This window comes from Hermetia illucens, chromosome 4, assembly GCF_905115235.1.
Source record: "Hermetia illucens chromosome 4, iHerIll2.2.curated.20191125, whole genome shotgun sequence".
Classification (NCBI taxonomy): Eukaryota; Metazoa; Arthropoda; class Insecta; order Diptera; family Stratiomyidae; genus Hermetia; species Hermetia illucens.
In genome coordinates this window covers 17,050,311-17,172,989 of record NC_051852.1, presented here as the reverse complement: position 1 = coordinate 17,172,989, position 122,679 = coordinate 17,050,311, and the positions used below count along the sequence as shown (strand labels likewise).

General features: G+C 44.0%; 8 protein-coding genes across 8 annotated transcripts; 2 read left to right on the top strand and 6 right to left on the bottom strand.

The window, feature by feature from the left end:
- Positions 1 to 9,810: 9,810 nt before the first annotated feature.
- On the bottom strand, positions 9,811 to 18,787 carry LOC119655550 (tRNA (cytosine(34)-C(5))-methyltransferase). The gene is made up of 9 exons (XM_038061469.1): positions 18,605 to 18,787; positions 18,466 to 18,546; positions 18,017 to 18,409; positions 11,537 to 11,749; positions 11,342 to 11,484; positions 10,953 to 11,285; positions 10,247 to 10,881; positions 10,034 to 10,183; positions 9,811 to 9,957 (listed from the first exon to the last, which is right to left on the bottom strand). The coding sequence occupies exons 1-9, from the start codon at positions 18,668 to 18,670 to the stop codon at positions 9,857 to 9,859; spliced, it is 2,115 nt and encodes a 704-aa protein (XP_037917397.1). The 5' UTR covers positions 18,671 to 18,787; the 3' UTR covers positions 9,811 to 9,856.
- Positions 18,788 to 22,906: 4,119 nt separating this feature from the next.
- Positions 22,907 to 31,580, bottom strand: LOC119653397 (probable methylmalonate-semialdehyde dehydrogenase [acylating], mitochondrial). The gene is made up of 3 exons (XM_038057961.1): positions 31,443 to 31,580; positions 24,622 to 24,976; positions 22,907 to 24,247 (listed from the first exon to the last, which is right to left on the bottom strand). The coding sequence occupies exons 1-3, from the start codon at positions 31,470 to 31,472 to the stop codon at positions 23,070 to 23,072; spliced, it is 1,563 nt and encodes a 520-aa protein (XP_037913889.1). The 5' UTR covers positions 31,473 to 31,580; the 3' UTR covers positions 22,907 to 23,069.
- Positions 31,581 to 32,278: 698 nt separating this feature from the next.
- Positions 32,279 to 43,668, bottom strand: LOC119653395 (probable methylmalonate-semialdehyde dehydrogenase [acylating], mitochondrial). Its single transcript, XM_038057959.1, has 3 exons — positions 43,518 to 43,668; positions 35,159 to 35,513; positions 32,279 to 33,628 (listed from the first exon to the last, which is right to left on the bottom strand). Exons 1-3 carry the CDS (start codon positions 43,545 to 43,547, stop codon positions 32,451 to 32,453), a joined length of 1,563 nt encoding a protein of 520 aa, XP_037913887.1. The 5' UTR covers positions 43,548 to 43,668; the 3' UTR covers positions 32,279 to 32,450.
- Positions 43,669 to 50,343: 6,675 nt separating this feature from the next.
- LOC119653398 (glutaredoxin-related protein 5, mitochondrial) lies at positions 50,344 to 51,213 on the bottom strand. Its single transcript, XM_038057962.1, has 2 exons — positions 50,725 to 51,213; positions 50,344 to 50,659 (listed from the first exon to the last, which is right to left on the bottom strand). Exons 1-2 carry the CDS (start codon positions 50,993 to 50,995, stop codon positions 50,472 to 50,474), a joined length of 459 nt encoding a protein of 152 aa, XP_037913890.1. The 5' UTR covers positions 50,996 to 51,213; the 3' UTR covers positions 50,344 to 50,471.
- A 276-nt stretch (positions 51,214 to 51,489) lies between these two features.
- On the top strand, positions 51,490 to 61,528 carry LOC119654407 (GPN-loop GTPase 1). The gene is made up of 5 exons (XM_038059791.1): positions 51,490 to 51,751; positions 51,820 to 52,187; positions 52,249 to 52,478; positions 61,126 to 61,258; positions 61,325 to 61,528. Exons 1-5 carry the CDS (start codon positions 51,556 to 51,558, stop codon positions 61,514 to 61,516), a joined length of 1,119 nt encoding a protein of 372 aa, XP_037915719.1. The 5' UTR covers positions 51,490 to 51,555; the 3' UTR covers positions 61,517 to 61,528.
- LOC119654406 (nardilysin) lies at positions 61,514 to 70,494 on the bottom strand. The gene is made up of 11 exons (XM_038059790.1): positions 70,222 to 70,494; positions 69,411 to 70,158; positions 69,176 to 69,355; positions 63,944 to 64,029; positions 63,764 to 63,884; positions 63,099 to 63,709; positions 62,920 to 63,043; positions 62,707 to 62,867; positions 62,422 to 62,641; positions 61,763 to 62,356; positions 61,514 to 61,708 (listed from the first exon to the last, which is right to left on the bottom strand). The coding sequence occupies exons 1-11, from the start codon at positions 70,431 to 70,433 to the stop codon at positions 61,535 to 61,537; spliced, it is 3,231 nt and encodes a 1,076-aa protein (XP_037915718.1). The 5' UTR covers positions 70,434 to 70,494; the 3' UTR covers positions 61,514 to 61,534.
- An 8,384-nt stretch (positions 70,495 to 78,878) lies between these two features.
- Positions 78,879 to 101,868, top strand: LOC119653727 (protein pecanex). The gene is made up of 9 exons (XM_038058635.1): positions 78,879 to 79,268; positions 79,334 to 79,482; positions 79,548 to 79,693; positions 87,140 to 90,604; positions 90,669 to 90,829; positions 90,890 to 91,289; positions 98,785 to 99,131; positions 99,198 to 100,907; positions 100,969 to 101,868. Exons 1-9 carry the CDS (start codon positions 79,116 to 79,118, stop codon positions 101,389 to 101,391), a joined length of 6,954 nt encoding a protein of 2,317 aa, XP_037914563.1. The 5' UTR covers positions 78,879 to 79,115; the 3' UTR covers positions 101,392 to 101,868.
- Positions 101,869 to 108,930: 7,062 nt separating this feature from the next.
- Positions 108,931 to 109,793, bottom strand: LOC119654340 (thioredoxin, mitochondrial). Its single transcript, XM_038059680.1, has 2 exons — positions 109,565 to 109,793; positions 108,931 to 109,503 (listed from the first exon to the last, which is right to left on the bottom strand). The coding sequence occupies exons 1-2, from the start codon at positions 109,679 to 109,681 to the stop codon at positions 109,216 to 109,218; spliced, it is 405 nt and encodes a 134-aa protein (XP_037915608.1). The 5' UTR covers positions 109,682 to 109,793; the 3' UTR covers positions 108,931 to 109,215.
- Positions 109,794 to 122,679: the final 12,886 nt, after the last annotated feature.

The window sequence follows — 122,679 nt, the reverse complement described above, 5'->3', positions numbered from 1 at the left end:
TGTGACGCTCAACTAGTCTCTCCAGACATTTCAACGAAAACGATGTTAGGCTTATTTGCCTGAAGTTCTTTGAATTAAAATAGTTATCTTTCCCAGACTTTGGTATGAAGGCTACCTTCACCTTCTGCCAAGAGGAAGGCACGCAGCCCAGAACAAGACATCTTCGAAAAATATTTCTTAGAAGTTCCTCTAAGTTGTCTATACCCTCCATTAGCATCGCTGGGTAGATGCAATCCATACCAGGTGCTTTGAAGTGTTCAAATGATAGTATAACAGCTCTCGCTTTTTCATTGGTAACAACCGCTCTCGCAGTGTCCCAATTCTCCTTGCAACACCTTCGTGTTGAAGGGTTTGCAGAAACCGCCGATTCTCTTCTTCCCACTTCTGAGACCTGTTCTCTCGGGCGGTGTACTTCCAAAAGAGTCTGTATGGACTCAACCCTGGAGTTCGTGAAAGTATCATCCGGTTTTCTAAGGGAGTCCAACTAGGCGGGCTCATCCCTATTAAGGGTTCTGCACAACCTGAAAGTCTTTCCCTTCCAGTTCCTCACAGTACGCTCTAAAAGAGTCTCGTTTCGAACGTTTTACGAGCATCTTATATTCACGCTGTGAGTTCCGGAAGTTTAGCCAGTCTTCATCTTTATTGCTTTTGCAAGCACGATTTAGAAGTCGTCTGGTTGATTTTCTGAGTCTCTACAGTTCTCGGTTCCACCATAGGACCATTTTACCACGTTAGCCTCGAGAAATAGGACGAGCCTCTTCAAATCACTCTAAAAGTGTGCGATTCAGAGTTTTCAATTGATCTTCAATCGCCAAAGGAGTCTTTAGTCGCCTAGAGAGCTCAACTTTGGCGCCAAGAAGTTCATCGAACTTCGCCCAATCCGTTTTCCTAGGATTCCGTCTTTGTATTACAGGCTGTTCACCTGTAATAGTTAGACTAAATTCTAAGTAACGTTGATCTGAAAGTAAGACTTCATCTAGTACTCGCCAGTTTCTAATCAACTCTAACAACTTTGAAATGCAGATTGTTAGGGCAATTACTTCACTTCTTCTTGGCCCCATGGCGGACCCTACGTTCGCGGTCATCAGATCAGCTGAAGTAATAAAATCAAAGAGCTTTTCTCCTCTAGGATTGCATTTGCTACTCCCCCAACAAATATGCTCAGCATTCGCATCACAACCTATTAAAAGTTCATGGCCACTTGATTCTGCATACACTACCAGATCCCTTGGTTCTTGCGGCTGCGGAAGGCACAAAGAATCATAGGGTAAGTAGACAGAGGCAACTATAACGTTTTTTCTCTTACCATTAACCTGGTATTGTAAGTTGACCGCAACAAGGTCCTGGGAACAGAATTATCTCAGGGTGGTTGCCTCTAACAATTTTGACATCAGAACGCAGGCCCTCGATCTCGAGGATCTTTCATCGAAAAAGATCCTAGTCCCCTTGACTGCGGTTGAAGTTTCCTTCTGCCGAGCCTTCCTCTCCCGTATTTTAGAAAAGTTAGGTAACAGTGTCACCGACCGACCGGCCGTAGTCAGATTTCCAGTTCCTCCCATTAAGGGAGTTGGTGTACTGTCCTTTTTGGCTGGCCGCACCATAGACGCCGGGTGTAGGTTTTCCACTGAAGTGGAGAGCCTGTCTTCCACAGATTTCTCCGTGGCGGAACATGAATTGGTTCATACAGCTTCCAAAATCCCCGCCTCGGCCACGACCTGATTTCTCAGAGTCGCGGGTGGATTCGAAGTCTGTGACTTCTTACCACTTGGAGAGTTACAATCCTTTGTGTCCATTCTCATGTGTTTTTGGACACTCTTATTGTAGTAGCAAACTACCACAAGCTCCCCCACCACGGCAAGGTGGTGTCCGAGGAGGAGACCCAGGGTTATTCTACACCCTCCTATTTTCAAGAAGAACTGTCAATGCTATGTCTGAAGACAATAAGGTAGACTCTCAGATCTCAGGAGTGAATAAGCACAAGATTTCTAATTCTAGCGATGTCTTCGGATAAAGGATCCAAAGGAGACCCTTCTTCCATTCGACTTTGAAAAAGTGGCTTTTATCGATTATCACTTATTTTTTAATGTAATTTTTTGTGCCGGAAGTTCCACGGGACCTCAATAGCTACCCCTTTTCGCCACCATGGAAATAATTGGAATATGTTGCCTCTCGCAGGGATTACTAGATTATCTAGATTCGGTGTCAAAGTTATAATATTAAAAAAATTATTTAATTTTCTATTACTTTCGAGGAAATATTGCACAAAATTTTATTTAAAAATATTATTCTACATTTAATGTTCCTAGCGTTTAAAATTTTCCAATTCGTTCACAAAAATATAATAAAAAAAAAAACCGACGGCTTGTTTCAAACTATCCACAGCTAATTTTAAAAACAAATAAAAATTATTTTAATTTTCACAATCTCTCAAAAACTCATTCCCAAGAACGAAGTTATTAAAAAAAAAGTGGCACAGATATTCGCACAACTCGACAAATTTTTTATGATGTATTTTAAACATTTAGTAGTTCATTCTCTTAGGTTAAATATATTATATACTTTGAGAAAGAAATGTGTGTGTTGATTTCGTTCATCAAGGCATTTAAGCTTGGAAACTTTGTACCATAATTAAACAAAAAAAAAACAAACATATTATCGACATTCTCTCTTATATAGCTAAGTATAATCATCGTGTAATTACTAATACTACTACTACTGTTTCATATCTCTGAACGTTACTCCGTTGATGTTTAAACAAGATACAAAAAAAACGTGAATTAATAAAAACAAAGGAAAATGGCAAGTAGTATTCAGATTTAATAAATATAAAGTAAAAAATACCAAAGAGGAGAAAAGGATAGTTACGTCTTACTAGTCATTTTAAATTCTCTAGTCCAATTATACATATTGCATGATATTTCATGGTAAGCACTTGCTAAAGTATTTATAATATATTTATGTAGATTTATTATATTATCTATTTATTCCTAGAAGTTCAAATTGGTTTTCAGCTTCTGTTGTGTGATGATTTTTGAATATTTAAACTTTTTAGTCGTGTCCTATACTTTATTTAACTCTAATTTATTTAATTTATTTATTTAATCTTTAAATCTAATAAAACCCTATCAGTGGAGTATTCAGTGTTTTAAGTCACGAGTAGATTCTTTGATCATTTCAAACAAACCAAAAAAAAAAATCTAGAATTAATTGAAAATTTGTGTTATTTAAAACAAGAAAAAATTAAAGAAAAAACATTGATATGAATGATATTAGTATTTAATGAAACTTTTGCTAATAGAGTACTTTAAATGTGTTATTTTTAATAAAAATTAAATTATTTGGAATCTAGCTTGATTTAATTCATCCTATTCGTTGTAATTGTGTGTAATATTTGAATGGTCGCTCATTTCAACTTAATCGTGAGATAATCTTAAATCAATCTTTTGTTCACATAATTTGGCAAATTCATATTTATATTCGTAATCTAATAGTGAAATGCAAACACTTTACGTGCAATACTTTTAAATTTTATTAAAACTTTGCTTAAATACTCAGAAAAATAACAATATATTATATATTTCATGTAAATTTACCTACACCAAAGGAAAATTATATATAAAACTATAATTTAGTGAGTTAATATTACAAATCTATGTTCTTTTGAATGTTATTTTAAATAAAATATTTGCCTAAGCCACTTGTGAATCACCTAACTAGCTGTGTAAAAAGAATATCCCGACAGAACGAAGGAATACAAGGCAAATTAACGAAAAAACTATCACTTTTAACGCAAATCACATATAATTTTCATCTACAACGAGTATATATAATTAGACAGAACCATAGTGTTAATTTTCGTTGCTACATACACACTCATACAAGAAGTTCTAATTTATTACCATTGCCGTCAGACTGTCAGACAAATTATAAACCATTTCGATAATTGAAGATAAATACAACATCTTATGGGTTATCCAGTCAAGAAAAAAAAGATACCTTCACCATTTATTAAAAACTAAAAACTTTAAATACAATTTTAGTGATGTTTATTACCAAAAAATGAATGATAAAAAAAAAGAAAACCATTAAAATAATGGATTTTATATGATAGACGGGAAACTGTGAAAGATAATTTTAAAAAAGACATAGCAGGAAGCAATGAAGGATGTGAGAAAGAATCTGAAAATAACCATGAAAGACCCAGTTTACATATTAACAAACAAGAAAATCTTATTTAGCATATTTACAAAACAAAAGTTATTACTAATTATATATTGTATGTTCATTATTTCTTTACTACAAAATAAGAAAGATACGAATAAAACTTTAAATTCCATCATAACCCATAACACAACTGTTTCCATTACTCATCCAGTCACCACAAGATTTCTCTAAATATTCGGGGTGAATAGCTTCACAAAATAGGCACCACTATTCATAAACCATCGGAAACCAAAGGAGAACCTGGCGAAAAACGAAACAAATGGAAAATTTCCATGACCCCGTCGTAAAAATAACGAAAAATGCAAAATCGTTGGCTTCACGTGAACGATATCTCGTTGGAAAGAGGAGGCGGTCCAGATTCAAGAAATGCAAGAATTTCGGTGGTACGACGTCGGGAAGGCGAGATATGGGGAAAAATCGGGATGTGGCGCGGCAGGATTCGCAGCATGCGAAATTTATTTCGAATGTTGCGAATGCGAACAAATAGATGGCGCGGAACTCTCCACTTTTTAGAGCTCGCCACGGGAATGGAGGACTAGTGGTGAAAAGTGTGCCATGAGTTAGGAGCAGAAGTGTGTCCACCGATCTCAAGTTGCAAGAAATGTTCTCCCCGCTCGAGAACGCGGTACGGGCCCTCATATGGAGGCTGCAGCGGTTTCCGGACGGCATCCGTCCTGACCAAAACGTGCGTACACGTGTCCAGCTCCTTGGGCGAACAGGCAGGTGTGGACGAGTGTCGAGTGGGTGGTGTGGCTTTTGTGCATCGAAGATTGTCCCTCAGCAGACGCACCAACCCCGACTCTGTGAGACCCGATCTCTTGTCGAAGACCGGATCGCTTGGGAGTCTTGGGTTCTCCCCGTATACCAGCTCCGCGGGGCTGGCAGCAAATTCCTCTCGGCGGGTTGTACGTAGGCCGAGTAGGACGAGAGGCAAGACTTGAGTCCAGGACGGATGGTCGCGTGCCATAGTGGCGGCTTTCAGCGTCCGGTGCCAACGTTCTAGCATCCCATTGGATTGCGGGTGGTATCCAGTAGTCCGCTGGCGTTTAAACCCTAGGAGTTTGCCTAACTCCGACAAAAGGGTGGATTCAAATTGCATTCCCTGGTTAGTGATGAACACTGCAGGGACGCCAAAGCGAGGTATCCACTGTCGGCAGAGGGTTTCGGCACAAGATTGCGCCGTAATGTCTTTCAGAGTTATTGCCTCAGGCCACCGCGTGAAACTGTGAATGATTGTGAGACAATACTTGTAACCGTGCGAGTCTCGCAAAGGCCCTACTATGTCGAGGTGTATCGTGTGGAAACACTTGGTAGTGCGGGGGAATGAGTCCACTTCTTTCCTTACATGCGTGGAGACTTTACACTTCTGGCATGCGATGCACTCTCTGGCCCAGGAATTGACATCCTTATTCATAGAGGGCCAGAAGTATTTCTCAGTGACTAGCCGATTTGTTGACCTGATGCCTGGATGCGCTAAGTCGTGAACTGCGTGGAACACTTCCTTACGAAAGGTGGCCGGAATGTATAGCCGAGGTCCCTTTTCCGAGTCTTCGCAGCAGAGAGAGAGGTTTGAGCCGAAGATGGGCAACTCCCGAAATTGGTATTTGGGGTTGGATTTGAGGCTCTGAAATGCTGCGTCATCCTCCTGCGCCTTGGCAATAGCCGAGAAATTGAATGAGGCGGGGATGTTAACCTCGGAGACAGGAGACAAAGCGTCAGCAACTATGTTGTCCTTGCCGGACACGTGCTGGATGTCTGACGTAAACTGGCTTATAAAGCTCAGGTGGCGAAGCTGACGAGGGGACGCTTTGTCGGGCTTCTGTTTCAAAGCTTATGGCCCGTGAACACTGTGAACGGCCTACCTTCTAGGGAGAAACGGAAGTATTTGATGCTCAAGTACGCGGCGAGCAGTTCGCGATCGTAGGTACTGTAGTTCCGTTGAGCGGGATACAACTGCTTCGAGAAGAAGCTCAACTGCTGCCAAACTTGATCCACCTTTTGGTGAAGGGCAGCACCTACTGCGATGTCAGAGACATCAACAAAAACGGCTAGGGGTGCATCTTGCAGAGGAAATGTGAAAAGTGTAGCGTTGGCCAGTTGTTGACGGGATTTGTCAAACGCGCGGATAGCCTCTTCAGACCACACGATCTCTCGTGTGTCCTTAGTTTTGGGGCCAGACAAGTACACGTTCAAAACGGACTGGTGATGGGCGGCTTTGGGCAGGAAACGATGGTAGAAGTTTAGCATGCCCAAGAACCTCCTCAACTCCTTCACTGTCTTTGGACGCGGGAAGCTTGTTATCGCTTGTACCTTGTCTGGGTCGGGCTGTATTCTTCAGGGGAAATGAAATGGCCGAGGAATCTCACCTGTTTTTGAAGAAATTTGTATTTCTCAACGTTTAGAACTAAACCGGTCTCAAGGAGACGTTGAAAAATGCACTCGAGATGGGCTAAGTGCTGAGACTCAGTGGAAGAAGCGACCAAAACATCATCCAAATATACGAAACAGAAGTCGAGGTTTCGCAGGACCGAGTGGATGAACCTTTGAAAGGTTTGCGCCGCACTGCACAATCCGAAACTCATCCGGGTGAACTCGAAGAGACCAAAGGGTGTACATATTGCCGTCTTTGGAATGTCTTCTGGACCTACAGGGATTTGATGATAGACCTTGGTTAAGTCCAAGGTCGAAAAGATGCGGCAATTCGCGAGGTGATGCGCAAAGTCGTGGATGAGTGGAATTGGATATCGGTCAGGAACAGTCTGTGCATTTAGCCTTCTGTAATCCCCACATGGGCGCCATTCGCCGTTTGGCTTAGGGACCATATGCAGTGGGGAAGACCAACAGCTGTTTGAGGGCCTGCAGATACCCTGTTGAATGAGTTGTTCAACCTCTTTCCGTGCAATAGCCAGTTTCTGGGATGGTAGAGGATGCACCTTCGAGAAGATCGGGGAACCAGTAGTGTTAATATGGTGCTGCACATTGTGCTTCACTGGTTTTGAGAGACTACACTCGGTAGTAATCTGGCTGAACTTTTGGAGGAGTGTCCGAACACAAAGAGTCGGTGATGTCTTCCAAAAGAACGGAAAGGTTATTATCAGTGTGAGATACCATTTGGCCCGACGAATTAAGGTTGGTCGTGGGGTCTATAAGGGACTTATTTTGCAAGTCCACCATAGTGACACAAGAAGTCTGTGCCTAATATGGGGAAGCTGACATCCGCCAGGATGAAACGCCACGAAAACGTCCTACGCAAGCCAGGACTCACGTCCACTTGCCTATACCCGTATGTGTTTATGCGGGAGGAATTTGCTGCCGCCAGTTTGAGCGGTTGTGGAAAAAGTTGATGTTGCCGAGGTACGGGAAGAACCGAAACCTCCGCACCAGTATCGATGAGGTAGTTGCGCCTGCTGAGGGGGTCGAAAATAGTTAGGCGACGTGGCGCTGCGTTCTGGGTGGCCGTCGCCAAGACCCCCCGCGGACCTAGTTTTTTGCGGTAGGCGCGAATTTACACGGTAGCGTACATCTTGTCGCTTTATCTCCGAATCTAAGATGGTACCAGCAAATACCTTTGTCCGCAGGCTGTCTTGACGACCTGCTACCCGAACGCCCTTTTCAAGTGGCAGACCGTGAACGAGCTCGCGATCTGTCGCCCGAACGCTGAGCATCCAACGTCGCCCGCATCTCGGCCACACTGGCTGTTAAAGCGGCTATCTCGCGCCTCAAGTCGTTCACCTCATCCGACGGTGGTTGAACGACCGCCAGGGTTGGGCGTACGTACACCTCCTGCACCTGGTCGGCCGTCGCTGCCAGTTCCTCCAAGGAACCGGAGACGCAAGCAAGGATCGCATGAGTGCCCTCCGGGAGCCGTCGCAGCCAGAGCGATTTGATCAGATCATCGCCGATCTTGCTCCCACCCAATTGCCTCATTTCGCGAAACAATTGGCTGGGAGTTCGATCACCCAACGTTAAACCCGCCAGCAAGTGGTCTAATTTTGCCGACTCGCTTGCCGACAGGCGCCTGATCAATTCGCTCTTGAGCTGTGTGTATGATGTCGACTTCACTACGTCGGACACCAGAAGAATCGACTCTTCATCCAGGCCGACCACCGCATAGTTGAAGCGGGTGATTCCGGACATTTGGAACTGCGCTTCCAAATGTATAAACCACAGCTCCGGGTTCCGCCGCCAAAATGGAGGAACACGCACGGCGAGGGCGGTCACTTGCGGGTCCGATGGACCTGCCGCGTCTTTGTTGTCGATCGATATCTTAACTAACAAAAAGAAAACTTCTTTTCGACGCACAAATGCACGCACGCACGAAGAAATCACCTCCCAGAACTTCGCCCAGAGAGCGGACAACCAACGATGACGAGCACTTTAAAGACCTCCGCGCTGTCTCCTGCAGCGGGTATAATATTTATTGATTTTTCAATAAATAAATTCAACTAAAATCAATTAAAACTCAATTAAAATAAATTAAAATAATGATTCGCTGTTGCGGCGGCGATGGTAACGACGGCGGCGTCTGCTGCAGCGATGGTGGCGAAGTCTTCGGCTTCTGCCTGATAGCGGTGGTTGCGGCAGTGATGCTGGTGTCGGCTACGACGGTATCGGCTACGGCGGTGATGTTGACGGCGGCTACAGCGTTTGAGATGGTGATGGTGGCGATGGCTGCGGCTGCGGCGGCAGCGATAGTGGCTGCGGCAGCGATGGCAGCGGCTACGACGTCGGCGATGGTGGCGACGGTTGCGGTTGCTTTCTCGCCTTGTTGGTGCGTGTTCCGGAGTCACCAAATGTGGGATTGCACTAGTATGCTCCCTATCACGACTACGTCCAAGTCCAAGCTTCTCTGCGCAACAGATATCAGGGCTGCAGAGATTTCTGTTGCGCAGAGAAGCTTGAACTTGGACGTAGTCGTGATAGGGAGCAGACTAGTGCAATTGCACAGCCCCATGAAAATTGAAGAAAATTGAAAATTTCCACCACCGCCGGGTCATAAAAATGACGAAAAATGCAAAATCGTCGGATTCACGTGAACGATATTTTGTTGGGAAGGGGAGGCGGCCCAGATTCAGGAAATGCAAGAATTTCGGTGGTATCACGTCGGGAAGGCGAGATATGGCGGAAAATCGGGCAGCGGAGGGCCCCATCAAAATTGAAGAAAATTGAAAGTTTCCACGACCCCCGGGTCGTAAAAATGACGAAAAATGCAAAATCGTCGGATTCACGTTAACGATGTCTCTTTGGAAAGAGGAGGCGGCCCAGATTCAGGAAATGCAAGCATTTCCCCGCTACGATGTCGAGGTATTGCAGAAAATCGTTATTGCGGCCTAAAGTCTTAGCAAACTCCGAACTGCTCTTTGAAGTTGGGTTTGTTCGTGTAATTCCGGTTGCCTTGATCACACTATTTTGCGTTCCGGAAAGATGTTACTACTGAGTCGCTTCTCTAATAGTCCCTTGTACCATCATATCTCCGCTTTAGGGCACAGTATATTATGATCATCATATGCGTTTTGCGGAGGGTCAACCTAACTCCGAATGGGTTTAACGATAAATTCAATCTCTCAAAATAAAACGAACAAGAAATTTCCTCCGAATAGGATAATATATTATAAAACATCATATTCTATTGCTATCTATCCTCACTTTCTACTGCTTCAACTACTACTTCATCCGTAGCATTTTCCGTTTCTTCAGGAGTCGCCACTTCATCTTTCTTAAACTTGTTTTTCTCTGGAAAAATATGAAAAGGAAATATACATTATTGCAGTGAACTAGGAATTAATTAAATTACATTGAAGGTACTTACCAAACATCGATGTATCTGCATCCAGCAGCCGAAGCATGTGAATTGTATCATTCACATCTGTATAAGCCCGCAAGCTCGATGTGCCACGCCAGCCAACTAATGAGAGCGTTAGCTTCTCATCTGCATATCGAAGTACACAACTTCCAGGATCTGTGGAGAATGTCGTGACAAATTTAGTTTCATTGCGATATTTACTTTCCAAACAGTCCTTACCTAAATTGACTACTCGAGCCTGCGTCTTCTCGTCTAATTCCGTGATGGCGGGCGGCTTAGTAGGATCCGTGCACTGCAACAATTTAACTAAATCCTCTTTCTGCAGATTCACACGTCGAACGTCACCAATGAAAGGATTCACGGTTAAAAGTCCTTCTTGAGCCAAACGGAATGGACATTTCATGTGTTTGTTATCGCAACGGACAAAAGTTTTCACCCCCGTGTTGATGATCTTCACAGCATTCTCGTTGTTCTGAACAAGATCACGAATAGCGTCCGAGCAGAAATAAATGTTTTTCTTTTTTCCCACAAGACAACGTGTTAGCAGACATTTGACGTTGAAGGAATCATTCAGTTCGTAGAAGGTTTTTATTGAGTCCCAAACATCTTCGTTGTCTTTGAAGAAAACATAGGGATCCTCTTTGTAGCCTTGAATGCGGCGTTTCTTTCTTTGTGGTCCCCATGGGACTGACTTCTCATCTGTCGAAGGAGTGTCATCTTTTTTCTCCTCGCCATCGGCTACGGTCTCTGGTTCAGGTTCAACTTCTTCCTTTTCCCATGGTAAAAGTTTGTTCTTTTTCAAAACCGCGACAAAGAATGCACCGGTATTTTGTAGGTGCGGCAAAACCCGAATGCTATGGAATTCAACGGAATCCAAAATTAATCCATATTTTTTGACGAATTATAGGAAAAAATATTCACTCACCATTTTTCCAACCCAATGGTAGCAATCTCCTCTTTCGGCAACGGAAACATATTCGGTCGGATAACTGTATGGAATTTTTCAGGAACTTCCTCAAATTTAGAGAAAATATCAACTTCTTTCGAAGCCAACTTCCAATCAGTCAATCCGGGGATATATTTCAAGCCAGGCACAAGCTCTGATGCATCCACAATCTCCAATGCACCTTCTGCGTCTTTTATGATTCGTTGTAGGACAGCTTCGTTTTCAATGGGGTTCAGAGAACATGTTGAATATACAACTCGTCCGCCGACAGCAAGTAATTCAGCACCTCGACGGAGAATTCGATATTGCACACTAGAAAAAAGTCCTTTTAATTGAATATTCATATTCCCAAAATCTTTGTGTATTACCCATGAAGATTGTTACCCTGAGCGGTATTCCACTTCATCCAGATGTCTGGATTTTTACGCAACGTTCCATCTCCGGAGCAAGGCACGTCACAAAGGATCTTATCGAATTTCAAGTTCTTCCGTTTACCATCTGCGGTCGTTTCCTAATAGATACGAATTAGAGCCGAAATTCTGACTATTCAACAAGGAAATTACCACTAAATTGGGGAAGAATGCACTGTCATGATTGGTCACCACGAAGCAAGGTGAATTTAAACGTTTGGCTTGGTGAACTAACATGTAACATCGATTGTTATCTAAATCATTAGCAACGACGAAACCTGTGGGAGTTTCATTCTCCTTTCCTGAATGTAGCGCTTCTATCAGTTGGGCTGTCTTGGATCCGGGAGCGGCGCACATGTCTAGTACCTAGGGTAGCAAAAAGAAAAGAAAAATACATCCAGTCATACATCCATGGACAGTCAAATTAATTTTAAAAAAACATCTTCAGTGAACAGAAGGTAGAAGAGTGTCGTTTTGGGATTAAAACGGAAAACATCAGGCAAGTAAGTCCTGTCCCTGATTTAACAGTCTTGAAATACAAATACCACGCATCAGCGACAATTCCTTAATTCAGTAGACTCCCATTATTATTGTGTTAAGGGAAAGTCGCACCGCGTCCCTAAAGAACTATTGGGCCCCACTAGACTCCTTAAATATCTTTTAAATTTCCAAGGCAATCCTGATACCTGACTGATCGTGATCGGTGCGCAACTATTCGGTCTATAACTTAATTCGTGCCGTTTGCTAAGAGATGGCATAACTTGATTATTATTCCATCGCTCCAATATTCCGAACATACGTTTGGAAGCTACTGTCATTGTGCGTCTTTTTCAATATGTCATTTATTTGAAGTGTAAACAACAATTATTTTTTTTCACTCAAATATGTCGAACTTTGCGCCTGGAAAATTGTTTTTGCGAGGAGTTCTTCTTCATTACTTTAATATGAAGAAAACTCTTGCCGAAAGTCATCGTATTTGTTTGGAAGTTTATGGTAAACATGCTCTAGTTGCCGAAAATGGTTTGCAGGGTTTAAAAGTGATGATTTTGACTTGGAAGACGAAGAAGGTCCTGCGCAACCAAAAAAGCTTGAAGATGAAGAATTGGAAGCATTACTCGATGAAGATTGTTGCCAAACACAAAAAGTGGTCGCAGGAACTTTCGAAGTCACTCAAGCCGCCATTTCAAAACGTTTAAAAGCAGCCGGATACATTCAAAAGCAAGAATTTTGGGTGTCACATGAACTGAAGCCAAGAGACGTTGAAAGGCGGTTTTGCATGCCCGAAATGCTACTGGAACGCCACAAAACGAAGTCATTTTTGCATCGTATTGTTACTGGTGATGAAAAATGGATTCATTATGACAGCCCTAAGCGCAAAAAATCATATGTGAAACGCGACTAAGCAGCCAAATCAACGGCAAAGCCGAATATCCATGGCGCGAAGGTAATGTTCTGTATTTGGTGGGATCTGAAGGATGTGCTGTATTATGAGCTACTAAAGCCGGGTAAAACCATCTATGGAAAACGCTACCGAATGGGTTTCACACATAAATGGCACTAGCACCACATTTAGTTTACTTTAAATATCTAAAGTTGTCGTTTTTCACTGCTTGGACATCTGTGAACCATAACTTATCATGTCGCGACCCAAACATTTTTTTTAACATTGAAAGATATTGAGTTTTGTGGACAATAAACGACATTCGTGTTACTGCTAGTATTGTGACTCTATTTATCAGTGAATAATTACCGCGTCGTTGGTAAAACTAAAAATGGATGGTGATAAGCGTGATAGGGATGTAGATGACTCTTTTGGCTCTCGATTCGTACTTTTTGTCACTGTTTTTACTGCTCTCTCACAAGTTGTTATATGTAAAACGTGCAAAGATGAGGTATCATTTTCAGAGGGGAGTAGGCCTGGACTCGGTTCGAAAATCATTGTAACCTGCAAAAATTGTGGCGACCAACAATAAACGGAGAGTGTCTGACCAGAGATCCTTCTCAGATCACAGTTTGATATTTTTCAGTCTAGATCTCGCCGCAGAGGTCTCTAAACCCTTTAGAAAACCCAGGAGGATCGACTGGCAAAAATTTGGTCAAGTAATTAAGAAACAACTCTCCGGTGCGCAAATTGGTAAGATTGGCACGACAGACGAACTGGACTCAAAGATCGGGGTTCTGGAAAAGGCATTCGACACCGCCTTTAAAGTCTCGTTCCCTACTAAGTACAACAGTAAGACACTGCCATCGTGGTGGAATGAAGATCTCTCCAGCCTCAGGAAGCTGACCAGAGAAATCTTCAACATCTGCTACAGGCGTAAATATTGGCAGCCTTACAAGGACTGCCTGAAGAAATACAAGTTGGCCATCAAGACCGCAACAAAATTCTGTCCAAGGAATATAAGAGTCCATTCTTTCTTAAAAAGTCGGAAGGCTCCTGGACAGAATCTTCTGGTGAAACCTTGGAGCTGGTTCAAATGCACTTTCCCGCCAGCGAGGAGGACTGTGAGTCAGAGCCTTGTTTGGAGGTTTGCGGCCACCCCAACTGGCGAGACTATCAAATCGGTCATTATAGAGGATAAGATCGGCTGGGCTATAAAGGACTAAGGGCCCAGATGACATAATGCCAGTCATATTGCAGAAGCAGCAGGAAAGGGTTGTGCCATGGCTTGTTGAGATATACCGGAGCTGCATCTCTTTAGGATACGTACCACAGTCCTGGAGACGTGCACCAGTGGTTTTCATACCGAAAGCGGGCAGGCGCGGTCATAAGTCCGCGAAGAACATTCGACCAATCAGCTTCCCCTCTTTCGTGCTAAAGACCCTAAAGCGCTTCCTGGATATCCACTTAAGGGCGATTATGGAGAGAACGCCTTTCTCTAAGTCGCAACATGCCTACCTCAGAGGAAAATCCACAGAAACTGCTCTCCACGAGGTAATTGGCACGGTTGAGCGATCACTGCAGTACAAGCAGTATACCCTAGCTGTATTCTTGGATATAGAGAGAGCTTTCAACAACGTTAGTACCAACGCCATCAAGGAAGCCTTGACCAGTATTGGATTGGAGGAGTATCTTACGCATTGGATTATATGCGTGCTAAGTACCAGGATAATGCAGTCGGATCTGGGAGGCAACAACTTGACCAGAGCTGTGAACAGAGGCCCAGGGTGGCGCCATCCCTCCGGTGTTCTACTTAATAGTAATGGACGAAATTTTACGAATATTGGACAGCAGCGGGGTGAAGGCAGTGGCCTATGCCGACGACTTGGTGATATTAGTGTTAGGGATGTTTCCGTCCATTATGAGCATGGAAGGAGCGTTGCGAAAGGTGTGCCTGTGGGCCGCAAGATGCGAACTCGACATAAATCCAACCAAAACGGAACTGGTGCTATTCACCACCAAGACAAGGATACCTGAATTCCATCTATCACGGCTGAATGAACAGAGATTGATTCTTTCCTATAATGTAAAGTATATGGGTGTAATCCTGGATCCAAAACTAAATTGAGCACAGAGCTGAGGGTTAACAAGGCCTGTATAGCCTTCTATGTCTGTAAAGAAATGGGATCTCCGCCCGAGGATGGTTACCTGAATGTACACCACTGTAGTGCGTCCAATCCTAACGTACAGCTCTATTGTATGGTAGCAGACTTTGACCAAAAAATACAATAGGATGAAGCTTAATAGGATTCAAAAAACCGCGTCTGTAAGTGCTACTGAGGTCCTACAGTCCTGCCCGGTAGATGCTATCAATATACTCCTGCAACTCCTCCCCGTAGACCTCCACATTAAATACGTTGTAGCGTGCAGTGCCGTGAGACTACGTGAGTCCGGATGCTGGGCAGTGAAGTCCTACGGCCACAGCAACATCCTAGACGAAGTACCTCGGGAAATCTGGATATTCGCCACGCACTATGCCACACGCAAGCTTAACTTAACGAGAAACTTTGCCGTGAACTTTCCAACCAGGGCAAAGTGAAAGATCGGCGGCGTGTTGCAAGCTATTCTTTACCGATGGATCAAAGATGGTCTGTGGAGTCGGCGCGGGGGTTTTGTATTTGTCCGTCGTCTTCAGTTGGTGGGACCTCCAACTCACCAATGTTCTAGTTGTTCAGTAGTTCATCAACGTATTCATCGTTCCAAAATGCCCATTCTGTCGGAAATCAAATTTCCCTCTTTGTCTCGGCAGGATGAACATGAAAGTGAGTAAGGCTTCATCCTGCTGACTTGTTGGTAGAACTTGCGCGCCTGGTGCAGTTACTCCCTGTACTTTTCGAGTTCACAGACCTGTTAGTTCTCCCAGGCTTCCTTTTTCCATCTGTGAAGTTGCTTCTCCACTCGACGTAGTTCGGAATAAGTTCCGACTCTTTTGTCGCCTGGGTCCAGTACGCCAAGTATGTTTTTGGTCGTATTTATGATAACGTTCTTCAGGTGATTGTGAAGCTCATTTGTTGATGCTTCATCTCCAGGATCTCTGTTAACTGCGGTTATTGCGGCATCCATTTCCCTTTTATAGGTGTTGCGGAGGGCTGTGCAGTGGATGGTTTCAGTGTTATTCGAACTCCATGTCAACGAGATAGTGATCAGAGTCTATATTGCCCCCCCCCCCTAATGTTCTGACGTTCATTAGGAGAAGAGGTGGCGGCGTTCGATCAGCACGTGGTCAATTGGGTTGGAAGTGGTCCCGTCTGGAGAGGCCCACGTACTGTACGGAATGTTTTCCGCGCAAGCCAGGTACTTCCAACAACCATTTCGTGTGACACTGCTAATTGAATAATCCGCAGTCTGTTATACATACATACGTATAACATTCACTACGCTCTGAGAGCTGGGGCTTAAAATACATTCTAAAGTCGTCCTGCTTGTCGTGAAGGGCGACTAAAAGGGGTCGCGAAACGTCAGTAACGCCTCGGATACGGGTCGACCTCACGGCAACGACCTTTTCTATCGAAAACAGACTATGATTGGTTTGTAGGTACGCTCCTTAACAACAGTACCGAAAGATATCAGAATTCCCGCTTTCGCCAACTCGAGCGAGAATCCTTGCGACATAAGCTGGACATTGTGAGCCTAAGGAAAGTAAGACGGTAGGACTCTGGAGAGTACTCCTGGATGTACGTAACAATAGAGGCGCTAACATCGACTTGGAAAGGAATTACCATTTGATAGTCACTCAAGTTCGGGTGCGTGATGCGTCCACCACTTCTCGCAGGTTCGGAGAGCTACGACCCCAAAGTTCAAAACCAACCGCTTGTATGATCCAGCTGTCGCTCGACAGTGAGACAGCTATCTTGCAGATCAGTCGCAGATATACTGAATAACCCGCCTAAGAATATCTGTGAGTATTGGGCAGCCAACAAAAATGCTCTTTTCTCCAATGTTACACAGGTCGTCGACTATGTCCCGAAGGGGCTTCACAAGATCTGATTGACTATGGAATCGTGGAAGCGGATCGATAAACGGATGGGGTTGAAAGCTCTATTGACCCCTTCGAATGATGGGAAATCCCGAGGAATTCAGCGAAGGGTGCGCCGTAACAGGAGAGAATTTGCTATTGCACTGGTCAGAGAAGCGGAGCATTCCACAAAACGTAATAGTAGTATATCTGGAGGGCTCTACACAGGAGGAGCATTCCGGAGAAACTAAGCCATTATCAAAGGGTCATATGATGACGTGTTGCACTTAGGTAAAATTTTGGAGGATTTTGAGGTTCAAAGCGAAATTCGCCAGAGTTGTATCCTGTCACAGATATTATTTCTTCTTGTTATCGGTGGCGTTCTTCGTGCTGCCTTGTCCGAAGGACGTGGAGGAATTCAATGGAGTAGAACATCTTTCTTCAAATACATTGACTACGCTGATGATATCTGCTTCCTCTCTCATCGGGACATTGGCGTTGGTCAAATGGCTCTGGATTTGGAAGGAGAGGCAAGTTGAGTTGGACTGAAAATAAACACGAGTCTGACGGGTCATCGCACTCGCACTCTCACTATCTACATTAAGCAGAGCATCGAAGGCGTCGATCAATTTGTATATCTGGGAAGCGTGGTATCCGCTGAGTGACACCGAACTATATGTTACCCGACGCATTAAGAGCGCAAGATCCGAGTTCGCTACTTTGTCTAAAATCTGGAAATGCAATGCGCTGGCCTGATACCATCTGAAACGAAGAACTTGGTCGACGCACAAGTCTGGCAGCCGTACGCATTGTGGCTTTTTCCACGAAGCCTCACAGGAGGTTATCTGATGCCATGGGAATTGGGGGTGCCCTCTAAAAGCATATGTCCCAAGAGAATTTCTGGGGAATGTTTTCTCGGTCCGGTTATTTGCAGTTGACCCCCTTGTGGGAGTTTCACGGCAGTTGTGCCCACATGGCGGGCTCAAGCATAGAGTTGCGCTGTACAACTCGGGGGTCGTAGTCCTTAATTACGGCAGAGGTGTAAGATAGTCCTTGCATTCACTGGTATTAACGCTGAGGCTGCACTCAGTATAAACTAGCACCGCTGTGCCAGTCTCAGCGTGGCTCTGTGAATTATGCCTACACGGCAGATACACACGTTATAGGTTTAGCGTGTGTAAAGGTCGTAGGGTAAATGACGAATCCTCAGCTTTAAAATCAAAAATAAATTTCTTACCTTATCAGAAGGCTGCACTTGAAGTACTATCGGGGGAATCATAGACACAGCTTCCTGCCGGCTAATACTCCCAGCATTAGTTTCCGCTATAAGAAAATTGTGCAGCTTGAATAAAGGTTCAGACCGCCGAATATCCCGTCGTGTAAGCTGCAGCTGCCATGCAAACCCGTTCGGATACCAAGGCAAACATTTTGGCATTTCAACATGCCCGCCATCTATATTCCTCAACTCCGCCACTCCTTTCACATATTCCTCAAAGAATTTACTCTTGATTATGTCCAGCAAGGCTGTAGCTTCGTCTCTAGAGCCTGTAACGCGGAATGTTGTAGGCAGATCGGTCCTCAGAGTAGTCAAGAAGGATTCCCACTCGTCTGACCCGCAGATGTTTTGAGCCTGCAAGTGAATTGTCGTTTAGCCGTTTACGCTGCCACTGAGGCTATTTTACTTACTTTATAATATTTGCAGAACAACTCATTCTCCCGCACAATCTCCACGTAGGGTTCAGATCTCCTGTCTGGTCTACCAAGTCCCTAAAATTATCAGAAATGTGAACTAAAACCATTTAGTAGAATTTCATTAATGACTCACGTTTTGTTTCTTTGCGCGCTTTTTCTGGGCAAAGGGATTTGCTTTTTTGTTATTACGTCTTCCCATTATAAATGTTAAAATTCTTGGAATAAGGTCTCTAGCCACGATTTACCACTTCTACCCTGATAGCCAACAAACACGCGGAGTCAAAGCACACGTCCACTGCAGGGTTAATGTCAAATGAACATCCCAGTGACAGCTGTCATGCGGGTCAATGCCGGCTTTTGAGCAAAAGATGTCGAGATGGTCGTACTGAAAATGGCTGAGCAATTGTACCGAAAATAAGCGGGAATGAAATCAAAATGGATAATGATTAAGGGAATATATGAGCAAAGGTCCTTTTTCGTATTGTTCGACTGTGCTTCAGTTTCATTATCATCACTCTTAACGGTAAGTAATTGATTAGCCTATATTATAGGGAAATGCGAATAGAAACCACCATTGTGATTAACAACAAGAAAACCAAATATGGAGGAGTTCCTTAAAAATTCAGAAAACGAGCTATAACAAAATTACTGAAATAAAAATACCGCTGCTGACACAACAAAAAATTTGATTTGACATTCATCTCGTGTTTTCAATCTTGTGGAGTATAGATCATGACATCATTACCGCTGGGGTGCCATCTTTCCATCGTGTGTCTCTCTCTGCATCTACATTGAATTCTCCCTTCACTCCACCATCTGCATAAATGCAGATCCTTCAATCTGATAAACTGGGACGATTTCCCACACGACAAATCGCGCATTTACTCTAATGTTGTCTTGGATATAGAGGGAGCTTTTAACAACGTCAGTACCAACGCCATCAAGGAAGCCTTGACCGGTATTGGATTTTAGGGGTATCTCACGCATTGGATTATATCCATGCTGAGTACCAGGATAATCCAATCGGATCTGGGAGGCAACAACTTGACCAGAGCTGTGAACAGAAGCATCCCCTAGGGTAGCGCCATCTCACCGGTGCTCTGGTTAATAGTAATGGACAAAATTTTACGTACACTGGACAGCAGCGGGGTGAAGGTGGTGGCGTATGCCGACGACTTGGTGATATTAGTATCAAGGATGTTTCTGTTCATTATAAGCGACATCACCGAAGGAGCGTTGCGAAAGGTGTGCCTGTAGGCCACAAGATGCGAACTCAGCTTAAACCCAACCAAAACGCAACTGATGCTATTCACCACCAAAACAAGGATACCTGAACTCCATCTACCACGGCTGAATGAACAAAGATTGGCTGTTTCGTCTAATGTAAAGTATCTGGGTGTAATCTTGGATCCTAAGCTAAATTGGAGGTTGAACATAGAACTGAGGGTTAAGAAGGCCTGTATAGCCTTCTATACCTGCAAGAGAACCTTTGCAAAGAAATGGGGTTTCCGGCCGAGGTTGGTTCTCTGGATGTACACCGCTGTAGTGCGTCCGATCTTAACGTACGAACTTTGCTGTGCACCTTCCAACCAGGGCAAAGTGGAAGACCGGCGGCGTGTTGCAAGACTATGATACAGTATTCTTTACGGACGGATCAAAGATGGTCTGTGGGGACGGCGCGGGAGTTTTCTCGACTACATACAATGTATCCACGTCGTATGGCCTCCCAGGTTTTGCCAGTGTATGCCAGGCGGAAGTGCTGGCGATATTGGAAGTCTGTCGATGGCTGGAGCGTGATTCGAGCCCCAAGCGTAACATAGCCATTCTGACCGACAGCCAAGCGGCCATCAAGGCCTTGTACTCAACGACGACATCTTCCCGGTTGGTGGGGCAGTGCAGAGACACGCTCAACCATCTGGGCGGCACGCTCAAGATCACTCCTCTGGGTTCCCGGGCATAGGAACATAGAAGGGAATGAGCGGGCTGACGGATTGGCCAGGCAAGGCTCTGCTCTTGGCAGTCCCTCGGGGAACACAGTCGGTGTTCCGCTGGCGGCTGTCGGGGGCCGAGTCTACTCGCACTACCTATCAGCCGCGGGCCTGAGATGGCGAAGGCTTACAAGCTGTGCCAAGTCAAGCAGAATTTGGCCTGCTTATAACATAGCCCGATCACGAGAACTCCTGTGCCAGACGCATGCAAATGCATTCAAGATTACGGCGGGCTGCACGGGACACTGGCCCATAGGGGACCATGCTGCTAGGCTCGGCATACCCTACAACTCACATTGCCGAAGCTGCGGAGAAGGAAGGGAAACCCTCATGCACTTTCTCTGCGATTACCCAGGTGTGGCTAGAGTCAGGCTGCGGACACTGGGTAAACCATTCTTTGGGGACCTCAGAGAGATTTCCAGCTGCAGGCTAGGAGAGCTGCCTTCCTTCGTGAATGCTACGGGTTGGCTCTGAAGATCCGAGCCGGCTGGATTCTGCCTCCCTGCTCCCATAACAACAGTCACGGTCTAAGGAGTTTGTGGCATCAAAACGGCGCACCAAAGCGTTAATTGGGCTCCTCAGAGCGGCCACTGATACCTACCTACCTACCTAATGTTGAGCCAGATACATACATCTGGAATGTCAACTCTGCCTTCGAAACTACAATTGACAAACACGCTCTAGTTAAAGAACCTGGTTACTGCAAATACGGGTGCCTTTCCCGCTCAATCCTCCTCTTAGTCCGCGATAGAAACAGACTATTGCAGCGCAGGAGACTATTATTTCACGGGTTGCAGAACAAATTCAACACTGACTACCGTCTCCTCTCCAAGATCATCAAAGACCTGTCCAGCAAAATCAATGGAGCTATTCGGTCTGAACTGAATGCATCTTACAATAAACTCCTCAAATCCCTCAAACCAGGCCCATAAGTGATATAGACAGAATAAGCCACCTTCTTCACCTCCCTAGATAAAGTCGAATTGGCAATCACCCAGTCCAACAATAAAAAATCTTCGGGCCCCGACAGGATCTCTAACTTTGTCCTGCGGAAGTGTGTGCCTACCTTCAATGAACGTCTCGCCATCCTTTTCAACAACTGCTTGAAGAAGGGACACTTCCCGGGATCATGGAAATCACCCCTCCTTATACCTATCCCTAAGAAGGGGTGCTCGGGCGATCTCCAAGATATGGAGCCTATCTCTCTTCTTTCCAATATTGGAAAATTCTTTTAACGTATCCTACTAAGTCACCTCAATAGACACTACTCCTCTATCATTCCACTTAATCACTTCGGCTTCGAAAACCTCAGATCCACCGAGCAGGCAATCCTGTATCTTCAAGACCATATCCTCAATCACCTGGAAAATAGGCATTGAACCGTAGCCTGCGCTTTAGACCTCGAAAAGGCATTTGATTCAGTTTGGAAAGAGGACTACAAACTAAGTCCAATTGCCCCCTCCCATTATTCAGAATCCTCGGAGACTTCATCTCCAACAGATGTTGCCACGTACGCTTCGATGAACTTCACTTCATCGACTTCCCAACGACTTCCCTCAGAGATCTATTATAGACCTGAAACTTTTTAGCATCTTCCTCCATGATATTCCCCTTCCTGCGGTAAACTTATCCTCCAAGCCAACGGCAACTCAGGCATACCTCAACCGCTCTTTTTCCCCAGAGACAATGGTCCTCCCGCAGCAGGAGGGACTCTTTTCGCTGATGACACCATCCTATATGCGAGCGGATGCAGACCCTGTCCCTCAAACTCCTAACCAATAAAGTCATCGCGTATTTCGACCGGTGGGCCCTCACCGCTACTTCCCATAAGTCTGAAGTTATTTGCACAAACCCCAGTACGAAGTGCCACTGGGGCACAGTGCCAGGAAGTAAAAACCTCCATTTACACATTGCCAACCACACGCTCAAGCCGAAACAAAATATTAAATATTTGGAAACTTCTCTCAACAGCAAATTTAAATCCAACCCTCACGTCAGATCTGCTATTGCCAATGCTTCTAAAGCCCCAGCTACCTTACAAACTTCCTCTCATCTAGGGCCCTGTACCCTATCACCAAAACCCTTCTATATAAAACTCTTATTCGTCCAACCCTGACCTATGGTTTCCCAGCTTGAGTTACCCTGTCATCTAAAGTAGCAGAAGCACCATAATTCCGCATATGATAAAACTGTCGCGTGTGAGACTGAAGAAGTGGCTGTCCCACCCTAACCCACTGATAAAAAATCTCCCTACGCGCAATGCCTCGTTACGCTAGCAAAGGTACTACGTGTCACGGCTGGCTCTCCTTTCGGAGTATTAAACTTTAAAGAAAAAAGTATGAGATGAGTTTAGGAGTTCATAAGCACAACCTGTTGTGCGCTAACTCCATAGAAGACCTGGACCTCTTTCAAGGATGTCAACCGACTCGAGACATACCAAAAACCTATTTACTTTGTTAATTATATTTTCATTTCTTTTGAATATCAAAACGACAACGATCGTTTACAAAAATAAATGCATCAAATCCTTGGTACTGGAAGACTTAGTAAAACATGGCGTATCATACAGATTCCTTATCATTACATCTCAACTCCTTCTACACACCCCGCCTACTTCATTGTAGGCATAGCAACGGCAGCCTTCGAGTGGGTCACATCACTTTCACGCCACAATTGGGTTACAGTTTTCGTCTGGGTGTAGAACTTAAAACCTTGTTTTCCGTAGAAATGATGGTCTCCCAAGAAACTTCCACGAGTTCCGGTGAATGAGAACATTGGTAAAGGTACTGGGATAGGAACATTGACACCCACGTTTCCAACGTCAATTTCATTAACGAATTTTCGTGCTGTAGCTCCATTTGTTGTGAAGACTGCTGTGCCATTACCATAAGGGTTATTGTTAATAAGTTGGATTGCTTCATCGATGGTATCCACGGACAAGCATACCAGGACAGGGCCGAAAATGTCTTGTTTGTAGCATTCCATATCGGGTTTCACATCCGTCAAAATGGTAGGACCAACGAAGTAACCGTTTTCGTATCCTGGTACTGTGATGTTGCGACCATCTAGGACACATTTGGCACCTGCTTTAATTCCAGATTCTACCAAGTCATGAATTCGTTTCTTAGATTGTTGACTGATTACTGGACCAAGATCGGCTCCAGGAACATGACCAGCGTTCACCTTCAATTGCTTAGCTCGCTCCACTAAGTCTGGGATCCATTTGTTCGCTTCACCAACGAACACCGCTGTAGACAATGCCATACATCTTTGACCAGCAGCTCCGAAAGCCGCTCCAGCTAGTTGATTCAATGTATTTTCCTTATTAGCGTCTGCCATTACAACTCCATGATTTTTCGCACCCATGTTACATTGGACACGTTTTCCGTTTCTTCCAGCACGTTCATAAATATACTTTCCAGCTTGATCTGATCCTACGAATGATACCGCTTTGATCGTTGGGTTATCACAAATGAAATTTACTGCATCATGTGCTCCGTGAATAACGTTAACAACACCAGGTGGGCAGCCCGCTTCATTGAGCATTTCCATAAGCATCATAGTTGCACCAGGTACGCGTTCTGAAGGCTTAACGACCATTGTATTGCCGCATGTCATGGCCATCGGGAACATCCAGAGAGGAATCATAGCGGGGAAGTTGAAGGGAGCAATACCAGCAGTTACACCCAAAGGTAGGATTAGTGAATATGTATCCATATCCCTTGCTACATTTGGGACCGTTTCACCCATTTGTAATGAAGGAATACTGCAACTGTGTTCGACAACCTCTGCAATGAAAATAGAGATATTTTTAAAGCTTTTGCTAAATATGGGAAGAAAATCCGAGAAGAAAAAATTTATAAATAATGTAAGATTTCTTAGTCACAAATCAGGCCTCTTAGTGAGATCGACAACCCTAAAAACATGAAGTACTAGAACTACGAAAAGGAAACAGAAATGTTGTGTGCATTTTATGGTAACGACGTGTAAGGCTTTAGTGTGGCAAGGACTCTCGGCAACGAGATCGAAACGTTGACGCTCAACCAACTCAATTACCTTACCGTCAACATTTTAAACGGCAATGGAATGCTTGCAGCTCTAGATATAACCAAGCTCTACTAATCGGTTTCAAATTAAAAATGTCAGTTCCAAAACTACTTACGCAATCCTCTTAATACATCGCCTTCTGCATCAATTAATGTTTTTCCTTGTTCCTTAGTAATATTTTTGGCAATCTCTCCAATATTGTCCTTAATGATGGCCTGGAATTTGAACATAATTTGTTGACGGGAGAGTGGTGTTGTTTTGCCCCAAGTTTCATAAGCTCGTTTTGCTGAGTCCACAGCTTCTTGCATTTCACTTTGTGTACATTTTGGAACACGAGTAATTACTTCATTCGTGGCTGGATCATGGAGATCGATGAAATCGGATGTTTTCGATTCGACAAATTTGCCATCGATAAACATTTTTGTTGTGGGAGCTGATGATGAGTAGGCTCGTTGGAATTGGCATCGTGCCTGAAATTTTGAAATTTTTTTATTGAATAATGTTCTGGGTAAAGGTATGGAGGGAGAAAAGGGGAAGGACTCTCCTCGGCAACCTCGATGAAAACTTAAGAAACTATGATGCCTCAAAATGAGATTTTTTTTATATCGTCGTGAGGAGGAGAGTGTATATAGAGGGACGATTCCCACTTTCTATCTCCGTTAAAGAATTAAGGATATCACCAGGAAGGATAAGGGGGGAAAGGAAAGAGTTTCCGGCCCTTCGAAATTGCGGCCAATACCCACTTAGAACAATATGCCGATTCGAATAAGGGTAAACTTCGATTTTTCACCCCATGAGGCGCGGGATAAGGACGATATGTAGAAGAAAAAGGAGGATTACTCTTTTCTAGTTCACTCAGTACATGCAGCAAAACCTGCATCTACAATCGCCTGACTAGTGCTCGAAAATAAAAGTGGTCTGCAATCTGAGGAAAGGTAGGGTGCAAGGCAACTTCAATAATCTTTGGCCTGTCTCTCTTCTTAACGATCTCCAAATTGATGAAAAACAGACTCAACTTCTTCCTTGAAGATCATCCCTATGTCTCAAATAACTTTTTTGGTCTATGAAAGGAATGAGATATCACCTCATGTCTGAACCAAATTCTGCTGTGCAACTCGTTAAAAAAGAAGCCAGAAAAAGCAAGGAGGGGAAGGGAGTGGGTTCGTCCCTTCTTGAAGGTATCATGCCCGACTAGAATATACTATGTTAGTCATAATATAGATTCAGAAGAACATGGGAAATAGAAAAATTATGATTAAAGAGGAAAGGAGGAAAGGAAGCCTGGGAGAACCAACAAGTCTGTGAACTAGAAAAGTACAGGGAGCAATCGCACAAGGCGCGGAAGTTTTACCAACAAGTCAGCAGGATGAAGCCTTACACATCTCGACGTTCATCCTGCCGAGGGAAAAAGGGAAATCTGATTTCCGACAGAATGGGCATATTGGAGCGATGGGCTGAGTACTTTGATGAACTACTGAACAACCAGAACATCGGCCAATTGTAGGTCCCGCCAACTGAAGACGACGGACAAATACTACCACCACCAAGTTTAGGAGAAACAGTCCGTGCAATTCATCGGCTAAAAAACTCATAAGTCGTCAGGAGCCGATGGAATTACAACCGAATTGGTTAAATATGGAGGCGACCAGTTACACCAAGTGGTTCATCAACTTGTGCTCAAGGTATGGGACAGCGAATCAATGCCTGACGATTGGCAAAGAGGCATTATCTGTCTCATACATACAAAGGGAGATAAGACACAGTGCAGCAATTATAGAGGTATCACGTTGCTGAGTACCATCTATAAGATATTCTCCTCTATCTTGCTAGGCCGGACAGCCCCATACACCGAAAACATCATTGGCCCATACCAAAGAGGCTTCACTCCAGGCAAATCAGCAACAGATCAGATTTTTTCTTTGCAGCAAGCGATGGAAAAACTGTTGGAATATGGACAACAGTTGCACCATCTATTCATCGACTTTAAAGCCGCCTATGATAGCATAGCCAGGGTAAAACTGTACGCGGCCATGGGAGAATTCGGTATCCCGACGAAATTAATAAGACTGACTAGGCTGACCCTGACCAATGTGCGAGGCCAGATAAAAGCAGCAGGATCACTCTCAAGACCATTCGACATCAACAACGGTCTACGACAAGGGGATGCCCTATCATACGTCCTCTTTAACCTGACCCTCGAGAAAGTGATCCGTGATGCTGATGTAAATGCAAGAGGTACGATCCTGTTTAAGTCCACTCAACTACTGGCCTATGCTGGCGATTTCGACATCATGGGAAGAACCACCCGAGAGGTACAAACTGCCTTCATCCAGATTGAGCAGGCGGCGAGTGGCGCGAGATCTTGGGCTGCACATCAATGAAGGCAAGACAAAATATATGGTGGCAACGTCAGCACCGAAGACCAACCAACCAACAACATCAAACCGCACTGGTCAAACAGGAAGAATAAGGATAGGAGAATGCAACTTTGAGACCGTTCACAATTTCTCCTATCTAGTCGAAAATCACAACCGATAACAACTACGATGATGAAATCCGCGCACGGTTGTTGGCAGCCAACGGAACCTATTTCAGCTTACAAAAACTGTTCCGCTCGAAACGTCTCACCATAGGGTCAACGCTTTTACTGTAGAAGACTATGATTTTGCCAGTCCTCATGGATTCCTCGGAAACTTGGGTTCTTAGCAAGAAAAATTGGGAACTCTTGGCCGCGTCCGAGAGAAGAATCCTCCGAAGAATTTTTGGACCCCTACATGAGGATGGACAATTCCGTAGCCTACATAACGACGAAATCTATGAGCGATACCATGACCGTCCAGTTGTGGATAAAATCCGGCTCAATAGGTTACGGTGGGCGTAACCGTATGAAGGAGGATGATTCCACCCGAAAAGCCTATAAGGACAATATCTATGGTAGAAAAATAATACGAGGCAGACCCTGCCTAAGATGGAGCGATGGCGTAGGCCAGGACGCCAGACAGCTTTTAGGGATATCGAATTGGTGGACCTCGGCGCAAAACCAGAATGTCTGGAGTTCCTTATTAAGGCAGGCCTAGACCGGATACCGGTTGTTGCGTCGTTGATGATGATGATGATGTCCCTGTGGACAATGGACTACCTTAAGGATGTGTACTGAGTTCAGTATTCTTTAAGCTTCTTTATCGCACCCATACATGTCAAAATTTCAGAATTAGCAGAAATTGTTAAATAGTTAGTGACTTCCTTATAGTGGCATCAAATGAAACAAGGGAAGAGGCACAAGAATTGGTCCGTCGGCAGGAGCTTTGTTCGTACGGAAATGTGGTATGTTGAAATTGCTACTGAAAATCGAAAAGTTGAACATCATATCTTTCATAAAAAGACGTTCCGAATAAAATAAAAAATAAATATGGACAATACGGCCCTAGAGCGCAGGAAGACAATCAATCACCTTCTTGGGCAAAGAGATCACACTACTAAACCCGTCAGAGTCTTAAACTTTGCGAGGGACCTAACTGGGGCCCCTTTTGAGAAGGAGGCACAGAAGCTATTATAAAATCGGCAAGCTGCGCGTTAGTTGCGCTGTTTTCTCAAGTAAAAGAGATCTCAGTACAATATTGAAGATATCAAGCATTTCTATTCTATAGGCAGAACCCTACCCACCATCTAACAAGCCATCAAATTGATCGGTGAAAAGCATTGAAAAAATAGTGTTTAAAGCCCTTATCAGTGACGATCCTGTAATTAACTTGCCGACCATGCTCATAATGAGACCAAAAAAGCTAGCATGAAGAATGTGGTCACCCTGTGGTGCCCTGAATATAGCGGCAACTATTACAACGAGAAAGTCAATGAGGCTGCCAGATTGTCGCGGTTCAGGCAGATTCGTCTACTTCCTCCTGCGAACTCCTATACATATCCTCAGTACGCAATCAAGTTCAGGTGGAATCGAATGAAAAGTACAGACTTATCACAATAACAAAGGCAAGTATCTAAAGTACCAAGCTTCGAGTTTCCGATTTATTTCACACATATATCACTTAGAAGAAGGTTCTTCTAAAGACGAACCAAAGCACATGGAAGAAGGACACATCATCTTTTAGAACAAGCTCTAAAAATGACTTATCCTTTGCATCAGGAACCATTGTAAACCAAAAAAGATGAAAGCGACTCTTCAGCCGAGCTCCGAACTCTGAGTCAGTTGTTGGATGGAATCGGTACAAACAAACTCAGAGAGTAGCAAGAACAGTCGAAGCAGCTGGGTGACTTTTGTTTAATGAGCGGGAGGGGCATAAAACATGATGCAGAAACAGCAAACCATCTAATTGAAGTGCACTTCCGAGGTAGCATTCAAAGTCCTAGCTCTAAGCCCTTCGAACACTTCGTTCCCTCACGTGTCATTGTACAAAAATTAACGTGTACTTTCCAATGTATGGGTCCGCAGCAGATCCTGAAAAATAAACGAATCAAGAGGATTCACAGAAGCCTGCCGTATGGCCAACACGCGAGCTTAAACTGAAAAGTCAAAATAAAAAAAAAATAACCGCTCGACCGCCCGCATGGGGTCGTAAGATTTCTGACCCGAGTGCCGCGATCGAAAGGGAGGATCCATGACGGATCACACCCTCGAGTGATTTTCCTCCTGCTTCGGATGTATGATGGGGCGCGGCCTCCAAGGTTCCCACCTTGCCTTGGCATCTTCAGGCCCTTCTTTTGGAGGAGGCCCCTTTGTTGAAGAGAGTTTTGCTGACTAGAGAGGAGGAGGGAAAATGAAAATCCTCAAATCAAAGAGAGATTTAGTTAAAAATTATGGTACAGTATATTCCAAATAAAAATAAAGGGAAAAGAAATGATAAGGGATGAATGATAATTAAATCAATATCCGCCGTAGCCGGTCCCAAGCCCGGTTGTGAAAAGAGGAGGTATGGATAGCTTCAGTCTGAATGGCTGTACGCCACTACAGCGTCTCAGGGGGTAGGTGAGGAAAGTGCAGGAACTTTGCAGTCTTGCTGATTACTCACTGAGGAAGCTATCCCCACATCTGGCAGTTAGGTATAAAGTGCAAATCCATCTAATAAGAAGAAGGAAAAATTTGAGGTCCGGTACGGATAACCGGCAGGAGTCGTCTGACTTGGTGACTGGGTCGGGCTCCTGTAATGGACAGCACGGCGTTGATATCACTAGTCGTGGGGCGGTTCGACGTCTAGGCGCCACGACGACCAGGAGCATTGCTTCGCCTGCTGCAGCTGTTTCGCCACAATCGACCACTTCAGCAGGTTCACGTAGGAAGCGGATGAAGTGGACTGAAGAAATGAAACTCTTCATTATCCACTCCTACTCCGAAATAACGGCGGGGGCGGATACAACATCTTACCCCCTTGATGCCCCAGAGATTCGTGGAGCGTTTCCCGCAATTCGTGCACGTTGCACGGTCACGTGCGAGTCACAGACCAGTACCGCTTGATAACTCGCAACGACACAATCCCGGCCATCATGACGGAGCGTGTTCGACTTGAGGTAACCGCGGGGCAGTGGCGGCGGCATCAACAACACTACACCACACTGCAGGCAATAGTTTCAGTACTCGCCGAAGCATTCTTTTTCACCGTCCAGCTGAGGTTACCGATGAAGTTCGGGACGAGTTCCAAAGACCGTGTATAGAATTCTCGGAAATTAATCTTTTGCATAGAACAGGTACTCTCAGGCTCTATGCATCTCCAGCAACTCCGGGAATTCTATCTCAAATCAATGATGAGATTACATCTCGACTGTTTGCTGATATGTCGCTGCTGCAACTACAATCATTTCTGTATTGTGGTGCAGTTATGGCTGTCAAATTGCACGGTCAGAAGATTCGCTTTCGTGTTATTGGTTTAAGTGACCTAAGAGATCCACCATGGAAAATTCGTCTGGAACGTCGACGGGACCCACTAAGGCAGGACATTGCTAGACTGATTCACTTGCAATGTCAGCAGACGGGTGAGAAATAAAGTGCAGAGGGTTTACAGAAACTATGCCATCCCCAGTGAGACACCCGTCGTTTAATAAGTGGGACAAGAAAACCGTAGTTAGGCTTTTCACGGAACACTCCTCCATAAATTACCGCATTGAAATATCTGGAGTGATGATTTCAGTTATATGTAGCCAATGTGAGCGAGAGGACGAGAAGTGTGTCCCAAACCACAGTAACACAGATCAGGCATCTGATCAGATTTTTGGAGCAGACCTAAAAAATTTAACTTCATCTTATTACCAAACCTGATACTTGTAGGATTTTTTATATAAGCGATAAGGCACCTAAATTTTCTATGATGTCTTTTTAATGGTCTTATCTTTATAAACGAATTGTCCCCATATAATGATAAATTTTTTGCGAGTGTGCACTATCACACACTTTGCCAACATCATGCTTAAGAACATCTCATTGGAACTGTTTTCAAAGAAAGTACAGTGAGGCCCATATGGGCGATACAAATCAGTACTTAGTAACTATCCCTCAAGTTCTATCTCCACCAGAAGATGCTGTGTAATTTCCTTATCAATGGTAGTGATATCAACATTTACAAAAAAAATGCATGTATCACTCTCAACTTTATCATTTGATTAAGCAGATCTGATGGCGCCGGGTCTGTTTCTGCGCAGCCAAATTCTAAAATTAGATTTCATTTATCATTCATCACACCACTGGCTACTCGTATGAGAGGGCATTTGGTATCCAGCCAGACAATATCGTGTAGATGCATCTGAAAAACATATAACCACTCCAACTATAGCGATGTTTGCATGCAACTTAACTGCACAAAAGATATCACCAGGTTCATCATAGCAAGCACAACATAGAGTTTGCACTACACATACCGACCGGTTCCCTTCCCTATTTCACCAACTGAACTTGACCTTGAAACTTGAGGACTATCTAAAATCAAATGTGCTCACCCCATTTGTTATCAATCGAACTACCGACATTTTTCACTTCTATAACGTAATGATTTCCTCAACTCCTCCAGCTCACGTATGAAGTAAGACTGAACAAATCTCATGAGATTATCGGAACGTATTTCTAGAGGCATGTCGTCACCAGCCCACAAGCGGAGCAAATCGCTGCTGACATAGTATCAGCAATTCTCAACAGTCTAGCAATCTAGAGGCCATAAAAAAAATGATGGTAAATAAGTTTATCAGGAGAGTCTGATATCACATGAGGAAGTATGTAGTCATTCTACCAATGATGGGTCAAACTTGACTATTAATTCTGCCTAAGTGTCGATTACAGTAAGACAAAAGAGAATATATTCAGCATAGTGTCTGGTGATCCGGACTGATTCAAGAAGGGCATCTTCAAATTTATGAAAAAGATTGAGCGGCTTAGAAACAACAATTGTAGACCCATGAGCTATCCAGTTACAGCATCAACTTCCCGCTGTTCATTCCAAGTATCTGAGGCCAAACCACGGTTCCTCTGATAGCTCTTTAATACTTTTTAAGGTAACCCCCTAGTAAAAGCGTTTTTCTAGCAGTCCACAGCTTTATACTTCGTAAATCTAACGGTTGCGCTCCCTTTGCTTTTCCTAACGAGCTAAGATGTGAGGGAAGCTGCATGTAAACCCACAATATCAGTATGCAAGCAGAGTTTCTGTGATGAAACCAGATTTAAAATTTAAATTCCTTCCTTGTTTGTATCCACAGAAGTGCGAAAAGGATTCAACATTGTCTACGGTTGCAAAAATCCACTTTCAATATTTCCTTCAGTAACGAACATGAGAAACATTACATTATCTTATTTAATTCGTTCATTATATTTTCATTTGAATGGAAATACAAAAACGACAACGATCGTTTACAAAAATAAATGCATCAACTCCTTGGTACTGGAAGACTTAGTAAAACATGGCGTATCATACAGGTTCCTTATTATTACATCTCAACTCCTTCTACACACCCCCCTTACTTCATTGTAGGCATAGCAACGGCAGCCTTCGAGTGGGTCACATCACTTTCACGCCACAATTGGGTTACAGTTTTCGTTTGTGTGTAGAATTTAACACCTTGTTTTCCGTAGAAATGGTTGTCACCCAGGAAACTTCCTCGGGTTCCAGTGAATGAGAACATCGGCAAAGGTACTGGAATAGGAACATTAACACCGACTTGTCCAACATCAATTTCATTAACGAATTTTCGTGCTGTAGCTCCATTTGTTGTGAAGATTGCTGTGCCATTACCATAAGGGTTGTTGTTGATCAGTTGGATTGCTTCATCGATGGTATCAGCGGACAAGCATACTAAGACAGGGCCGAAAATTTCTGTTTTGTAGCACTCCATGTCGGGTTTCACGTCAGTCAAAATGGTAGGACCCACGAAGTAACCGTTTTCGTATCCTGGTACTGTGATGTTGCGACCATCTAGGACACATTTGGCACCTGCTTTAATTCCAGATTCTACCAAGTCATGAATTCGTTTCTTAGATTGTTGACTGATTACTGGACCAAGATCGGCTCCGGGAACATGACCAGCGTTCACCTTCAATTGCTTAGCACGCTCCACTAAGTCTGGGATCCATTTGTTAGCTTCACCAACGAACACCGCTGTGGACAATGCCATACATCTTTGACCAGCAGCTCCGAATGCCGCTCCAGCTAGTTGATTCAATGTATTTTCCTTATTAGCGTCTGCCATTACAACTCCATGATTTTTCGCACCCATGTTACATTGGACACGTTTTCCGTTTCTTCCAGCACGTTCATAAATATACTTTCCAGCTTGATCTGATCCTACGAATGATACCGCTTTGATCGTTGGGTTATCACAAATGAAATTTACTGCATCATGTGCTCCATGAATAACGTTAACCACGCCAGGTGGGCAGCCCGCTTCATTGAGCATCTCCATGATCATCATTGTGGCACCAGGTACACGTTCTGAAGGTTTAATGACCATTGTATTTCCGCAGCTAATCGCTACCGGGAACATCCAGAGAGGGATCATAGCGGGGAAGTTGAAGGGTGCAATGCCAGCAGTTACACCCAGAGGTAAGGTTAGTGAATATGTGTCCATGTCCCTAGCTACATTTGGGACCGTTTCACCCATTTGTAATGAAGGAATACTGCAACTGTGCTCGACAACCTCTGAAATGAAGAATGAGGAAAAGTTTACATTATATAAGTCGAAAATAAATATGTGGAAGAAAAAAATCAAAAATAATATAAGATTACTTGGTTGCAATTCAGGCTGCTTACCCCTCAAGGCTTACTGACTGCCAGTAGGATTGACATGCTTTAAAAAATGCATTACCGAAACTCCGAAGAAGGAACAGTTAAGCCCTTGGGTGTTTAACGTAAGTGCCTGTCGTGGAGACTTAATCCTACGGTCCTCTTAAGACACGGATTGATTTTGTGACCACAATCAGAGCCCCGCTGAGACAAGCAACAACGGTACCAGTCTATACCAAGTGCATGGCTTAGCATTCATATTGGCGGATGCAAGATTTACCTAAATCTCTACCGAACTAAGGAGTACGGCACCCGTGTTGAAACGCAACACCACGCCGAGGCCCGAAGGTCTCTTCTCCCTTGAGCATAACGACAACCCCCATGAAACTCCCACTAGGGGGCCTACCGCAAATAACCGAGCTGTACTCACATACAACGGGAGTTCACCCGAAGTATGAGAGTCCAGGAGCCATGATACCAGTATACCTCTGGTAAGGTTTCGTGACGAATTTGCCACTTCAGATGAGTCCCCGTGTAGACTCGGGTCTGATCGCCCTGATTAGGCCTTTGGAGCATTCGCCTACTGCATCACGGTCGGCAAGCCAAAGTGAGTACAGCTTTTCCCGGTGCCACCACTATGGAGGTCCTCCTCAGCCACTTGGTTTTGGTTTGGCCGACGGGGTTGCTGCCCCGTCTTCCTCACCGCCACCTCTGAGCGGAGAAGGGGCATTCCAAGTTCCCGGTTAGCTTATAACCTTTTTGAGTTCTGCCATTATTAAAAGTGATAAGAACCATGGCCAAGATCTTAGCCGTTTACCGACTGAATTTTTAGACATCACGTTTCAAAGAGATGTTGACCCCAAAATAGACATCAGTGAAGCTAGCAGAAACCTATTTCTCATTACAGCCACCACAATCAAACAACTAACCTGACAATCATGGTCATTTAGTGAAATATTCCAAGTTAGCACCCATTTAATGCCAGATCCCACTGAATTAATGCTGACTCTGATCACGGCTTTGTTGAAATGTCATAGCTGATGGCTTTGTGCTCATCCGGGCATTGTAGGCTTGTCACTTGCACAGCATTTAATGCGGTGATAATGATGGCGTAGCAATCCAATTTAAGCATTCAAGTAATATTACAGTACGACATTTCAGGACCGTAACGGATAGTAGGAAGCAACGTGACAAAGCATTGCGTTCGTCTGAGATTATTGCCCTTATTTGACTCAGGTATTCATTCGCAGCTAAGTCGACTGGTATCCGACATGCACTCAAGTCACATTAGAAAGCTCTTTGCCACCTGGTTAGAGAACCAACCATTAAGCCATCGGGACACTTGGACCAACAAAATAACCAGAAATGGTCAACCTGAAGCTCTGAACACAACCAAGTTCTACCAATCAGTTTTAAATTAACAATTTCAATGCCCAAACTACTTACGCAATCCTCTAAGGACATCGCCTTCAGCATCAATTAATGTTTTTCCTTGTTCCTTAGTAATATTCTTGGCAATCTCTCCCATATTCGCCTTGATGATCGCCTGAAGTTTGAACATAACTTGTTGGCGGGTGAGTGGTGTTGTCTTGCCCCAGGTTTCATAAGCCCGTTTTGCTGAGTCCACAGCTTCTTGCATTTCACTTTGTGTACATTTTGGAACACGAGTAATTACTTCATTCGTGGCTGGATCATGGAGATCGATGAAATCAGATGTTTTCGATTCGACAAATTTGCCATCGATAAACATTTTTGTTGTGGGAGCTGATGATGAGTAGGCCCTTTGGAATTGGCATCGTACCTGAAAATTGTAATTGAGATTTTTTTAGAATTCGAACAAATATTTATTATTTAATAGTTGAAAAGTCAAGTGTCAAGTTCAGCCTGAACCTCTGAATTAGATTTCTAGATGAAGGATGATCAAGACGATCATATGCAGAAAAGCCAATAATGGCAATCTATTAAACCAACAGACAAATAATAACTTTTTCCTGCAACTATCATCAGTCATGACCAGAATGTAGGTGCAAACTTCGAGTTCCACAGGGATTTGGATCACCGAATGCGTGTGACAAGATACGATGTGGCTTTAATCTTTCGTAGTAGATGCAACAATCCGTTCCCTCCAAGGCCGCCTCCCCTGTCGAACACCAGACCGCTAGGGAGTCGAAGGCTCTCCCCGTACACCAGCTCAGCATGGCTGGCAGCAAATTCTTCGCGGACGGCTGTACGGAGCCCAAGTAGAACGAAAAGCAAGACCTGCGACCAGGACAGTTTGTCGCGCGCCATAGTGGCGCGTTCAGCGTTCAGCGTCCGACACCAACGTTTGAATCCCAGGAGCTTTCCGAGAGAAGAGCAGATTCAAATTGCATTCTGTGATGATGACGGCGGGAACATCAAAGCGCGGAATTCACTCTCGACAAAGACAGAAAACATGACTGTGCTGTTATGTCCTTCAGAATTATTACCTCAGGCCACCGCGTAAACCGATCAATGACCATTAGGCAATACTTGTATCTAGCTAGAAATTCCGGATATGCTGTGTTTGGATGAGCTGATAGTTCCTTCAGATCCTTTAATGTAGCTCGCTGTGACGGCGCTTTACCATAGAACCATGGTTCCTCTTGCAGGGTCTATGTAGTGAGAGTGTAGTTTGCATCCTCCTTAGATCAGTGTTTTGGGCCTCCATGGTTCTGCCAGGAGGCCCAAACACCATAATAGAACAGCCTCGACTCACAAACTCCCACCGCAACTCTGAACCATTCTAAAATCTACTATACTCCACGGAAACACCCATCTTAATTCTCTAAACTCCTTCTCGCCTTTAATTTTCCACTATTGGTACATTCCAAAACACTGCACTTGACTCCTACATTCACAAAAAAAGGCAAAAAGTTGACTGGCGGTTTCGTCCAGGGCAGAGGCAACTCATCAGACCCTGCCTCACCTCTGCCCTGGGAGCAGCGTGACCAAAAGTGGTTCGGTCCGTCACTAAGTGGGTGCGGACTTAGGACTCCCAGCATCCTCAACAAAAAATATTATCCTAAATTCAGCTTCTGCCGTCTAAAGAGGTCCACTGACAACTGAAAGATATCCTTATTTTAAAAAGTCTTTCTAATACCTCCCAAAATCACATCTGCCGTGCAAATTAAAGGTATTTTTTTTGTGTGGGGGTGCAAATTACTTCCAAATGCTTGCCTGGAATTAAAACTTTTAATCGTCTTTCTTTTCTACCGACACTTTCACTTTGTGAACACCACAATGAGAGGCCGGATCGATATTGGATTTAAATAAACCAATCAAATATATTTTATAAACACGGCTTTCATTGAATTTCTGTTATCAACCTCACCTAGTAATTACCAAACTGGTAACCCTGAGTTCAAAAGGGAAGTTGCCGGATTGAAGGTAAGCAGTGACAACTATCACACGCCTTTGGATATATTTAAACCTGCTCAGAATGTAAATATTAAGATTCTTACAGTGGCAACTGTTTTTATGTTTTTTTTTTTGAAGATACTTCGCAAATATTATTTTGAACTAACCGAAGTGTTGTGTCATCTAACGACAACTATTTGTATTGCAGTTCCGGGGGCTATCTACTAAAAGTGGAGCGTGTTGCTTCTCAAATTAGTGACGTCAGCCATTAGTAGCTGACGGGCTCAGATCCATTAGAATACGATGAATTCACGTGAAATACAAAACTTTGGCCTTCTAGTAATAGTTGGATTGCATTTGAACTTTCCAAAATTGTGTCTTCTGTGTGTGTCCTTAATAAGGAAATCCAAACATACCGGGTTTGCCACAAGTCCACCAATTCAATTTCCCTAATATCTGACTGGGATCCTGGCCCACGCGATCGCTTCATATGAGGCAGGGTTTGTCCCATCTTATTTTTGTAGACTTCTAAACTTCTCGAACTGAACCAGATTTTAAACACAATCAAAGAGTTCTGGAATCGCTTATAAATTTCATCCTTATGCAGGAGGCCAGATATTTTCCGGAGGCCTCTTCTCCCGAACGTGGCCAAGAGTTCACAATTTTTCATGCTAAGAAGCCAGGTTTCCAAAGGGTTTTATGAGGACTGATAAGATCATTGTACTATTATAGCAGGAGCTTTCACCCTATGATGAAACGTTTCAAACGGAACACTTTTTCTAGGGCCGAGTTAGAAAGGATGCACGATAGAGCATCCCCTTATTTTAGACCCTTATCAACAATAAAAGGTCTCAAAATAAAAGGAAAATATATTGCAACTGATGGATGGATTTTCAATCAGAACACAATGAACTGGGCATAACAAGGCGATAAATAAATTACTAATCAAGGCTATTCCTGCTAGCCCCAAGTTACAAGGGTATGGACTACACCCAACCGGATTTTTCCTCAGTTATCCAATAGAGGCAACAGCTTGATAGCTTATTTCATCTCAATAGGTCAAAGATTTTTTGTAACATTGGTAGTTAGCAAAAATCGGTTTTAAAATCGCTCATATACAATCCCTTGAATTAACTTGTCCAACGTCAACCACAGGTGTAAAATACCCACGTGTATCAGAGCAAATACATTAAGCCCCAACAAACGAAGTAAAATATCCCATGATTCACTTTATAAAGGTATATAGCGGGTTGAAATTAATTTGTTTAATTTATGCAAAATAAATATTCAAAAGTTCAATGTAATGAACAAAACTGTTATGTCTGGCTTTTTTCCTTGATCGAGTAAGCATTTCACTTTCAGTGTGAGATAATATTGAACCACATGCGGAATACCGAGACATGGCTGTCCATAGTTTTTTGGGGTGTAAGTATGGCAATAGAAAGGTCATCAAAGGTTATATATTTCCGTTAAGAATAGCCAAATTATGGGAATTATAGAGGTAAGAGACTTAGAAAAAAAGGTCTGATAAGCATAATCATTTCAATTGAGATTAGAATTGACTTTTTGAAAGAAATGTTGACCTTTTTTACTCTATTACGAGCTCAGTTGAAAATGGAATACGAAGGAATTAATATACTGAATAACCCCATGTAGGGTTTTTAAGGGACACTTAGGAGTAGGGGGGCAACTGAACTGGAATCTCTACTTATATTATATGCTTTGTAAGTTTAGGCTTCAGAATAAACTCAAAGTTTTCCTTGCTTATCGTAAAAAGCCATTAAAAAGGATGGAAATTTGTAGGCTAGCAACCAGCAAATTTCGGAACTTTACTGCTACTAAAACGTCAACAATGCCCCGGATAGCAACTGACCCCACGGCCTTGACATTTGGCTATCGAAAATGAACTATGATTGGTTTCTGCAATGTGCGCCCTCTCCCGACAACAGCATCGAGGGTTTCTAGAACACTCGCTTTTCCTAACTCGAGTGAGAATTCGAAAGATATAAGTTATTTATTTTGGGCCTAAGCGAAGTGAGATGGTGAGACTCTGGATACTCCTCTTCCACTTGCTACACTAAGGGCAAAGTGTTTCCATACTGTCAGTTTGTTTCTGATGACTTCCGCAAGAAGCACTCTCTCAAGCTGGAAACCGATTTCGAACAGGTTTCTGACTGCAAAATTCCGGTCCTGAGTAAGGAGCATTACAGTTGCACAATGCTACGCGATGTGGTACAGAAAGATGCTTACTACGAGCAATTACACACAGTTCAGGAGAGCCTTTCCTAGAGTGATATTGTGATCGTGATAGCTGATCTAAATTTCAAGATGGGCTCTCACAATACCTTGCTCGGGCATGTGATGACGAAACACGATTTTGACGAATGTAATGATAATCATAGGAGGAATGTAGATTTCTGCAACTTCCATCGCCTCTTCATTGGTGGCACATTTCTCGAGAGCTTGTCACAAGGTCAGCTAGGATTCAACTCACTGAATTCATTTAGGAGTTGTCTCTTGGATGTGCGTAACAAGAGAGGTGCCGATATCGGGGTTCATAGAGATCACTACTTCACGACGGTTCTTAATCGTATCATATCGGGTAAAATTCCACCTCTTGTAGTGAGTAGTCATCGTAACATGCGGATATGGACTACTCCTCCAAGCAGATAGAAATCATCTCCACCATCACTGCGCTCAAACAAAGTAAAGCTGCTGGATTCGTTGGCTTCCACGCAGTGTTATTTACGCTCCCCTTGCAGTTACTGTAGATGTACTACGGAATCCGACTCGTTTCCGATAGAGTGGAAGAACTTACTTAGTCACTTTTTCTATTTTTTTGAATGTGTATTCTTAAAACAGGGATCCGTGGACTAAAAAACTGAGAGCAAGTTGTTCTCCACTTAGTCCGGTCCAACATCAAGTAGATGTGGACTGTGGATCCCTCATATCCCTAACAAAAAAAAATAGTTTTAGCCTGGCTTAGGTTTAAACTAATGGCGGTTTTAATTTGGTTCTAATTCTCACCCTTGTCGTGTTTGCGATTATATAAAAAGGAGCGATTTTCATCTGTTACAAGTTTCAGACATGCTAATCCCAGGGCAGAGGTAACGCATTTGAAGAACTTCTTCTCACGCTAGATCGTTGCGTTATTTGCGTTATTTAGTAGTATAAGTCCCAGAACGAAACGTAGTTTGGTACCCACGATTGAGCACAAAACCTGGAAACCGCCTGCTGAACCAACACGAACAGCTCTACTACCAAGCCCTGTCTACACCTCCGAGTAGTGACCGCCGAGACTTCCCTCTTAACGAAAAGCTGCAGACGGCGAGGGATAAAAGCTAGTCTCAGGTGCCTAAAAACCGTACAAATTGTACCAACTGGTAAAGCTGACAACCCTTCACGGAAAAGCGCACACAGCGTTAAGTATGAAGATAGTGGATCGCAAACGATAGTCATTTGGTTCAATTCTTGCAGGAGCTGTATTTTATAGGCACGTAAGCCAAGATCCTTACGTAAAATATTCCACGAAGTCGAAGGAAAAAGGCCAACAAATTGAGAACGGCGATAAATCGACACATCGGAGTCTTCTTCAACGCTTCGCGCTACGGCAGTAATATTTTGTTCGGTACGCACATTTCGAACTTTTCTTCACCATTCCGGACCAGATCCAAAGTGGCTCAGCCATCTTTTGAATCCGAAAATTGACTCTTTCACTGGCCTGTTGGGAAACGATGCCTTCATGTCGAACGATACCATCACCTCGTCCTCACTCATCATTTCAATGAGTTGCAGCTTCTGTATTAGTTCATGGGAGCTTTGCACTGATGAAGGGAGTAAGTCGCTCCCGAAGTATATATTCACGTTTAATACCAAAAATTGTAGTTTAGAGGAAGCTACCCCTCGTTTATTAATTTTAGGCTGAACTACGAGTAGCAGACGAAAATCTAATCTCTTATGAAAATCCTATTTCCGACCCTATAGGAATATTGGAGCGATGGGTTGAGTATTTTGAAGAACTGCTCAGCAACCAAAATATCGATGAGTCGGAGGTCGCACCAACTGACTGCCACTGTCAAGCATAGTAGAAACATTTCGTGCAATTCATCAGCTTAAAAATTATAAATCGCCAGAAGCTGGTGAAATTACAGCCGAATTGGTTAAATATGGACGATCAATTACACTAAGCGGTTTATCAACTTATGCTGAAGGTGTGGAAAAGCGAATCAATGCCTGATGGCTGGCTGCAGTGCAAGAATTAAAGAGGTATCACGTTGCGGTTTATAAGATATTCTCCGCTATCTTGCTAGGTCAGATAGCACCATACGACTAGAACATCATCGGCTCACACCAAAGAGGCTTCACTCCGAAACAGATCAGGTTTTTTCTCTACGGAAAGCGATGGAAAAACTGTTGGAATATGGTCATCAGTTGCACCATTTTTTCATCGACTTTACACGACCATGAGGGAATTCCGTATCCCGACGAAATTGATTTATTAGGCTGGTCCTGACCAATGTGCCAGGCCAGATAAAAGCAAGAGGACCACTCTCAAGACCATTCGAACAACCCGAGGTGTACAAACTGCTTTCATCCAAAACATGTAGGCGTCGCGAGATCTTAGGCTGCACGTTAATGAAGGCAAGGCGAAATATATGGTGGTAACGTCAGGAACAAACTCAAATTGACAACAACAACAAATAGCGTTTGTCAAATGAGAACAATAAAGATAGGAGACTACAACTTTGAGACCGTTGATAATGTCTCCTAACTAGGGACGAAAATTACAACGTCGACAGTTGTTTGCGGCCTATTTCAGCTTGCAAAAACTGTTCTGCTTGAAACGTATCATCATAGAGTCAAAGCTTTTACTGTACAAGTGAATGATCTTTTTCAGAGATACATTTAGCAACCAATCTATTTGCATATTTTTTATTTTTACAACAGCCAACTATGGGCTCAGTTTGAGAATTCGTTCTGACGCCAGATCGGTGTGTTATTTGCCCCACAAATGTACCACTAACTTTCTAGTAGAAATATACTGGTCTCACTATTAGATACAACATGTTAGAATCTTTTTGTTTATCTTTACTTTTAGGTAACCTTTTAGAGCTTTCATTGCATAAGTGATAGAATACTGCTTGATGGAGTTATTGAGAGGACGCCGTTGAAGCACTGGATATACGTAGCGGGCATAGTGGGCAAATCATTCAAGTGTTAAGTATTGGCATTAAAATCTATTTGTGAAAGATTGTGGACAACCGAAATGTAGCCAATATTTTTCAATATGTCTGAAGAGATGAATAAAGTGAAAGATATGCTTTATAACTAAGTATTTAGAATGCTAGGTTGGGCATATGTCTGAGAGAAGTATTCAATTGTTCAATAGGGGACATGGTTAAGAAGAGGCTGAACCAAGAGGGAGGATGTAATCTCTCTACCCGTCACTTAATACCATACAGATGTAAATGAGTTTCAACTTCCCTCACGGCTTTCTGAGAATCTAATCATATTCTTGGTCAAAAAGTCCTTTGGCTTCACCTTTATGAACAAAAATAAATTCACATAATAGTCATACTTTTACTCAGATTCGCTTCATGCGAGGTATTTATATAATAGATAAGACTCATGCATTGTCGATGCTGTCTTTCAAATGGTCTTATCTTTAGAAGGTAATTATTGCCACACTCATAAATTCATTGCGGGTGTACACTATCGTATACTTTACGAACATCACGTTCGAAGACGTCCCACTAGAATTGTTTTTTAAAAGTTACAATGAGGCCCATATGATCAATACGAAGTCGTGCCTAGTAACCACCCCTCTAGATCTATCTTCACCACATGATGTTGTGTAATTTGCTTATCAATGATGTTGCTATCAACATTTACCAAAAAATATGCATGTGCCAACCTCAACTTTTACTATTTTTCAAAAAGAATTCGCCCGCTTCATACTAAAAGCAAGTATTGTGTATCTGCGCAGCCAAATTCTAAAATTAGATTCAATTTAATAAACCGGTTCACTATCACAGCACTGGCGATATTCATATGAAAGATAAATTGACGCCACTAGTATAAGAACGAGGGGTATATGCCGGTCTTTCGGAGAATAATGTGAATATGCATCTGAAAAACACATGATAGCAGTCATGTGTACGTTCACACTAGCAATATAAGCTCTGAGTATATAATCCATCTTTTGTTGGCACTAGTTGGGCTAAAAGAGTAAAATGAACTGCAAAACACATGTCACCAGGTTGCCCATCCATACCAGATACCACGGCAGCAAGTTATATAACACTTAAGATTCGCACTAAACTCATCGACCGGTTCCCTAGACTACTTGAAGAATAATCATTTCCAACTTTCCATAATTGAACTTGACCTTGAAATTTGATAACTATCTAAATTCAAATGTGCTCACCCCATTTGTTAGCAATCGAACTACCGACATTTTTCACTTTTATATTGGAACGATGTCCTCAACTCCTCCAGCCAACGTATGAAATAGAACTGAACAACTATCTCGTAGTTATCGGAATGTATTCCGGGGGGCATGTCGTCACGAGCCCACGAGCTGAGCAAATCGATGTTGGCATAGTATTAACAATTCCCAACAGTTTAGAGATTTACAGACCATAAGAAAAAAAACAACTAATAGTTAGTGGCTACCAGGAGAGGCTGATATTGCACGTGGAGGTAGTCGTTCTGTTGTTGATGCGTCAAATTTGATTATTGTCTCTGCGCAAGGACCATTCTATGAAAATATCGATGATAATGGGATAAAGAAAGGCAAGAAGATACAACACTTGTCCACGTTCGGCAGCTGTAGGCTTTTTACTTGGACATAATTAACGCAAAGATAGTGAAACCAAAGCAGAGTCTGCTCGGCTCATATCGGTAAACCGGACATGTTCCCGCAATCAGCCCATGCTTGTGGGCAAGGTTTTGATGGATAACCTTACATGCAGCATTATGCCTGGTGGTATATTGCATCGTTCGGCAGCTGTAGGCTTTTCATTTGGACATAATTATCGCAGAGCCTACTCGACGTCTAAAATTAAAAACATTTACTACCACTTAGTATATAATATCCATTTTCCATACCTTCCTGCATAAATCCTGAAAATGCAAAAAATGTTCACGCAGTCATCCTATAACTGCATCCACTTATTTGGCCAATTATAGAAATCAGCAATAGAACTGATTTTCAGACCATTTGAAAGATTGTGCGAGCTTATCTTTGTGACCGTCTGATGCCAACTCTACTTTTCGGGAATTTACTCATACTATCTCAGCCTACATAAAAAGTTCCAAACGGTGGAATCAGCAGGTATGCATTGCTCCTGAAAATAGTATTATTAGAAAAAGTGTCAATTTTTAAGTTTCTTGAAATTTCCTTACCATAGATCTACAAATGGAATACTTCCTTCTTCAACTAGTAAAATATGAACAAACATCTGCATCACTTTTCAACAAGAAGACAAAATCTTCTCCCTTTTTTTGCTTTTGTCCCGTTCACAAGCGGGGTCGGTTCGTCGTGATCGGTGACGCCATTTTGTTTTATCAAAGACCTGATCTGGATGTAGTCACGAAGCTTTCAAATCACCATCCAGCATTTCAAGCCATTTCAATCGTGGATATCCTCATTTCGGATGTGATCAAGGCGTGTCACGCCACTAGTCCAACGCAAACTCTTCATCTCCATTACCGACAAAATATGGTAACATCATAACAAAGTTATGCTTCCTGAAAAAAAATGTCTCTTAATTAAAATTTTTTTTATGCAAACTTAAAGATAAAAAACCAAATTATTGTGTCTTTTTTCGTTACAGACTGCTTGAATTTATCAACTCACTTGATTGCTGTAAACATTTCCACTGAGAGACTGATAAATTAAGATCTTGAAATTGCGCGTGGCTCTGTTGCTATTGTAAAATACAGCTATAGGGGTGTGTTTCCAAAGCTGTTCTAGAATCTATGTAGATACACTTGATCGTCGGTTCTCCTCTTTTCCTCTTAATAATTGCGTCGGTGGACGAGCGTAAACATATCACGCCATAAAACCAATATTGCCATTATCAAAAAAGAAACTGAATTCGTAGTTGTTAAATTTAGTTTGGAAAGTATTAGTACACACATTTTTTAACTTACTGGGGTTCATTATTATTATTTTCCGAGTTGTCACAACCTCGGCAGAAGCCGGGTTTTACCTAATACTAGCATTAAGTGCCAAGTATTATATTTAGGCTCGGACGATCCTACCTACTTAAAAACTAAAGGGGCGCTGGTGGTAGTGGCCGGTGGTAGGTCAATGGAAGAATCCGTCGAGAACCCCTCGCAACATTGAGCACGTATGCAGAATAGTGTACTTCTGCATGGTTTGAACCAGACTGTGCGAAAGTCCTAGAACATCAAGGGAAGCCGTGAGGGATTTAGGTACAATACCTGTAGCTAACAATATTATGGGAACTACAACCACTCACTCGAGACGCCAAATTTCTTTGATTTCCCGAGCCAGTGGCTCACAGTTCACCTTCTTCTCCACGTATTTCCGTTTGATGTTGCTGTTATGAGGAATAGCAACATCAATAATATACGCCGAGGGAACCGTCTTGTCAACTAACAGTAGCTAACAGCTTGTTGTGTGGAATATGGCGATCAGTCAGGACTTGCCGGTGTCAATACATGCTGTAAGCAGAACTATCAAGTACTGCTTGCGGCTCATATCGGTAAACCGGACATGTTCCCGTGGTGGTCAAAGGGTAGTATAGATCCCAGGGCGAAACATGATACCCCAATTGGTACCCACGATGGAGCATAAAACCTGGGAAACGACTGCTGAACCAACACCAACAGCTCTACTACCAAACCCTATCTCCACTTCCACGTGGTGACCGCTGGGAGCTCTTTCTTAACGAAAAGCTGCAGACGGAGAAGGATAAGGGCGAGTCCCCCGTGCCTAAAAACGGGATTGGTCCTCCAGTTTGGGGGTTGGGTAGGGCTGACAACCCTACACGGAAAACAACTGGTTACGAAGCCACAACAGGAGCCTCGGACTGGACGGAAAACACAACGACAAACCCGGCAACGACAAAGGAATAACGCTTTGCGCATTTTCTCATGGAACGTGCGCTCCCTGTACAGAGATGAAGCTGCTGAGCAGCTAGCCGATGCCCTGTCCCAATATAAGGCTGATGTAACAGCGTTACAGGAGATGCATTGGACAGGGACCGGTTTCCTGGAGAAGAGTCGCTACACCATATATTATAGTAGCCTTCCAGTAAACCATGTGCTCGGAGTAGGTTTCTTAGTCAGCCAAAAAATTAAACCTGCTGTTATCGGCTATGAAAACATAAGCGAACGACTATGCACTCTGCGTTTGTGAGGCAAATTTAGAAATATAAGCCTCATTAACGTTCACGCCCCTACAGAGGAGACAGGAGAGTTGAAAAAGGTTTCCTTCTACAAGGCAGTAGAGCGAACCCTCGAAGCCTGTCCCAGATATTATATCAAAATCATACTTGGGGATTTTAACAGCCAAGAAGGGATGGAGCCCGTTTTCAGGCGATACGTTGCCTCCCACAGCTTACACCAAAATACAAATGATAACGAACTGCGGATTATTCAATTAGCAGTGTCACACGAAATGATTGTTGGAAGTACCTGGTTTGCGCAGAAAGCGATCCACAAAAATATGTGGGCTTCTCCAGACGGGACCACTTTCAGCCAAATTGACCACGTGTTGATCGAACGCCGCCACCTCTCAGCCTTGATGAATGTCAGAACATATAGGGGGGCCAATATAGACTCGGATTACTATCTCGTTGGCATGGTGCTCCGAGCTTGAATAACAACACCACCCAGAATCCCCTCTGACAATCAGGTGAGAGTTAACACTGAAGCCATTCAGGTCTGTGAACTCGAAAAGTACAGGGAGCAATTGCACCAGGCGCGGAAGTTTTACCACCAAGTCAGCAGGATGAAGCCTTATACACCTTGATGCTCATCCTGCCGAGACAAAGAGGGAAATCTGATTTCCGACAGAATCGGCATATTAGAGCGATGGGTTGACTACTTTGATGAACTACTGAACAACCAGAACATCGGTGAATTGGAGGTCCCACCAACTGAAGACGACGGACAAATACCGCCACCACCAAGTATAGAAGAAACAGTCCGTGCAATTCATCGGCTTAAAAATCATAAGTCGCCAGGAGCCATTCGATCCGAATTAGTTAAACGGTTCATCAACTTATGCTCAAGGTATGGGGCAGCGAATCAATGCCTAACGACTGGCAAAGAGGCATTATCTCTCCCATTATTAAAATGGGGGATATAACGTAATGCATCAATTATAGAGGTATCACGTTGCTGAGTACCATCTATAAGATATTCGCCGCTTCTTGCTAGGTCAGACAGCCTCATACGTTTAGAACATCATTGCCTCATACCAAAGAGACTTCACTCCAAATCAGCAAATAAGCAACAGATCAGATTTTCTCTCTGCGGCAAGCGATAGACAAACTGTTGGAATATGGACATCAGTTGCACCATATATTCTACGACAAGAGGATTCTCTATCATGCATCCTCTTTAACCTGGCCCTGGAGAAAGTGATCCGTGATGCTGAGGTAAATGCAAGAGGTACGATCCTCTTTAAGTCCACTCAACTACTGGCCTGTGCTGACGATATCGCCATCAAGGGAAGAACGACTCGAAACGTACAAACTACCTTTATCCAGATCAAACAGGCGTTGCGAGATTTTGGGCTGGACATCAATGAAGGCAAGACAAAATATATGGTGGCAAGGTCAGCACTGAAGATGAATCAACCAACAACATCAAACCGCACTGGCCAAACACGAAGAAGAATAAGGATAGGAGAATACAACTTTGAGACCGTTGATAATTTCTCCTGTCTAGGGTCGAAAATCACAGCCGATAACAACTACGATGATGAAATCAACATAGCCTATTTCAGCCTACAAAGACTGTTCCGCTCGAAACGTCTCACCATAGGGTCCAAGCTCTTACTGTACAAGACAATGATCTTGCCAGTCCTCATGTATTCCTCGGAGACTTAGGCTCTTAGCAAAAAAAACAAAAAAATGCGAACTTTTGGCCGCGTTCGAGAGAAGAATCCTCCGAAGAGCTTTTGGCTTCTTACATGAAGATGGGCGGGCGAAGCAAGAGGAAATGCTTTAAGGAGCTCTGCTCAGAAGCGGACGTAACCCGTGGGGGAGTCCTTATAGAATCGTGATGGGACGATTCAGAGGCCGTTCATCTCCGTAGGTCACGTGTCCCACCCTCTTGCTGAAAATCATCCAGGGGTCATTCGCCCAGCTAGAGGAGAGCACCGACACATTCAAACCACTTCTGAGTTTGACAGCAATTTCACCAGTCACCAAAGACGAGCTGCTGGACATCTGCGGTAGAATAGGAGACAATAAAGCGCCGGGCTTGGACGGAGTATTGAAGAAGGCCCTTAAGCTTGCCGTGAAATTCAGACCGGACATGTTCGCTGAGTTGTTCGAACTCAGTCAATAACTGAAAGGAGACTCTATAACATCGATGACGGACCCCAGGAGTACGTTGTTTCTGCGGGTGTCCCGCAGGACTGCGTATTGGGCCCACTACTGTGGAGCATCATGTACAACGATGTACTTAATTTTCCCCTTCCGAGGGAGGCCACAGCGGTGGGTTATGCTGACGACATAGCGCTGGTTGTTACCGCAAAGCATCTCGAAGATGATGAGTTATACTCAAGCGAGGCAATCAGTGCTGTTAAAAGTTGGCTAGAGAACTCTGGTCTGACAATTGCGGAGGAAAAAAAAAGAAGCGGTCCTCATCACTAAGCGCCGGAAGAGAAATTACGGAATCATATCATCACTTCCAAACCGACCATCAAATACTTGAGGGTGTGATAGACAGGAAGCTCAGCTATAGGCAACACGTGCAGATTGTTTGCGATAAATCATCCACTGCTAGTATGGCCCTGGCGGGAATGATGCCGAACGTGGGAGGGCCACGGCATACCTCTAGGTTGCTTAGAGCCAAGGTGGCGAGCTCAATCATGCTCTATGCGGCCCCAGTTTGGAGGGAAGCGGTACGAATTTCAGTTAACACTAACAAACTGAGTGCAGTCCTAAGGGTATGCTCTGCCTTCAGGACTATCTCAAATGATGCAGCATTCGTCATCTCTAAAATGATGCCGATTGGCATCTTGGCAGATGAGATGGCGAATATATTAAATGCGAAACCAATCTCTCTCTTATCGCAGACGAAGAACGCTGAGAGGGAGAGATCCATAAATAGATGGCAAGAGCGGTGGGAACGCTCTGGAAAGGGTCGGTGAACTCACAGGCTCATTCCTGCCATCAAGGAGTGGTTGGAGAGACGACACGGTGCAATTAATTATAATCTCACCCAGTTTCTCACGGAGCACGAAGGACATCGCCAATACCTGCACAGGTTTAAATTGGAGACCTCACCCGATTGTCCAAATTGCGATGGAGACCCAGAGGACCCAGAGCATGTATTCTTCCATTGTCCCAGATTTGTGGAAGATGGGAGTAATCTAGAGAAGACTCTAGGAGAGGTACTGGTACCAGAAAATCTGGTGACGAAAAGCTGGCAGAACAAGAGAATTGGGATGCGGTCAACTGCATGATCGCATCTATCCAAAATAAACTGCGAAAGGCAGAGAAGAGGAGAAAAACGCGGCCAGGCACGCCGCGTATAGGAGAAAGGTGATTAAGCTGGAATGAGCTGACTCCGCCCCGTGATGTAATACCCAAGGGTGGTTCCGCGGGGCAGGGAGGGAGTCGGGGGTGGCTTTAGTGGGTAAAAATACCACACACTGGTGTGTCCAGATCAGTATCTTTTGAATATTTCCACCTCCTCAACGAAAAAAAAGAAAAGAGAGACAGACATTGAACCGATTTTAATAAATCCATCCAAAAGACCATCAAAAACAACAAATAGCCGCCGACAGATGGCTCCAAGTTTACTTATTCCGTTTTTCTTTCAGTAACCGTTACGCTGCGGAATTCGTCCATGCAAAGCAGTAAAATGAATAAAAGTGAATCGAAGAAACGAAAACGCATTGAAGACAACCTTCTTCATGCAAAAATAGTCAAATCTTTCGTGAAAATCATAACCAACGGTGATCGCGCCTTTCGCCAATCATGTCTGGACATTCTCAAAGTGAATTCAGCGGCAGAGCTTGAGACAAAAATCGAGCAATATCTCAAGACTTTTAAGCGAACGGATAAATTATATTAACAATTACAGTCTCATACGATTTGTTTTATCTTTACACAAAATGTCCTGCATTAAACGCTACAATTTCTAAACAACTTGCACGCCGTGTCTTTCATTTCTTCTTGTCCGCCTCCTCTTTTTCCGCCTGTTCCAGGAGCACGCTCTTGATGCCGACCTTCTTTAATTCTTCTATAAGGTCTCCACTTTGGTGCATCTGAAGTAGAATATCGCAGCCACCAACGAACTCGCCATTGATAAAGACTTGCGGGATTGTTGGCCAATTTGTGAAGTCTTTTATGCCTGAAACGAAAATGAACAATTAGTGTTGTCGGGTTTTTGAGTACTAAAGCGTTGTAGATACCAACCTTGCCGGATGTCATCACTGGACAGGACATCATGACTGTCGTAAGTTACTCCGTGCATCCTCAAGATTTGCACGACGGCATTGCTGAATCCGCAACGAGGTTGTTCCGGGTCACCCTTCATAAACACCACGACTTTGTTGTTTTTTACCAATTTTTCCAGGTCCTCTTTCGTTACTGTGTTTTCCTTGGCGGAACAAAGAGTTCGGGCAATGGGGAACCGGTAACCAGTCCCTATTACTTGTTTTGCGACGTAGCGAAATGTCGGGAGCATAGTTCCTGTGCTTCTTATACACCAGTTGTCAGCAGGGGGTTAACCTCTAAATGGTATGGAGGACTGAAGAGTAGAAGTAAAGATGGCTATTAGCTGGTAACAGTCGTTTCCACTGATCGAATTGGACAAGAAACTTTTTGGTACGGAAGCACGATTTCCTCCTAAAATGAAATATGTCAGTCGAATTTCAAAAAGGGCCTTCCAATCAGCTGTTTGGATCCACATCTGGCGGAATTTACGGGTGGTGGATTCTGGATAAGGTGAAGGAACTCTGCATCCAAAAAACGTATTTACAGCTCTTAAATTGCCTGTTTTCAGTAGGTTTGGATGTCCTTTTCGTTCAATTATAAAGTCCATTTCGGAGCTAAAACATTCAACTCCATATTATCGATATAAATTTGAAATCAATTCAATCCAAAGACTGAGCTGTAGTCTTTACACTCTAGCGGAACCAGTGACATCTACCAGCAAATGAAACAATCGCTATTTGTTGTGACTGCCAAAAGTTGTGTGCATTGGATGTTGGGTGCACGTTCCTCGAATCAAATTGTTGCGAAATTATGGATAATTCGGAAATGCAAGCTGATGAAGCGGCTGCCGAGGCACCACCCATTTGCCTGATAGTCCTGGGTATGGCAGGCTCCGGAAAAACAACACTCGTAAAGAAACTTTCCAGTTTTAATTACGACAAACTGAAACCCTACGTTATCAACCTGGATCCCGCCTGCAAAGAAGTTCCATATCCTGCGAGCATAGGTGAGTGACCCATGTTAATTACAATGTCTAAGGCAAATAACAATTTTTCGAATTATATTTACTTCAAGACATCCGCGACACAGTCAACTACAAAGAAGTCATGAAACAATACAAGCTCGGACCAAACGGTGGCATCGTCACATCCCTCAATCTCTTCTGCACAAAATTCGGGAAAGTCATTGAATTAATCGAGAAAGCGGGCAAGGCGGGTCACAAAATATGTGTACTCGACACACCAGGCCAAATAGAAGTATTCACATGGTCAGCATCCGGAACGATAATAACAGAAGCGCTGGCGACCGCGTTCCCGACCATAGTCGTTTACGTTATGGATGTGGTGCGATCCACCAACCCCACAACGTTTATGTCTAACATGTTGTATGCATGCTCGATTCTGTACAAGGCTCGTTTGCCGTTTATTGTAGCAATGAATAAGGTAAGTAACTCGGTGGACTCTTTCTACCAATTCGAGACGTTAATGGTCTATTCGGAAACAGATTGACATTGAGGATCACAACTTCGCGTTGGAATGGATGACGGACTTTGAAGCGTTTCAGGAAGCCCTCGAAAAGGAGCAGACCTATGTAGGTAATCTGACACGGACAATGTCATTGACTCTTGATGAGTTCTACAAAGATTTGAAAGCGTGCGGAGTCTCAGCGAAAATGGGCATCGGATACGATAGGTTTTATGAGTTGGTGGCGGAGGGCGCGAAAGAATATGAAGAGTAAGTAGTAGCTAATTTATGGGGAATAGTCAATAACGACTGCCAAGATCTTAGTAGTGTTCTAAATATTCAACGGAATATTGTCTGCTATTTCGGGTTAAATTTCGTCAAACTTCCCCAATAGGTTGTCTTCGGTTTAATTGTGTAGGGTGTAAGTAGGATTCAATATCTGAGTACCCAGAACTTGTCCAGCTACAGTTTTGGAATCCCGTAAAAAAATTAACGCCTACTCTGTAGAGAATGCATCTCCTGCAGTCGAAAAAGGACACTCGTTGAACGGTATCTGCGTGCTACCTGTCACCGACTAGGTTGATACGTCATGATGATGATCCTTGGCTAAACGTGTTAAGGATCTTGGTCAAATGGCTCCGGATTTAAAAAACTCAAAGTCGGTCTGAAAATAAATACCAACAAAGCTAAGACTCTGTCTGACTTGTCATCGTACTTTCCCCATTTACATTAATGGACAGAATATGGATATCTAGGAAACGTCGCTGAAGTTGATGTCGCTAGACTTACTCACATTGCTAAGTCCGCCTTCGCTGTTTTATCCAAAATCTGGAAGTGCAACTATCTCAATATCAACATTCGCTTTGTGTTACTAAATGAGAGTAACACATTCAAAGATACCAACAATGTTACTCGAAAACTTCAGGCATTCACCAACTCCTAACTACATCTTATTATCGAGGTACTCTGGCCTGAATAAGATAAGGCATAAGAGCCACATATTCGTAGCGGTAGTGATCAGAATGTGGAATTGGTAATGGGCAGATCACAAATTAAGGGGGTCATCCCGTGTGTCGGATCCACAACCTGACGGTCATGGAATCGCTCATAGATTTCGTCATTGTGTAGGCTACGGAATCGTCCATCCTCATGTCCTCCTCCAGAACGCGAGCTAAAACTGGAAAAATAAAAAAACAGCTCGACTCGACTTGAGCCCGTGGAGCCGTAAGTCTCCAGACCCGCGAGGAAGATCCATGACGGATCACAATCCCGATCATTATTTCTTCTGCCTCAGATATTTATTAAAGCGCGGCCCCTGAGGTTCCCTTTCATCCTTGAAATCCTCAGGCTATTTAGAGAATGTCCTTAGTAAGGTTTTGCGGGGTCAAGGAGGAAGGAATATTCATCCACTCAAAAAAAAGTATAAAAGTAAAATGAAACCGAATAGTAAAAATATATTTAAAAAAAAAAATTAAATTAAATCAAAGTAAAAAATATAAAAAACAAGTCGGGAAACCGGAAGGTTGACGCTTCAGGTATAAAAAGTTTTGTGTTTCCCGTAGTGAGAAGCATAACGCAATTCCCCATTGGCTGGCAGCATTGACTCGAGATATCTAAATTGCTCAGTGCTGTCAGCTTCAATAATCTGCCCAGAATTGAGCGAATTAAATATCTCGGGTCAATGTTATCAGCCAATGGAGAACTGTGTTTTGAAATTGCTTCACGCATTAATGCGACCTGGATGAAGTGGCATTCCACAACTGGTGGTCTTTGTAATCGACGTATCAGCAAACGTCTCAAATCTAAAATTTATCGCAGTATCGTCCGTCCTGTTGCTCTCTATGGTTCTGAGTGTTGGCCAACTGTAAGAGACAATGAACTGCGTCTTGCGGTAATGGAGACAAAGATGTTGCATTCGACTACTGGCGTGATACGTTTTGATCATGTCCGAAATAAGGATATCCGCGATCTATATGGGGTTGCGCCGATCGTGGAAAAAGCGTTTTCGATGGTATGGTCACATAATTCGCGCTAACGAGAATTAACTTGCCAAAATTGGTCTGAACATCGAAGTCAACGGTAAGCGACGAAAAGGCCGGCCAAAACAACCGTGGCTTGACATACTGGAAATAAAATGGCGAAACCGATCACGACGAGCCGACCCCGCTTGTGAACGGGACAAAGGCTGAAGAAAAAGAAGAATATGTGAGGAGCGACGAGTGCATGACAGCTCCGTGTCACATAGTTAACAATTCCATTGCCCTCTAGTTTTTACAAAGCGATTTAAATAAATGATTTGATGGAAATTGATAACAGTTAACCTCATACGCTTCACACTCTGAGTTTAATATTATTAACAAATCGATTTAATATTATTAACAAACCTTCTCACGAGTCCTTCGAATGTACTCGTAGCTCATAAAGTAGTATCGTTAATTCGTTATAGTCCTTCGAGAAATCTGGCGGCCAATCGAACACAATTTCATGTTCGCTTGGCACTCTGAATCCCAAAACAAAAACTCACTCGCTAACGACAAACTCAAATTCCACAAATTTATTTAAATTTTTATTCTGCCGCCCACGCTTCTCGCACTACCAAACTCTAATCTCCCTAAAACGAACGAAAATTTACTCCCAAAATCACTGGCTGTTTCGCGAAATGGGCATAGATGAAAATCGCTTCAGTCCTCGTCTCGCTCCAGCGAAATTCCTCCAGTTGTTCACCCCCATGCCGCTACGCTCGCTTTGAACTCCGAGAGTTCATGATGAAGCAACATACGCGTGCGCCTACGGATGCGGCAAATCATTCTCCGTCAAGATTAATTCGCCCGAATGCATTCAATAATGTACAACCTGTGGCGAACATTAGGGTAATTATGAAATGCCTTATTTGAGCAAATTAATTCAGAAAGAAGCGAATGAGATTCCGCTCCCGTCGCGCGGCCGCTGTCACTACAAATTTCCATAATTTTGAAGCGGTGATCCCCGCGTGTTTTTAGCTAGGCTAGAGACAGGGACCTTTCTATTCCTTCTGTATGCACTCCTTACCCCCTTCCCCTCAGGAAGGTATTAGTAAATCAAAATTGGCCATGATGAAATCTAAGTTTCCTAAATTTCTCTTTGACGGCTAACTGGAAACTGAACAGCCCGGTTCCTACGCCGGCCCCGTGGCTGTTGACCTGCTCCCAACAGGTAAGCAAACTATTCAGTTGGGTGAGTTTCGAGTCTTGGTGAGCTGTGGTTCTTTAGTGTGGAGCTCGGGTGAATCTCCGCTAAACGGCATCTCACTACCCCACCATCAGCTGATACTGAGTTTCAGCGATAAAACCCGCCTCCTGGCCCGCCAATTTTAGGGGCGCAAATCGAATCTCAGTCGCCGTGTACCTTTCTTCTCCGAGACCCCAAGCCCGGGGGACAAAAGATTTTAGCGTGGACACGGAGACGTTCTTCTGCCTGCCGTCGACGTCAAGTCTAAAGAAGTGCTCCTCTCTGTTTAATACTTCATATGATTGCAGGGACTTCCGGGAAGTAACCAAGACATCTGTGCAGACGTTCAGGTCCTTCGTCGAAGAATGACGGCATGGTGGGGGTGATTTTAATTTAGTCGCGGCATCCCGGAGTAAGCGAAAAAACCCAGTGATGGAAAGGGCTGACCTGGTATTGAACACAGGATCGCTAGGGAGTCTCAAATTTTCCCCATTTACTAGCTCGGCGCAGCTGGCCGCAAGCTCCTTACGATGGGCTGTACCTAGGCCAAGTGGAATAAAAGGCAGGACTTGCGACAACGAAGAGTCGTCACGTGCGTTCCAGCATCCCATTGGATTGCGGGTGGTACGCATTCATTCGATGTCATTTGAAACCTAGGAGTTTGCCCAACTCCCGATCAGTTTCTTTTCACGAACCTTCATTTCAACATCTTCATTCCAAAGCCAAGTATTTCGGTTGATGTATCGCTTACCTGACTTGGTGATCCCGAGGGTTGCAGAGGCCGCTTTTTGGATCGTGTCTTCAGGCTTTCATCACCTCCTGATTACATCTGACTACATCTTGATATTAAGGTATACGAGCCACAAATTCGTGGCCGTGTTGTTCGGAAAGTGGAATTGGCAGCAAATAGCTTACACATTAAGAAAGATTGACAACTCCATTGTGGGCTATGTCATGCAATGAAAGGATGGTCGGTAAGTGGTTACCCTACTTGTGTGCCGTAAAACAGTGGTGAAGTAGCACGAGCTTTTTGGTATTTCGGGCGAACCGAAAATGATTGGGTGTATGTGTGGTTAACGTACTATGCGCTAGACAGGGGTTTTATGGCAACCATTTATTGTTGAGGATGCTGGAAGTCCTGAGTGCGCATCCACTTGATGATCGTCCAGACCCATTAGAAAGCAACTTACTTCCTCCCTTGTGGTCCACGGACCCATCTTTTTGGGTTTATCAAAAAAATTAACTGACGATTTCGTCCAGGGCAGAGGTAACTCATCACACCCTGCCTCACCTCTGTCCTGGGAGCAGCGTGACCGAAGGTAGCGACAAGTGGTAATCGCTCCATGATAAACGTGGGTGTTTAACCCAAAAAAGAGGAATGTGTAGGAAGCAAGAGAGGAAGTAAGTTGCTTCTCAAGTGGACTGGTCCGTTATCAAGTGGATATGGACTCAGGACCCCCAGCATCCTCAACAAAAAATTCACTTCGGCCTGGTTTAGGTCTGAACTTACGACGGATTTCACTTCAATATAATTCGCACTCATGTCGTGTTTGGGGTTATATATAAATGAAGCGATTACCACCTGCCGTCATTTTCTGTCACGCTGCTCCCAGAGCATAGGTGAGGCAGCGTCTGATGGATTGCCTCTGCCTTGGAAGAAACCGTCAGTCAACTTTCTTTTTTGTATTATTTCGTAAACTAGCCAATGCTAAAATTTGCGAATGCGCTGGTCGGGGAAACGGAAGATGCCCCAGAACGTAATGATTCCAGAAGTGTATACTGCATCACGAAAGAAATTGCATGTAGTCGCAATTCGTTCGATAGTCCTGTCATGGGCGTTAACCGTCGACTCCTCACCCACGATGACAAGCAGCTGAAGAGGTGGAAAGAACACTTCACCACGGTTCTTAACCGTATCACATCCGGTGAGGTTCCTCCTCTTATGAATGAAATGACCAGTAACATGCAGATTCGGATTGTTCCTCCAAACAGAAAAGAAATCATATCGACCATCAATCCACTGAAAGGGAATAAGGTCACTGAGCTTCACGGTCTCCCCGCAGAGTTATTTACCGCCGCACCCGCACCCGTTTTGAGTGTGATAATTAGAGAGGTATCTGCGTGCTCGCTGTCGTTGCAAAAATAATGACTTAAGTAATTTCGGAACGTATCAAAAAATATCTCGAAAGCTTACTTACGATGGTTTGGAACAGCCTTTGTTCTCACGATTGATAATTTGCCTTATGAGAATTACCACATAGTCCAGCGTAGCCTCGACTGAGCTCGATAGAGCGAGGGCTCAAATAGGAACGGTTGATTGGCCGCTCGCCCTTTATTTCCTTTTGGTCTTGCTATCAATGTTCGCTTGCTCATAAGAAACTCATGGGCAAATCAACATGAGTACAAGTGTTTAATTTTCCTGGCCATTTTCAAGGTTTGGGTATTCAAATTTGAAATTTCTAATTTGAGTGGTCAAGCCTTGGCCCCGGAAAGGAAATTGATTGTTGTTGCCGCCCTGCTCTGCTTTGCCGTGCTACATGGCTGGTCAATTTTGTCCCCGGTAGGGAAAAAAGGAAGGAACGGGAGGAGTGTGTCGATGCGATTCCGGAAATTCCGGAAAATGTTGATCAAGTTGGTGAATTTTGGCTTGTTGTTATCCAAGAGCTGATCATGCGCCTGCAGCACTTTAGAAAGCAGTTCTGTGGATGTTTTCATCAGTCGCCACATTGTTTATAATTTCTCCATCTTTAAGTATTATAGTTGAACTTCTTGGCTGCCTTGGATACTCGCTCGTACGTGTCAGTTATCCACATTGCACTACTCACGAGTGCAGAAATGCGCCACGCCTAAAACGACAACCTGGATCCAAAAAACTTTGCTAGTGATCAAACGCATATAAAACACTGGAAGTATTGCCAAGATTAAAAAAATTGTCCATGAAGTTACATACGTAGCTCCACCGCGATCAAATGAAACTGCCCAAGTAAATATGCGAGCAGCACGACTAAAAGCAAAAACATGCGCTATTTGAAAAACATCACCAATGGCTAACAAACTACACACAGGATAAGAGCGCCACCAGATGTCCAAATAAACTGCCACAAGCACCGCCAAGTGATAGATAAATTGCCAACGTAGGTTACACAACAAAAGCGTGTGACAAAGGACGGTATGGCGGGGCGCCATGAATCACCACAAAAAAAAAACAACAATATTTCCTAGTAGGAACGGACGATATGGAAGGATCATGTTTCAATGTTTCTAATCATTTTGGATTCTAGATGTTAAACCAGTAACACCTGGTGTAGCACGTCTCAAGCTACTGTTGATGGATTGTACGGACGAAGTTGCATTTAAATGCGCTTGGGTCCACGTTCACTATAGAATGCCGAGAGATCTAAATCTAATCCAAACCCACGACCATAAAAAATAACTTCTTTCTTCAAATATATTGATTAAGCCGGTGATGTCCCTTCCCTCCCCCAACAAGTCATGGATACTCTCTGTATCTGAGAAAAAGACGAGAGATTTGGAATAAGAGTGAGATGGGGAATATTTTTTTATTTCCAGGTGACGTTATGTATTGAAAATTACATTGAGTTTAACGTAGCTCGATGCGGCGAATCTATTTTAGCTTTTGTTTGAAATCGAAACTTCCAAAGTATTTGATTCACTGCTACATGGGAAGTAATTTTTAGCGTCACCCGAAAGGTTTAAAAGCCGGTTCTTAGCCTTCGATGAGGGTGGGGCATCTAACTCGAAACCGATGGCCACAAACATATCCGAATTTGTTACGAAGAGAGTATGGCGTTGTATTACCTTGGCACTAAGGCCGCTAACCAACCAAACTCCCCTAACAGGTTCGCCAGTTGTGAACACCGACTGCGCGAGATAATATCTGGAACCGGATGGTACGTGCTGGAGCGAACGCGAATGCTAGCAGTTCGCCGAGATAAGAGCCGGGATTCTTGGTTCTCAAATATTATCTCCCTGTCAGGACACAGATTTTATCAGGTGCCTTGACTCAATAGTCAACAAAATTAAAGCCACCCAGATTATACGAGGTTAGACAATTAAGTAATGAGACTGATTTTATTGCCGTGTTTGTGGTAAACCTGCAACCTTCAAATTCCCTTCCCCGGCATCCTTCCCCTCTCCATTGATATATTCACCATCGCTCTAGCTTGTTTAGTTCGACTGCTGTGTCGTATTGAGTAGACGTGTGTTGGTGGTGTTCGTTACGAAAATGGAGAAAAAATCTAGAGCAACGCGTCGCGATAAAATTTTGCGCCAGATTGGGCGAAACAACTTGGGAAAAGTACACTAAAATTGTAAAAGTGTATGGTGCTAGTGCTCTTAGCCGCGCCCAGGTGTTTCGATAGCATAAAAAGATTAAGGAGGGGCGTGAAAGCGTGGAAGACGAGGCGCGGAGTAGGAGACCATTCGAGATGCGGACTGACGCGAATGCGCAGCGTGTGCGCGCCTTAATCCGTGAAGATCGGCATTTAGCAGTTCGAATGTTAGCCTCGGAACTGGCTATGAACCGTGAAACAGTCAGACAGATTTTAACAGAGAACGCGAAAGCTCACAATGTTGTCTCCGCACCCATTTTGAGTCAACTCCGGACATCCAAGCGGCCGTGACAAGGGTACTCGCGGACATCCCAGTCGAAGCGTTCCAAAAATGTTACGAAGAGTATAGTTGCCCAAGGGGACTACTTTGAAGGGGATGGCAGAGTTGTAGAATAATATGCAGTTTTTATGGAATCAGTCTCATTACTTAATTGTCTAACCTCGTACTACTCTAGTAGAGACGTGAAGTCTCGACGCGAATACCATTGAAAATTTCAATCCCAAAGGAGCTAAACGGCCTAATAAGGGAGGGGACTAAATCACTAAAAGCTAACGTGCGAGAGATGCACGAGAAAGGACTAACCCTGAGTCTATTCAGGTATCTACACGACGAGTGGCTCCCGTCTTCCTTTCCTTTTCATGGGTCATCTGTCATCATACTTCATCTGAAGTAACTTTTGTCGCGAAGCCTCACCAGAGGTTATCCCGTACCATGGAAACCGGAATGGCCCTCTGGGAACATATGCTCGAGGAGAATTCCTGGAGAATGTACGTACTCTCGGCCCGGTTGTTTGAGGTTGGTCTCCTTATGGGAGTTTCATGATGGCTGTGGTTGCGCACAATCGCGTTAAGTTGCACAACTAGGGCGCAAGTGCCCCTTAGTTGCGGCAGAGGTGTTAGATGGTCCTTGCGTCCATTGGTATGAATGATGAGCCTGCAATCAATATGAACCAGTACCGCGGTGCTAGTCACGGCAAGGCTTTGATTGTGGTTTCTGTTTCCAAAGAGGGCCATGAGATTATACTTACACGGCAAGTACTCACATTAAACTCCCAAGACCTTCACACATAGCTGCCTGACTAATACTACGAAAATTCAAACTTTATGGTTTAGGGATACATAATCACCAGCTAGTGGTGGTAACTCGTTTCTAGTAGAACAACCAACCTCTTTCCTAAAAGCAAACTCAGCAACAAAAAAAACTTGTAAATCAAGTAATCAGTGACATTGTGACGAGATTCAACACTTAATTTCCCGAGAAAAAAATCCAAATTTCATGGAAAACTCAAATTCTTTCTTAACCTTTCTAATTTGTGTACATTCGCTACAAATTTTGAGAATTACAAATCTAATTTCAGGGACTACAAGAAAGAATACGACAAACTTAGGATACAGAAAGAGGAAGAGAAAAAGAAATCAGAAAAACTGCAGGAAATAGCATCGGCAAAAGGTTCTGGTGTTGAAGTCCCATTGGTGCCTTTCGTATCAGAAGTACGTAAAACACAAACAGACAAAATCTCACGAAATTAAATCTTTTAAACTTTTTTAAAATTTCAGGTCAATTCCGGTCGCGAGCTGGCTGACGTCTACCTGAAACACCCGGGCAACGAGAGCTCCGAGGACGAGGAAGGCGACGAAGAACGTCCAGTTGCTTTTGGCGACGATGAATTAGAAGATCAAAATTTCAATGATTTCATGCAGAAACGAAAAGAAACTCAAATTGATAAAGCAAATAAATCGCAATCGTGAATATAACATAAATTTTATCTATTTATTTTCGTCCAAAGTAGTTTTTGTTACAGGATATAAAGTTAAAGTATGCTTAAATGATTCTACACTACTGATAGCCTTGGGATCGTCTTCATATTCGAGGGCGAACCGCCGACGATGCTCCGTTGGTGCAGGACATTCTTCCGGCTCGGTAGATTTTCGTCCAATTACCTGCAAATATTAATTTCTGAGGACTGAAATGTATATGAAAGGATGTCAATTTACCTGTACTGAAAGTTTTCTAAAGTTTTCCGCTTCATTCTTGGTACAAAACTCAAGAATTGTGTCTTTAGTGAATGTTTTCAGACACTCAACCTCTCTCTTGTGTCTATCGAAAATGTACTCTTCACAAGTAATCTCTCCCCAATTGCGCGAGACCTCGTCTTTCAATTCGTTATCTGCCACCAATTTTATTTTAATCAAGGACGATAGCACCTGTTGGAAGTCCTCGTCGGACGTATTTTGTAGGATATTCATCATTTCAGTTCTAAATGCTTCGATTCTTTCCTCTACATGGTCTGCGGAGTGTTTATTTTCCTGAGAATTGACTGTTATCGAGTAGCCTAAAATGCCATTGTTATTCCGCACGCTTGCAGACACATCGTAGCCAAGCTGCTCTTTCGTTCGGAGAATATCAAAAAGTGGTTCTTCGACGAACATCATTAGGAGATCGAGAATACATTCTATGCGTACCGTGCATGGTCCGATTTGATAGAAATTCGTAATGACCGTATTTGAGTCGGTCTGACTGAACGATTTACATTTAACAAAATGAGCACCGATTGGTAGGCATGAAGTGCGACTTTCAATCGACTTCAACTGTGGGGGGAAAATTGAAATTTCAGTTGAATGTTTTTGAGTTCGGTTAACGGTTGAAAACTCACATCTTTAATTTTACTACAATTGATATTCTGGAGCACCGAATTTATGACATCGTGAGCATGTTTCTCGGTTAAGTTGCCTTGAATGATTGCTTGGATTTTCAATTCGTTAACTAGATTTTTCGCAAAGTCTCGAACCTCGTCCAGTGTAACTTCGTGAAGCAAATTGTACTTTTCGAAAGAGCTCCATCTTTTATTCTCAATAATGCCCAGTCGAATGTCTCTGGAAAGTGAAGACAAATTTCGAATAGATTTTGATACCTTTAGAATGAGAACTTTTCCTCTTACTTATTTAGGGACTTGGGTTTTACGAAGTAATTGTAGAAGTTCCGCTCCTGCTGCTTGATAAACACCTCCAATTGCTTATTCGTGGTGTTCTCTAAGAAGGACGCCATTCGTTTGGTTATAATTTCAACTATGAGATGCAATTTTTCACTATATCCTGACGCCTGTCGGCAAATTTCTCGTTATCAATGCTTGGATGCATATCTGATTTCTTACCTTCAAAACTAGACCCTTCTCCGACGAATAGCATTGATAGCTCAGGCCCGCTATTGTTGCCGGATACAGTTCTTCCACCAGTTGATATTTCAAGAGCATTGAATACAACGCTAGTAGAACTGCACTGAAAAAGATCCAATAATTTAACAGGACAACTCAGCAATAAGTTTCAACCTTACTTCTTAGGACTCTCCATTGGCAGCGGAGATATAAAGTAGAAATACATATAGCTGATGGGCAACAAGAACTTATCGTCCTGCCTAAACCACATTTCGCAAACATCAGTATCCACTACTTTGCTCGGATAAGGCGGCAACGGACCCAGGCTTTCATTCCATGATATAGTGAAATCCTTAGCTATAAAAACGTTCGGGTTCGGCAATGTTAATTCCGGAATGATTGTGGCATTATCCCATAAGTCTTTCCATGCGACGGGCATTTGAATTGAGGTAAATTCGGTACCAAACCATGTCTCCTTCTGATCATATTCGATTCCATTATATTTCATCGTAGACGTGATCATTACATTAAAATTATTTGTAGAAATATGATCGAGAACATTTTGTATAGCATTTTTATCGTATTCAAAATATAGTTCAGATCCAGACAGTACATGTTTGGGATCGTAGTATTTCATGTTCAGAACTAAATCCTGAACATTGTCGAAAGCACTTTGGTCGGTTTGATAACGAAAGGTAGTCTCTTCGATAGCTTGGAGCTCGGCAAATAGCGTCTGGGACGCTCCACTTTTTTGCAGGAGCTTGACGTAAGAAAATGTCGCTGAAAGCACCTATAATTGGAACATCATGTGATCTAGTCCATATTTACGGAATTGAAACTATACATCTTCTAAATGCTGGAATCCTTCCTCGGTTAGATAAATATATACACTAAAGAGCGAATAAATGGAGTTGAATTCGAAGCCAGTGTCGTCTATTCCAGCAATCAGTTCCAACGCCCACAATCTGAAAATGTATTTGCATTTAAGTTAAAAAAAAAGTATTCGGCTTCAATGGCCACGTACTTATTCCGAAGATATGCACATAAGCTGCCTTGTCCTTCGTATCCAAATAAATATGCAATATATTCGTGTGGCTTAGACCGATATTTCTGCAAAGAAAAAATATTGGACACTTTTAGAAGTTGAAAGGAGCAACAATTTCGCGTGGGACACATCGGTGAAATTAGATTGTTAACACGACTTTAGCGGACGACGAGACGACCCGACTTTGCCATTGAACGGGGCAAAGGCAGAAGAAAAAAAGCTAAAACTAACAAAAATGAGAAAAACTTCTCATCTAGAATTACCTCAACAAAAAAAAACCTATTAAAATCGACAATTTGATCAAAACGCGAGAAAATTCAAGCTTTCAGATGAAAAATTTTAAGATTCTAAAATCGAAAGAATCATGGATCGATCCCTTGTAGACGTTCTTCAAGCCTGTTTGAGGGAGAAGGAGGGAAGAGCCGTTTTACACCTAAGCTCATCTCAGTGTTTAGGTGGGGTAAACTTCACTCCGATTGATAGTATTACCAGTTAAGATTGATGTCCTGCAGAAATCGACACTTAATTGTGAGCTACGAGTTTAGAATTCACCCAAAGTATTTTTTGCTTGTCGTAAAAGACGACTAAAGCCGATGGATTTCTGGACTAGCAATCTGAAAATCTCGAATCGTTTTTATGCCTTAGAAATGACTAGCAAACCTCGGAGGCGAACTGATTTTTCAACTGCGTCCTTTTGCTCTCATCAACGCTTTGTGATTGAGGTCTGGAATGTGCAAACGCTGCTCGACCACGGTATCCAGGCTCCCCAGAATACTGGCTTCTTCCAACTTTAGCAACACTGTATTTTTGTATTCTGGTAAGCTTACCGGGATCAAGTACGAATTAATGTTTATTGCATCCGCAATGCACGGTTTCATGCTCTCATAACTGAGAATATTGAATGTGCGATTCCGGTCCAAAATAAAGAACATCTCAATAGGCACCAATGAAGACTTCCAGTGCGGGAGTGGTTTCCTAAAGGTGATAATTCGATTATAATGTGTGATCTGAATGCCAAGGCGAGCTTCATATTTCTCGGACGGATGGGGAAACATGATCTCGGGAACCGTAATGATAGATATTTTGGAGCAATTGTCACCCATTTGCCTTAGGTTTCATATTCTGTCCACTTCTATTCGCAGGGATAAAAAACGTCCACTCACCAAGCTCAACACGGACCGCTTTCTTGATTCAGCGATCATCCCGCAATGGGAGAATTACCTTTCTGATTAGACCTGTTCTCCTAGCCATTTGGTCTTGATAACAAGCTCGTCAAATGGATTGAAAGCTTTCTCAATGGCCGTTCCATTCGAATTGTATTGGACGGTGTTGAATCAGAACTTCATTTCCAAAATGTCGGGGTACCTCAAGGAACTGTTTTATCACCTTACCTCTTACGCAGCAATTTCAATCCAATCCACCGCTTTGCTGATGACTTTTGATTCGCTGGCTGACTCTCGTCGTAGTATATTGCGTGTTCGAGTCATTGGATGAGGACATATCGTCCATTATTGCTTGGGGGAAAGCAAATCGTGTTCAGTTCAATTTTGTCCCATTTCGAACAAACTATGTGTTCCCCGTTCCTCACAATCTATTCTTGTCGAGGGTGAGAATATTCCCGACTCATTTTCACTCAACATACTGGGTATTAACATCTCCAGTAAGCTCAGCAGGACCGACCAAATCTTCGGCATTGCGAAAAATGCGATGAAATGTTTGGGGTTTCTGAATCGTTGTAAAAAATATTTTACACCATTCGACCTAGTGCAGATCTACAAGACTCACGTTTTGCCCAGGCTCGAATACAACAAATAATATAACAAATTGAGCTCCCTGAGTACAGACGAAATTTTGGTTGTCTTTCTCTCCTCTATCGTTATTATAACGGTCACTGCTCCCAGGAAATATCAGGTCTTACACCCGGCTAAGTAGCCGCTTCCATGCCCATACTCTAAAACTCTAAGCGTCAGTGCTAGTCGCACCGTGAAATACCACGAATCCGTCTTACCTCGAACTATATGAATGTGGAACAGACTACTATCTTCTGTCTTCTCGTCAGACGACAACATACAGATGTTTAGGCAAGGAGTGCACCGTCATTTTCTTCATCCTTAACCTCTTCCCCATTCCAAGCCCTAACTTATTTCCTCCTCGCCAAGATTGTACTATAGCTTTATAGGGCATCCCCTGAGCTTTGGCATCATCATTAAAAAAAAAGACGAAAGAAAAGCACTTTTTTTCTCTGCCGCAAGTGAAGTTGAAGGGGCGCCATTTGATTTGGTTGCAAGCGGTGAAAGCAGATCGACGAGAGGAAGGAATTAAAGCTCTTATTATAGGTGACAAACTGCCTTCATCCAGATCGAGCAGGCGGCGCGAGATCTTGGACTGCACATCAAGACACCAAGACAAAATATTAGGTTGGGGAAAACGTAATGTCGTATTTTGTCAATAAATGGCGACACTTAAACATATCTTGTGTTGTACTTATCGCATCGGGTCATACTATACGGCGATTTGAAGACGACAATCTGGGCTACAGGTGTCTCTTTGACAGTTTTATGATCGTACATTTCAGTCTCAAGTTATAGCGTGTCAAAATGGGGTCCAGCAAGGAAGAAATTCGTCATATTTTACATTTTTACTACCTGAGAGGTAAAAATGCAACGAAGGCGTCCAAACAAATTTGTGAAGTTTATGGGTCCGATACTGTAACGCTTCGCACACACACACATTCGATCGATTTCGTTCTGGTGTAGTGGATGTCGAAAATACACCCCCTACTGTAGGCCAATCGTCGTAGAAACCGAAAAAATCGTCGAAATCATCCAAGTAGACCGGCATGTGAGCATTCGCTCGATTGGCCAGGAACTGGGTAAGGACGATAAAACCGTTTGGAACCATTTGCAGAAGATTGGATTCCGAAAAGAGCTGGATGTTTGGGTGCCACACGAGTTGGCGCAAGAAAATCTCTTGGGCCGAATCAACGCCTGCGATGCACAGCTGAAACGGAACGAATTCGATCTATTTTTGAAGCGGACGGTGACTGGTAATGAAAAGTGGATCACGTACTACAATCTCAAGCGAAAAAGATCGTGGTCGAAGCGCGGCGAGCCCCCCCAAACCATCGCCAAGCCCAGATTGACGACCAGGAAGTTTTTGCTGTGTGTTTGGTGGGATTGGAAGGGAGTCATCCACTATAAGCTGCTCAACTATGGTCAGACCTGCCAGAAGCTACGGGAGCTCGGATGGGATGTCCTATCGCACCCACCGTATAGTCCGGACCTGGCACCAAGTGATTACCATCTCTTCCGGTCCATGCAAAACGCTCTTGGTGCTACTAAGTTGGCCTCGAAAGAGGCTTGCGAAAACTGGCTGTCTGAGTTTTTTGCAAATAAGGAGGGTTGGACAATGGAGTTGCCTTCTAAATGGCAACAAGTTTGCGAACAAAACGGCGGATATTTGATTTAAATTGGATAATTCTAAGTATGTTAAATAAAGTGTTAAAATTCGATCACAAATACGACATTACTTTTTCCAGAACCCAATATATGGTGGCAACGTCAGCACCGAAAACCAACCAACCAACAACATCAAACCGCACTGGTCAAACGGGAAGAATAAAGATAGGAGACTAAAACTTTAAGACCGTTGATAATTTCTCCTATCTAGGATCCAAAATCACAACCGATAACAGCTACGATGATGAAATCGGCGCACGGTTGTTGTCAGTCAACAGAACCTATTTCAGCTTACAGTCTGTTCCCCTCGAAACGTCTCACCATAGGGTCAAAACTCTTACTGTACACGGCAATGATCTTGCCAGTCCTTTTGCATTCCTCGGAGACTTGGGTTCTTAGCAAAACAAATTGATAACTCTTTGCCGTGTTCGAGAGAAGAATCTACTGAAGAATTTTTGGCCCCCTACATAAGGATGGACGATTTCTTAGCCTTCGTAATGACGAAATCTATGAGCGGTACCATGACCGCCAGGTTGTAAGTAAAATCCGGCTCAATAGGTTACGATGAGCGGGTCGCTTAATCCGTATGGATGAGGATGATCCAGTCCGAAAAATCTATAAGGGCAATATCTTTGTTCGAAAAAAAAATACGAAGCAGACCCTGCCTGAGATGGAGCGATGGCGTAGGTCAGGACGTCAGCCAGCTTTTAGGAATATCAAATTAGTGGACCTCGGTGCAAAACCGGGATATCTGGAGTTCTTTATTAAGACAGGCCTAAACCGGATACCGGTGCCCGGATAGCTCAGTGGTTAGAGCACTAGGCTGTCATACGGAAGGTCGCGGTTTAAATCTCACTGGTGGCAGTGGAATTTGCATCGTGATTTGACGTCGGATACCAGTCGACTCAGCTGTGAATGAGTACCTGAGTCAAAATCAGGGTAATAATCTCGGGCGAGCGCAATGCTGACCACATTGCCTCCTAGTGTATCGTTACGGTCTTGAATGAAGTGCTCTAACACACTTCAAGGCCCTGATCCAATATGGATTGTTGCGCCAACGATTATTATTATTATTAAACCGGATACCGGTTGTTGCGCCGTTGATGATGATGATATCCTTCACGTAATAGATTTTCATATTCCGCAGGAATAAATTTGTCCTCTTAAAACCTCTTAATTCTATGTCCAAATATCCGGATTTATAACTGAATGCATGAATACTGGACAATGAAAAGCACAAACTCTCTGATCTCTCACTAACCTCTAATCCATTCTACTGAAGGCTGGGGGTAACTTCATAATTAAGATGCTTGCGAACAATCCGGGGGTTAATCCCCCCCCCCCCTCGTTTCAATCACAGCGAATGGTTCATTCAAAGTTTTGCCATTCATAATGTCCGTAAATCCATAACATCTCTTGCCAGCAAGTGTTTTAGTGCTAATATCCAGCATTGGCGTAAACAGACCAGTATACTTTGCAAAAGGAATGAACAGGGCATTTTTTCTCCCCCCCCCCCTACGCACTCGTAGAGCATCTTCTTGCTAACAGTGGCACTCGCATGGGTACTAAGGTGCACTTCATACATGATCAAACGAAAAGATAAAAAAGAAATTGAACTTCTGCTGAACTTGGCTATGAATCAATTCTTAAAAAATTAATATCGACTCATGCATCAAAAGATATGAAACTTTTAGTCCTAAAGCTAGTTGCAATAAAAGCTTGAAAAAATCAATGACACGCAAAATCGGCTTACCTCAACCAATGGTGGAAGACACCACGTAATTTCCAGTTTGCAAATATTCGTCACAGGTTTCACAAAGTACACTTTTTGATAAAATTCATCCTTGAAGGCATTTTTATGGGTGAATGCCGAGTAATCGTCACCAGGGAGCCCATTATTTGGGATATCCGAGAAATTCTTGATCACTAGCTCCTGCAAATATACACATTACTCTGTAATACTGGAACCACAAAGCCAAAGTCCTTGCCTCTAGCGTATCAAGAGGGAGCCGTGCCTGAACACAAAGATACATCCGGTGTGCCGAATAATGTCTTTTGCGAAATTCGTGGACTTTCACATAAAGATCGTCGTCCGAAATGTTTTCCTTAAGAGTCTTCAAGTTTCCCCAAGAAAACTCATTGCATGGATGTCCTGTCTGACCTAAATTTGCTAACAATTGGTCCCGTCTGATGTCGTCATCTTGCATTTTCGATTGGAATTCAGACTCGATTGCCTCACGTTCTCGTGCCATCGCATCTTTTTTCATAAGTGGCTCAGTGAACAATTGTGCAAATCTATCCATCGCCCCGTCCAGATATTTCTCAGCAATTTCGAAGTAGAAAGAAGTCTCCTCGCAGTCTGTGTCGGCGTTGTCGAATCCACCGCACTTCTTTATATACGAGTCGAATGCGTTTTCCGAGGGGTACTTAGTGGATCCCATAAATATCATATGTTCCAGAAAGTGGGCTAACCCTTGCACATCTGGTGGATCGCTGAATGATCCTACACTGACCATCAGAGCGCAAGCTGCTAACTTCTCGTCGCCCTCTTCGCTTTCATAATCATCGCTTGAAGTCTCAGATTCCGTTTCGGTTGACTCACACTCTTCCTCGTCACTCGAGGTTTCGTCCTCGCTGTCGGTTGAGCACATGCTGGGAATGCTGCTTCCATCGTCTGGGACAGGCGAAGGGTCCGAAACTAGCATAGCCGTCAACCCATTCGGCAGCTTAAGCATCCTGCATGAAAAGTTTATAATCAATAACAATTTTTTAATTCAAGAAATTACTCCCAAGTAGTACCTGTACTCTTTCTTATCATTCTCCGATTTGTCTGGAGTCTCCAAATACTGCACGAGCGATTCCTTCATTTTTGCGAATTTAGTTTTGCCACCTATATCAGACCTGAGGCTCCTGGAAGGCAATATATTGCTTCGCTGGTGTCGCCGTGATGCGTTCACGATCACAGAAAATTTAGACTTGCAAAATTGAGAATGCCACAAACGCAAAAACATCAATGGCACGAGGTGACAAGCGCACGGCGTTGACGTTACTGTTGACAGAAGCAGCCTCCGTTCTCCTCGTGCCCGCCCCCATCACTTTTATGACACAAACAAAGTACAAGAGAAATAAGGGGGCGGGGTTATGGCCGAAAATCGGTTAGTAATTGGAGAAATTTTATTATTTAGAACAATTGAGTAAATATTTTATTATGTGTGCTTTCAACGGGAATATATTGAGTGAACTTGTTGTTTCAATTGTTGGGATATGCTAATCATTGAAATAATGGAAATATTGTGAAATAGTTTAAGAACATTCAAATAAAAACAATGAATTGCTCAATCCCGTTTCTCAGAAAAGGAATTTCCAAGTGCACCCCTTTGGGTCTACAATCAATTTAAGCAGATTCCTTTTTTTGAGCCCCCCAAACCTCTTTGAAACGTGCGGGTACAACGACAAGGGGTAGTAAAAAATATAAGCGTTGGGCCTTTAAAATAAAATTTAAAAGTTGCAGTTGCGAAAGTGGTAAGAAAATATAAAATTAAAAACTTTTGCTCATACTAAATGTGTACTGGAGAAGTTTTTAGCGATGGAGGTATGGTAGATTTTCGTTAATATTTTCATGTACACATAGCGATGTTTCGAGCACCAATTGCACTCTTCTTCAGGCTTGTGCGTAGAGCACTTGGTTTATGACCGCCCTCCTATATAAATTTAATCCACGGATAATGTTGCCTTGGGGATAAAACCTTCGGCTACCATATAAGGATGTTGGTTGGTTTTCAAACAAGTCGAGAAACCGGAAGATGGACGCGTCAGGTATGAAAGGTTTTGTGTATTTCTTTTATAAAGGCATTTGAGTGTGAATTTGTCCCATTAGTACGTAACACGTAATATGCGCAGATATTATGTGAGAATATCCACTTTCGGGTGATATTGACATTCAAAATCTTGAATTTCCCAGGAAGTGACAACTTTGATCTATTATAGCTTTGTTAGTAATGGTGCGATTTAGATCAAACTTGGTAGGATCTAGCTCTATATTATAGCCTACGTGGTGCTAGGATGAACTTAAGAGGGGTCAATTACTGAAAATCATAGTAATATACTATTATTAACTTTATTTGGAGGGATGTGGGTATGGAGGGTATTTCGGAGCCTAGCCACCATATAGTGGCAGGCAGATTTTTCGGTTGGGTGGTTTTTGAGAATGAACCCGTTAAATAAATGATCACTTTCGACCCTCCGAACTCAGTGCCTTTCCAATAAATGTCAAAACTAAGACCAGCTTCGGAAAGTACTAACCGAGACCTTTCATTTGATAACCAATATGATTGTATTTGGTGAAAAAAAAATGTACACCCCCCTTTTGCAGGTGTGGGGACCTCCCCTTAAATTCGCCGTAAAAGGATGCAACTCACTGTATGCGTGAGTGTTCACAGTTCCCACCTTTCTACCAATCGCGACTATAGTCTCCGAAAAAAATGCGTGTGACCAACAGACAGACAAGGATGATGACGAATGTGAAAGGGCCACGGCATACCTCTAGGTTGCTTATAGCCAGGGTGGTGACCCCAATCATGCTCTATCTCTTTCCAGTTTGGAGGAAAGCCTTGCGGATCCAGTTAACACTAACAAACTGAGTGCAGTCTACAGGAGGACAGCTCTGAGGGTATGCTCTGCCTTCAGGACTGTCTCAGATGATGCAGCATTCTCATCTCTGGAATGATGTCGATTGACATCACAATCTCTCCCTCATCGTAGACTAAGAACGCTGAGAGGGAGAGATGTATAAATAGATGGCAAGAGCGGTGGGAACGCTCGGGAACCCGGGAAAGAGTCGGTGGACTCACAGGGTCATTCCTACCATCAAGAAGTGGTTGGGGAGACGACACAGTGAAATTAACAAATCTAATCTCACCCAGTTTCTCACGGGGCACGCAGGATATAGCCAATACAGGTTTAAATTGAAAACGTCACCCGACTGTCTAAATTGCCATGGAGTCCGAGATTTGTGGAAGAAAGGAGGAATCTAGAGGAGACTCTAGGAGAGTTGCTGGTATCAGAAAATCTGGTGGCGAAAATGGTAGCTCATCAAGAGAATTGGGATGCGGTGAATTCCATGATCCCATCTAGCCAACCAAAACTGCGAAAGGCAGAGCAGAGGAGAAAAACGCGTTCACGTGCGCCGCGTATAAAAGACAGGTGACTAACCTAGAGTGAGCTGCCTCCGCCCCGTGATGTAATACCTTATAGTGGTTCCACGGAGCAGGGAGGGAGTCGATTTTTGGTGGTTTTAGTGGGTAAAAATCCCACAAGCTGGTGTTTTTTTTCCACTTCCTCAAAAAAAAAAGACCGACATTAAACCGATTTTAATAAGGTTTTGTTTTGGACAAAACAAAAAAATTCACTGAAATTAGTAGCAGATAATATTAGCACATGACGATGGTACACTTTCGCTTGAATGTGGAACCGCACCCTTTATATAGCAAATGTGGTATACAACCGCCCCACGACCAACATGTCCCAATTTTATAATCCACCGTCCTGGAAGAACTCTCTCGCTCTCTGGTATAAGTTATCAGCCACGTTTTAAAACCACTACGAAACCTACCTTAGTCCTGAGACATGAGGAGGTTTTCATGGATACAAAAAACTAAAGGGATATACGATCGTCAATACCATGCTAAAGATCGTAAGAAACATCGTAACAATAAGATAATACATGCGGTCTTGTGCCAAGATTCCTTCGGTGTGGATAAAATCACTGTTTAAATTAATATGTGAATTCGAACTACATATCATAACAAAAACAAAATCATTTTCATCATCAATGTTTCCGAGCTACCAAGCAAAACATTCATCTGTAAGCTAGATATAGGTACCCTCAATGGCAAGGCGGAGGAACCAGCAAGAGGCATACCGATATTTGCGTTCTATAAGAAACGGCGGTGCCAAAAGCTATAACATAGAACGCGAACGTAAAAATAGCTGTGAGCTTCTCTACTTTAGTAACCCAATATGATGTCGGCATAGCCATCTCTAAGTGTTTTCGAAACGTCATTAAAGAAGTCGAACGATTAGATGAATGGCAGATGAAGCTCACTATTACCTCAGGCGATCGCACGATTCATATCTTCATCGCATACGCATCACAAACAAGTTGACTCGATGACGAGAAAGATGTTTTCTGGCAATTGCTTGACACATAAACCTATAACATGCCTGAGGATGACATCGTCATTTTCGAAAATCTTAATAGTCACGTAAGTGAAAACACAGATAACAACAGGTGTTATATGGATGATAGAACAGGCGATGCAGATGGCGAGCGAATTACGATTTCGCGGACACTGAAGACTTCGCGCTTGTCGATACATGGCTTAGTAAACGTGTACGTGAGCGAAGGGTAACAGGGCAGATGTGAAGCAGCGTCTGATGAGTTGCCTCTGCCCTGGACGAAACCGTCAGTCAAAATTTTTGGAAAACTTGGGTGTTTAACCCAAAAAGAGGAATCCGTGGACCACAAGAGAGGAAGTGAGTTGCTTCCCAAGTGGTCCGGTCCGTCATCAAGTGGATGCGGAATCAGTACTCTCAGCATCCTCAACAGAAAAAATACGCGAAAAAACTTCAAGACCACGAAGCTCCAAGGCCTAATTATAACGACCAGCCCCAAGTCTGCACAAGGACTCATCTGAAGTGGTTCCGGCTATGAAGCCTCACCAGAGGTTAACTGGTATCATGGAAACCGGGTTGGTCTCCCGACGACAAATGTCTCAGGAGAATTCCTGTGGGATGTATTCTCGGCCCGGGTATTTGCTGTTGGCCTTCTTGTGGGAGTTTCATGAGGGTTGTGCTCAAATCGCGAACAGAGTCCCGGGTGAGTTCAAGCGTGGAATTACACTGTATAACTCCGGCACCATACTCATTAATTGTGGTAGAGAGTTTAGGTAGACCTCGTATCATCCGGTATGATTGCTGAGCCTGCACTCAGTAACCAGTACTGCCGTGCCAATCCCAGTGGGCCTTTGATTGTGGTCTCCAATTCAATCCGCGTTCGAAGAGGATCCGACATGGCGGATACTAACGTAAAAGCAACAGGACTTAACTGTCAATCCCACAGAATTCAAGAAGGTGATCAAAAAAATGAGAACGGGGAAAATAACAGAACCTGACAACATCGTAGCTGAAATCTGGAAAGCGGAGAGCTGAGACCCAATAATTTGGTTCAGTGAATTATCCAATCGTGTTATTGAGAACAAGAAATTACAGTTAGGTTACTCATGGAGATGCATACATCGTGAGAAGCGTCGAACTTTCGACCTTGCATTTCTGGATCTAGAGACGGTAAACCAAAAGACGACTTATGGTTTCGTGCAAGTTAGAGGCGACTCATCAAACGCTGCATCATCGCTGCCGTGGGAATAGCGTGGCCGATAGTGGCAACAGCAATCGCTCCACCTATATAATCGCAAGCACTTCGTGGATGCGAATTATACCCAACTTAAAATCGGCCCTAGCTAGGCCAAAGCTAAATTTTTCGTTTGAGATGTGGGGGATTTGGTCTAGTGCGACATAAAATGATCGCCTCATGCAATCCGGTCTCAGATTAATTCTGAATAAAACAGAATTTTTAACGACCAATCCTAATGAAACAGACACTATCACTGTCAGTGGTAGTAACCTGTCCAGAAATGAGTGATTTAAATATCTCAGATCAATGCTATCAATCAAGTGAGCTAAGTTATGAAATTACTTCATGCATCAGTGCAGCTTGGATGACGCTGCTTTGCACAACTGGCGTTCTTTTTCATCGACGTATCAACGAACGTCTCAAATCAAAAATCTGACGGGAGTGTCTCCGCCTTGTCACCTTTTTAAGGTTCTGAATGTTGGGTTCTGGTAATGGAGATGATGATGGACGATGGACGTTGGACCAATGGGGTAACACCCTGCGATCCCATCCGAAATGAGAACATCCACAATTGATACGAGGTTGGACCGATCGTGGAAAAATTGCGGGAGAAGCCTCTTCGATGGTATAGAAATGTGATTCGAGCTCACAAGAACTCATTTGCTTGGATTGGTCCGAACATCAAACTTGATGAGAAACGACCAAAAGACCGCTGAAACAACATTGGCTTGATATGGTAGATGATGATTTGCGAGCCTTTGGCTCCATTTAGATCAGGCCTATAGCGCTATCGTTCAAAACGAGCCGGCCCTGCTTCTGAAGTAGAAAAAGAATTGGAGATCTATAAGCTGTAGACCGACTGATGGAACTTCCCGGATGATTGATAAAAGCAGGGTGTTTTTCTTTCCGATTCTATAGGATGTTGTTGTGGGTAGTGTACCACCAAAACTATACCCATCAGTCTTACCACAGAGAATACCTTTGGTGTTCTGAATAGAAGGCATTTCGATGAAACTAATAACTATCCTCACTTTCTTAGTCCTGCTATTTTGAAACCGCACGTCGAAAATTACGGCCATTATCATTCAAACCTCCAACCTTTCGACAATCCTTACTCCGACAGATCATCAAAGAGGTTTGAACTCAATGCGATTTCAAATGAAGGGCTATCGTGACATTTTTATCAGAATCTCGGCAAGTGAAAGGATTGGTTAGAAGACGGAAGTTGTAGTGAAAAACATCGCCTTCATGGAAATTTCAGCTACTCAGTGCAACACATTTTCTTAGCAAGACTAAAGAATTTGTGGCGGCACATCGGGGGCATGAACCACGACTGCGTTGCGTGAAGAATTCGCTTGCGCCGACGCAGTGTACTACCGCTGTTGCACTGCACTGTCGCCGCCGCATTGTACTGGCCAAGGCGTATCACCAAATCCCAGCTACTCCTGAAGACATCGGACTCTTCAAGTTCACCAGGATGACTATTGGCTTATACAACGCTGCGTAGACATTTCAGAGATTCATCTACTCTGTCCTACGAAACTTAAACTTCTGTTTCGTTTGCATGGATGATGTTTTGGTCGCCTCTTCTTCCGAATCTGAGCATTTGAACCATCTAGAATGCATTTTCAACGCCTCCTTGAATTCCTACAAAAGCAGGTGAAATTTCCCGACTTTATGATTACCTCTGACGGAATTCATCCAAATCCAGAAAAGGTTGAAGCGATAAAAACTTTCCCTGCCAACCAAGGTGAAGGATCTGCGAAGGTTCTTGGGCATGTTAAACTTCTGTCATCGTTTCTTACCCAAGGCCGCACATCACGCGCGATCACACACATCACGAAGCGATCCTCATCGTTCACCTCCTGGGCCCAAAATCAAAGACTCCCGAGAGGTTGCGTGGTCTATTGCCGCCGTCCAGGCGTTTGAGACGGCCAAACACCATTTTGTTGAGGCTACACTACTGGAATTTCCTCGAGCAGATGCACCCCTAGCGGTGTTCGTCGACGCCTCGGACACAGCGGTAGGCGCTGCGCTTCACCAATGGGTGAATCAAACCTGACAACCGTAAAACTTCTTTTCGAAACAACTCAACCCAACTCAACGCAACTACAGCGCCTACGATCGTGAGCTACTCGCCGCGTACTTTCCCATCAAATACTTCGCTTCTCTCTTGAGGGCAGGCCCTTCACAGTATTCAGGGACCACAAACCCGGCGCTTAAACAAAAGCCCTACAAAGTAACTTCTCGTCAACTTAGGCAACTGAGCTTCATCAACCAGTTTACTTCTAAAATCCAACACGTGTCTAGAAAGGATAACGTCGTTGTAGATGCTTTGTCTCGAATCTCGGAGGTCACAGTCCCTGTCACGGTCAATTATACGGCAATGGCTGCAGAAAGACGACGCAGATTTTCAAAGGGCAAAGTCCAAACACAAGTTCAAGGAGTTTCCTATCTTCGGCTCAAACTCCTACTTACTCTCCGAGACCTCAGATTCCGGCCGATTTTCGCATGGAAGTATTTCACGCAATACACAATTTTGCGCACCCAGGCACCAAGTCGACGAACCGGTTAGTCACTGGAAAATACTTCTGGCCGTCCATGAACAAGGTCGTAAACGTTTAGGCCAGTTTGTGTATAGCGTGTCAGAAGTGCAAAATCAACAAGCACGTAAGAAAGGAAGTAGGCGTATTCCCTAGGTCGACCAAGCGCTTCTACACCATCCACCTCGAATACAAGTACCACGCATTGCCTCACAATCATCGACAGGTTTGCGCGTTGGCCTGAAGCAATACCTCTGACTGATATTACGGCACAATCTTGTGCCGAGGCCCTCTGTCGAGAGTGGATCCCGCGCTTTTGTGTACCAGCCGCGATTATCCCGGACCAAGGAATGCAGTTTGAGTCTACTCTTTTCCCGGAATTAGGCAAGTTCCTTGGTTTCAAACGTCACAGGAGTACAACATACCATCCGAAGTCCAATGAGATGTTGGAACGTTGGCATCGGACACTAAAGGCCTCCTTCATGCCTCACGACGATCCGGCGTGGTCACAGCTCTTGCCTTTCGTCCTCCGCACAGTTTGCTGAGTGGAATTTACGGCCAGCCCCTCGCAGGTGATGTAGGAGGAGAATCTACGACTCCCCACTGACCCTGTGCTGGATATCAAAGCAGGGTTAAGTGACTAAATCATGTCACGCCTGCTTAGGGATCCGGTTTCGAAATTGCAGCCGACTCCACTTTCACGATACATGACGTCGGAGGTCGACACCCCCAGGACGCTCGATACATGTTCACAGGTCCTCATTAGGGTGGACGCCCCTCGTAGCCCGCTGCACCCACCGAAGGCTATTTTAAAATCCTGGAGCGACAGAAGCACTCCCTCAACCTCGACGTCCGGGGGCCTAAGTGGGTCTCCTTGTCGAGACTGAAGGCCTTCGCCGGACCATGGATGCTCTAAAAAAGCGCCAGGTTCGCCCGGTAACTCCATTGGCGAGAACATGTCCCAGTTTCCTCCGCTGAATCCGTACGCGCGCCGCGCAGTTAGGGGCGGAATGATGTGGCAGCAAAGTTGATTATTGCGTAGAATTTTCAGAAAGTTCAGACAACAATTGAAGCACCTAATTAGGGGTCATTGGAGATAGGGCGTTTATCGGTGCATCATGCATACCCCCAAAGATAAAACCCTAATGTAACTACCCACTGAGAAGAAACCATCCTTGTACTAGGCTACATTCATCGTAAGACAATAATATTTCATGCTTTCTAATTTTTTCCGAAGAAAAAGTAATGCTTAGCATTTGTTGGTCTATATTTCCAATTTGAAAAATGTGAAAATACCTTCTGCGGTTATCTATCCGTAAAGCAATTTGATTTTAACTCAACTGAACACTCAACTTTTCGAAACTTCCTAAACGAGATCATCTCCATTCCAATTTCCGTTAAAATCGTCTACACGCCAAACCAAAGCAGATTGTAATCCGCCTCGGTTTCATAGTGTAAATGGTGTGAACTGTCAAATTTGCCATATTAGCCGTCACAGCGCGGCTACGGCGTATATGACGGCCATGGTCAAAACCAGCTGTTTGTGTGTTTTCCTGTTTTTGTAGGGCAGACATTTCAGACGTCGATATTATTTTCGTGACTGGAGCAAAGTGAATTACAGCAGGTTTGCCGCCACGCATGCACGCGCACTAACGATTTCCAACTATCGAAAGGAACCACAACGAATTCAGCTCGGCAATTTTCACAATAGAAGGGAAATGACAGTCAGATGAAATGCAATGGGGTCGCAGACCTTAGACATATTTCGCCAAGGCGTTTGGGCTTCGTTCACCGGAGGCTGGTTCTATGATCCCCATCAGAATGTGTTCTGCAACGCGGTGCACTTGTACATTTGGTTGTTTTTCCTCTGCACACCTTTCTTCACGTACCTGGTAAGTGACTGAGCGAATCCATTGTCTTCCCGCTGTCATACAGTTGGCACTTGACTTCGTTTCAGTACTTCCCGAAAACATACGCAACATGGGGCACTTACAGTGTCGTTACCGCGTGCATGATGGCTGTTTTGAAGGGGGTGAACATGGCCCTGCACATGCTGTACGATCGCTCGCAGGCCATGTCGGAAACCGGTTCGAAAAAAGCCATTAGGTAAGACCGTTCTCCCTTGACGTGATGAGTCAAAGCTAACATGCCGGAATGTTGCGGTATTGCAGGGACAGCGAGTGTGGCGGTATCGAGATGCAGGTGCTGGGGCTGGAGAATGCTTTGAGATCGTCTACGAAGGGGCAGACGTATGAGTGCAGTGCGGCGAATAGCGTCGCATCCTTGGAATGCGAGGATAATAATGCCAGCACAATCGGTAAGTAGACACTGGAGATCCTTTTTACAAGGAGATATCAGTCCTATAGGACAAATCTAACTATGACCGCAACAATAGACAGTCCCAATTCGAATTTGATCCGGATTTAGGTAATTGAGACTGCGTAAGTTCAGCGTCTTTGAGAACCGTTCTCATTGAAATTTCCAGTTTCTACGGAAATCTCACTATCAGCGATTTTGTCGGTTGAGTTAAAGCCCTGTTCCGTTCGACGGGTACCTGTACTTACGCATCCATAGGTAAACCAGAAATTGTCTTCAGCCGTCAATATCTAACAAAAGGGGGTGCCTCCGTGGTGGAACCCTTGATTACTGTAGCAGGTCATGCAGTGAAAGAGTTTGTATAATAGAATTACATTCTATGCTGGATCTATTCAAAAGGAGATCATCTTCCTAGAGACGAAAGAAAAATACACAGCCTATCATTAATCCAAGCATACCGAGAAGAAGAAGGAAGCAAACGGATGTAGAGTTCAATTTGATAAGGGGATCTTATTCTTCTTGAGCGTTTCTTCTGTTCCGAGAGCGGGGTCGGCTTATCTAGGTCGGGTTCGCCACCCTTCCCGGTTATAGGCTTGTTCCGGGTGGAGTGGAGAAGTTACATCACAATCTAGCGTATCAGTTGGCATCATCGAAAATGCCCCTCACAATTTCTGCTCGGTGAATGCAACTTGTAACTGTTGGGGTGTAGGACAGAATGTGACTTTCCTCCGTCATGGCATAGGACCCCGTAAAATGAGTTTGGGAAATAAAAATTTGGGATTTTTTCTAAATCTTTTCATCGAGAAAGAAAACTCGCCGGCAATTCCACAATAAAAATGTTAATAAACCCAACCAAACCAACTGGACTGCTGTCGACAACGGCTCAAGGGAAATGATCGGTCCGCCGACGACGACGCCACAGCACACCCGTCTCAGTGGTGTTCGTTAGAAGCAGGCAAGACGAAATCGTTTTAAGGCAGCTTCATTTGGGGACCGCGGTTGCTGCTGAGGAGGAAGAAACGGCTTTTGGAGTCTGGTCGCTTATGGTTGATGGAGGCACTGTGGTCCTCGATGTTGGCGGTAGTGATGTTGGATCTTTACACTGCTGGGCTGTTAACAGAGGTATTAACCATGCTGAGCCACATACGGGAAACTCTTTACGAGGGTGGAAGGGGGAGACAGGCATCTTGATGTCTCTGATTGGAGAACAATTCACGCAGAATACTGAGTGTTGTCTCGTTAATAGCGTCCTATATAGCTCAATGCACCTATCGATGAGCGCTCTGGCGGCCCTGACGGTTTTCTAATTCGAACGGCGAATTGCTTCCGGCCATCTTCTAAATCTGGCCACAATAGCAAGGCAGTACTGCAACTCTGGGCAGAATGGAAGCCTGGTGAGGTTGACGTGCACATTATGGAACCGCCCCTTCGTGACGAAGTTGCCCAAGGCTGTGTGGTTATGCCAATGAATTTTAGTCCACTGGCAGGGATCACACAATGATTTGGGCACCAGTCAGACCAACAAAATTTCGAGAATACCAGGCATGCGGTGGACGTGACCTTCGGGTGTGAGAAGTTATGAAAATCTGGTAGGTCAAAGTAAGTCAAAGGATCGGACATCGCAGGAGATGATGAAACCGTCGATTATGGGCGACTGGAAATCCAAGCTCGATGTAGTTGGGATGCGTTGAGACTCTTGGTCCTTAGCTTGTGCCAAGCCAATGAAATTTGAATGGAACACTACAAGCAGGTAGGTGGTGACGCGACCGAGCGCATCAGCGAGCACGTTTTCTTCTCCCTTGACGGGAGCCAGCTTAGCATTGAAGAATAAAATCCAGCTGGCGCTTGCCTGGACGAGTCCTTTTTCGAACGTTGAAATGCCGTGAAAACAAGGGCCTTAATCGGGGTAGATCGTAAATTTTCTACCCAAGAGAACCCTTTGAAAGTCTTAATAGTAGCATAGATGGCCAGAAGTTCGCGGTTGTAGGTCCCGTCAGAAAGCTTCCTGAAGAAGAACACTGGTGGTCACCATTCTCCATGACGGTGCTGCTGTTCGACGGCTGCGTCGATAGCCACGTCCAAAATGTCGGTGCGTAGAGTTCATGTGGGTTCAGATCTAAGAAAGGTGGCGGTAGCTGCCTCAGCGATGATGACTTTGCTGTGAAGGAAAGAGATGTCTGCTTCCTTTTTCTTCTTCAGAGGAAGAATTTGAGCATTTCGCTGAGGAGCGCCAAGATACGGGCTGTGTTTGAGATGCATCACGGATAACAATTTAGCAATCCCATGTACTGATGAAGCTCGGTGGGGGACTGCCACTGAAGGAATCTTTCCATGCCCTTGATTTTTGTGGAGTTTATTTGAAACCGTCTTCGGCGGAAACGATATACTCCAAGTATATTACCTGCTTTTTCCCGATCGTGCGCTTTTCAGCATTGAAGCGGAGCTTGGCACTGTGAAAGATTTCACAGAACCGATGAAGATGTCGAAGATGCTGTGCTTGATCCATGGAGGTGATAATATCCAGATATGACTTTGTGAAAAGGAGGACGCCAAAAAGATGGTCCATAGTCCATTGAAATGATTGTGCTGTATTGCGTGATCCTAGGGAAGATCGAGTAAATTCGAAAAGCCTAAAAGGTGTTGTAACGGAGGCCTTCGGTATTTGCTCCTCAGCAATCCGGATCTGGTATAACTCCATCTTCAAATCTGAAAAAAGTTTCGCCTGGCTTCTGCAGTACATCATCGATGGAAGGATTACCGATCTGGAGTTGTATTGACTTGAGTCACTTGTAGTCGCTCCTGATGCGTCAAGCTTTGTTGGGCTTCGGGACATAGTGTTACCGTCTCGTTCACTGGCTGAGTGAAGCCCGCATAATTTTCAAAACCAGAATTCATTCAAACTACTTTTTGTTTTCGGTGAGGCTGTTAAATCTCCGAGGGTGCTCGGAATTCGCCAAGCCAGACGTATGTATGTGGCAACGAAGCGGAAGGTCAAGCAGCTCGATTGCCGAGCCGTTTGCCTGAGTAAGGTCGACGAACTCATGCATGATGCAATGGTGGTTAAACCTTAAAGAATGTAATAAATTTTTCGGTTGTGTAGTTTCTGAGAATGGGTCCGTGAAAGAAATGATAATTTTCGGCCCCCTACACTCCACATCTTTCTAACAGATGTTAAAACTAACACAGGCATCAACAAGTATTAATCGAGACTTTGGTGAAAAAAATGTGCATCAACTTTTACATATATGGAGAGACCCCCCCTCTTGATGTAATTCACTGTATGCGTGAGCGTTCGCAGTTCCCACCTTTCTACCAAATTTGGTGTCAATCGCTACAACCGTTTCCGAGAAAAATGCGTCTGCCAGACAGACAGAGAGTAAACCGATTGTTGTTGTGTTTCATGCCTTAGTCCCGCCGGTTGCTTCCTCTTTAGTACCATCATCGGAAAGGATAAGATGGAGCCAGAATTGGCTAAAAATTTGGCGTACAATTTTTTTCATTCACGAGCAGGTGGTTTTCTGTGGGATATGAAGAAGTGCATTGCACCCTGAATCAGGAACGGTGTTACCTTGTTCCTTGCTTGATAATCGTAGGTGTGAGAGAACCAACAACCTGCCGCCATCTGCGCTGCGCACTGGCGATCTGTCTCGTGGTCGGTTTCGAGATTTTGGTATGAAATCCTTTACGCTGGTTTTTCCCTGCATTCGAGTGAGAGACATAAGCTAGGTAGTCGAGACGCCTGAGCTGCTGTGGTTGCTATTGATGGTATACTAACTGTCGCGGTGAATGAGTACTTATTCCAAAAATAATTCAGGTAGAATGCCCAGTCGTATGCTCTTTTCCGCGCTAGTATAGCTAACGTCGGGGTTTCTGTATCCTGCCTTCAGCATTGACCTACCCGAGGTTTCCTCCTTCTTGGGTTCGGGCTCTTTGGGAACATCCGTCTCTGGTGGTCTGATCTTTGCTGTTCGCCTCTTCTTCGGCTCCATCGTTCGTAGCTTACGCTTATCCTGAGCCTTCTTGAGAACCTCTACCGGATCCAAGCCTTGCTTCAGATAACACAGATACCGGCTCCTGAGAAGCTATATTTTACAACAGTCTCTTGCAGTCTGTTGTTTAACCCCAACCGTATTATTTCCTCTGGTGATCCCCAAGGCTCTATACTTGGCCTCCTACTATTCCTGTTTTTTATTAATGGCCTCGCCTTCATCCTCACTTACTTTATCCTCCCTAGCAGGACTATCCCTCTGTGTGGACTATCCTTGCCGGCTCCATATCTTCAATCTCCCTTCCCTGCAACAATGCCGCATCTTTATATATATGTGTAACTTTTTCGAGCTCCATAATTGCCTTATGGACAGCTCTACCAATTCCGATATTATATCCGGTTCTTATGCAGTTACGTCGAATCGGAGAAGCGATCGAGAATGCCGGTCTTTTTTCCGACTGACGGAGAAACATGCAGTACGTTTGCGTCATCCTGGATAATCTTCGGGTCTAGAATTGATAGAACTATCGCATCTACTTGTGTCGGAGCGTATCATATGCGCTGCGTATGAACGTTTCGACGGTGATTTCATGAGAAGGATTGCTATGTTTCGCTCAACTAAGGTGAAACATTACTCCAAGGCATTTCAATTAGTAAAGTGATAGCTTTTTTATCAAGAGTCAATGCACTTTTTTTATCAGCCTGTCGTGGGACCTAAGAGATTAGGTAGGACATAGCGTGGTGGAATAACGGACCCATACTTTATTTATTTTTTTTCCTGATTTCATCACTTTTATTTTTACTCTATGGGGGATAATACTGGTATCAGAACGCTATATAAAGACCAATCCTTATCAGAGCTATTGAGTTTCAAATGATCTGCCTTAGCATTCGATCATCTGGTTGAATGCTAAGATTTCAAATTCCAAGCTCCTCGAAAGTTACTCCGTCTTTCATTGTTACCTGTTAAGTCCCTTTTGCGTACGGAAGCCTCTCTTCCATCTAAGATTCCGTCACCATTCGAATCATTCCCCCAAACCGTAAGTTTGGGGGTGATAATGATTCTTTGTATATTTTCATTACCTCAGCCTCCCTTATGCGAGGATTTTTTTCGAGAAATTATCAGAAGCCCTAACCGTTTGGTTCCCCTCTCTTCCTTGTGTCCTCTGTGATACTCCCGACCTTTCTTCCCTTCCCAATAACTCCTCCTACAATTTCCTTCCTTTATCCACTATCATTAACACCTATGCAGCTCTAAAATTTAACCTTTCGAGTAATCATTTAAACCGCACTCTCCATTATTGTGTGACCAAGCATCTTCTATTTCGCTCTATCAGATCTCCTTTTTTACGTCCCCTCCTCTGCTAAGTCCCTGCGTTCTTACACAGTCTGGTTCAATTAATGTCCCCAAAGCTCCATGAAATACTCATTACCAGGAAGACGTTCCTATCTTTTGGAATCTATACTGACTTCGTTCTTTTCAAAACTATGCTTCTAATAATCAAGTCCAGGAAGGAATATCTGGCAGCACACTGGAGTTCGAAAACCTCAAACCATTCTGATCCCACATACGCAATTCCCCGGTCCCGTCCAGCTATATCTTCCCTTTATTAAATTCTGTGGTTCCTCTGCTAATCTCCACCAATCTAGCTTGCGCCTATCTTGCGATTTACTCTGGCGCTACTTGTTCTCAGTCTGTATCCCCTCTCCTCCTTCTTCTACTCTCTCACGAGTGGATGTAATTTGCCTCGCATCTCCACCTCCTTACCCTTCTCTTTGTCGAGTATCTCATTAGCAAACTTGACGCCAATATTGGCCCGGGTCACAACGGTCTTCCAAACCTCTTTTCTCTTAAAACTGGCCAGTCCACTTCCTTTCCCCTCTCCATTATTTTCAACAAGAACCTCCAAGAGAACCATTTTCCGAGCCTGTGCTGAGAATCATCATCCCATATCACTCCTCTTCTCCTGTTCCCTAATCTTGGAAAGGTATGTCAGTGACTGGTTGTCTGCCCATTTTGGTAACATCGCTTTGTTAAGCGTAGGTCCACTGCCTCAAATCTGCTCTACTTCACCGACAACGTGGTCGAATGTCTAAATTTACGGCAGGAAGCGCATACAATCTACACTGCCTACTTTGAAACTGTAAATCACGAGATGCTTTTGTCCAAACTCATTTTTCTCAGCGGTTCCATATCACTTGTATCACGGCTTGCCTCTTACCTTTTCCACTGATCCTACCGCATCTCTTTTGATGACCTCACATCCTATTCCTTTTCCCCTCCTCTAGAGTCCCACAGGGCTCTATTCTAGGCCTTTTATTACTGTTATTCTTTATCAACAATCTTGTCACTCCATACTTGTCTCTATTTGTTCTATGCAGACGTCACTAAATTGTTTTCCACTATATTGTTGCCTATGGACTGTGTCGCCCTTCAATCAAGCCTAGATAATCTGGTTCGCTGGGGCTCCCGTAATGGTTTAGCGTTAATCGTTAGGAAGTGGCACCCTATGTGCTATTCACACAAATCCTCATCCACTTCCTTTCACTGAGGAGGGATGTTGCTTATCATATCAGATCTGCACTCAAGACCCCGGAGTCACTTTCGATAATAACCTCCGCTTCGACACCCACTTCCTCAAATTCACCATTCGAGCTGCAAAATTGTCGAGCTATATACTTCGCACCTCCTCTGTTTTTAACTCTATTTAACCCTCCTTAACTCTCTTCAACTCCCTCGTGAGAAGTATCCCCGAGTACTATTTCGTGATCTGGTCATCCTCCCGTAACTATCTTGCCCTTGAAAACATGCAATGAAGATTCACCCGTTCCCTCTTCTTTAAATTTGTTTTTCCTTGTGTGGATTATCCCTCCCGCCTTCGCTTTCTGAACCACCCCTACAGAAACGTGGATTTATGGATAATTTTCAGACTTTCTGATGAACTGGACCTGCCATCCTGCGTCTTGTAATACATGCAACGCAGACATTTTCAGCGTGTCCTTCACGGGGCTCGAAATATATTTCAATTCCCTGATTCCATGACTTTTTCGGTGTTATAACACACAATAGCTTGGTTTTCCTTAAACTTTTCTCCTTTCAGTAATTTTAAGCATCGTTTAGGGTTATCGCTTTCTCCTTCTTCTGAGGGCAATAAGTAACTGGAGTTTACTCTGTTTATTGTCCATTAATAAATAATAAACCATGTCTGTATCCGAGGTTCGCCCATTTTGGTCTACTAAGTCAAGCCTGATATTGTTTCGGAAGCCCTTGGCGTAGACTCAACACCTGGGACATCCCAAATATTTTTACTTCCGCAGCAAATATATGTATATTTTTGTAGGTAAAGCAAATACATCATCAGGTCATAGGCAAAGTGACTGCTTATCTAATCCATTAAATTATGAACTTTTTTCTAATTCAATGAATGCAAACTTCAATTAACTTCCTTCTCTTCGTAGATTTTAAAGTCGACGTTCATAGAAAAAACAGTTCAGGATCTAATGAAAGTACCCTCGACCAGAATACCGAATCAGCAGCGCCAAAAAAAGTTCAAACAAGCACCATCGATGAAAAAACAGACAACCGCAATCAGAAGAGTATTCAAAACGAAGTAAATAAACTCGAAGAAGCCCCAAATTGTTCTGAAAATGAAGGCGAAATGGCCGGTGCCGCTAGCGTTGAAATCGTCGAGAAAACTCAAAGCTTTAAAGCCCGAACCGGAACTAAACCTAAATTTAAAACTAAGTTGAATCGTCAAAGTAGTTTAGATATTTCGGAAATAGCAAACGCTTATAGCATACACTCTCACGGCAGCGAAGATCCGCACACCTTAAACTTTCACTTAGCCAAACTTCAACGACACAATAGTTCTGATAGTGCAGAAGACAATCCAAATCGGAGCATATCATCGAATAGCTTTCACGATCAGCATCATTCAAAAGGACCGAAAAATAGTATGCATTCATACTTAGAAGGCGTCTACACTAAATCAGATTTGGGAATAGAAAACTTAGAACAGGACGGAACCAAGTTTTCCTTGGAGCCATGCAAGCATATGCGGAAAGACTCAAACGGTACAATGTCGGCTCTGCAACTTCCTCTCGAGATCTCTAACAATAATGCTCGCAAACGGCGACATTCTAATACAGGCTGTAAAGTGATAAATATGCCGTCCACAGGGGTGAGGCGGATAAAAAGTGCAGCTTTAGAAATTCCATGCCTACAACCATCGGTTTCAAACTTATCTGCGCATCCAAATAGTGCGGAAACAATTTCTGGACGACAAATCAAGAACCCTCAAAGCGCTATTCTTCCACCGCCAAGTAAATGTTTGGTTCGGAATCCTCATTTGAATTTATGTCCTAAAATTGACAGTCTTTCTGGGATCGCGAACGCTGGTATAGACCCTGTCTACCCCATAGCGGAGCAAGTCGATGAAAAGAACAACTTACCCGACGATTTCACCGAACATTCGGCGTTAGAAAAGAAAGGAAAAAACCTGAGTAGTTTTAGTCACAAACGATGTTCAATGACAGAATCAGAATCCGACTTGGATCGTCCTCGGACACGCTCAACTGACTCGGATGCCGACATCAATGGATCCAGCTCTCCTTTATTAACTAGACTAGGACAGCCGGAAAACCATGAATGCAGGGAGCGTAAGGCAGGGTCTATAAATTTAAGCAGAATTAATTATAACAACGACTGTGCAATACGGTCCCGTAATAAGAGCGGAGATTCAGGTTGTCCATCGAGTGATTGTGAACAAGCGAGCGCTAGCTCGAAGGACATGTTGCTAGCAAGTAGTAGTAAGTGCAATTCGAAAGTAAACAGTTCAACAAATACTGGAAAGGGTTATAGTAGGGAGGATAGACCGTCGAAAAACGAAGCCGGACCGAGTACAAGTCAGAAAGATTCAAAGAGCTTAGGGGCCATCCCAAAAACTTCAAGACGATCTGAAGAATTATACTCTCAATCCGATGAATTACAAAGTGTTATCCAGAAGTCACCAAGCAGTGGCTCCTCTTCAACTTCACTAAGAAGTTTCTTCTGTGAAAGTTTCTCAAATGAAATTTTTGATAACTGGGTAATGATTAAAGCCACGAAAAATAATATGCTTCCCATCACTTACATGGCAGGTGATGGAACAATGAATTCTCTATCAAGGCGAGCTATGATGGATGGCAACTATAAATTAACTCCGATTCTGCATAGATCAAATGCAACAAAACGTAGAAAAAAGAGCCAAGATTTCCTGAAGAACGAAGCAGATTTGGCTGGTACTTTGGAGACAGAAAACGATGAAGCCCAGACAACAACTAATATTACAAATTTCACATTGGAAGACTTAATGCAACCATATCCGGATCGGTTCACAATACAAATGGCACAACGAGCAGCGGTTTTGAATGTAAGAGGAACAGACTTCAACGAATCGGCGTACAGCGACTATTGGCGTAGTTTGTCAACTGAAAAACAAGTCCCGCCCAAGCGATGCTACAAGTATCGACTGAAATGCTTCGGCAGCAAGGAATTGAAGATTAAAATGGATAGATTGCAGCTATTGGCCCTCTTCGATAGGGACTTGAATTGGTTTCACGTCGTACTGTCGGTACTGCTCTCGGCGATGGTGTGCTTCCTCGGTTCAACAATTCTGAACTTGGGTATATATAAGGATATATGTGCCTTTTTGTTCTGCTTAGTGATAGCAGGGAGCCAATATTCGCTGCTGAAAAGCGTACAGCCTGATGCAGCGTCACCGGTTCATGGATTCAATAAAACCGTGGCATACTCGCGACCAGTTTATTTTTGCCTATTTTGTAGTTTGCTTCTTCTATCGCGTTACATATCAAATGAAATCAGGAGCGATGCAGCTTGGCGAAGTCCGCAAACAGTCTATATCTTCGGATTGTCTATTATGCCCGAAGCTCTGTTTAGTACGTTGACTGATTGCATATCGATTATGTTGCTGCTGTTTCCGGTGCTGTTTAGTCTAGGCCTATTCCCACAATTCAACACGTTTTGCATGTACGTTCTGGAGCAGATCGATATGCACATGTTCGGTGGAAGTGCGGTTTGCAGCTTAGCCGCTTCCATTCTTTGTGTGACGAAATCAGTGATTGGGGTGTGTATCTTATATGGTCCAATCTACGGCGGATTGGCTGAGAAAAAGGGCACACAGCACATCTCATTCTCGATATTTTGTGCGATTCTAGTCTCACTGTCGTATCACTACTCGCGATGCGCAAGTGACTTCTCTCACATTTGGTCACTGATCAAGTCGAGCTTTTTCAACTATGCCGACGACGACGAAGAGGACATCGACAAATCGAACGCGAAAATCTTCAATTTAAACGAACGAACCGATGACGATGGAAACAATAACAATAAAGAGGAGAACAATGACAATAAAACTAACGATGACAAAAACACAGCGGCGGGCAGCTTGCAATCTGTGGACACTGAACAACCAGATCCATTGCCTAAGAAGCTGCAGAACACAGTGAATTGCAGATTGAAAAATGATTTGGTTGTATGCAGCGCGGTGGGAATTTTTATTCTTGCTCTTCATTCCACCACGGTGTTCACGGTCTTACAGCCCGACTTGAATGGTGTACTGTTTTCCATAGCGGGCGTGCTGGGCTTTTGTTTGCACTATCTACTTCCCCAGATGCGGAAACATTTGCCGTGGCTGTGCTTTGCACGACCGATTTTAAAACAGCGTGAATTCGGAAAGTTCGAAGTTAGTGATGCGTCTAAGATAATGTGGTTCGAACAGTTGTACGTGTACTTGTGCTTTTTGGAGAAAAATGTTTTGTATCCCTTGATCTTCATATCGGTCCTGACGGCTGATTCCACGAAAATCGTTAGTAAATTTGGACTGCCCTTGGGGACTACAATTGTTGCAGTTTGCGCTCTGAAAGGTTTGTAACAACACTTGATCTATTTAGATCTGAAGGATATTTACTTGGTATCTTCTCATTCCAGCTGTAAGAAGTTCGTATTCCGACACCGCTAACCAATACTTGATCGTTGCATTTTGTGTGCTCCTTTTCAAATTCGATTTTAGCTTCGCCAGTGAAACTTTCCTTCTGAACTACTTTGTTATTTCAACACTTTATCGAAAGTTATGTGAATTTCTATTGAAGGTAAGCAGCTACTATGCAAATAGTAATCTTCAACATTAAAATACTTTGTTTCCTTCCCAGATGCAATTCGTTGTAACATACATCGCTCCATGGCAAATTACATGGGGCTCGGCATTTCATGCATTTGCCCAACCATTTAGTGTTCCACATTCAGCAATGCTTTTCGTACAAGCTGCCATTAGCGCGACCCTATCAACGCCACTTAATCCATTCCTTGGGAGCGCGATATTCCTAACGTCCTATGCTCGTCCAATAAAGTTTTGGGAACGAGATTATAACACACGAAGAATCGATCATTCAAATACACGACTTAGTTCGCAATTAGAACGAGATCTTGGAGCCGATGACAATAATTTAAATAGTATATTTTATGAACATCTGACCAGGTCTCTTCAGCATTCACTTTGCGGTGATTTGCTGCTAGGAAGATGGGGAAATGTTAATCAAGGCGATTGTTTTGGTGAGTAGTTATGGTTGTATTTTTATAAGCTTCATTTTTTCGTTTACCATCGTGCACTTCCGATCAAGCTTACTATTTTAAAGTTTAATGGGAGATCAGATCAATTACTGATCTTTTTATTACCCTCCCAGGAGAGTTGAAATATGTCATACGAAAAGAGGAGAAACATCGGTAATAAATAAAGCCTTGTTGGTCTCCACTTTGGACTTTAAACTCCTCTGATTTTTATCTCGACAGTCTTTCAGGATTGGATTCAGTCCGACTGGCCCGTTTACCCTTTATCAGAGCAACGAGACTGCTGCGATCCCTTCGTCGTATGCTTCCTAAAAAATTGCAAGTCTGGTGCATTGCGATGTTTTAGTCTCACCGATTTGCCACTATTTTACAAACGATAGATTTCCTCGTTCTTAAATCGCTTCAATATGCCCCTCGCAGACCAATTAACGCTGTGAGACGCCGGTTTAATACCATAAACTCCTAAGATCAGAACTGCTGTGATAAGAACAAGGAGGCAGAGTCCAGCCGGCTTAGATCTTCAGAGCAAGCCCGCTAGTCATATGAATGCATTCAAAGCTCCCCCAACCTGCAGCTAGAGATCTTTCTGGGGTTAGATTTTTGTCTGATATTTTTAGTCTAGCGTAAAATTGATAGACAAGGGGTAGCTTCCTCCTAACTACAATTATTAGTTTTCAAGGTAGGTAGGTAGTATCAGTGGCCGCTCCGAGGAGCCCAATTAGTGCTGTGGTGCGCCGTTTTGATGCCACAAACTCCTAAGACCGTGACTGCTGTTATGAGAGCAGAGAGGCAAAGTCTAGCCGACTCGGACCTTCAGAGCCAGCCCGTAGAATTCACGAAGAAAAGCAGCTGTCACACCCTTCCTTCTCCGCAGCTTCGGAAATGCGAATTATAGGGTATGCCGAGCTGGCGACATGATCCCCTATGGGGCAGTGCCCCGTGCAGACCGCCGTATTCTTGAATGCATTTGCACGCGTCTGGAACAGGAGCTCTCGTGATCGGGCTATATTATAAGCGGACCAAATTCTCCTTGACTTGGCACAGCTTGTAAGTCTTCGCCTCCTAAGGTCCATGGCTGCCAGGTAGTGCGAGTAGACTCCGCCCCTGACAGCCGCCAACGAAACACCGACTGTATTCACCGAAGGGCTGCCAAGAGCAGAGCGTCGCCTGGCCAATCCGGCAGCCCGCTCATTTCGGTCGTATGCCCGGGAACCCAGAGGAGGGTGGGGCCGTCCAGACGGTTCAGCGCGTCTCTGCACTGCCCCACCAGCCTGGAAGAAATCGTCGCTGTCGGTCAGGATGGCTATGTTACGTTTGGGGCTCAAATCTCGCTCCAGCCATCGACAGACTTCCAATATCGCCAATACTTCCGCTTGGAATACACTGGCGAAACCTGGGAGACCATACGACTTGGATGCACTGTGTGTATTTGAGAAAACCCCCCGCGCCGACTCCACAGGCCATCTTTGATCCATCGGTAAAAAATACTAAGTCATAACCCTGCAGCACGCCGCCGGTCTTCCACTTGGCCCTGGTTAGAAAGCCCACAGCAAAGTTTATCGTGAATTTTAGCTTGTGTGTGGCATAGTCCGCGGGGAATGCCCAGATAAGAAGACTTTGCTGCCCAGCATCCGAACTCACGTAATATGACGGCACTGCACTCTGCAACGTATTTAATGTGGAGGTCTAGGGGGAGGAAATGTAGTACGTTGAGGGCATGTTTCGGGCAGCACTGCAGAGTCCCAGTAGCGTCATCCTATTGTATTTTTTGTTCCAAGCCTGCCACCATACAATAGAGCTATGTTAGGATCGGACACACTACAGCGGTGTACATCTAGAGAACCATCCTCCGCCGGAGACCCAATTTCTTTGCAAAGGTTCTCTTGCAAGCATAGAAGGCTATACAGGCCTTCTTAACCCTCAGTTCTATGTTCAATCTAAGATTTAAAATTTGGAGGAAAGAACCAATCTTTGTTCATTCAGCCGTGGTAGATGGAATTCAGGTATCCTTGTCTTGGTGGTGAATAGCATCAGTTCCGTTTTGGTTGGGCTTATGCCGAGTCCGCATCTTGTGGACCACAGGCACACCTTTCGCAATGCTCCTTCCATGATGTCGCCCATAATGGACGGAAACATCCCTGACACTAATATCACCAAGTCGTCAGCATACCCATTGTCGGTTATTAGGGTGATATCAAGGACCTCTTCCTCGCGAGAATACATGCTCTTGGTCAGTCCTGATCAGCGTCTCCTGTGCTTTGGAATAAATTAAAATTTTGAGCCTTTTGATGGTTCGGTCACCTCCGACCCAGGGCTCCTGTATTAGTGCGATGTCGATGTATTCCTCTAGGAGGAAGACAAACAGATTAGTCGAGTTGTACTTCGAGTGCTGCAGATTTGATTTATCTGCATTACCCGCAGCATGATCTGCTTGCGGGGGGCTTTGTCAGTCCCCGTCGGACCGTCGATCATCATCTCTTCCAACAGCTCGTTGGCGGCGTCGATTGAATCTAGGTCGTCGACCGGTTTTGCAGAGCAAAACACTTTTACCTTTGCGTTTCTGACCCAGCCCAGCGCCACAGGTAAGTGGCTCCTGGCTATGTCGCTGAAGGGTTTCGCAATTCGTGGCGCGCCGGCTTCGTGGCTTCGGATGTTGCTTAGCGTCTGAGCTCTTGGCCACTCTGCTCCGCTTGTGATCTTGCTCGACCTGGCTAGCCCGGCCACCAGGGTAAGGGTCTTATTTGAAACTGAAGGTGCCCAAGATATTCAGAGTTCGGATACTAAAGACCAAGCATATGGCCAGCAGACAAGCAGATCCTCGTTAGTTGGATGAGCCTACTCCCAGCCCGGCCCTACACACTCTTGGCCCGTCCGAAGACGGTTTCCAGCGGCCACTACGAGGAGGTCGTGTGAGGACTTGCCGAATTATGCAACTTCAACCTGAAGCATAATCAGACCAGGCCGCCATTAGTTATAGAGGAAATGAATGCCCTAGGTCCAAGCATTCGGAATATATACCGTGCTTGCCTAACACATGCTAATATTCCAACCAGCTGTCGTGATATGGTTATATTTATTCCCAAACCAGGAAAATCCCCCTAAACAGATGCAAAAAGTTTCCGACCGATTAGTCTAACTTCCTTTCTGCTAAAAGGACTGGAAAGACTAGTAGACCAGTTTATAAGAGATACATATATTCCTAGATGGCCACATCAGCAACATACTTATCAGAAAGGCAAATCCACGGAGGCAGCACTCCATTAGCTAACGGAAAAAATTGAGAAGGCGATACCCGATAAAGAAAACGCCTTAGACACATTCGCGGCGATTTTAAATGCGGCAAGACAGCATGGAATCGATCCGCTGTTAATCAGTTGGATCCTTTACATGCTATAGTGGAGAAAGATCCACATGTTGGTCGGACAGAAGTCTATTAAATCAGGGTGTCTTAAGAGTTGCCCAGAGAGAGGGGTTGTCTCCCTTCTGTTATGACTCCTGGTAATGGAGACCTTGCTATGCCTCCTGGAAGAAAAAAATGTCTGTCAAGCATTTACGGACGATCTAGCCGTAGTAAGTATCGGTAAGTTTGCAGGCACAGTATGAAACCGCCTGAATGCAACGCTGCATGTAATCCATGGTTGGTGCCTCCATAATGGACTCACGGTGAACGTTAGGAAGACTGGACTAGATATGTTTACTAAGAACGTCAAATGGGGCAGCTACATACTACCCATCGTAGCAGGGAATCCATCTGGTTCAAATAGTCACATATTTCAGAGTAGCGGTTTATCACGAAGTTCCCGTATTATTTTTAAATCGCGTTTACAAATTTTTAGTGCGATTCAGTTTTTGGGCTTTATCCATTTTATGTTCATTGAAGCCAGCACCACTGTTTCTACAACTTTATTTTCTTGGCCTTTCCCTTTTGCGGTAAGAGATCTTTTCGCCTTTTAGGGTCCTGCGAGCGTTCAAAAAAATCGTTTGCTCTCTCCCATCTCCTCTTTTCGAGTTTACCCCGCTTTGGGTTTGGAGGAGGCAACACTTCTGTAATGTTTGCTTACTTCATCGCGTGCTTTTAGTCCTTTATTCAGGACCACCTTGTGCTTGGCCTTTTTGAATTCGGACAACTCTTTATTATTTTTCCTCCAAACAGAGCGAAAGATGATTCACACTTATTCGAGCACTGCTTCTATGCTTCGTTTTCTATCTTTGCACTTCCGTGTTCGTTAGTTTTCCGGGAGCTCCCCTGACTTCTCTCTTTCACCGATTTTGGCATCGGGGGAGATCGCAGTACCGCCGAGTTTCTCCTAAATGAGTCCAGCCCTAGTTCTTGCGATATCTCAGGAAAAAGTGCATCGCCTCAACTGACGAATTTCCAGCTTGTGAGGCGTCTTTCCGTGGCTTTGTCACGGCTGTTCTCGGGAGTGATGTACGAGTATTTCTTTGATAGGCCTGTTTCTGTAGAGTAGTTGTAGAATTGGCCAATAATCCACCACCGAAGCACTTACTTGAAGCTTTAAATCTCTTGTTGATTGTGGGTAGGTGTCATGCTAGTACGATATTCGAGTTAGTTGAAAGTTAGCCCCTCATCTTGTTACCCTGGGTTTGAATCACGGTTTCACATGAATGTTTGAGTTTGTTCCGCTTCACAGCCTCATTGAAACTGACATAGAGAAGAATGGTTAGAGATCATACCCCACAGAGAGTAAACGTAAATATGATCATCAACGGCGCATCGGTTCGGTTCTTGGCAATATGCCACTCTCATCCTCCTCTTCCACTATGGTTTTCCTACAAGTTTGCATTTCTCCATTGTTCCGCACCAAGTAGTTCTAGTGCGACCCACCCGCCGGCCATCATAGGATGGAGGCGTTTCATTACATGACATAACTCTCAATGGAGCTTTTGCCCTTCTTTAATATGTGACATTTCCGCTTTCTGATCAACACACCAAAGGATATTTGGCCCGTACAGAATGATGTTCTTCATTTGTTATTGTCTCAGACCAGAATATTCGGATGATATGACGCAAAGATGAATTGATGAAAACTTGGTCGTTACTTTCCATGCACAACTCCCATAAAGTAGCACAGAGAGAAGGCAAGAAACAGCTTCCCACAGTCGGCAAAAACAACGCATCCTAGATATGGAGATTGTTCGGCGCCTTCGATGTTCTGACCATTAACGGAACAAGGATCATCGATTAAGCTTTCAAGATGTTCCTTGATCCATTCGAGGATGATTTTTGCTAAAATTGCGACAGCAGGAAACACGAGAATGTCCCTCGAGTTGTTGCACTCAAAGTCAGTGCCGTTCATCAGCATTTTAACAACCATCCCGTTGGTGGTAGGGATAATTTCACTTTTGTTTGGATGAACATCCGCAACCGTACTTCACAGTTTCTTGTCGTATCATCCACAAGAGGGGAAACTTCACGGGATGTTATACGATTCAGAGTCGTGTAGAAATGCTGGTTCCAACTCTTCAGCCACTCGTAATCAAGGTTTAGGAGCTAACCCTCTTATAGATCCATAGAAAGGTTGAGAACTATCTGCAAGTTCTTTCTTGATGTGGTATACGGCAGCTTCTGCTTCCCTCGCCAAGGCAATGGTGGAATTCCTTTTATCACATCGCACACCACGCTGATTTCTTGTATTTTTTCAGAGTAAAATGGAGCTCTAGCATGTCGCACTCACCTCCGCTCACAGCAATCAATAGAACTCTGAGCTCCTTATTTTCATCAATACGCCTCCATGTTTTCAAAGTCAGTGTGGTCTTGTGACATACTTTTTGGGGTATCGCGGACAACTTCAACATTTGATGGCGGTCCAATATTTTCGGGCGGGTTGTTTTGAGATTCTGCCGTGTGCGCAGCAAGAAAGCTTCAAGAGGGCAGTTGCGACATGCAAACATGGCCATTAGATGACGGTCCCTCCAAAGCACTAGTTAGAAAGCAACTCCTAAAGCTAATGCTGATCGAAACCCCTATGAGATTTTGGCAGATTTTCTGCTCAAACAGTGTACCGCCGATGAAGAAGGGGTGAAAGCGGCAGAAGCCTACAAACATTTCATGTCCGAGCAAAGTGTTATAAAGAGCCCATTTTAGCCTCATAGAAAGCATCTTTGACTAGAAAGTCCGTTGATGCGGAGCACTGCCCAATTATGATGCTCCTTAACGTGAGCCGGCATGGGTAGTCAAGATCTTATCAGAAACCCAGATCCCAGATCATGGAAGCCCGGATTGAGGTAATCGTCAGCAACAGTCTGACGTCGATCTTGCATCCTGAGAGTACCACAAAAGGGAGAAGAGTACTCTCCAGAGTTCCACCATTTTAATTTTCTTGAGTTTAGAATATTCAGTTTATATCGTTGAAATCGAACATCGTGGATCTCCATACCAGTGTCGAGATGCAGATATTCCAGGAACCAATTATAAAACGCTTTCGATAGTCAAAGGTCGTAGTCATAGATCAGCGGCTATCCAGCGTTTTGGTAGTAGGATAGTTTCGGTTGCGAACGTACGAATTTCTACCCCTTTATTATAGTGTATCCTTAAACCTCAGCCGACAAGACAATACTAAATCCTATCCCCCTTCATCATCATCATCATCAACGGCGCAACAACCGGTATCCGGTCTAGGCCTGCCTTAATAAGGAACTCCAGACATCCCGGTTTCGCGCCGAGGTCCACCAATTCGATATCCCTAAAAGCTGTCTGGCGTCCTGACCTACGCCATCGCTCCATCTTAGGCAGGGTCTGCCTCGTCTTCTTTCTCTTCTTTCTTTCTTTATCCCCCTTCTTTCCCTTAATAATCAGCCAACATTTTTGTTGAGGATCCGCACCCACTTGATGACGGACCGGACCACATGGGAAGCAACTTATTTTGTCTCTTGTAGTCCACGGACTCCTCTTTTTTTAAGTTAAACACCCAAGTTTTCCAAAAAAGTTGACCGATGGTTTCGTCCAGTGCAGAGGTAACTCATCAGACGCTGCCTAACCTCTGCCCTGGGAGCAGCTTGACCGAAAGTAGTGACAGGTGGTAATCGCTCCATTTATATATAATCGCAAACACGACATGAGTGCGAAATATATTCAAGTGAAATCCGTCGTATGTTAAGACCGAAACCAGGTCGAAGTGAATGTTTTGTTGAGGATGTTGGGAGTACTGAGTTCGCACCCACTTGATGACGGACCGGACCACATTAGAAGCAACTTTGTTCCTCTCTTTCGGTCATGCTGCTCCCAGTGCAGAGCGTCTGATAAGTTGGCTCTGCCCTGGACGAAACCGTCAGTTAACTTTTTTAAGCCAACATTGCTCGCTTAATATCCGTTTCGTTCGGAAACAAATTCAAAATTGAGTTCCAGTAACATTCGCAGTCAACAGAAGACGTTCTAAATCTTTAAAAATAATGGTTTTGTTTGTTTTTCATCTCCTCAAAAATTCAAATTCTAAATAGCCCTCCCTTTTGCAATTTCCAGTCTTGGCTTCAGATTATCTCAACTGTCTTGTACACATAATAGAATTAGGAAATGGTTTATGCACGTTTCAAATGAGAGGTTTAGAATTCCGAGGAACATACTGCCAACAGCGGGAAGTAGAAGCGATATCCGAAGGGATCGAGGACAACGATGGATGTTGCTGCTGCTCGCCCGGTCACTTGCCACACATGCTAAGCGCGAATGCAATGTTCTCTACACGATGGCTGGCATGGCAAGTAGTTGCCGCCCAATACGTTCTAGAAGGTTATTCAATTTCAGAGAATTTAGCTACAGCCACGTTACAGTTATTCGAATTTCGCAAAGTACTTATAACATATTACATTAAGGTAAAAGATGATTTCAATCTACCATAGAACCGCGTGAATTCTTACAACAGATCCTTCCATTTCCAGAGTATAATTTATTACGTCACACAAAGCCACAAACTGAACGAATGGCTGGCTCCAGGCCCCATTCAAGAGGCTCTAGAATCAACGCTTAATCGCCAATTCGTTGATCTAGATCCTATATTTAACTATAATCTCGATGAAGACTTCGACTTCCGTGCACTGGGAATAACTCGTGGTAGTTTTTGTTATGTGTACTTGAATTGGATCCAGTTTTGCTATTCGAAACGAATCGCGGAAAGGAATGCCGAAAATAACTCAAATAATGGTAGCAATGTAGATAAAAGCAGCCAACCAAAAAGCATGCAACCTCCACACAGTTCCAGCGACAAGGCAAGTAGCAACGAACCTAGTAAGGAGGACAGCGTGGAAAATGACTGTTCGAATGCTGAATCTGTTAATAACGACTGCATTATAACTAAGGACTCCCAACTAGTCTCATTATGTTTAGCTTTAGGATTGCTTGCTCGGCGATCTTTGGCGACCGCAAGCCATGGATCTTTGTCGGGCGTTGAATTCTTCCTGCATGGCCTACATGCACTTTTCAAAGGTGATTTCAGAATAACTTCCCCTCGCGATGAATGGGTTTTCGCTGATATGGAGCTATTGCATGGAGTCGTTGCGCCAGCGGTGAAAATGGGATTGAAATTACATCAGGATCACTTCTCCAGTCCAGATGAATACTTGGATCCAACAATTCTGTATGACGCTATAAAGAGCCATACGAAGGAGCTTGTCATATCACATGAAGCGGATCCGGTGTGGAGGAACGCGGTTCTCCGAGGTGCTCCGAACTTGCTAGCATTGCGACATGTAATGGAGGACGGTTCAGACGAATACCGAATCATTCGACTGACAAAACGATTTTTGAGCTTTAGAGTTATCAAATTGAATCGCGAATGTGTACGCGGTTTGTGGGCTGGACAGCAGCAAGAACTTATTTATTTACGTAATAGGAACCCAGAACGAGGAAGCATTCAAAATGCAAAACAGGCTCTGAGAAATATCATCAATTCATCATGTGATCAACCCATTGGCTATCCAATTTATGTTTCATCACTGACAACGTCTTACGCGGAAACCAATGAGCAGCTTTGCGAACTAATCGGAGGGTCAATAACGTTAGATTCTATTCAAAATTTCTTATTAAATTATTGGAAGCGTATCAAGCGGCGGTGTCAGGAGGGGTGCAGTAGTGGTAGTGGAGTGATTGATTGTGATACAACGAACGAGCTGTCCGGCAATTACTTCTTGCCTAGTTCAGCCGGGAATACTACAACGTTAACTTGTGGTAGCCAAAGTCTGCCTAGCTCCTCGATGAGGGGAAGTTTGGCAAGTATGAACAAACCATCGAATTCAGCTTTATTAGTGGGATTTTTGAATCGCGAAAGGGAGCCGGATCGTGAAAACGTACGTGAATGGTTAGGTAAGAAGAGCTTAACGTTACGGCCAACGGAAAGGAATGAAAGGGAAAAAATGTCAGCATCAACATCGTTTTCACCTAGCAATCCAGAGGGTGGATCGAAAGAGATATCCGATGCAGCGCGTAAGCCATTTCCTTATCCTGACGCTTATAAATTAGGAATTTCGCCCAACTCATCAGAACAGTTATCAGAACATGACCCAAAAGCCTCTTTTGAAATTGAACTTACAAAAAATCCCGAACGAAAGTTAGTGGAAATAAATAAGAAAGTAATAATCGTGGATGGAATGGAGGTATGCCTGTACGGTTTGATGTTGTAACAGCATTATTGATGAAAGGTCTGTGTATTTTCAGATTTACGATTGCCTTGACTTGGGACGTCGAATAGATGTGATATGGCCGAATGAGAAGATGCGACTGAATGGAGGGCGATCGTCGTGGAAGGATTGGTCACCAAAGGAGGGTATGGTTGGGTTCGTTGTTCACTACTGGCAACCAAACCATCCCGATCAACGTTTTCGCTCGAACGTCAATCGAACGCTGTACCTTGTTGCGATTGGCGATCGATTCGTTCCAGTTGGAGAGCGTGGAATTAAAGAGTATATACAAATTGGGAAAGATTTCGGCGTAGTCAAGTTACCAGAGATTGAACTGTCCTACTACATTCCAAAAGATGCCGAATGTTCAAAAGGAGCGACTAACTGTGATGCCGAGGAATTTAGCGTTGCCGTGGAAAGTCCTTCGCCTGATGAAATCGTCGAGACTAAGGTGAAGTAAGGTTTGTTGGTACCGAGTAAGATGGAAAATGGAGAGAAGGTAATTGTAAATTGGAACGTAACCCTTTTGTGAATAGAAACGAAGAATAGCGACCGCAACTCCTAAATTGATATGAACACGAAATACTAACTGAACAACTTTAACTTTCATGGCTTACAGCACTCGGTTGGGGGGTGCAAAGCATTTTTAAACTTATTTATGTTAAATATAAAATCGTTCGGAACATAGAGATAATAGTTGAATTATGTTTTAAGTCGGATTCGCCTCAACATTGTTTTTTTTTGTATCGCTATTCTCATGTAAGGATAATATATATACCATTAAGTGCAATTTCGCCGATATTAATATAAGATACATCCATGCATCCATGCAGACATACATACATTGCATTGCATCACATTTTTCTAATGCATCTTGTAAATATTTATATACTTCGATCAATTAGTGAATACATGAATATATAATTTCAATATTTAACGGTTTATAATTGTTTTTACCCCAATATGATGAAAGCCACCATAAGAAAACTTTTACAGGATAGGAAGGAAAATGATCCAGATTTTACTTTGTTGTCAGTATATCCATGGAGGGCCTCCTTTTCCTTTGTATCAGAAGCACCCAATAGTGCGTAACACTCTACTATTGATGCAGGATTCCCAGGACGCGCTTTACGGATGCAGTAAGGATCCATTCGCCAACAGATTCACGCTTCAACTTTCCCTTCAAAATGAGACAAATTCGAGCCTGGTACATTGAAAACTCGGCCCAGAAGCATTCCTTGTCAAAATGTCGATCAAATCTTTCGACAAGTACGAAATACGCCGTTAACCGCCAGCTCGTTGTGAAAGGAAAAACTCCAGTTTAGATTTTTTCCGTTAAGAATTGAAGGTGCCCTGAGTCTACCATTCCATGCCGGATGGACCAATTGGAAAGAGATTTCCTCTCACTTTTCTAGTCCATGGATTCCCCTTTTTAGACTAACACTAAAAGTTTAAAAATTGGGCGACTACGGTTTCGTCCAGGGCGGAAGGAACTCATCAGATGAAGCCTCTGCTCTGAGAGAAGGATGACTGAGGTTGTTCAAGGGCGTTGTTTGCTCGCTTATATTAATTTCCATGGGGACGAATTATATTCACCTTTAAAAACCGCATACAAATTCTGGACTAAGCAAGCTGAAATAATTTTTATTAAGAATGGAGGGAACCCTGCTAATGCCCTCAGGGTAGAGGCAGAGGCAACTTCTGATCAGTCATCTCTGGACGAGACCGTAGTCATCCAGTTAAGATTTGTAATGAAATTAAATCTATTTATGATGATCGAGTTATTTTTTTTTGTTGGAAATAGGGTAGGTGAATGCGTTTACGCACAGAATGTTGGACTCCCGCAACAGCACAATCCGACAGCCAACCAACGAAACACCTCCCTATCATCAGAGAACCAGCCTGGAACTGTTTGACACATTACTGCGGGCTAGCCCTCCCGCTCTCCCGGCTTTGGGAGCCTTCAAGTCAGGGAATTCCTTTCACCAACGGGAGGGGAGGGGAGGAAGGGAGTTGTCAATTCAGGGAACCCCTTACCGTCCGATTCCTCCACCGGTCGAGTTCAATCTTCTTCGCAATAAGAAGAGCCCGAACATAATACGCAATAAGATTCCAGTTGCCAGCGCTCTTTAGCATCTTTCTGACAATGTTGTCTGCATAAAGCTGCTGATGAAAGCCGTCCCACCTCTCGCAAGAAAAAAAGGTCTGTTCAACGTCCTCCGCCACTCCATTGCAGAACACACAATCAGGAGATCGCGCTTTCCGAATCCTGTGCAGGTAAGACTGAAAACGTCCATGCCCACTTAGAAGTTGGGTAAGGGAGTAATCAATCTCACCGTTCATTCGGTTCAACCACGGGTCTAATTTGTCGATGAGCCGCGCCGTCCATCTGCCCCTCGGCTCATTTTGTCAAGAAAGTTGCACTCGGTAAGGATGCGTGACGTTCTTCACGGACAACCACCTCTCTTAAGTTTTCGCCCTTACGACGGTAGATAGCTTTGCGCTCCTTGGCAAGGACAAACGTGAAATGAGTTTTCTAGTGTGCCTAGCATATTTGTCCATCTTACGGAATTGAAGGCATTTCTGACATCAAGCGTTATGAGGAGCACTATCCGTCGAGATCAGCGGCTGTGTGCCTCGGCTCGATGAACCGCATCTACGACCTCTATAACAGCATCCACTGTAGATCTTCCTGTTCTGAACCCGAACTGTCTTGCGCATAAGTCCCCGGCAGCGCGGATTGCTTCAGCGAGTCTACTCCTGATGAGCTTCTCGAGCACTTTTCTGGCCGTGTCAAGCATACACAGTGGTCGGTATGCAGACGGGAGTTCTGGGTCTCCTTTACCTTTACTGATCAACGCGAGTCTGGCTACTTTCCAGCGACAAGGAAAAATGCCGGGATGCCATCAGGGTCTGACGCCTTCTTGTTTTTCATAGTGAGAACCGCTTCTTCGAGCTCTTTCATTACGAAATTATGAAAAGGGGGCAATCCTCGACGATTTCCGCGCTATATACGTCAACCCGTACTGGGTATCCGAGGAACAATGCCCACACAATGCGGTCCATCTAGTCGGTGTTTAGTATGCAGAGCCTCCGTAGAGTCCCGATTTTCTGGGGGACAAGCTTATAGCCAAGTCCCCACGGGTCCTCATTCACGTCGTTAACAAGCCGTTCATTGTGTTTTATAGCCGGCCAACACTCAGAACCATAGAGGGCGACAGAACGGATGACATTGTAGTAAATTTTAGATTTGAGACTTTCGTTGATACGTCGATCACAAAGAACACCAGTTGTGGAACGCCACTTTCACCTAGGTTGCGTTGATGCGTGAAGCAATTTCATAACGTAGTTCTCCATTGGCTGATCGCATTCGCCCGAGATATTTAAATCGGTCCGTTTTGGGGCAGGTCACTGCCGCTGATTGTGATTGTGCCTGTTTCATGGGGAAAGGTCGTCAAAAATTCAGTTTTGTTTAGATTCAATCGGAGACCGTGTTGCATGAGGCGATCATTCCATTTTTGGACAAGTTGCTCGAGATCATTTTTGCTATTAGATGCTAAGAAAACATCATCTGCATAAAGCCTAGGGCGATGGACGTTGGATGTCTCGTGTGACGATGTCCATAACAAGAACAAAGAGGAGGGGTGAGAGGGCGTTTCCTCGATAAACACCAACAGAGACACGAAGCGATTTTAATACACCCGCCATACTTCGAACTTTACTTTTCGGATCGTGGTAGGACAATGGAACCCAGCGCAAGAGCTCTCCTGGCACTAAGTGTTGTCGTAAAGCATGCCAAATGAGTTCGTGTGGCACACAGTCAAATGCTTTCTCTAGATCTAGAAAGGCAATGTAAAGAGGGCGATGCGTGTATTACGTCAGTAGTTCCGCAGTTTTTGACAAATCCGGCTTGATTCACGGTTGTTTTAACGATTTCGCAAATACGGTTGTCAAGAATGCGTTCAAAAATCTTCATGGTATGGGAAAGTAACCGGATCAGGCGGTAATTTGCACATTCTGCTGAACTACCTTTCTTTTTCCATATTGGAACAGTGGTACTTTCTTGCAAGTTAGATGGTGTTCTACCTTTCTGAATAACCCGATTATAGAGTGTTGGGTCCCAGCTCTTTGCTTTGCAGAGCTCAGATGCGATGTCTTCAGGTTCTGTGGCTTTCCCCGATTTCATTCGTTTTATTGTTTCCTCGACTTCAGTTACGCTGACAGTTAAGTCCTTGAGGGTTTTACGTGAGCACCTGTCTGGAAGACTTAATCCCACGGTCTTCTTAGGACACGGATTGATTTTGTAACCACAATCAAAGCCCCGCTGAAACAAGCAACAACGGTACCAGTCTATACCAAGTGCATGGCTTAGCATTCATACTGGTGGATGCAAGACCTACCTAAATCTCTACCGAACTAAGGAGTACGGCACCCGTGTTGAAACGCAACACCACGCCGAGGCCCGAAGGTCTCTTCTCGCTTGAGCACAACCACAGCCACCATGAAACTCCCAGGCCAACCGCAAATAACCGAGCTGTCCTCACATACAACAGGAGTTCACCCGAAGTATGTGAGTCCAGGGGCTTTCCCGGTTTCCATGGTACCAGTATATCCCTGGTAAGGTTTCGTGACCAATTTGCCACTTCAGATGAGTCCCCATGCAGACTCGGGTCTGATCGCCCTGGTTAGGTCTTTGGAGCATTCGCCTACTGAATCACGGCCGGCAAACCAAAGTGATTACAGCGTCTCCCGGTGCCACCACTATGGAAGTTCTCCTCGGCCACTTGGTTTTGGTTTTGGCCGGCAGGGTTGCCGCCCCATCTTACTCACCACCACCTCTGAGCACCAGTTGCGCTGACAGGTGGAACTGGTCCAAATGTCGGCAATGATTGTGGAATTGGAGGATGAGCAAATTCTTCAGTTGAAATCTGCTCGAAATATTCCCGCCATCTATCCGTCGCGGCTCGACGGTTGGCAAGCAAAGTACCGTTCTTTTGTCATTAACGCAACAGAAGTGTTTGAGATCCTGTGTGCCTTCGTTTCGACTTTTGACAAGTCGATACAGATCTCTCTCACCATACCAAGTGTCCAGTTTATCGTATAGATTTTTGTAATGGGCCGCTCGGGTGATAGTGATCGTTTTCTTGGCTTCCCGGTTGGCATTCTTATAAATTTGTCAATTGGCGAGCGTTTTATCGTCGAAAAACTTGTAGTAGCGGCGTAGACTTTCATTTCAACATCGTCGTTCCAAAGCTAAGTATCTCGGTTGATGTACTGTTTACCCGGATTGGTGACCCCGAGGGTTGCAGAGGCCGCTTTGTGGATCGTGTCTTTCATTTGGTTCCACGATTCTTCCACATTCGTGGTGGTTGGTAATCGCGTAAGTGAGATCATTTCTTCTTTTTTCTCATGAAATCGCCACCATTTAATGCGCGGCGGGCCAGTGTGTTCCTCGCGCTGTTTTATCGGTGGCTTAATTAGCAGGACGGCAATCAACGGCCGATGTTGAGATGCGATGGTCTCATAGGGAACGGCTTTGCAATCAGTGACAGTGGTAAAATGTCGGCGTCTTAAGAGAATATAGTCGATTTGCGTTTTTCTGTTCTCACTACAAAATGTAGGGCACGTCACAACAAACGGTACGAAGGGCTTAAGGCCGCGTTCCTTGACAGTTGGACCGTTATGATACGGTTAGCAGCTTGCGCCGATACTTTCACGTTTGATATTGACAATATCTTTGTTTTAGTTGAGGGCTTCTACGTGCGTGTACAGATCTAACGGATCCATGTGCTCCCTTTTGACCTGATTTGTTTAGATTCGGTCAACTTCAACTTCATTTCCGGGGCCTTTGCAGGCGTGTCTACACTGATGGGAGTGATTGAAAATTGTTGTAACCGACGGAAGGAAGTCTTGACTACTTCAGCCAGATTGGTTCCCTTCACTGAGAGATTCACCTTGTTGGCATGCAGGGTGCTTTTCCATTTGAGCCGAGGTCATCACTTTGTTTTGAGGACGAGGAGCCGGGGACAAGCGAATTTCGAAGCGACCCCTCCTCTTTCCTTACAACTAGTTCGCCCGTTGTCAAATTGAAATTTTATGACTAAAACATAAAAGAAAATTTCACTGGTATTTGCACATTCGAAGCCTGCTACGATTTTATTAAGAGTTATTGACATACAGGGTGCGGCAGCATAACTTTCTTTTTTCAAAACTCAATAGAAACTATTGTATGCATCGGAAAATATTTATTTATTTTTTATAATGTAGGTGCATGTCTAAATAATGTAAATAACATTGTTTTGAAGATCAAATCTGTTAGGTGACGTCCCCCATTCTCCATACATTGCGTAAACCGATTTCTGGCGTTTGTCATGACTCTTGTTAGCATAGCAGGTGTTATGTTGGCAATTTCTTCTTGGATGTTGGTCTTCAAATCTTGTAGGGTTCTTGGACGGTTCACATAAACACGGGATTTCAAAAAACCCCATAGAAAACAATCACAAGGGGACAGATCGCGAGAGCGTAGCGGCCATTCCAAATCGCCTCTAATTGAGATAAGGCGCTCTGGAAAGTGTTCCCTCAAAACAGCCATCGATGCTCTTGAAGTGCGTGCTGTTGCACCGTCTTGTTGGAACCAAGTGTTCCCCAAATTCAAATTTTCTAGCCGTGGGAAAAAAAATTCTGTAGCATGTTTACATACCGGTCCGAATTCACTGTCACTGTAACCTCATTTTCCTCAAAAAACCAGGGACCAATCATTCCAGCTGAGGAAATTGCACACCACACTGTGATTTTGGGAGAATGCAAAGGCTTTTGATGCAATTCCCGAGGGTTGGTGTCAGCCCAGTAGCGCATGTTTTGTTTGTTAACCGACCCACACAAATGAAAATGGGCTTCATCGCTAAAAAAACAATAGCACCCTCGGGAACGACATCAAGAAGAAGCTCACACGCGTTCATCCGAGAATTGAAGTCACGTTCTGAAAGTTCCTGCACTATCGCCATCTTATAGGGATGAAAATGAAGATCATCAAGAAGAATTCTTCTCACAGAACGATCGGATAGTCCAAAGGCAGATGCGTGTTTGCGCCCAGAACGCCGTGGCGATCGCAACATTGACGCTCTCACTGCTTCAATGTTCTCAGGTGATCTAACGGGCCGAGGGACTCCAGTTCTTCCTTTTGTCGCACTTGCAGTTTGTCTGAATGTAGTGACCCATGTAACAATTGATCTGCGGTCTGGGACGGGAGCCAACGGGGCTAAATTAAAGCGATTCCGAAATGCACGTTGTGTTGCAATAACCGAACATCCGCTTGAAAAGTAAACCTCAACGGCAAAGGCACGCTCCTCACTATTCCAACGCATGATGGCGACTGAACCGTGTCGGGACAAAACTTTACAGCATTCCCTCTTGAACGAGACCACTAGCGCTCTGCTATGACATCAACTAACTGAGTGGCGCGCATTTTAAAAAAGGAAGTTATGCTGCCGCACCCTGTAGTTTCCTATAAAGAATCATTTAACAAACAATCCTCACATCCCTGTCGACTTTCCTTGCACAAAATATAGTTGAGCAATTCAAATTTCAATACAATTATTTTCTCCGTCGTTCAATCATCTGCCAAATAATGGAACAATGTGCAAGAGGCCAAATTTATAATTAAAATCATCGACATAAGAACCCATGAGTCATGTCTAATGAAAACGTTCATCTCCGCGGTTTATGAATCACACATTATTCATGAGATTTATACAAATTAAAGACCACTCAGAAGTGATTCAGGTCCCTCATGTCCTACCCTGTGACACAGTATCCTGGCCCGTGGCTCCGAATTTAACCCTGTGACACTGATAAGAGTCAACAGTCGTCAACGTGATGAGGAAATCGGCATCAGCAATCGCCCAGAGCACCTGCGAAAAAAGTCAACAAGGTGATCTCAAGATCACACGCAACTCTGATAAGAAAATTTCTCTCGGGGACAGAAAAGATAACAAAAAGATTTCGCATTACATAAAACATTTCTTTATTCAAGGCAATCCCTGTCAGCCCCATCAAGTCTGGCTCTGAAGACTCTGCAGGCAACGAATTAATCTAAACATCCATAAATCGACACGAGAGGGTTAAGCAATAAATTCTCTTCATTCCAAACAATCCGACGAGATCGGCAGTCGGGACCGTCGGGCGCGGCAATCACTTCGCTGAGGCGCACCGCCAATTTACATAATATCCGAGCAACTAACTAATTACAGTCTCTTAAGAACTAAAGATAGAAATACTCCGCCATTCACACTTGCTTCACTTTCAACTTGTTTATGAGTTCCTCGATCACTTTATTGTCTATGAGTCCGATGAATTTGTCTATCACCACGCCATTGCGGAACGCCAGAACGGCTGGCACGGCCTTTACCTCGAACGTCTCCACCAAGTCGTAGTTGTTGTCCACATCGATCACAGCCAGGTTGACGTCCTTCGTATCGCTGAGCAGGGTCTCCATCAGGGGCGTCAGGATCTTGCAGGGATCGCACCATTCCGCATGGAAATTCACTATAACGGGCACGTCGCTATTAACAACCTGAAAAAGTACTGAAATTGAAATATAAGGCAAACTACGTGCAATCCGACATGCAGCGAACCTTTTTGTCAAACTCGTAGTGGTCCTTGATTACGAAGCTCTTGGCGCTGGCGCTCGTTGAGGACACGCTCTTGCTGAAAATCCCTCGCAGGCCGAATATTTTAGACGTTTTAAGCATTTTATGTGCTGAACACTGATATCTTTAGCGATTTTTCGAAAGGCACTAATCTACATGTCACAGACGTGACAGCGCGATACGAAGCGTATGGCAAATATGTCTGCCGTTGCGATATTTCTATCTTGACAGCAGCAGTGAAAGAGTATTCACAATGGAGACGAAATGTTAAGGGGGTGAGCGATTTCTGCAGCCAAATATATTTTCTTTAATTTGATTCTTGTTTAACTTATATTACTGAATATTTTTATTTTTTAATATTTATCATTGTTTGGAGATTTTTCGGTTATTTAAGTTTAAGGTAGAAAGTTAGTGATAAAGTAAATAAAATATTCAAGAAACCCGAAAAGAGTGTTTGTGTCTTTGTTTCGCTGGAACTTCAGAAACAATTTGGTAAGACCCTAATTTAGTTCTCTCCACAGCCTCACTTGACAGCGAGGGATAAAAGAAGCAGGACTCCATCGCGCCCAAGGGATAAGCGCGCCAAGTTGGATACTTGGCTGGACTTGGGTGCGAACCACACTCTAATAGGAGACTTCTCGAACAATTGGTCCGTCGAGCCGGATTAGGATCCTTCAAGTAAGTATTTGTAAATTAAAATTTATAAAACAGTGAATTTTTATAAAGTTTCTTGTGCAAATTGTTGTTAATAAGTGCGTAGTTTACAAACGTGTTAGTGTTCCGCCGCGACAATACTGAACGGTTCATATAGTACATCGGTAAAGTTATCGGTGCTTTGTTTGTGCTGGAACAACATAGGAACGTTCAGACCAAAGGAAAGATCCTTGTAGTGTTGCGTCTCCTACGTTTTCAGTGCACTATTTTGTTGTTACGTGGGCGCGTTCAGACCAAAGGATAGATCCTTACAGTGTTGCGCTTCCCACGTATTCAGTGCCCCGTTCAGAGTATTGCCATTGCGGAGTGGAAATCACTAATTATTGTTGTTGCGGCGCCTAAATTTTAGGGCGCAAAATTATTGTTGTTGCGGCGCCTAAATTAAGGGCGCAAAATTATTGTTGTTGCGGCGCCTAAATTTTAGGGCGCAAAATTATTGTTGTTGCGGCGCCTAAATTAAGGGCGCAAAATTATTGTTGTTGCGGCGCCTAAATTAAGGGCGCAAAATTATTGTTGTTGCGGCGCCTAAATTTTAGGGCGCAAAATTATTGTTGTTGCGGCGCCTAAATTAAGGGCGCAAAATTATTGTTGTTGCGGCGCTCAAATTAAGAGCGCAAAATTATTGTTGCTGCGGCGCTCAAATTAGGAGCGCAAAATTATTGTTGTTGCGGCGCCTAAATTAAGGGCGCAAAATTATTGTTGTTGCGGCGCTCAAATTAAGAGCGCAAAATTATTGTTGCTGCGGCGCTCAAATTAGGAGCGCAAAATTATTGTTGTTGCGGCGCCTAAATTTTAGGGCGCAAAGTTGTTGTTGTTGCGGCGCCTAAATTAAGGGCGCAAAGTTGTTGTTGCGGCGCTCAAATTTAGAGCGCAAAATTATTGTTGTTGCGGCGCCTAAATTAAGGGCGCAAAATTATTGTTGTTGCGGCACTCAAATTAAGAGTGCAAAATTATTATCGTTGCGGCGCTCAAACTTAAGAGCGCAAAATTATTGATTCGGTGCTTAAATCTTAGGGCGCAAAATTATTATCGTTGAGGCGCTCAAATTTAGAGCGCAAAATTATTATTGTTGCGGCGCCTAAATCTTAGGGCGCAAAATTATTGTCGTTGCGGCGCCCAGATTAAAGGCGCAAAGCTACTATCGCCGCGGAGCTTGGTATTATCGCGATATTTAAATTTAGCCAGAATGGAGATTCAGGCAATTATTGATGCCCAGCAAGAAAGGGTCGCAAAACTTGAAAGTGTGCGGGAGTCCCTAGTCAAACTCCGGCAAGAAAAAAGGACGCGAGAGCGTTTTGCTGCGGCATGGGAAGAAGTGCAACAGCTTTATTGGGATTTCCTCGCCGGCCACAGCCAACTTCTTCGCCAAAACGCTTCTAAGGACATAGTCTATTTCCGAGAAAATAAACTATCCGTTATGATCGGTATTTACAATGCTACTAAGGAGCTGATTGGGCGTGTTCATCGCGATCTCATTCCCGAAGGCTCTCCCGTCGATATAGAAATCACAGGTGGAAGGGTAACATCAAGTCCACGCCCCGGACCTTCAGTCGAGCTTAATGAAGCTCAAGGGGAGTCGGAGGACGCGACAAAACAACCGGAAAACTTGTTCTCTAGAGAATGGTTTCCCAGGGTTCGCGATGACTTGAACATACCTTTTGGTGACATACCGTTGCCGTCAAGAGGCTTCGGGCTAAGAAGCTCCGAGACCGAAGGCATTCCTTATTGGAATCGCGGTCATAGACCTCGTCCTTGTCCACCAGTCCCTGATATTCCTTCGTTTGATGGGGATCTTCGCCACTTTGAGTCTTTCCGTAGTATTTTTCAATCAGTCTATGAAGGATCTGATATTGGGCGAGCTGAAAGGCTAATGATGCTGCAGAGCAAATTAAAAGGTGATGCGAGGAGAGTCGTAGAGCACTTAGGAGTGCATGGGGAAAACTACGCTAAGGCCTGGGAACTTCTGGAACGACGCTACAGTAATCCTCGGGCGCTGGTTGAAAAGGAGATCCAGGCCCTCATAGATCTTCCCCAGATAGTATTACAAGACCCCAGTACCATTGGAAGGGCACTTGATACAATGCGCTCAGTGGTTCAAAACCTGAGGAAGGCTGGGTTCAATTGTGATCAAGGTGTACCTTTCATACCTTTTATCCTTACCCGTAAAATGGATGTCTCCACCCGACGGGAATTTGACTCATTGCTAAAACAGCCAAAACTTCCCGTAACAATTGATGATATTGATCTATTCCTGGAAAATAGATACATAGTTATGTCTCCCAATTGGGAGGGGTTGGGCGGACTCGCGAAGGTTCAAGCAGAAGAACATTCCGTTGCTAAGAAGGCAGAGACCTTAGGTGGTCGAAAAAAACCGCATAGGGAAATTTCCCTTGCCGCAAAAGCACAAGGGGGAAAAATAAAGCGGTTTCCATGCTACATTTGTATGGAAGATCATCTGGTATTAAAATGTCCACGGTTAATAAACAGCAAGGACAAAGGGGATCTTCTCCGGCATTATGGTATCTGTGTCTTCTGTGCCTCCCATAAGTACAAAAATGGTACGGAATGTCAAAGGCGTAAGTTTTTGAAATGTGAGCTTTGTCATGGGCAGCATGAAACAGTATTGCATCCCGGCAAAGATCGATCGAGCGGGTCATACATGCAAGGGAGTATTTCTCATCACGCAGAAAACTCTACAAAACTTGCCCATTCCGAAACTATATTGCCCACAGCTGTAATAAAGATAAAGGCAAAGGATGGAAGTGTAATTTCAGTTCGGTGCTTGGTCGACCAGGGTAGCCAGAGCAGTTATATCACTGAGGAGTTAGTTCAAAGGCTGCGACTAACTAAGAAGAGAACCAATGTGGAAGTATCCGGAGTGGGAGGAGTATCCGCAGGAAGAGTGTCTTCAATTGTCGGGTTGACTCTTAGTTTAGAGGATGGCTCAAACGTGGAAACGAAGGCGCTGGTAGTCAAGCGAGTTACCAAAGGGGGTCTTCCTCGTCCACCTAGGGGAATAAATTCATTGTTCCCAGGCAAGAGGCTGGCAGATCCAGTTACAGATCACGCTTCGCATGTTCCGGTTCTTCTAGGTTCCAATGTCCTTCCTCAATTATTTTTGGAAGGAGTGGAAGTTGTGGAAGGATTTTTAGCTCAAAATACTCGATTTGGGTGGGTAGTATCTGGTTCTGCAGCATTGCCTGCTTCTAAAGTTACGGCCTCATATGTTTCCTTGGAGGAACTTGAGCAAAACCTAAGGTCTTTTTGGGACATGCCCATTGACAAAAATGATAGGGTTGAATTGGATGAAGAGCGATGTGAACATTTATTCCAATCACAGCACTATCGAACTGAAGACGGTCGGTATGTTGTACCAACCCCGTGGCGTCAGGAGGATATTCAGTTGGGAAACTCATTTAACAAGGCAGTTCAGTATTTTCTCGGCCAGGAGAAACGGTGGTTAAAGAACGCCGAACTCAAAACGAAATCGGACGAGTTCATGTCAGAATATCGGGACTTGGGTCATATGGAAGAGGTCCCTACTGAACTCCGAGGTGATACTAGTGGAGACGTTTATTACATACCATACCTGAGTGTGATTCGCAAGGATGCTACCACATCGAAGCTCAGGAATGTTTTTAACGCCTCCAGTCCAACGTCGAATGGCGTTAGTCTTAATCAAGCAATTCTTCCTGGGCCAAAGTTACAAACCCACATCTTTGATATTGTTACCCGTAGTCGGAAATTTGAGTTTGTCTTCTCCAGTGATATTACTAAAATGTATCGCCAGATTTTGCTGAAACCAGAGGACCAGTTAAGACTGAGAATCTTATGGAGATCTAACCCGAAGGAACCTATTCAGGAGTATTTTCTGAAAACAGTGACCTATGGGATTGATTGCGCTCCTTGGCAGGCGATTAGGACACTTCATCAGGTAGCCGAGGACAACGCACCCGATGAGGAGACAAAATGGGTAGTAAAAAACGCCTTCTACATGGATGACTTGTTGTATGGGGCAACAAGCATTGGTGCTGCCAAGGAAATTATTAAAAAAATTTCGGTAACATTGGAGAAGGGGAAGATGTCTCTAACGAAGTGGTCCAGTAACCATAGCGAAGTTTTGGAAAACATAGATAGATCGCGACAAATTGATTCCTTTGTAGAATTGCAAAAGGCTGAGAGTGACTTAAAGATCCTGGGGTTGCACTACAATCCTCAAAAGGATTGCTTTCAGTATAGTATCAAGATAAGAAAAATTACTATGTTCACTAAAAGAAACATCCTGAGTGTGAGTGCATCTCTGTTTGATCCCATTGGCTGGCTATTGCCCGTTATTATGAAGCTACGAATCGAAATTCAGAAGTTGTGGCAAGAAGGTTATGGCTGGGATGAAGAGATTTCAGGAGTTGCCCAAGAACAAATAGAAAAAGTGTTTGCTTCATTAGGAGATTTGAATCAGGTCCAAATCCCTAGATGGATTGGGTACGGTAATGAGAGCCACGTAACTGAGTTAGTTGGTTTCAGTGATGCTTCGGGGGATGGATACGCTGCCGTTATTTATAGCAGAGTCAAGACACATCGGGGTTACGTCGTCCGTCTTATTGCATCAAGAGGGCGAGTTACCCCTCTGAAGGCCCGGGTTGGTCAAGCCGAAGGGCTTTGTACCATTCCCAAGCTCGAACTGGAAAGCGTGGTATTATTAGTCGAATTATTAAGGGATGTCAAAAAAAGCTTAGGGGCAATTCCACTAAAGTGCTTAGCCTACACTGATTCTGAGGTAGCCCTCGCTTGGATCCGAAGTCAGAAGGAAATTGAAAATAAGGCTGTAAAGCGTAGGGTCGCATCAATTAGAAAGGTTCTCGCTCCTTCCGAAATTCATTATGTACAGTCAAAGTTAAACCCGGCTGATTGTGCATCAAGAGGAATGCTCCCCCGGAAATTTGTAAACCATAAGTTATGGTTTGAGGGTCCTCCTTTTTTGCAAGGGGATCTACCTGTCACTCCCTTTGTGATAAAAAATTCAATAATAAGTTGCGTCTCTTTAGATTATGGGGAATCGAAGGGCTTTACCGATTTTAGTACCCGGTTCTCGTCGTCGACTAGACTGATCAACACCGTTGCGTGGTGCTTAAGGTGGAGAAACAGGAAATCGGGCTTCCTTTCGGCCATGGAGTTAAAACAAGCAGAAGTCGCGGCGACTAAATGGCAGCAAATGGAGCTATTTGGAAAGCAAATTGCGAGGTTGACACACGGGCTACCCGTGGAAAGACATCATTGGCTAAGTACGCTCGACCCCTTCTTGGAGGAAGGAAGTGGTCTTCTCAGGGTGGGAGGACGGTTGAGCAACGCTCCATTACCATTTGAGCAGCGGCACCCCATCATTTTAGGAAAATGTCATTTGGTGGATCTCCTCATTAGACAGGTTCATGAGGGCAATGATCATTGTGGGGTTGGAGTCACCATGACTATAATTCGAGAAATCTATTATATACCTGCTCTACAGCAAAGGGTTAAAAAATGGATAAGGACGTGTACCAAATGCATCCGTATGAAAGGTCTGACAGTTACCCCCAGGATGGCAGATCTCCCAGTAGAACGGACAGCAGCTGAATTTGTGTTTGAAAACGTTGGGACTGATCTCTGTGGCCCATTTCAAATCAAAAGTGGTCCGTTGCGAAATTCAAAAACAATCAAAGTATACGTGGTTGTGTTTGTGTGTATGGCAACCAAGGCTCTCCATCTTGAGATTTGTTCCGATCTCAGCACCAATGCCTACCTTGCCTCCTTCCGTAGATTTGTGAGTCGAAGGGGACAGCCGAGGTCGGTTCGGTCAGATAATGGCACGAACTTGGTCGGCGCAGCTAAAGTATTGACCAATGCCTGGCAGCAGGTATCTGCCGAAGTCGGGAAAACTTTAGCACAAAAACGGATAGTTTGGCACCACAATCCGCCAAGGGCAAGTCATTTCGGAGGGTTGTTTGAAGCTGCAGTGGGAAGCTTCAAGCGTTTTGTGAGAAGGATGCCAGCGGTTGTTAATCTATCATATGAGGATTTCCATACTGCTGTATGTACTTGGGAAGCCATCCTTAACAGTAGACCATTATATCCGTTATCAGATAATAGTCACGATTTGCAGGTGCTGACACCCGCACATTTTTTAATCCAGCGGGGATTATTAAATCCTCCGATGGGGAAAGGTCTCAGGGAAGATCTTCCTGCAACAAGGCGGTGGCTGCAGGTCCAGGAATTGCAGCATCAGTTTTGGGTAAAATTTGAACAAGATTATTTGGGCCATTTACAGAAACGATACAAATGGAAAAATCCAGGGCGCCAGCTAGAACAGGGGGATTTGGTTCTAATAAAGGAAAAGGATCATAGTCCCCTGAATTGGAAGGCGGCACGGGTGGTTGAGACGTTTCCGGATCCCAACGGTGTGGTGAGGCAAGTGAGATTAAAAACAACTGAACGGGATAACGTGAACCGTGCAGTGCATCAGCTTGTCCCATTACTACCGGAGGATGGTAAGCTGCAACCGGATTTATCGGCAGATAGCAGGCCTAATCCGGGAGACAAAGCAGCAATCGATGGTCCTGCGTCTAGAACCCGTGGAGCCGTAAAGGTTAAAGGAGGTTTTCTGGCTCGAGCTGCCTTGATTTTGTGTTTGTTCTTTCTACCCGGCAGTTTGGCCTCCTCATCGGTGGAGCCGGTGTTAGAATCAAAGAGTATTCACTTAGGCGATGTTCAAGTTAAGGTGTTCGAGTTAAAGTACATGGTAGCAACCTCAGTAAATTTAACCACCGATCTAGAAGTCATAGCAGATCAAATGGAAAAATTTAAAAAAATATGCGCCAGACAAGTCAAACAGGACATCCAGGAACATTGCGGGACTCTGTTAATCGCTAACGAGCAACAGGCTAAGGACGTAAACCAGAACCTTATTGCCGCTTATAAACCCAATCGAGCTAAGCGGGCCCCAAGCGTGGTTCCGTTTATGGTAAAGGAGGCTGTGAAACTAGGGGTTAAGTACTTGCCAGCTGTGTTCGGCACGGGGGCAATGGTATACATGGGCTATCGAGATGTCATGATCGGTAATGAGATACAGAGCTTGCAGAATCAGCAAGCTAAAATCGCATCCTTGATGCTTAATATCACGGATCTCGAGTATCATCAGGTTGAGGGGCAGATTAATGCTGTTGTGGAGCGACAGGAAGTAGCAATGCTCCAACAGGAAATATCAGAATACTCAATGGAGCTACAATCCCTAATAGCAGGGATATGGGCCAAGCATCAACAGTTGAGTAAACTGAGACCAATAGGAGAGCTTACAGAATATGTAAAGCGAATAAATAAGGATGTTCCAGGGATGACCTTACCAATTTTGGAGCATCCGGAGAGCATCTTTGACATTCATCCTCCTTCTGCATGGGTAAAAGACGATTTAATTACTATCGAATTTTTAATCCCTCTGGCTTACAAAGAACGGTTTGCCCACGTAGCAGTAATTACTACCCCCGATCATCAAAGCCTTACGTGGGATTTGGGGACGGCTGTCCCGTTTCGGGGTTTATTCATGGGGCCTGGGAAAAATGACAAATTTTTCTTTGAGGAAGATGCAGTGGAGATCCTACCCGGATTCTTTGAAACTAAGCTTGTTCGATCAGGACCGTCCTGCGCGCGTGAAATTGCAAAAGGAACAAAAAATCCGCGAGAGTGGTGTTCTCTTAGGAGGTGGAGTAATGGCACTTTTGTGGCACGTTTAAAACCACAACTTGGGGCAGTGTTTAAGGGTCAGGTGAAGGAAATTCCAATAATCTGTAGTGAAACTTCTTACGAGCTTCGGTTTCCAGTGTCCTTGATAGACTTGGCTCACTGCACACTTGATATGGCCATGTTCAATATCACAGGGACTCCTCATACCGTAGTATTGAATTGGACAGCAAAATTTGAGACAGTGACTCCGCGATTTCACCAATTAGATAAGTTGACAGTGGCCGCAAACATTTCTGTAGACAGGGATATTAGTATTTTGCGGCAGGAATTAGAAGCAACACTTGGACTGGAATCAGAATTTCGGCAATACATCCCGCACGGATTAATTGGGGGAGGTTTGTCGTTAATCGCAATCATAATCGGTGGTTTAATTTGGGTAATTAAAAAACGAGGTAGAAAACCGGAAGAAGAACCTAGCTTTGTGAGTCACCTATCCTTGGAAGATAGAAGTCAGGTGTGTTGGAGTGGAGCCGTGGTTGGAGTCATACGTGTGGAAGTCTAGTCGTGGGGAGGTCAAACGCGTTGGAGTCGGGTCGGGTCGGAAGTTCTGTTTGGAGATTTTTCGGTTATTTAAGTTTAAGGTAGAAAGTTAGTGATAAAGTAAATAAAATATTCAAGAAACCCGAAAAGAGTGTTTGTGTCTTTGTTTCGCTGGAACTTCAGAAACAATTTGGTAAGACCCTAATTTAGTTCTCTCCACAGCCTCACTTGACAGCGAGGGATAAAAGAAGCAGGACTCCATCGCGCCCAAGGGATAAGCGCGCCAAGTTGGATACTTGGCTGGACTTGGGTGCGAACCACACTCTAATAGGAGACTTCTCGAACAATCATCAAAGGTAAAAGAAAAACCTAATAAAAATGGGATATAAAATGCGCAATTCAACAAAATTTCGGCAGAATTTTTTATAACAACAAAGAAAGTTGGGACTATCGAAAGATACTGTTCGTGCTTCCGTGCTGATCAATATATCAATTTCTCCGTTATTATTATTCTGTTAAGGGAAAGTCGCACCGCGTCCTTGAACTATTGTGACCCTTTTACTGGTTATAGTGTACCTATTGATCATAGTATCTCAAGCAGGCCTATAACCGTTAGGAACTTTAGTATGTTCCCTACTTCCAGATCTTTCAGCTTTGCATCTGGTACACACTGTCCCCGGAAGTGTATAGAGGTTTCGTCACCCTCCTCACAAAACCTCTAGGCAGTGTCCGTAGATATACCTAGCTTCCCGAGGTGATAGTTCAGCCGACAGTGACTAGTGAGAATGCGCCCTATGATTCGGAGGTTTAAGCAATCCTTTGTGCGCATTTCGTATCCTCCAATACGCATCCTGGACTGCTCCATCCCTGGTAGGCCCATCCAGTATAGTTCCCTCAACAGTTCCTCTTCATTTCTTAGAGTCATAGCCATGAAACCTTTTCCGATTCCACAGAAAGGTTCTGGCCCGTGTAAAGGCGTCCCTGTTCCCTTTTTGGCTAGTTCCTCCGCTGCCTCGTTGCCTTCCAACCCAGCATGCCTGGAACCCAAAGTATCCAGACCTTATTGGACGAGCCGAGTGTATTCAGTCTCTCTCTCAGTCTCTCCCACACTAGTTTAGAGTTCACCTGGTTGGACCTAAATGCCTTGATCGCTGTTTGGCTATCGGTGAGAATAGCTATGTTCTGCCCCCTATAGTTCCTTTGCAGATTAAAGGAGGTACATTTGTCTTTTGCTAGTTTCCAGTTCCCTCAATGTCGAATCTGATTACCCCTCCAATTCCTGACCATTCCATTCATTAGAGTATTTCCTAGAGTTATGTCTAGTACCTCCTAGTGCTGGTCACAAATGTTGGAGTGTTCTCTATGTTATATATTTCTAACTTATTGCTAAGAATAAATTCAAGAAGGTACTCACCTCTTCGACTGGTGTCGCTGCTTCGTAGTGGGGGTTGCCATCGCAGCCGACGAGCAGTGGTAACGCTCTCTTCTCAAAATACTTTGTCAGTTTTGCGACTTGTTCCGGTGGAGCCCGGATTTCGTCTCCTGTGAAGTATCCCGATTCCACGACTGCCTCTCGAGTGCTCCTCTCGGCTTCCAATGAGACTTGGATAGCCACAAGGTCTCCGGTTAAGAACTCTGAAAAACATATGTATTTTAAATTACGTTTAAGAATTATGCAAGCTCTTGGTTTTTCACAAGAGGAGTCCCAAATTATCTGCATGCTACCTCCTTGCAGACTGCGAATCTGCCCCCGGTACACCCAGGGCTCCTGAGCTAGCACTATTCCAATGTTCTGCTGGCCATTGGCTCTGTTATTGTTTGGAGCTCTTCTCCATTATCGGAGTATCGTCCTCCTCCTCCGACATGGCGCTTTCCTGCGCATCGTTGTTCACACTGAGCCCTAGGAGTCCTAGGTCTAGGTCGTCCAGCTTCTACTCTTTACTGGGCAGCAGGTCTACTTCCCTGGTTGATCCAGTCCTTTCCGCCTCTTTGGCTTTCGAGACTTCTTTGGGAGCCTCGGTATGTTTTTTCACTCGGTGTCTCCTCCGAGGTATCTTTCCTCGGCTTTTCCCTGCGCACATACATGGGTGTGTTGCCAAATCAGTAGTTGATATGGCAACTCAGACGTTTGATTGTCATCTACCCCGATCGTAAGGAGTTTACCCTTGCTCTCCACTTTACTTTTGAAGACTCTCCATAGTCGGGTATGGAGATCTTCATTCTGGGCGATAAGAAGGCCCATAAGGTCTTCCGTTTCTATTGTCCCGGCTTTTGGGAGAAAAATTGTCACCATGTGAGCTCCTGGTATATCATCCTTAGCACATGTTGACAGTTCCACCCCTTCCCAGCCTGGCAATCTAGAAACTTTGGTTCTAATCCATTCTGCAGTGTTCTCCGTCGCACAATCCACCAGTATAAGACCTGGTCGAAAGCGTATCCGGCGAACACAAGTATCGCAGTCCATCCCTTGCACATCTGCCTAACGAAAAGGTCTTCGATATTTTCCTGCTCCTCACGAGTGAGTATTTGCTCGGAAAACATTTTTGGCAGTATGGCCAGTCGAATATCCTTGACTGTACTAGCATAGCTAATGACGGGCTTGCTGACTCCAGCCTTCACCCTTGACCTGCCCGGGTTTCCTCCCCCCCCCCCCCCCTTGGGGTCAGGTTTGGATTTTTTGGGATCATTTCCTTCATGCGGGCTAATCTTTGCTGCTCCTCGCTATATCGGCTCCGGTAAAGATGGCTTAGGTCTATCCTGAGCCTTCTTAAGGGCCTCTTCTGGTTTCAGGTAGCGCAGGTACCATTAAGTATCTGCGCCATTGAGACCTGTCTCCTTCCCGACGTCTGATATATTTATCTCACGTCCACGCAGTATACCAATGCTGATCTTGGATCCACTGTTTGACGTCCCAACCTCTCCCTTCTTGGATATAATCACCTAGCTCTCAGAATTTTGGAGATGTGCCTCCGTCTAATTAAGCGGTTTGTGTGCAGTACGGGGTCCCGCTTTGTTGGTTGTTGTTTCTTTATTTGTATTATTGGTACTCATTTGATTCGCACGAGTATGGGCTCTTAACTACTGCACACAGAACGGTTAATCAGGTGGAGGCACATCTCCGAAATACTGAAAGTCAGGTGATTATACCCAAGAAGGGAGAAGTTGGAACGTGCCCTATTTGGGGCAGGATATCGGCTAGCTGTTTGGCAGCTCTCTCGAAATTGGTACTTCCTAGACGAAGCGAATGAGAACCGGTAAAATAGAGAAATTATCAACGGTCTCAAAGTTGTATTCTCCTATCTTTATTCTTCCCCTTTGACCAGTGGGGTTTGATTTTATTGGTTGGTTGGTTTTCGGTGCTGACGTTGCCACCATATATTGATGTGCAGCCCAAGACCTCACGCCGCCTTTTCGATCTGGATGAAGGCAGTTTGTACGTCTCGGGTGGTTCTTCGCATGATGTCGATATCATCAGCATAGTCCAGTAGTTGGGTGGACTTAAATAGGATCGTACCTCTTGCATTTATCTCAGCATCACGGATCACTTTCTCGAGGGTCAGGTTAAAGAGGACGCATGATAGGGCATCCCCTTGTGGTAGACCGTTGTTGATGTCGAATGGTCTTGAGAGTGATCCTGCTGCTTTTATCTGGCCTCGCACATTGGTCAGGGTCAGCCTAGTCAGTCTTATTCATTTCGTCGAGATACCGAATTCTCTCATGGCCGTGTACAGTTTTACCCTGGCTATGCTATCACAGGCGGCTTTAAAGTCGATGAATAGATGGTGCAACTGTTGTCCATATTCCAACAGTTTTTCCATCGCTTGCCGCAGTGCAGCCTCTTTGGTATGGCCCAATGATACTCTGGGGCTATCCGGCCTAGCAAGATAGCAGAGAATATCTTATAGATGGTACTCAGTAACGTGATACCTCTATAATTACTGCACTGTGTGATATCTCCCTTTTTATGTATGAGACAGAGACCGATAGTATCAAAGTATATTTGATGCGTTCCACTGGACGTATCATAGCAGCTATATGGATACATATAAGAAGCAAACAATCGGAAAGTAAATTAAACGGATGTTTGGAATAGCTAACCCAATGACTGGTACACCATTACAACTAAAAATTAAGTG

Bases quoted from the DNA above. Each gene is read 5' to 3' on its own strand.
- LOC119653395 (XM_038057959.1), bottom strand. From the start codon at position 43,547: ATGTCGGTAGTTCGATTGCTAACAAATGGG. The intron at 35,514-43,517 runs GTGAGCACATTT...TACAATTTTCAG, and splicing joins TTCGATTGCTAACAAATGGG to GTACGATGCCAATTCCAAAG. The intron at 33,629-35,158 runs GTAAGTAGTTTG...TCTTCATTTCAG, and splicing joins CGATGTCCTTAGAGGATTGC to AGGTTGTCGAGCACAGTTGC.
- LOC119654406 (XM_038059790.1), bottom strand. From the start codon at position 70,433: ATGTTTTTGCGTTTGTGGCATTCTCAATTTTGCAAGTCTAAATTTTCT. The intron at 62,357-62,421 runs GTGAGTTTTCAA...TTCCCCCCACAG, and splicing joins ATTGTAGTAAAATTAAAGAT to TTGAAGTCGATTGAAAGTCG. The intron at 61,709-61,762 runs GTAAATTGACAT...TAATATTTGCAG, and splicing joins TTAGAAAACTTTCAGTACAG to GTAATTGGACGAAAATCTAC.
- LOC119653727 (XM_038058635.1), top strand. From the start codon at position 79,116: ATGGGGTCGCAGACCTTAGACATATTTCGCCAAGGCGTTTGGGCTTCG. The intron at 79,269-79,333 runs GTAAGTGACTGA...ACTTCGTTTCAG, and splicing joins CACCTTTCTTCACGTACCTG to TACTTCCCGAAAACATACGC. The intron at 100,908-100,968 runs GTATGCCTGTAC...GTGTATTTTCAG, and splicing joins TAATCGTGGATGGAATGGAG to ATTTACGATTGCCTTGACTT.
- LOC119654340 (XM_038059680.1), bottom strand. From the start codon at position 109,681: ATGCTTAAAACGTCTAAAATATTCGGCCTGCGAGGGATTTTCAGCAAG. The intron at 109,504-109,564 runs GTTCGCTGCATG...GTACTTTTTCAG, and splicing joins ACTACGAGTTTGACAAAAAG to GTTGTTAATAGCGACGTGCC.
- LOC119654407 (XM_038059791.1), top strand. From the start codon at position 51,556: ATGGATAATTCGGAAATGCAAGCTGATGAAGCGGCTGCCGAGGCACCA. The intron at 51,752-51,819 runs GTGAGTGACCCA...ATTTACTTCAAG, and splicing joins TCCATATCCTGCGAGCATAG to ACATCCGCGACACAGTCAAC. The intron at 52,479-61,125 runs GTAAGTAGTAGC...ATCTAATTTCAG, and splicing joins GGCGCGAAAGAATATGAAGA to GGACTACAAGAAAGAATACG.
- LOC119653397 (XM_038057961.1), bottom strand. From the start codon at position 31,472: ATGTCGGTAGTTCGATTGATAACAAATGGG. The intron at 24,977-31,442 runs GTGAGCACATTT...TCAAAATTTCAG, and splicing joins TTCGATTGATAACAAATGGG to GCACGATGCCAATTCCAACG. The intron at 24,248-24,621 runs GTAAGTAGTTTT...TTTTCATTGCAG, and splicing joins CGATGTATTAAGAGGATTGC to AGGTTGTCGAACACAGTTGC.
- LOC119653398 (XM_038057962.1), bottom strand. From the start codon at position 50,995: ATGCTCCCGACATTTCGCTACGTCGCAAAACAAGTAATAGGGACTGGT. The intron at 50,660-50,724 runs GTTGGTATCTAC...TTTTCGTTTCAG, and splicing joins CAGTGATGACATCCGGCAAG to GCATAAAAGACTTCACAAAT.
- LOC119655550 (XM_038061469.1), bottom strand. From the start codon at position 18,670: ATGGGAAGACGTAATAACAAAAAAGCAAATCCCTTTGCCCAGAAAAAG. The intron at 18,547-18,604 runs GTGAGTCATTAA...TGATAATTTTAG, and splicing joins AGCGCGCAAAGAAACAAAAC to GGACTTGGTAGACCAGACAG. The intron at 11,485-11,536 runs GTAATTTCCTTG...CGTATCTATTAG, and splicing joins CATTCTTCCCCAATTTAGTG to GAAACGACCGCAGATGGTAA.